General features: G+C 34.5%; 8 protein-coding genes and 1 long non-coding RNA gene across 10 annotated transcripts; 6 read left to right on the top strand and 3 right to left on the bottom strand.

Moving 5' to 3' along the window:
• The first annotated feature begins 6,408 nt into the window (after nucleotides 1–6,408).
• On the top strand, nucleotides 6,409–8,043 carry LOC108339280 (uncharacterized). Its single transcript, XM_017576419.1, has one exon. It carries the CDS (start codon nucleotides 6,409–6,411, stop codon nucleotides 8,041–8,043), a length of 1,635 nt encoding a protein of 544 aa, XP_017431908.1.
• Nucleotides 8,044–9,988: 1,945 nt separating this feature from the next.
• LOC108339279 (uncharacterized) lies at nucleotides 9,989–13,216 on the top strand. Its single transcript, XM_017576418.1, has 2 exons — nucleotides 9,989–10,507; nucleotides 12,989–13,216. Exons 1-2 carry the CDS (start codon nucleotides 9,989–9,991, stop codon nucleotides 13,214–13,216), a joined length of 747 nt encoding a protein of 248 aa, XP_017431907.1.
• Nucleotides 13,217–15,704: 2,488 nt separating this feature from the next.
• On the top strand, nucleotides 15,705–35,211 carry LOC108339278 (protein disulfide isomerase-like 5-4). Its single transcript, XM_017576417.2, has 11 exons — nucleotides 15,705–15,903; nucleotides 16,576–16,651; nucleotides 16,851–16,939; nucleotides 19,854–19,911; nucleotides 20,028–20,200; nucleotides 20,304–20,361; nucleotides 20,582–20,622; nucleotides 20,784–20,858; nucleotides 34,081–34,137; nucleotides 34,743–34,809; nucleotides 34,894–35,211. The coding sequence occupies exons 1-11, from the start codon at nucleotides 15,863–15,865 to the stop codon at nucleotides 34,954–34,956; spliced, it is 798 nt and encodes a 265-aa protein (XP_017431906.2). The 5' UTR covers nucleotides 15,705–15,862; the 3' UTR covers nucleotides 34,957–35,211.
• Nucleotides 35,212–57,101: 21,890 nt separating this feature from the next.
• Nucleotides 57,102–74,157, top strand: LOC108340617 (protein disulfide-isomerase 5-4). Its single transcript, XM_017578115.2, has 15 exons — nucleotides 57,102–57,304; nucleotides 57,705–57,795; nucleotides 57,994–58,088; nucleotides 59,293–59,350; nucleotides 59,466–59,650; nucleotides 59,754–59,811; nucleotides 60,267–60,307; nucleotides 60,514–60,588; nucleotides 61,950–62,006; nucleotides 68,764–68,830; nucleotides 68,922–69,068; nucleotides 69,285–69,506; nucleotides 73,362–73,514; nucleotides 73,600–73,677; nucleotides 73,770–74,157. Exons 1-15 carry the CDS (start codon nucleotides 57,264–57,266, stop codon nucleotides 73,845–73,847), a joined length of 1,446 nt encoding a protein of 481 aa, XP_017433604.1. The 5' UTR covers nucleotides 57,102–57,263; the 3' UTR covers nucleotides 73,848–74,157.
• A 17,083-nt stretch (nucleotides 74,158–91,240) lies between these two features.
• LOC108333154 (uncharacterized) lies at nucleotides 91,241–94,514 on the bottom strand. Its single transcript, XR_008248787.1, has 4 exons — nucleotides 94,129–94,514; nucleotides 92,387–93,755; nucleotides 91,768–91,835; nucleotides 91,241–91,655 (listed from the first exon to the last, which is right to left on the bottom strand). It is a non-coding gene; the product is annotated as an uncharacterized LOC108333154 (long non-coding RNA).
• Nucleotides 94,515–96,011: 1,497 nt separating this feature from the next.
• LOC108339822 (early nodulin-like protein 3) lies at nucleotides 96,012–97,186 on the bottom strand. Its single transcript, XM_017577039.2, has 2 exons — nucleotides 96,912–97,186; nucleotides 96,012–96,662 (listed from the first exon to the last, which is right to left on the bottom strand). Exons 1-2 carry the CDS (start codon nucleotides 97,111–97,113, stop codon nucleotides 96,220–96,222), a joined length of 645 nt encoding a protein of 214 aa, XP_017432528.1. The 5' UTR covers nucleotides 97,114–97,186; the 3' UTR covers nucleotides 96,012–96,219.
• Nucleotides 97,187–103,865: 6,679 nt separating this feature from the next.
• Nucleotides 103,866–106,642, bottom strand: LOC108340155 (kinesin-like protein KIN-14D). 2 transcript variants are annotated; one of them, XM_017577374.2, is made up of 7 exons: nucleotides 106,414–106,642; nucleotides 106,276–106,327; nucleotides 105,715–105,920; nucleotides 105,521–105,595; nucleotides 105,290–105,436; nucleotides 105,071–105,209; nucleotides 103,866–104,101 (listed from the first exon to the last, which is right to left on the bottom strand). In XM_017577374.2, the coding sequence occupies exons 3-7, from the start codon at nucleotides 105,724–105,726 to the stop codon at nucleotides 104,082–104,084; spliced, it is 393 nt and encodes a 130-aa protein (XP_017432863.1). In that variant the 5' UTR covers nucleotides 105,727–105,920; nucleotides 106,276–106,327; nucleotides 106,414–106,642; the 3' UTR covers nucleotides 103,866–104,081. The 2 variants fall into 2 exon arrangements, with proteins under 2 accessions (XP_017432863.1, XP_052733399.1); XM_052877439.1 differs by having other exon boundaries at nucleotides 106,478–106,614.
• Nucleotides 106,643–107,555: 913 nt separating this feature from the next.
• On the top strand, nucleotides 107,556–115,523 carry LOC108340149 (rab GTPase-activating protein 22). The gene is made up of 11 exons (XM_017577368.2): nucleotides 107,556–107,790; nucleotides 108,357–108,452; nucleotides 108,812–108,915; nucleotides 109,133–109,374; nucleotides 109,454–109,576; nucleotides 112,405–112,493; nucleotides 112,699–112,804; nucleotides 113,230–113,327; nucleotides 113,560–113,814; nucleotides 114,896–114,979; nucleotides 115,509–115,523. Exons 1-11 carry the CDS (start codon nucleotides 107,701–107,703, stop codon nucleotides 115,521–115,523), a joined length of 1,302 nt encoding a protein of 433 aa, XP_017432857.2. The 5' UTR covers nucleotides 107,556–107,700.
• A 4,994-nt stretch (nucleotides 115,524–120,517) lies between these two features.
• Nucleotides 120,518–121,450, top strand: LOC128196680 (uncharacterized). Its single transcript, XM_052878182.1, has one exon. It carries the CDS (start codon nucleotides 120,572–120,574, stop codon nucleotides 121,448–121,450), a length of 879 nt encoding a protein of 292 aa, XP_052734142.1. The 5' UTR covers nucleotides 120,518–120,571.
• Nucleotides 121,451–123,752: the final 2,302 nt, after the last annotated feature.

Genomic DNA, 123,752 nt, shown 5'->3' with positions numbered 1-123,752 from the left:
TTGAGTATTTACTTGTCTTGAAAGAAGGATTTTTGAATGTGGTGAACCATTATATGGATTGATGAAAGATTGAGTTACATCTTGTTTGCTTGAGGACAAGCAAAGTTTTAAGTTTGGGGTTGTGATAACGGTTGAAAAACCGTTATTTTTATGCTTAAATTTGATACCAAAAGCAACCTTTAAGACTTAGAAACTAGCTTGAAATCATATTTTTGCTTTAGTTTTGAGAATAAGAGAGTTGAAAGTGAATTTAATGGTTTTATGCAAGATTCCCTTGATTTTGTAGGCTAATTGAATGATTTGAAAGAAGAATTAAAATACCGAATGATTGGAGTGCTAAAAAGTCAACCAGAAACCAGAAAAGTCAACCAGTCAACCAGAAAAGTCAACCAGTCAACCAGAATGCTGAAAAACCAACCAGAACGCAGAAAACGTGTGACCGAGTGGCGCTGAGCGGTAAAATACCGCTGAGCGGCACTTTTCAGGTGCAAAAATCACCGCTGAGGGGCAAAAATAGCAGCTGGGGGCAAAATGGATCATGCGGTATTACCGCTCAGCGGTAAAATACCGCTGAGCGCCATTCTAAGTGGGCCTGGACCGGTTTTCTTTTGTTTTTATGGGCTTGGACTTGTTTTATGTTATTTTTATGCCCTATTTAAGGACTTGCACGTCCTAGGGTTTGTATCTTTGGCTGGGAGGAAGTAGAAACACACTTTTCACCCCTTGGGGGTAGATTGGGAGATGGTGACGGCTCTCCTCTTCTATTTCTCGGGTTTTTCTATCTCTTTCATACTTTCATTGTAATTCATCTAGGTTCACCATGAATATGGTGAACTAAACTTTGTATGTTTGTTGGGGAATCAATGTAATCTCTTGAAGCTCTCATACATGGAATTTATGCTTGCATCTTAATCTAAGACTTATGCTTTCTTTCATCATTAGTTAGGGTTTTTCCTCTTCGCTTAATGCTTGCATTGTTTAACTCATTCTAATGCATGATTATTGGTTTTGTCGATACGGACACGTACGGGGAAGTCTAGATCCGGAGAATTTCTCCCAATATTATATTGGTTGTCGTTAAGCTCCTGCACTTATGAACTAATCATTAGGAATGCTAGGAATTGTATGAAGTCGTGATTAGGGAGAAGCCATCTAGAATGGTACTTTAGAGAGTGGCATTAACAATGATGATTTGAATGTTGAATTCCTAAAATGTATGAGAGTGGATGAGATGAAATTGACCCCCAACAACATATTCATTCATATATTCCATTGAAAGTGTTTATCTTTTGTCTTTGCCATTGATCAAACTTCATGCATACATGTTTATTCTTTCGTCTTGCATAGTAAAATCCAAATATTTCATTTGTAAGTCCTAGCTAATCAACAAATCACATAACTAAACTAGGTCGTGAGTCCTTTGGGAAGAACGATACTTGGTCTTACCAAGTTTATTACTTGAACGATTCGGTCATACTTGCCGATTGTGAAACAAGTTTGTGACATCATATTTTGGTGCTTACAAATTTGTCCATCAGTAATCTGCTGGTTAAAGATGTACCTTTTGTGATGAATGAAGAATGTTTGAAAGCCTTTGATATCTTGAAAAGTAAGTTGGTGTCAGCCCTAGTGATTGTAGCTCCAGATTGGAATCAACATTTTGAGCTAATGTGTGATGCTAGTGATTATGCAATAGGAGTCATGCTTGGTCAGAGAAAAGAAAAGGTATTTCACACAATCTATTATGCTAGCAAAGTTTTAAATGATGCCGAGTTGAATTATGCTACTACTAAGAAGGAGTTCCTAGCCATTGTTTATGCTTTGGAGAAATTTAGACCTTATCTCATTGGGTCTAAGGTGATTATCTACACAGATCATGCAGCTATAAAATATTTGTTGACAAAACCAGATTCTAAGCCACGTTTGATTAGATGGGTACTTCTATTGCAAGAATTTGATGTTGAAATCCGTGATAAAAAGAGGAGTGAGAATTTGATTGTTGATCACTTATCTCGGTTAGTTAAGATTGAGGTTACTAGCAAAGAAGTAGAAATGTGGGAATCTTTTCATATGAGACACTCATGTACATTCAAAAGAGGTTGCGGTTTACTGATATGGCCAATTTTAAAGCTGTAGGAGAAATTCCAGAAGATCTTAGTTGGCAACAAAGAAAGAAATTTTTGCATGATGCCAAGCAGTTTATCTGGGATGATCCTTATTTGTTCAAAATTAGAGCAGATAATCTTTTGAGGCGGTGTGTGACTAATGAAGAAGCAAAAGGAATTCTCTGGCATTGTCATGACTCACCCTATGGAGGACATTTCAATGGGGAAAGAACAGCAACAAAAGTTCTCCAGTCAGGTTTTTATTGGCCTACTTTATTTAAAGATGCTTATAATCATGCTAGGAATTGTGACAAGTGTCAAAGAACTGGGATTATTTCAAGACGTCATGAGATGCCTTTGCAAGGCATTTTAGAGGTTGAAGTCTTTGATTGTTGGGGTATTGATTTTTAGGACCTTTTCCACCATCTTTCAATAATGAATATACACTGGTGGCAGTTGACTATGTGAGTAAATGGGTGGAAGCATTGGCGTGTCCCAAAAATGATGCTAGCACTGTGATTAAATTTCTAAAGAGGCAGATCTTTTCACGCTTTGGAACTCCGAGAGTGCTTATTAGTGATGGAGGATCTCATTTTTGTAATTATCAGCTAGCACAGGTACTCAAACATTATGGTGTGAGACATAAGGTAGCTGCACCTTATCATCCACAGACTAATGGGCAAGCTGAGGTGTCTAACAGAGAGATCAAGCGAATCTTAGAGAAAATAGTTGTTGCATCAAGAAAGGACTGGTCACAGAAACTTGATGATGCTCTCTGGGCATACAAGTATGCAATGAAGACATCTATGGGTTTATCACCTTATCAGGCTAGTTTATGGAAAAGCATGTCATTTACCAGTGAAGATGGAGCACAAAGCTTTATGGGCGCTTAAATTTTTGAATTTTGATCCTTCTGAAACTCAAAATAAGCGCAGAAGAAAGATGCTGGAGCTTGAAGAGATGTGGTTGCATGCATATGATTCATCCAGAAGCTACAAAGAAAAGGTAAAATTCTGTCATGGAAGGAAGTTGATAAAAAAAAGTCTTTACTCTAGGGCAGCAGGTGCTATTGTTCAATTCAAGATTGAAATTTTTTTCTTGGAAAGTTGAAGTCAAAATGGTCAGGACCATTCATAGTGAAAAGTGTGCGTCCACATGGAGCAATTGAATTGGTTGATCCAGCTGCTAATGATCAACAGAGAAGCTGGGTGGTGAATGGTCAACGTCTCAAACATTATCTGGGAGGAGAAGTAGAGCGGTTGTCTACAGTGTTGTTGTTGGTTGATCCTTGAACTTTATTGGGTCAAGCTAGTGACGTTAAAAGAGCGCTTGCTGGGAGGCAACCCAGTGTTCTAAACTCTACTGAACTTATTTGCTTCTGTTAGTAGAATAGGGTTTGATGTACTCAATTTGAAACTGTGTCTGTTATGATGGTTTGCTTGTGACTTATGCATGACGAGTATGGCTTGATGATGCTTTGATATTGATTGATGTTGAGATTGTGCACTATATGCTGAGATACAGGTGATGGTTCACAAGCTTTGTGAACAAATGCATGATGTTGTTATTGTGATTATGATGCTAAGCAGGATGTGTATGTGGAATGGTTAAATGAGCCTATATGTGAGGTTTTTGAGATCCAGATTTTTTGATTGAATGCTATTACTTTGAAAGCATGAATGACTTTACCCAGGTTTTCTATGATTGAATCAATTGCTTGTATGTGTAATATGATCAAGGCATTTGTTGGTAACCCTTTTTAGCCAACATGCATGATTTTAGCCCACTAAAAGAGAACACTATGTGTTCCATCCTTTGAACCTTTAAGCCTTAAACATGATTTGAAAACCCTTTTTGAAAAGCTTTACCTTGAGTTGAGTTGAGAATATTTTGTGGTATTGATAAATGTTCAAGTTTGGGGTTGTTGGGAAGTGTAAAAAGGGAAAATAACAAGCATTGAGCCAAGAGCTAAGCACGTGAAAAGCAAAAGAAAAAGGAAAGAAAATAAAGAAAAAGAGAAAGGCTCAATGCAAAAGAAAGTTGGGAAGAAGGAAGAATGGTTTAGATGATTCACTTAACTCAAGGATTTTGTGATCCAGAAAAACCAATTTTCTTGTTAGCCCAACCACATTATAAGCTATAGAAAAGTCCTTGTGATGATACTTACTTGTGAATATGTTTGATTGTGGTTAAATGAAAGGCAAAGTTAATTCAAGTGACATTGTGATAGTAGAGTTGATGAGTGACTTCTTATACACTTGTGTGATTGAGTGAAACACTTTATCTGGTGAGGAAAGAGTCCATGAACACATAAGAACATCTATGCTTAGTTGATTGATCATTCATGAAAGTAGCATTTGTTGGAAATTAGGTGATTGCGTGAACACTAAAGCATGTGCACATCTTGATTGAAGTATTTGTGATGGCTAATTTGAGTACTTACTTGTCTTGGAAGAAGGATTTTTGAATGTGGTGAACCATTATATGGATTGGTGGAAGATTGAGTTACATCTTGTTTGCTTGAGGACAAACAAAGTTCTAAGTTTGGGGTTGTGATAATAGTTGAAAAACTATTATTTTTATACTTAATTTTGATGTTAAAGACAACCTTTATGACTTAGAAAATAGCTTGGAATCATGTTTTTGTTTAAGTTTTGGAAATAAGAGAGTTGGATAGGTTTTATGCTTTGTTTACTTGTTTTTGCAGGTTTTAAGATGAATTAAGTGAAAGAAGTGAAGTAGCTAGAGGTTGGATTCAAAAAAGGAAGAAAAAGTGCAGAAAAGAAGAGACGCAAGTACCGCTCAGCGCCAATTACCGCTGAGCGGCACTTTGAAGACCCGCAGTCACCGTTGAGGGGAAAAAGCCGTTGAGCGTCAAAATAGAAGAATCGCGCTTACCGCTGAGCGGTATTTACCGCTAAGCGCCATTTTTATGGGCTTGGGCTTAATTTTTTGTAATTTTTAGAATGGTATATAAGGTTTTAGTCGACCTAGGTCAGAGATCTTTGGCTGGAACAAAGCAGAAACACACTCTTTCACCCCTTGGAGGAGGATTTTGGATGCTACAGCTCCTTTCTCACCTTTCTAGGGTTTTATCTTTCATTCTTTCTTTGCATTTCATCTAGTTTCACTATGAATATGGTGAACTAAACTTCTTTTGTTGTTGGGGAATCAATGTAATCCTTTTGAAACTCTCATGTATTGAATTTGTTCTTTAATATATATGTTTTCTTTCATTAATTATTAGGGTTTTTCTCCTTTGCTTAATGCTTGCATTGTTTAACTCATTCATAGCATGATAATTGATTTTGTTGATATGGACACATATAGGGAAATATAGATCTGGGGAATCTCTCCCAATAGTAGTATAAACCTAGACATAGAAAAATGATGGTTGGTTGCCTTTAAGCTTCTGTGCTTTATAATGCATGAATAATTGTCAGGGAGACAAGACATTGTAAACTAGTGATTATGATTAGGCTTTCTTCGCCAAGACATCGGGTTTAAGGTAATTTAGAGAGTGACATTAGCATTAATGAAGAAAAATGAATTCTTGAATACATGAGAGTGTATAGGATGAAATTGATAAACCCCAAAAACATACTCATCATATATTTCAATTCACGTGTTTTGCTTCTTCTTTTCCATTATCAATACATGCATTCATATTTATATTTCAGTAATTTGCATTAAAAATCTCAAGGAATTGGTTTTACAAGTCTTAGATAATCAACAAATCACACAACTGTCTAGGTCGTGAGTCCTTTGGGAGAATGATACTTGGTCTTACCAGTTTTATTACTTGGTACGATTCGGTTACACTTGCCGAGGGTTACATTGGTAGCAAAAAAGAATGGAGGGGAAACTAAACGCACTAGAAGGAAGGATAGAGGGACGAATGGTGGCGATAAAGTCGACCCTAGAGGAATTGAAGGCGGGGATGCGAGTGATGACTCTCTCGTTTCAGTGAAACTCAAGAAGACGCTCTAGGAACCATGATCGGAGTTCCGAAGGAAGTCACGATTCCATCAACGTTGAACGTGAACGACGACCACCAGAAAGTTCGGAGGACGAAGCAGAAGATGATGGAGGAGACGTGCAACGAAGTTGGATGAAGCGCGTTGAACTACCAACGTTCAAAGGAACGAATCCCATGGGCTGGATAGAGAAGGCCGAGAAATGTTTTGATCTCCAGAACGTAACGGAGAGGTAGAAGATGAAGTTGGTATACATCTGTATGGAGGGAGGCGCTAGTTATTGGTTTCGCTTCTAGCGGAAGAAGACCAGACACCCAACTTGGAGCATGTTCACTACCGCCTTAACGCGGAGGTTTAGGGGATTAAACAGGGGTTTCGTTTATGAGAAATTGGTCGTCGTGCGACAAAGGGGAAATGTCGACGAATATATACAGGAGTTCCAATTCCTGGTGGCACAAGCAGCTGGAGTAAATGAGGAACAATTATTGGGATATTTTTTTGCTCGGTTGCAGGAAGGATTGAGAAATCTAGTGAGGCCGCACGATCCACGCGATCTATTGACAACGATGGAGCTAGCTCACGATGTCGAGCAGGCAGGATCTGTATCGCGAGGTAATAACGGAACGGGAGGAAAAGGAGGGGCGACTTGGGGAAGATATGCCCAGAGTTCAGGTACTGTCGCGAGGACAGAAACCTATCGCGGGTCGACGGAGGGGTTGGTGAACGCCGGTGGCGGATCGGAAATGAAGAAAAAAGGCGTTTCTAGCAATTTAGTCTCCCGAGCAGGCAGTAGCAGAGGAGGGAATACTCAAGGAAAAGGAGTAAGGACCTTGCCTTATCCCGAATACATTAAGAGGCGCGAAGAAGGACATTGCTTCCACTACGGCGGACCTTATAGTCCTGGTCATAGTTGTGCGGAGAGAAGCATGCGTGTCATGATATTGGCAGAGGAGGATGGAGAAGACGAAACAGAGGAGAACGCCGAGATGGAACAAACGGCGATGGAACTATCGGGGTTGTCTGCCGGAGGACTTACGCAATCTAATACAATGAAGCTGCAAGGCTGGATGCAGAGGAGGAGAATTCTAGTCTTAATTGAGTGCAGAGCTAGTCATATTTTTATATCCACCAGATTGGTGAAAGAATTGGGTTTGGAAAGCACCGACACACGTCCTTATAAAGTGTGTTTGGGAGATGGGCAAAAGAAAGTGACTAGTGGGTATTGTACAAGAGTCCTCGTGAAATTAGATGGTTTGGAAGTCAAAAATAAATTGTATCTCTTTGAGTTACGCGGTGTGGATGTAATATTATGGGTGACTTGGTTAGCTTCCCTAGGAGAGATTAAAGTGGATTGGGGACAACTCATTATGAAGGTGGAGCGGGAAGGGAACGAAGTGGAGATAAAAGGAGATCCCACTTTAACACGTAGAATGGTGATACCCAAAGTTCTCTTAAAAGAAAAAGAGATAGAAGCCATGACTCTCCTGTGGAGCTTAAGTCAAGCAGAAGCGGTGGAGGCAGATGGGGAAGCCGAGAGATGGGCACCAACGCAAGAGGCAGGGCTGAAACAGATTATGTCAAACTTTGATGGAGTGTTTCGAGAACCTCAAGGGCTGCCACCTGAGAGGAAAGTAGACCACCGAATACCTTTGAAGGAAGGTACCGAACCCATAAGTGTCAGGCCATATCGCTACCCGCATCTTATGAAAACAAAGATAGAGAGACAAGTTGAGGAAATGCTGAATCTGGGCATTATTCGCCCTAGCAATAGCCCATACTCAAGTCTAGTAATATTAGTGAAAAAGAAGGATAGGAGCTGGAGATTTTGTATGGATTACATAACACTTAATAGGGTCACTATGGCGGATAAATATCCAATACCTGTTATAGAAGAATTGTTGGATGAGTTACAAGGGGCAACGTATTTTTCTAAGATTGATTTAAAGCTTGGATATCATTAAATCAGGATGAAAACTGAAGATATTCCTAAGACAACCTTTAGAACGCATCAAGGGCACTATGAATTTCTCGTGATGCCTTTTGAGTTGACAAACGCCTCTGCAACGTTCCAAGATATGATGAATTCTGTCCTAAGGCTGTTTTTTAGGAGGTGCGTGTTAGTTTTTTTTTTATGATATATTAGTATATAGTAAGTCTTGGGATGAACATATGCAACATTTACAGCAATTTTTGGAGGTGTTAGTACAAAAGAAATTATTTGCTAATAAAAACAAATGTGAATTCGAGAGAGAGCAAATTCGTTATTTGGGGCATAAAATTTCAAAGGCAGGAGTTGAGATGGATGAGGAGAAGGTTTCTGTAGTGACAACATGGCCCAAGCCCAAAAGTATTAGAGAGCTCAGAGGATTCTTGGGGCTGACTGGATACTACAGGAGATTCATCAGAGATTATGGGAAGATTGCTCGACCTCCTCACCAAACTTCTTAAAAAAGGGAAGTTTGATTGGTCTCCTACAAGGGCAGAGGCAATGCAGAGACTCAAAACAGCAGTAACCACAGCTCCGGTATTAGCATTACCTGATTTTGCCCAAACCTTCCAGGTGGAATGTGATGCTTCAGGCACCGGTTTAGGAGCAGTTCTATCTCAGAATAGAAAACCGATTGCTTATTTTAGCAAGGCTCTGTCAGAAGTGTCACTCACCAAATCGGTCTATGAGAAGGAATTGATGACTTTGGTGTTAGCCATCCAACACTGGCGACCCTACCTTTTAGGCCAAAGGTTCATTGTTTATACCGACCAGAGGAGTTTGAGATATTTGTTGGAGCAACGTACTACCCAAAACCAGCAGAATTGGTTGGCTAAATTACTGGGATATGAATTTGATATTGTATATAGGACGGGGGCATCCAATAAGGTGGCGGATGGGCTCTCAAGGAAAGGGGAGGAATTGGAGGAGGGAGAAAAAATGCTGCAAATGATATCCAAACCGATTTGGCAAGAGTTTCAAGATTTAATGGAGGAGGTGGAGAGGGATGCTAGTCTGAAAAAAATTATGGAGGAATTAAAGCTGATCCAAATTCTCATTCGGCTTACACAATGGAGAATGGGAGATTACATTATAAAGGGAAGCTAGTCCTCTTTGCCCAATCGAAGTGGATACCTAAATTATTAGCAAAATTTCACAACACGTTAACGGGAGGGCACTCGGGAGTTTATAGAACGTACAAGAGGATGGCATAGTCGCTCCATTAGGTTGGCATGAAGAAGACCGTAACAGAATATGTGGCTGCTTGCTTAGTTTGTCAACAACATAAGTATTTAGCATCTTCTCCCCAAGGACTTCTTCAGCCACTTCCTATTCCTAAGGCGATATGGGAGGAAATTAGCATGGATTTTGTGGTGAAACTCCAAAAATCCCAAGGATATGATGCGATATTGGTAGTAGTGGATAGGCTGAGTAAATATGGCCATTTTATTCCCATCAAACACCCTTACACAGCTAAATCTATAGCAAAAATTTTTGTGAAGGAGATAATTAGTCTTCACGGGATTTCGCTATCTATTGTGAGTGGTAAAGACCCTACTTTCATCAGCCTATTCTGGAAAGAACTCTTCAAGTTGCAGGGAACACATCTTCGTATGAGCATTGCTTACCATCTAGAAACAGATGGGCAAACCGAGGTTTTAAACCGGGAGTTGGAGACATATTTACGTTGTTTCAGCTTTGAACAACCCAAGGTTTGGAGTAGTGTCTTGCCATAGGCAGAATATTGGTACAACACCAGTAAATAAGGAGCCGCTAAATGCACGCCTTTTGAGTTCGTTTATGGGAGACCAGCACCAACCATCACAAGATACATACCAGGCGAGACAGTAGTGGAAGCAGTCGCTCAGGATCTATAAAACCGTGACGAAGCACTGAAATAGTTGCGGTATCATCTCGCAATGGCCCAGGATCATATGACCTATTATGCTAATAAGAAAAGAAAAGCAGTTATGACAAAGGAAGGAGATTGGGTCTTCTTTAAAATCAGACCCCATAAGCAAGTTTCTCTGCCTACAAAATTACATCCCAAATTGTTAGCCCGTTATTATGGACCATTTTTGGTGGAAAAACGAGTAAGACCAATGGCTTTTAAGATGCAACTACCTGAAACAGTGAGAATACACCCAATATTCCATGTTTCACAGTTGAAAATTGCTATTGGTGCACATCATGTTGAAGGCACACTACTAGTAGAACTGCAGGTTGATCCACATGTATATCAACCAATGAAAGTCCTCCAAAAACGAACCATACAACACCAAGGAAAGGAACTACCCCAAGTGTTAATACAATGGCAGGAAGGTGGATTGGAGGGTGCTACTTGGGAAGAAGTGCAGTATATCAAACAACAGTTTCCATATTTTAACCTTGAGGACAAGGTTGATGTTGAGGAAGCGGGTAATGTTAGGAAGTTGCAAGTTTGTGTAAGAAGGAATAAAAGGGGAGGGAAGTAAATAGCGGGAAAGGTTGTTAATTTGTTAAGGGGGAGAGAGAGAGTATAAAATAAAAGCTGAGTTGTTGAGGAGGGTATCAGATATTATTTTGGGTTTTGACTGGACCTCTTGGCCAGTGGAGGAAGGGAGCCTTCCTTGGGGAGATATATACTTGTATTTTTCTTTCTACACATTACAGAGGAAATGCAAATACACATACATACAATTTCTTTTCTACTATTGAGTGTGTGAGTTTGAATAGAAGTTGTTCGGTTCTTTGAATAAAAGAAGCTAACATAATCACAATATATTCCTTGGTTGGTCTTGGATTACTACGCCTCGCATTATGCAAAAGGCCAGTTATTAAGCTTAGGAAGCATAAGGGTTTTACAATACCCTTCATAGACTTGTTAGAGATTGCCACTTAGAAGATTTCTTCAGCAATAATGTCTGCTACATCAAGCATGTAACCTCTCATGATGCAATAAAGCAATTAAGCTCAGTCAAAAGTAATTCCCGAGACATGAAAATTAGGTGAGATGTTGGCAAACAATAGAGTAATCCATAGTTGGGTTGTAGTCTTCATACTGCCTCTGTTGTGATATTGAGGTTGACCTCCCTTGTCGGCCAAGAACTTTCTTTTAGGTATGCATAGGAGTTGTTCTGATTGCTTCATGTTAACATCTCTCATCATATTATGGAATTATATCATTTCTTCACCCAACATTAGCATCAGTATTTCTAGATATCTTTCGATAGTCTTCCTATAATATGAAGCTTTCTTTCCACGAACCCAAGAGCATCTGTATTTTGCAAAAGGTTGGTTAGGGAATGCATTTTCATAAAACTCTTTAACCAAAAGTTCAATATATTAATTCTCAAGCTTGGCTAACTTGCTCCAATGCCTATTATCTAAGGCTCTCTGAAACTCATCATATTCACTACCAAGGAGCTTTATTCTTCTCTCAATCATAATGGATTTGTTCTTAATGTCCATAAACTTGTCCTATTTGGCTCTTGTTTGGAAACGTATCATATCCCACTCAACAAGGGGTTAAAAAGCTCTCATTGGCTTCTTACTATAGCAGTCTGAGCAAACAGTGTGGAGGAAGGTGAAATAGGTTTGGTATTGGTGGTTGTTAGAGTTGTGGTAGTCATAGGAGTTGTGCTCGTTGTTATGCTAGTAGAGGCTGCAACATGGCTTGGTTTGAACATCCTTCTTCCCCTAGCAGGAGCTACATGTTTCACTAGTGTTCTTAACTAAGGAATGGGATGGAACTAGGGTGCTAGAGGATGAAGAGCTCTCAAATATCTCTAGTATTAGAGCATGCTCCTTTTGCTTGGAAGATGTAGCTATTTCTTATGCACAACTCTTCTCTTGGGTGCCATTCTACATCATAATCAACAACCAAGGATTAATTTCTTCCTCATAAATCAATCAAATAGTGTCAAGAACTCATATTTTAACATGAAATGACATTTTAACCATTAAATCGCAATTTCAACAACAAAACCACTTTTTGGTGTGCATTATATCCAATAACAAGCAATGCTCTTATTACAAATGGAAACAAGCATTTCATTAACATCAATAAGAAAAGAACACTTGTAACCATTAAAACTTTTTACAATTTTGACATGCAAGCAGAAAGTTTAAGTTTTTATGCACAAATTAAGAATTTGATGTTTTCTTAAACTCACAAAATGATTTATATAACATTCCAGAATCATCTGTTCAATACAATTTCGCAAGCAATTACTGATTTATCAAGAGGAATGTTTAAGTCGTGACTTGGGGCTTGAGCGAACCCTAATGTATGAACAAAAAGTAGAAAGAAAATACGTGAAATGATGTTGTTGTACTTACTAGTGATTTTAGAGAATAAGAATGGATAAGAATGAGAATGGAGGATTTGAGAGTTGTGAAGAATGAAGATCATGGATTCTAGAAGTTTATAGGGAGTTTTAGAGTGAGTGGGGCGGCAAAGGTGAGTGGTGGATTTTAAATGGGAGGCTTTATAAAGGGTCAAACTTTAAAGGTTCAAAATTTGGCTTAATACCACTCTTGGTCTCTATTTTTGTCAACTTTGTTTGATTTGGGATTCATTTTTTTCGAATGTTCAATGTAGTCTCTAATTTTGTAATTTATGTTCAATTTGGTCCTCTTTTGTTGACGACGTTTAAATTGTTAACAGCAAAATGTCCACAACATTAATTAGTGAATTACATGACAATTACTAGTTGACGTGGCTAGGACCAGAGTTGACTAAGGATGGTCCCGCCAATGGGACTTAACATGTGGCAACCCCTTTCTTCACCCAAAAATTAAGGTTTCAGATTTGCATTTGCAGATTAGGGAAAATCTTACTCCAATGTTGTCACCCGAGATTAGGGTTTCTCCTTCATGGCGGATATGGTGAACTTCGTGATAGTTAGTTTACCTCTAGATTTTTGTGAATGAAGAAGTCGTGGTGGAGAAGCTTGCGAAGAGGCGTTGGTGCGACAGATGAAGATGATTGTGTCATTCCATCTTTGTGTTTCTGCGATTTGGGTTTTGCTCGCGAGAGGTTGGTGATGATGTTAGTGGTTCTTCACTATTGCAGCACGAATCGCGCTTCTGGTTTGAAGGAGATTTCTAGTTCTTTGGATTTTGATCTTCTGTCTTTTAGGTTGATGGTGGCTGATGGAGAATGAAGAAGCTTCACGATGACGTTGCTCAAAGACGCAAGAAACTCGCGATTCAGTTTCGCAATGCTTGTGGCAGAGCGTTTGGAACAGCGTCGCAATGCTTGTGGCAAAGCGTTTGGAACAGCGGCGCGACCAGTGCGTGATATGTTCGCCAAAGGTTTCAGGTTAGGATTTCAAAATCTCTGATGATGGAGGTGCAAAGATGGTGGTAGGCCGTGAGCGTGGCGGTGGCGGCGGTTAGGGTTAGGTAGTCGCTAGGGTTTATGTGTAGGGGGAAATTAGGATTTTTGAAGGTAGGAGATGATGATGGCGTGCCAAGGGTGATGTGTCCACGTTAGCCAATAACTGGCATGTAATTCACTGATTGGTGTTGTGGACATTTTGTCGTTAATGATTTAAATGTCGTTGGCCAAAAGGACAAAATTGAACATAAATTACGATTTAAGTGACTACATTGAACATTCGAAAAAAAAATGAGTTCCACATCGAACAAAGTTGACGAAAATAGGGACCAATAGTGGTATTAAGCCTCAATTTTTAATCCATTGTTTCTTACCTGCGAATGACGGCTTGAGCGCCAATTTTGCCTCTTAAGCAATGGGTTCTTTAAGAGATTTTTGAAAAACTCACTTTGCATCAGATTTTGACAAAATTGTCTAGAATTATGATCATCCATGCTCTTCTTTTGATCCAAACATGCAATGATAATAACAAGTATACATATAATCATGCAATGAAGAAAAACAACTAACTAATGCAAGCACTTAAAAAACCAAGTTAAACAATATTAATCGTGTTTAAGATGTGTTGAAAACAAGTTTGTATTGATGAAAATGTTGTAAAATAAGTTGGGAATCTGTTTAAGTGACTAAATGGGTGACTTTTAAATAGTTGAACCATGTTGAAGCTCGACTTCACAACTTTTCCCTCTCTTACATCAGATTTACCTTCAAATATGAAGCTATAAATAATCTAGTCTTGGGAGTTTGAGTAGGTGCAATCCAGGTCCATCCCTAGCAACTAGAGCCTAGGATTGCTACCCTTGAGTATGATTTCTCAGTGTCTACTTGAACAGGTCACTTGCATTTAAGATTAAGATTCTATTTCAGTTGCACATCCTAGATCTATTTGTAGCATCTAACAACTCACAGGATAACTGATTGAACCACAACTTAAGACTAGTTTCAACTCAATCTTAAGTCAATGAAGTAAGATGAGTGATCAGTTCATCTAACGTTAATCATAAATCAGTGAACAAACTTTAGATCAAAAGAAATCATACACAAAAGAAAGGTAGTACCGAATAGAAGAAATTTCAAAGTTGTTTACGTCTCACTCTAAACATGGAGATTTAGCTCATCATGAATGATAAAAAGAAATACAAGTAAGGAAGATAATCCATCTTCTAATCCTTTAAAGATGTTCTATTATTCATTTTTTCTTCAACCGCATTCTTCTCTTCTTCTCTAACATCTTCATTCACCTTTTTCCTCCACGACCTCTGCTTGTCCTGCCTCTTCATTGACTACTTCATCCACTCACCAATAACCATGAAGTTAATTACTTTAGTCTGACTAGGAAAATGTTTAACATACATATCAACTCTACATTATTAGCCTCTACATAGTCATCTAAGTATATTGTTTCCCTATCATCACTTAATAGTTTCAAATTGTTGTGTAATGTTTGTTTTGAACCTTTACACCAAAGTTTTACACCGCCACCATATTTGAATTCTTTAAGTATTCCCAATGCCTCAAAGTATGACAATCGATCAAGATCAATTCCTTTAACTACATGTATTCCCCATCAACATAGTTCACTCCCTTTTTCTATTTGAACTTGCCCATGTGATGAAAAGTGACATCAGACCCCATTTCAAAACTTACATTATAAATTGTGACTCAAACTCAAACAACCATAACCTTAAATGCATGCATTCAACATTGTATAAAATATAAAACTAATTTATAAACTAACCTCACTTGAACAAATCACGATATCATTGATCAAACTCTGTCTTTGAACACGAACTCAAGAAATTACAACTTTTCTCTTCTTTGTTGATTCTGACTGAAATCCCACAACTCTTCGATGAACATGAACAGTATACCATAGTTTTAATCTAATTTGAACGTTAATCATGCAACAATCAACTATTTCATTTTTAAGGTCACAATGATAATTACATAGGTATCTTGGAGACGTAACACGCGTTTGTTAGGTTAAAAATATAATTGACGTTATCAATGACTAAATTTGTAAATTTTTTAAAAGAAAAAGATAGAAATAAAACAAAATTTGAAAAAAAAATCTAAAACTAAATAACTTATGATAGTTTAACGACAAAAACACATATTTAACCTTAAATATATTTTCATTACGTCAACTATGCAGAATTCAATTTCTCCCCATCTAATTTGTAATTAAATTTCCACTTTTTTTTTAATATATTCAATTTTTTCGTTAGTCACAAGAGTGAGAGAGACGGGGACGAATAAGCCATAGGGAAAGGCCAGCTGCTTCGGTACAATCTATAGCTATGGCGCTTATGTGTTTCGGAGACTTTTGTTCTCCTTATATACAATCTATAGCTTTTGCGCTTTCTGTTTCGGGGGCTTTTGTTTCTCTCATTCTACCTTTTTCGCCATCATGATTTCTGCAACTGAGCCCAAATCCGGTGATCTTTACAGGTTGGAATCTCTCCTTTCTTCCTTTCTATTTCAATTGACTAGCGAATGTGCAGAAGCAGAATCCTTGTTTTCTGTTACAGAGTTGGAATTTGCTGTGCTCACTGTTAAGCTCTTTGTATAGCGGTTCATTCAAACCGAAGTCCACACCGTAAGAAAACACTGATACTGATATTTTTCTGTGTCAGTGTGCAAGAAGAGGGATAAGTATCGAACAGAACACAAGATACTACGAGCTAAATAACTCGAAGAATCTCAAATTACTAGAAGTTCTATATTAGAAAGAATCTCGAGCCTTTCTTGATATCGAGAAAAAAGAAGAATCACTTGTGTCTATCAAAACCAATAGAGCTTTTCAATCATTTTCACACTATCTATTTGTAGAGTTAGATCACAAGTAGTTAGCTGTCAACAGCTAACTAGTTTAGTTATAACTACTGAAATTCCAGACTCTGACAAAGAACTCGTCCATTGCCTAGATTCGAGTCTTCTTGTGTGGTTGGAAGTATTTCGGCGTAAATTTTTTTACTAGTTTTGTGGTTATGGATTTTAACACTTGCGATGTAAATTTTACGAGTAATTTGGGAACGTAGGTTTCCTTTGTTTGCTTTTTTTTTTTTTTTAAATCAGGAATGATCTTGTTATGTGTTTGTTGTTTACTTGTGTTGTCAACAGAAAAATCCTGGGAGGTTTGACTGAGGCGCGATTATCCATAGTGGCAGTTCTCTCCATGATGTTATTGTTTGGAATGGTCAGTGGCTGAAACTTCCATCATGTTTATGACTTGTGAATTGTTGAACAAAGAATTGTAATTTAGACTGATGTTAGGTCCTACACTGCTTTAGGAGAACTCTAATTTTCAACATCTTGTATTTAGTTTCGTCAAATTTCTAAGTTTGAATTGGTTGTTCAAATTTCATTTTGATATTTGTCTTGCATCCTTGTTTCAGGAACCATGTTATTTGGCTGTTAGCGCCTCCACATCTGTGATTGTTTACAAGAGCTCTGATCATTACTATTTACGTAATTTCAATAAAAGGTAGAACAATATCTAGGCATTTGTTGTTGAATAGGGATGCTTTTCTAAGATGAATGCTCATGTCTTAACTATTGTTTGATATTATGTATTTATTGGTGGGTTTGTGGTTTGGTTGAGTCTTGGTATGAACTTGTCCTATTACAAGGAATGAGTCAATCTACTTCTATTTCGAAATTAAGGCTGGTTAGGGTTCGATACCTTGTTTGCTGTGTCTATTGATTAATTCTTGAATCAAAACGCTTTGTAGTTTCACCATAATCTTGAAATTCACTTCGGTAGCTCTCAGATAGAGCATTAAAATATTCTAAGGAATTTAAAATGCATGGAAATTTAATTTTTTTATTTAATTATTTTCGTTTTTAAATTTTTTAATGAGCAGTTTAAAATTCTTACATTTTAAAATCTTTGTTTGTTTTGATAAAGTAATTTAATTTTCAATGAATGTATGTAGAATTTTAAATATTTATTTTACAATATGCATAACAGATATATAAGGTAATAGAAGCTTAGATGCAAAGGAGAGAGAGTGCCACGTGATTTCAGAAACAATACAACAACAAAAAATTGCTCTTGGAAGAATCTATCAGAAACAACACAATAGAAAAATAACAATAATAATCACATAAGATATTATCAATAATTTTAATAACATGCATCAATAATTTTCCTCACAAGAGAGTATTAATATTTTTAATAACATACACAAATAAAGACACTTCCTTTATTTCTCATAGGTATTCCTTGTTTATACAACCAAAGAATCTATGTAAAAAAAAACCCTATTTTTCACAATATTAAGAGATTTTTCTTGTACAAGATAAAACTTTTCGAAAACATAGTTAGATCATAGTTCTAAGGAAGGTATAGTATAAAAGGACATATCTGAGTTCATAATCCATGATTTACTAATCTCTAAAATATTTTAAATAAAAAATACATTTCTCTTATTATTTATAACTTAATTGGAAGGTAGGTGTGCAACCCAACACTCTTCGCTGGGTAGACCCAACATGAGATTATCTAACATTGGTTGACATTCTTGTCTTGATCAAATATGGCTTAATATGAACTTGATCCAACATCAAGTAAGTTCAAAGTGGATCTAACTCGACCTAACATTATTTGACTTGATTCAACCCACTTTGGCTTAACTTGACTCTATATGAGCTCAACTCTACCTAACTCAACGTGCACTAGTACAAAATGTGCTTTTAAACTCGCACAATAGACCTCGGTTTACACCAAACCGCTGTCTATTCAGACACGGTGGCAATTTTGTAATTAACGAGACCTTATAGGCCTCGGTTCAGACTTGACCGGTGCCAAAAAGGGTTACTACTTCGGTTGTGAAAGCAACCGGTGCCTAATTAGTGGTTTCTGAAACGGTTTCTGACGCGGTTAAGAAAAACGGGTGCCAAAAAGGGGTATACTGCATCGGTTGGTAGGAAGGACCGAGGCGTATCAGCCTCTACTGCCTCAGGCCAGAAGGACCGAGGCATATAACTCTCTTATTTCCCCAAATATTTTCCCCAATTTGAACGAAAACCTACCCTCACTCTCGCCTCCCTCGCTCTCGCGCCTCCCTCCCCTCACTCTCGCCTCCCTCACTCTCGCCTCCCTCCCCTCACTCTCGCCTCCCTCCCCTCACTCTCGCCTCCTTCCCCTCGGTCTCGCCTCCCTCGGTATCGCCTCCCTCGCTCTCGCCTCCCCTCGCCTCCCTCGCTCTCGCCTCCCCTCGCCTCCCTCGCTCTCGCCTCCCCTCGCTCTCTCGCTCCGTCGCTCCGTCGCTCTCTCGCTCCGTCGCTCCGTCGCTCTCGCCTCTCTCCCCTCGGTCTCGCTCCGTCACTCTCTCGCTGGCTCGCTCCGTCGCTCTCTCGATCTCCAAAATCTCCTGTGAGTGCGTCGCCTCTGGAGGGAAGAGCAAGCGGTGGTGGTGCGACAATGGTGGTGGCGGTGATAGTGGTGGTGGTGGTGGTCAGATTAGGGTTTTTCTGATGTTGATGGTGGTGGTGCGAATCTGAGATTAGGGTCAGATTGGGGTAAAATTAGGGTCAGATTAGGGTTTTTCGAATATGAGATTTTGTTTTACTTGCTTCTTTGAATCTGAGATTGGGGTAAAATTAGGGTCAGATCTGATGTTGCCTGTGTTAATTTTCCTGTGTTAATTTGCTCGAGGCACCAAAATTAAATTCCTGTGTTAATTTGCCATCATTTTCAAAGCAAGCTAATGTGTTCAGATCTACAAAAGGGGTGAGGGTTTTGCTTAATCGAGTTCTCTCCTTGTTCAAAAAGACCCTACTGATAATGCATAACGAAAAAAAAAATAAAAAAAAAGACCCTACTGCCTCGGTTTAGCCTCCAACCGAGGCAGTAGAAGGAGAAGAACAATCTCGGTTCTGATAACCGAGGCCGAATCGTACCATTTTTTGTCTCGTTCCAGAACCGAGGCATAAAGTTTATCACTTTTTACCTCGTCTGAATATGCCTCGGTTCAGAAACCGGTGCCTATCAGCAAATTTAACCGGTGCCATTTCCTTTAAATGTACTAGTGGTGGCCTCAACATAACTCAAACTCAACGTTAACATGGCTTTGACTAGCAACACATCTTCAACACCGTAGGGTGGACTATATATAGACTTTTCTTCCTTCGATAACACACATTCAACTCTCATTATTTCCCTTGCTAACAATGATGGCTTGTGAAATTGACATGAGGTCAATGTGAAGAATGCCTTCATCTCTCACAGTTCCTAAGTTTTTCTAAAAGCTTCTAGTCCTCCCCAACTCATTTGGACACCATAGCAAGTGATAGTATTATATTCAGTACGTTCAGTCAATTTAATGCCTATTTGTAAACTTTATCTTCTTCTTTCTCTGTTGTTGTTGGCTTATTGCTTCAACGTATTTTTGTAGTTTTCTTGAAGTCTCATATGGGTTTGCATCAAATGATGTGAGTGACGTGATGGAAACAGTAAGTCTCTGTTACTCCATTTTCTTATTAATTTTATGCTTCCTAATGATATGATACTTCATCCCATTCTTTGATGTTTTAGGTCTTCTGCTTAATACTTTACCTCTTGTTTTCAGGAAAGGATCAATATAGAAAAAACAGTTCTTGATTCAAATTCAAGACCGGCTGGCACTGAGTTTCGTTCAGGTACAGTTACAAATGCTGTAAAGCATGATGATGAAGTAGATGGAGAATCTGATGAAGGTTCATTTTCACTCACAACACTTAATTTTGATAATTATGTTAATCAGTAAGTGGCCACTTCTGAGAATATGTCATTTGAATTTTCCTTGTTTTAGCCAAGTTCCTTTCAAAATGTATTATTTACTCTATGTTTCATAATACTTATGCAGGTTCCCAATTACAGTTGTAAATTTCTATGTACCTTGGTGTTACTGGTCTCAGCGTTTGGTAATAATTTTTATCATAATTCTGTATGGTAATAATTTTTTTTTATCATAATTCTGTATCTGTTCATCAGGAAATAAGATTGGCACCTGTCTTTGTTGTTTCCTAAATAATTTATCTCTTCATCAGCTAATAATTTTTTTTTATTATAAATTTTAACATTTTTGGTGGATTAATAGATTTTAAACTTTACATGAATTTATCTTCTACTGGTTTCTTTCAGAACCCTGCTTGGGAGAAAACAGCTAAAATTATGAAGCACAGGTCCTTTATTAATTGATTCATTGTTTCTCACACTTCTTGAAATTACATTTTAGAAGATAGCTTTTCCCCTCTCCTTTGTAGATTTAGACTTATTTTTTTATCATAACCTCACTAATTCAATGTCCGATATGTGTTTGATAAATTTGAATTAACTATAATAGGTATGACCCACAAATCGATGGGCGCATTATTTTGGCAAAGGTGGATTGCACTCTAGAGGCAGATTTATGCAGGAGGTATGATTGCTAGTTTCTTTACTTTTCTGTTTCCCCCAAAAGATTGTGCTTCTTACCTAAAGTTGACATGTTTTGTTTTTTTTTTCAATATTTAAATCCATTACTTAATGAAATTTGGCGTTTTGAATCATCTACATATAGACAATGTTGCCAAGTCACAAGGTTGCAGTCAGTTTAGGGATGCAATAACGTTCTTAGATTTGATTAAAGAACTATAAAGGCTATGCTTTTGATGAACTTGAGTGGGGAAAGGAAAAGAAGGAACAGAGCATTCACGGAAAGAAATGATTTGATTATATTAAATAGAGAAATATGATATTTGATTATAGGGAAATATCTTAGCGAACATTTCTCATTATTAATTATTGATTTTATCCCTTATTACTGTATCTCTTCTTCTTGATTATAAATAAGAATAACTCATTGTTCAATACCCAACATATTTTATGTAAAATAGAAGGAAACACACAAACTTGCTACTATTTAAGGTCTATGGTATTCATTAATGACATAACCAAATAATAATAACAAAATCAATCTGCTTTGGGACAGTAATTAAAAACAATAACATAATAATTATATACCGAATAAACTGTGACTCAAATAAAATTACTAATAAACTTCTTAAATTTAAGTTTATTTCAACAAAACTCTCTCATAAACATAAGTTTTTCCATCCTTCAATATTGTACTCCAGCTTTTCATGTCCATTATCCCACATCAGGTTTGTTTCTTCCATTAAGAGTTGGATTCTTCATTTTCTTCACGTTGGTCATGTTGTCTTTCACCTTGACTGACCTCTCCAATGATTTTGCCAACTTGTTTTTAATTATGGCTGACCTCTTCTTCGCCTTGGCCAACATGGTTGACCTCTTCTTGACCTTGACCAACATAATTGGCCTTTTCTTTACTTTAGCCAACTTGTTCTTTGATTTGTTTGACTTCTTAGTAACCTCGGCCAACTCGTTCCTAACCTTGGTCGACCTCTTAGTGCCCTTGAGCAATCTCTCAACAACATTGGCCGACCTCTCAATGACCTTGGTCGGCCTCTCAACCATCTTCTCTCAGTCATCTTTATCTCTTTTAAAAATCGATTTGTCAACTGTGACTTTGTTATGATGGTGGCTCTCCTTGCTAACGTTGGCAAGCTCCTGTTCCAAGTTATTCTTTTCCAACTCCTTCCATATCTAGTTCTTCAAGCAGAGATTCTTCACCCTTTCTTGAAGCATCCAATTGAGTTTCCTTAGACACTGTATCTCCTCGTCTTTTTCTTTTAGTTTCTTCTCCACGGCTTCTTGTATCATTTTCACCATCATTTTCGATTGCCTCACTTGTTGCTCCTCGAACTCCAATATTTTATCATGCTTTATCCTTGCCCTTTCTATCTACAGGTTCGCCACTCTCATCATCATGACCTCCAACATCTTTACAGAGTTCTTCATCTTCACTAAGCTCTCTACCAAAACTTCTGAGGTCTTCATGGCCATTGTCGAGCTCTGCACACACAAAATTGCGCTCTCCATGGGCCTTGCCATGCTCACTACATCACTCAGTATTGTTGAGTTCTCCTTGCTAGCCTGCACACTTGATCTCCACACCATCACAAAACACAGACACAGCTTGACTTCTGCTCTACAGCTTGTCTACTCAACGTCTGACTTCCAATTCGGCAACTCGGAGTTCGAGCTCTTTGCCATCAAAACAATTCCTATATCTTCCTCTTCTTCTTCAATAAGGAGATTTTTCTCCCCCTTTGTCTTAACTCAGCAAAACTTCAGAACGCGGCTGACCTTACCATAATTGTAACATTTTGTCGATTTGCACTCATTTGCATAGTGGCCATGCTTACCAAACTTAAAACACTTCACTCTCGATCGACCTCCTCGACCTTTTCCTTGTCCTCGGCCACGCCAATTCTGTAGATCGGTTTGCTTTTCGTTGTCGTCCTTAAAATCACCTCTATAACGTGCTTCAGGACCTCAACCTAGAGTGTTCCGAGTTCCTCCATTCACGTTAAGCTGTGCTTGCAATGCTTGATCAAATGGTTGATAGTTCTTCCTTTTTCATTATTCGTGCAGCTCAAGCGACTTGGCAAGCTCTTCAATTGAGAGTGTTGACAGGTCCTTTGACTCCTCAATGGCACAAATTGTATTTTTGGAATCAATGATCTCAAAATTTTCTATGCAACCCGATTGGTTGGCATTGGATCCTATCAAGTTGGTTGACCACCTTTTCTACCTGAGTTATATACTTAGTTATCCTTTCGTTGTCCTCCATTTTCAAATTTTCAAACTCCTCCTGAGAGGTTAAAGCCGCACTTGTTTAACATGATTGTCCCCTCTATATGCAATATCCAGGATCTCCCACGCTTCTTTTGAAGATGCAGCTTTTGCTATATTCTAAAAGCCTGCTTCATCCATCGCTATGTATAATAGGTACAAAGCCAGTTTGTCTTTTACTCGCATATTTTTCAATGCAGCAATCTTGGCCACCGTCTTCTCTTAATCCTCTGAGGGTTCTTGGTATCCATTCTCCACTACATCCCATACATCTTGGCATCCTAGAAGAGCCTTCACTGAAGCTTCAATTATCAAAAATTGGCTTTCTTTGACAATTGTGGCAAAGACATACCGTTCACAAGATTTGCCATCTTACTTACCTCTCTTCCTTACAAGAACTTAAACATAGTGTTTCACTCTCTCTTCTTTTCTCTCAATTGGACACTCAGGATATAAAGCTCTGATGCCAATTTGTAAAATAGAAAGACGACATACACATTATATAATTGAACTCGGTAATTTTGTGTATTTCATTTATGAATACCATAGGCCTTAAATAGTCACAAGAATGGAGATAAATAAACCCTAATGATTTTAGAGCAAAAAATCAATAATAATGACATAGTGAAATCATAATAACAAAATCAATCAAAGCACATTGCAACAATAACTAAAAACGGTAACATGGTAATCATGCACCAAATAAACTATGACTCAAATAAAATTACTAATAAACCCATTAGATTTAAGTTTATCTAACATTTTCATCTAGTTTTTTTTACACATACCATGAATCACCAACCTCTTTCCTTTTTTGTAAATCCATTTTTGTTTCTGCCTCCTACTTGAGACACTCTCCGTTGTGTAATTTAACTTTTCAGACAAATGCAGAATCCATGTTAAGAAAATCTTCTCAGTCTTCCATTATATGATTGTTGTAGCTGCCATCCAAATACCATATATTTTTATGCTCGAGTTGTCTTTGACAAGTAAAGATCGAGTTCCCTTCACCATTTTCTACTTTATCTAATGACATGTAGTGTTGATTGTCAAAGTGACAATCCTTTTGCTCATAGCCAAACCTTTTCAATTATAATATTGTGGCTTGCCTATGTTCCAACAATCTTTTTCTTCATGATTGTTCTTCTTACGTATTTCCTTTTCTCTTCCAAATTTGCTACCTCTAGAAGACTTACCATTATTTGTTGATTCACCAATTTGAGATAATACAATAAGTTTGGATTGAAACATGCTTTCAAATCACTTTTCATTGTGATTTAACAATTTATGGTCACAAGATCTAAGCGACTCCATCAATACCTGACTAATCATGGTTGATAAGTCCTTAGTTTCTTCTATGGAAATCACTATAGGGTCAAATTATTATGTCAAACTAATAAGAATTTTATTAACAATTCTTCATTGATTGATTGTATCTCCATTAAACTTCATTTGATTCACCAATTTAGACAATCTATTGAAGTATACTTTCAAACTTTCCTTTTTCTTCATCTTTGAATCTCTCTTACAAGATTGAAGTTTAATTGTTCTCACCTTTGAATCTTCTTTGAACTCTTATTGAAGAGTTTCCCATTTTTCTTTTGTTGTTTTTTGCCCTCATGGTACTTATTCCTAATGAGACTCCTCTCTAAACAATCCCAAGAGTGGTAGTTGGAGAATGGGATCCTCTAGAATAACTTTTTTTTGTATACTCTATCCCCTTCTACATTGGTACAAGTTCTTTAATTCTTCAATTCAAGTTCTTTAATTCTTTCTTATTCCAATATCAATTGGTATCATACCAATGATCTTGGAACTATGGTGTGTTTTGAGGGTTATGGTGAATACAAGGATGGAATCAAGAATGGAAGGATTAGAACGGATGTTGCAAGAAGTTGTTCATGACAAAGAGAAAGTTGAGAATAAACAACATGAGCGTTTTACAAAGATTGGGAGATTTTATGAAAGGTCTCACAATTGTGTGGAAAAAAATATCATGGGGCAAGAAAACAATGGATATCTTATCCGGGGTGGAAGAAAGAATCTTCACAAGGCAAGGGGAAGAAAGGTGGAAACCAAACTTTATATTTTTGATTTTGTAGGAGGATATAAGTATTTTGAAGTTGTGAAAGGAATCGTTGATAGGATAAGTAAAATATGGAGATAGTAGAATGTGAAAGTAGTAGTTGGAACAAGTATATTTTGTAGTTACGTGTCTTAAATCAAATGCTAGTGTACATCTCATTTCACCCACATGATTATCCTAGAAAATGCTAGCCACAACTTATATAAAATGTTCTAGATTTTTCCTTACGTAGAATGTTTTTTTAGTTTTTAGCTCCTACCTTAGGCTTTTTTTACTTTGTTCTAGAATTTTCTTTACATCTTAATACTCTTCCTTAATGCAAATTCAGTGACTCCAAGCATAGTGTATTGTAGTTCAAACATTTGTCTTGGTAACGCCTTTATAAAAATATCTGCAATTTGGTCTTCTATTTGGTAGTACTCGAGTCAAATCTTCATATTTATCTCTGTTTCCCTGATGAAATGATATTTAATTCTATATGTTTTGTTTTATTGTGATGCACTGGATTTTTCGTCATTGCAATAGTTGATTTATTATCATATTTAATTGTAGTAAGGCCACTTTGTTTTCTCCTGTATCTTAAGTATCTTTCGAAACCATATATAGCTTCACTTGTTGCTTTAGCAACAACCATGTATTATGCTTTAATTATTGATTGTTTGTGCCTTGCTTCTTTGACACCTAAAAGAATATTCCTAATCCAAGTTAGAAAGCATAGCCTAAGCTTGCTCTTCATGTTATTTACCAACCCTGCCCAATCATTATCGGTATAACCAAGAAACCTTCGATTGCTTATTGATTTATACCATATGTGTTACGTACCTAAGGTCGATACGTAACGATCCACAAACACAATAGGCAATAAATCTAAAGAATGAATGATAATGGTTGAATGAATCTCTTTTATTGATGGTAATATCTGAATAAACAAGGGTAAACAATAATTGGGAGCATAGCCTCTTTCAATTACTTTGAGAGCATAACCTCCCTCACAAAACAATAATGTCTCTCACAAAACTCAATAATCAAAAGCATCCCTTTAACCCTAGACTCTAACTTTATTTATACTAATTATTTCCCGCACATCTCTTATTAAATATTTCCCTAGAATATATTTGCATTTAATATAAATATCCCTATATTTAATATAAATATCTCCCCATATATTATCCTAGCATATATCCTTAATTATAAATATCTTATATTGAATATTTCCCTGAATATATATTTATTTACTCTAATTAACTTATACTATATTTATTTACTCTAATTATCTTATACTGAATATTCTCTCTACTTCCCACTGTTCGGCCTGGTTGTTCCCCGTTGTCCACCGTTCGGCCTAACCTCTCCATGCCTTCCACCGTTCGGCCTAACCTCTCCATGCCTTCCACCGTTCGGCCTTTACGGTCAATACCGTTTGGCCTCACTTCCCCTTTTGTCCACCGTTCAGCCTAACCTCTCCATGCCTTCCACCGTTCGGCCTTTACAATCAATATCGTTCGGCCTCACTTCCCTCCTACCTTTCTTCTCCTTCTCATTACCTCCCACCTTATACCCTAACAATATGTACTTTTTTGTTCCTTGTAGATATCTTAGAATTCTTTTTCCTATGCCAAGATCTATTTGACTTGGGTTTTGCATGAATCTTGATAAAATACTTGTAGCGAACATGATGTATGGTTCCGTAGTTGTCAAATAGAGCAGACTTCCAACTAGACTCTTGTATTAAGATGCATCAACTTCTGGTGTGTCATCCTCCTTTTGTAGTTTCTTATTTGTCAGTAGCGGTGTGCTTACAGGTTTGCACTCGTTCATCTTGAATTTCTTTAGTAAATCTTCCATATATTTCTTATCATTTCTTTGACTTATCTTTATATTGAGGAAATAGCCTAGATCAATAATCTCAAAGGTCTTTATCATATCTTCTTTAAACTCCATCAACATCTATGTGTTGGTTCCATTGTAAATAAGATCATCTACTTATAAAGAGAGTAAGAGAGTATGTTGACCTTGGGTCTTGATGTATAGTGTAGGCTCTTTCTTGCTCCTCTTGAATCCTTGATTAGTGAAATATTTGTCGATTCTATTGTACCATGCACAAGGTGCTTGTTTTAGGCCATATAGATCTTTTTTCAATCTCAACACTTTTCCTTCTTAGCCTTTAATTACAAATCCTAGTGGTTGCTCTACATAGATCTCTTCTTCAAGGACACCATTGACAAATGTAGACTTGATGTCTAATTGGTACATGTTCCATCCTTTTTGTGCCGTAGGTGCTATTAAAGATCTTACTGTGTCTAGTCATGCGATTGGAGCAAATGTCTCATTGTAGTCTACTCCTGGTTGTTGTGAATAACCCTTAGCTACCAACCTTGCCTTGTGTTTTTGGATGCTACCATCGAGGTTTAATTTTGTCTTGAAGACCCGTTTAACTCTGATGATATCTTTATCTTTTGGACAATCTGTTAGCTCCCATGTGTAAGTTTTCTCTATTATCTTTATATCTTCCTTCATTGCCTTGACCCATTCTTCTTGTTTTACCGCCTCTTCAAAACTTGCAAACTCTAGTATGACCAAGTTGCCACATTCATATATGTATTCCAATGATCTAACTCATCTCGGAGTGGATTCAAGTCATGATTCTTCTTGATCTTGAATTGAAGTTGTAGTTGTTTGAGAATCTGGAGTTACAATGATGTCTTCATTGTTATTTTCTTGGATTGTGGTTGGTTGATTGTTGAATATTTATATTGTCTTCCTCTGACTTTGTTCTTCTTCCTAAATCCAAGTAGTGCTTTCATCCACTTCAATGTCTCTATTGATAGTTAGCTTCTTTCCCTGAAGATTGTAGACTGATAGGATATAAGGTAATAGATGTTTTAAGGGGTTGAAAGGTATATGAGAGAAGAAGAAGGGAACCAAACAGTGGAAGACGGGGAGAGGTCGAACCGAATGGTGGAAGGCGGTGAGGGAGAAGAAGAAGGGCACCGAACGGTGGAAGGTGGCGAGAGGTCAAGCCGAACGGTGGAAGGCGGTGAAGGAGAAGAAGAAGGGCACCGACGATGGAAGGCAGGGAGAGGTCAAGCCGAACATTGGAAGGCGGTGAGGAATCAGGCTGAACAACTGAAGGTAGTGAGGGCTCGAGCCGAATGGTGGAAAGAGGTGAAGAACTGGAGCCGATCGATTGAATAATTATTATCCTAACTGTTGTAGCAGTTAGGATGGGCGGGAAATATTTAGTAATAATTATAGTAAATAAAGCTATATTCTAGGAAAATATTCAGTATAATATTTATAGTAAATAGAGCTATATTCTAGGGAAATATTTAATATAAATAGAACTAGATTGTGTTATGGTTATGCTTTTGATTATTGAGTTAGTTAACCGGTGGCTACAGTCTTGTGAGGGAGGTTATGCTCCCATCTATCCTTTGTTTACAAAATTTTATTACCATTATTAGGAAAAATTCATTCTTTCATTATCTTTTCTGCCTACTGTGATCGTGGTTAATTAGGTTACCTACTCAGCAACCTAACAATTGGTCCGACCTGTCGGATCAGTAAGGCGGGAACTGTCGGATCCTGTTGAGAGGAGTGAAAGGCGTGATGGAGGGAAGAATGGATGGAAAATTGAACATTGTGCAGGGGAGGCTAGAAACGATGGAAATTGTGGTTGATGGAATGAAGGCTGAGACATTGGCGTTGCGACAAGATTCTGCAGCAATACACCTAGAGTCTACAGCAATGCGCCAAGATTTGCAAGAAATCATGAGGATATTGGGTGGTCGAGGCCACAACCGGGACGACCAACATTTGGACGATAGTCAAGCTTCGGTTAATGAAAACAAAAGGAGGCAAGAGGAAGACATTGGAGGAAGAGAGGGTGGACGCCAGGAGGAGCAACCAACTTGGAGGAAAAGAGTAGATTTACCCGTTTCTGAAGGGTTTGATCCGTTGGGGTGGATCTCTAAGGCAGAGAAGTTCTTCGAGTGGCAAGGTGTGACAGAGGAGGAAAAGGTGCGCCTAGCTGAGATCAATATGGAGGGGAACGTTGGCTACTAATTCAGAGCCTGGAAGGAAAAGGCCAAGAATCGTTCTTGGAAAGGTCTGAAGGGGGCAGTGGTAGTGCGGTTTGGAAAACGGAATGGGGTACCATCTTTGAAACGGTTGCGGCCAGTAAGCAGTCAGGGACCGCAGAAGAATACGTCCAAGCCCCGAATGGGAGAGGAGTGCCAGATCTGAACATGAGAGGACTGTTGGAACCAAATGGTGGAAGACTGTTGGAGCCGAATGTGAGAGGACGGCCGGAACCTAACGAGAGAGAACTTCCCGAGCCAAACGGGAGAGGACGGTCGGAACCAAAGGTGAGAAAACTTTCGGAACCGAACGGGCTAGTACTGCCAGATCCAAATGAGAAAGGACTACTGGATGTCCTTAGGAAAGGAGTGTTGGATCGTGTGGAGAGAAGCGTGAGGGAAGAAAGAATGAAGGATTTGGAAGGAAGGGCAGATGGAAGAATCAATGCCCTGGAGAGAACAATGGATTCTGTGAGGAGGTGGGCCAGCCAATAGAAAAAGGGGCTTGCAGTTTTTGATTCATCGGCAGAAGCGAGAAAGCGACGTGAAGCATTCAAAGACATTGAAGACCGTTATCTCAAGGCTTACGATTCTGGAAAAGAGGTGACCAGAATGCAAGAAGCTAATAGAATCCAGGAATATTGGGAGTCACTAAGGAGGAATTGCCACCACCCAAGCCTCAAAACCTGAATTGGAGGGTTGTAGCTAGTGGGGTTCCCTTCATATGATAACACGAGGATGAAGAGGAGCAATGAGATCAAGCTTCCCGGTTCCAACCTTGAGGACAAGGTTGTTCTGCAGCGAGGTGTAATGATAGGATATAAGGTAATAGATGTTGTTAGGTGTTGGATGGTATACGAGAGAAGAAAGTATATGAGAGAAGAAGAAGGGCACCGAACGATATGGAAGATGGGCAGAGGTCGAGGCAAACGGTGGAAGGCGGTAAGGGAAAAGAAGAAGGGCACCGAATGGTGGAAGGCGACGAGAGGTCAAGCCGAAGGGTGAAAGGCGGTGAGGGAGAAGAAGGGCACCGAACGGTGGAAGGTGGGGAGAGGTCAAGCCGAACGATGGAAGGCGGTGAGGAATCAAGCCGAACGGCTGAAGGCGGTGAGGGCTCAAGCCGAACGGTGGAAAGAGGTGAAGAACTGGAGTCAATCAATTGAAGAGTTACTATCCTAACTGTTGTAACAGTTAGGATGGGCGGGAAATATTTAGTAATAACTATAGTAAATAGAGTTATATCCTAGGGAAATACTCAGTATAAGATGGGCGGGAAATAATTATAGTAAATAGAGCTATATTCTAGGAAAATATTATATTTATAGTAAATAGAGCTATATTCTAGGGAAATATTTAATATAAATAGAGCTAGATTGTAGTGTTAGGGTTATGCTTTTGATTATTGACCGAGAAACCCGGGCAACCACCCCCTATGTGCCGATCGCTAGCGCATCCAGGGCCCCGGCGCCCAGCGGAGCTGGAGAGGCCTAGCCTGATCTGAGAAGTGCTAATTCGGCTTTGTTAACAGGCGACTATAGTCCTATGAGGGAGGTTATACTCCCAACTATCCTTTTTTTGTGAGGGAGGTTATACTCCCAACTATCCTTTGTTTACAGAATTATATTACCATTAATAAGAGAAATTCATTCTTTCATTATCTTTTCTGCCTACTGTGATCGTGGTTAATTAGGTTTCATACTCAAGAACCTAACATAGACTCTGTAGCCTTTGGATTGTGTGTTGTATCACAAGAAGTTACCTTTACAATCCTATCTTCTAGTTTCTGTCTCTTTTGGTATGGAACATCAATATAACAAACAAATCCAAATACTCTTAGATTTTTAGCTGATGGGTTCTTCCTGCTCCAAGCTTCAATCGGAGTCTTGCCCTGAATTGCCTTAGTAGGACATATGTTGAGTAGGTAGACTGTAGTGTAGACTGCTTCAACATAGAATGTATTTGGTAGTCCTTTCTATTTCATCATTGATCTCGCCATCTTCATGATTGTGCAGTTCTTTCACTCTGACACACCATTTTGTTGTGGAGTATATGCAATTGTCAGTTGTCGCTCTTCATCTTCAAAAAAAATTTCAAACTCACGAGATGTGTAATCCTTTCCACGATCACTTCTAAGTACTTTTATTTGTTTTCCACTTTGCTTCTCAACAAGAGCCTTGAATTTCTTGAATATTCCAAAGACTTTTGACTTAGCCTTTAAGAAATAGATTCATGTCATTCTAGAGAAGTTATCAATGAAGAGGATGAAATACTTGTTGTTGTGATGTTAAGGCGTCCTCATCGGTTCACAAACATCAGTATGGATCAACTCCAATAAATCTTTTGCTCGCCATGCTTTGCTTGATGAGAATGGTAATCAGTGTTGTTTGTCGAGGAGACATCTTTCGCATGATTCATTATTCTCTTTTAAGCATGGAAGATCTCTCATCATGATTTTTTGGACATAGAAGCTTTAAGGTATGTGTGTTGAAGTGACCAAATCTCCTATGCCAAAGCCATGAGTCATCAACTTCTACCTTCATGGAAATATTAGTTCTAGGTTTGAAGCTTATGAAAAAGCTTCTATTCTCTTCTCCATCTTTACTTGGTCAACTTCTAACCTTCTACTGTCATAAATTTTGCATGTATCTTTCTCAAAGTGAAAACAATATCCATTATCCATCATTTAGCCAATACTTAAAAGATTTTCTTTAAGATTGAGCACTAGTAAAACGTCCTTAATGAATTTCTTAACTTTTTTTTTCTTCGCCATGACAATTCCTTTGCCTTGACACTCTACTTTGGTGTTGTTTCCCCATTGCACTTTGACATTGATAGATTTATCAATGTCTTTGAAGATGCTTTGATCTTTGGTCATTTGATTGTTACATCCACTATTCAAGTACTAGTTGCCTTCTCTACTAGCATATTCTTGATTAGAATAGAATAAATGTTACTCCTCATTATGTTCTCTAGCAAAGTTTGTTTGATGCTTATTTTTATTACGACTTCTCGATGTGACTAGGTTTATTGCAATGACGTGACTTATGCAAATGCCACAAGGAGGATATTTTATCTTTCTTGTTTCCAGATAAATTTATAGAATCTTTGCTTCAAGAATATTCTCCAACACTTTTCTTTTCTCCATCTTCTTTTAATATTGGATTGCAATTTGAGGTTTGATTGGAATGTATTTTCAACTGAATTTATATCAGCACGACTGTTTAATCTTACTTGGTGTGCTCCGAGGATACCAACAAGTTATTTATCAATAGAGAAGATGGATATGAGGAAGTTTCTATGGAAACTATTATGGAATCATATTTTTCTATGAGAGTGATAAGAATTTGTTTCTACCACTCTTGTTTCCTCTATTTCTTATCCATATACTTTCATTGTGTTAACTATTTCTTTTGTTCTTGTATTTTTTAATGGTCTCATATTCCTTCATTCTATAATGGGCTTAAATTCTCTTCTTAGATAGTGTAGTTTGACGGTGCGTACCTGTTCATTCCCTTCAAATTCTTCTTCCAAAATCTCCCATGCCTTTTTTTTGCAGTTTCTGCATCCATGATCCTTCCTAGCGATAGTTTCTCCCATAGCTTGTTGAAGAACAAATAATGCTTGGCCATCATTTTTATTCAAAATCTTCTAACTTTTTTTGATCCTCCTCAGACAAGTGATAGTATCATCTGGTTTTGTATAACCAGATTGAACAATATCCCTCATGTTTAGTTTGAGTTTCCAAAAGTCAAATTTTTCACAGGTAAAAACTAGCAAGGGGACAAAAGAAAAATGAACATTGTTAGAAGTCATGGGTTAAGAGAAAAACTCTCTTTGTTGGAAGTATAAAGGGAAGGTTTTAGAAGTAATAAGATAGTTTTTTCTATGCCCAGTAGATGACCAAATATAGTTATGGTACTATTGTATGTATTTTAAAGTTGTGAAAGGAATAATTGATGGGATAAGTAAAATGTGGAGATAGTACAATGTGAAAGTTATAGTTGGAAGAAGTATATTTTGAAGTTGTATGTTTCAAATGTTAGTGTAATGGGTATTTATATAGACCCCTTTTCACCTACATGATTATTTTAGAAAATTCTAAGCACAACTTATGGAAAATGTTATAGATTTTTATCTATGTAGAATGTTATTGATTGTTTACCTCCTATCTTAGGTTTTCTATATTGTTCAGAATTTGCATTACATCTTAGTAGGGGAGGAGAATATGGTTGGACAAATACGTTGGAGCTGTATTTATGCTTGAAAGAGGTTACCAAAGAGGAAAAAATGCAAGCCCTTTTGGTCCTAAAAGATACTAAAGCAACTTGATGAATAGATGTTTCATAAAATTCCCACGCAGCAAGGAAATGTGAACTTCAGCAATAATTTTCATTCTATACAAAATCGAAGACACTGTTTCGACCTCTTCCAAACCAAGTTTTACCGTTTCATTAGCGTCTCTTCAAATAATTGTCTTCCAGGAGTACTGATTCAAGTTGAAACAGTTGATAATAAAATACGTGTTTATATCAGAAACTGGACATACCAGAATATGCATTTCACAAACAATTTCATAGGCTAGGCTTTGTTAGCACAAGATTGTAGAAGATAAACATCAAACAATTTCTGCCTTATTTGCTACGCTGAGCATGGAACTTTTTTTTCTTCAGTATAATTTATGGTTTTCTGCCTTGGTTTGCTGACATTTTTATTGACACTTGTTATTCTCCACTGATACTTATTTTGTCATTCATTTGTATCTCATCACTATTTTCCAGGCATCGCATACAAGGGTATCCATCTATTCTAGTCTTTCGTAAAGGAAGTGATGTAAGGTAATAAATCCATTAGGGAAAAATCAATTGGTCAACCAGTGTTTGATGAACAATTTCTTCCTCTATTTACTCCATATGTTACATGTTAGTTATGATTATTGACTCATGTTATTTGCAATAATATCATTGTTACCCCTGCACAAACCTCAGTTATAGGTCATACCTTTTTGGTATTCTTCACTTTTTCTTTTTTGGCAATAATGAACACTTGCTCTTGTGGCATCTGCATATCCTTTTCAAGGTATTATATACTTAATTTGTGGTTCTATTAAATTTTCTCAAGACACCACTTTTAAAATTCGGCAAATTGTATCACCCTATCTATTTTCTATTATTATTATTTTATCCAAATTGAGGGTTTATGATGGGTTGGTGATATGAAATTGTTTTAGAAGTGTGGAAGTTAGAAATTTAGTAGAAACTTGATCAAATTTCAAGGATTTCTTTATAATGTTGTATTTAGAGGTCTTTCAATTCATTTTGTCATATCTTTATGATATTTCACACATCCTTGCTTCTGTGTACCATACTGGTCAATTATTAAAGTTCTAAAGTTTTGGATTTTATTCATTAAATCTAATTTGGTGATGCTTTTCCAATTTCAGAAATGAAGATGGGCAACGTGTTCACGAGTCCTATTATGGAGATCGTGATACTGAAAGCCTTGTCCAGGTTCATGCTATATTTATTTTAAATAAACATACTTTGAATCAGTTGATTAATGTTTTATATAATGTTATCACTTTCTTCGTGCAGTTTATGGAGAATTTAGTTGCAGCATCCCTTCCAATCCAGGTTTCATGGACAAACGCTGCATAAAAGATTCTAATATGAAAAGGCGAACTACGTTGATTAAATAAAGCTTGCATGAAGCACACGTTGAAATAATCGTCTGAATAATATAGGTTTAATTTGTAGAAGTATTTGAAGGAAAGTTATACTAAAACTCAAACCAATGGATACAAAACTTTCGAAAGTCTTTCTTTGCTCATATAAGAAGTAAATAAAAGGACTCTTTTTTCCTTTGTACTATTTATGGCATGACGAATTTAATGCAAGAGATAAGTTTGTATACATTCTTTTTCTTCTACTTTATTAATAACCTTTCATGCCAAATTACGATTTTACAATTTCTTAGATGACTTATCCTTTTATTATCTCTTACAAACTAACTGTTGAGTAGTTTAAATTGCAACTGTAATAACGGTCATGTAAATTTGACCAATTCCACTTTGCCTTTTGTATATATACCAGACTGTACCATTCTCACTTAAGTTTTTTAATGAAATACAGTTTCTTCACTTTCAAATTCATACGCTCATTCCCTCTACCATAACTCTGTATTCTCACACACATTGCTATTAGCAGTAACAGACTAACACTAACCATCAAAATTTTAATTCAATTAATAAAATTAGAGTACAAAGTGAAATAAATGCAATCATGATGATTTCTGCTATAAATAGGAGTGTTACAAGTATATGAAAGATCTCACTTCTAAAATAGAAGAAAAACAAACTCAAAAGAACGAAAAATACTGTAGTAACAAAGATAAAATTTTAATATTCAAATATTCATGTATGGAATGGAGATATCTATTATTTCTGTATATGTATATTATTCAAATTATAATTATCTTTGTTAGTAAAGTATATATAATCTCATTATTCTGTTTTGATTTATAATCATTTTACCTCAATGTGTTTTACGTCTAACATGGTACTAGCTAGTGTCAATTTAAATTTATGTAATTGAAAGTTTTACTTGTTGATATATATATATATATATATATATATATATATATATATATATATATATATATGTATATATATATAAGAATAACGAAAATAATAAAAAAAATAATTAAAGCATATTCATAATTTGAAATGAGAATATTAAGGTATTTTTTAATCTATCTCACCTTATATTGAATCTATTGTAAAACCATATCCAAATTTTAAAATACATTTATTAAATGACTTGTTATTGTTAAGTCTTGTGTTCTTAGCATGTCCAGATATACGAAGAATTAACTTAGTCTACAGTAGCTTGCTTTGAATCTATGTGAACTATTGATAAAATTGTCTAAAATTACCTCCTAGAAAAACTACATTTCCACCAAATGTTAAGAACAGAAAGATATCATTTGTACAAGGAAACTTAAGAGAATAATTCATTTATTTAGAAATTTTAAAATTATTTTATATAAAATGATAGACGAAAAAATTAAAATAAAATTGAAATTGTAAAATTTGAAAAAGATATTTTAAATAATTAAAATAAAAGAATTTGAAATTAATTAAAAAGGAAGAAAATTTAAATTTCGTAATGTGTGAAATTTCTTATTAGTCATGATGAAAAAGGTCCACAAGTTCCAAAAGTCAACTTGGATCGACCTTTAGTTTCAGGTGAGTTGTCTTAATATTAAGTCTAAGTTGACTCGGCTTGACTATAAGTCTAGACCGACCTTTAGTTTTAGGAGAATTGTCTTAATATTAAGTCTAAGTTGACTCAGCTTGACTATAAATCTAGACCGACTTGTGTTGACCTTCGACCAAAGTCGATCTTATCTCTATTTATAGTCAGGAGCGACTTGTGTCTACTTTCTATTTTACCAACTCAACTTGATCTTCTACCTGAGTAAACTTAGCTTGACACTTTGATTTGGGTCGACTAAGTTGGACCTTTGTCTCCGGTGCCCTTGCTCTACTTTTGGCCCAAACGTACTCAACTTAACTGTCGGTCTGGGCCTACTAAACTTGACCTTCAACCAGTGCCAAATCATCTTAAACTTCAACCATGGTTGTCTAGTCTCGACTTAGATTGACTTTCTATCAAGGCCGACTTATCTCAACCCTTGGGTCAGGTCAACTAGACTTAATCTTCCATCAAGCCGACTCAACTCAACCTTTCGCTCAAGTCAGTTGGGGTCGACCCTTTGACTTCAGTTGATTGGGCTTAACCTTTGACCTAGATAGACATGCTTGGACCTTTGATCCTAAGTGACTTGGCACGACCTTTGACCCAAGCTGACAAGTCTTGAACATTGACTAGGGTTGACTTGTAAGACCTATGAAAAATATAGAAATTAGAAATAAAGTAGTCTTGAGACTTTGGTGTTTTTGTTTGGTAATTGGTGTTCTTGTGTGTACATCTTCGTTATAATATAATTGTAAGACCTATGAAAAATATAGAAATTAGAAATAAAGTAGTCTTGAGACTTTGGTGTTTTTGTCTGGTAATTGGTGTTCTTGTGTGTACATCTTCGTTATAATATAATTGTTATGTTATTTCTTTTATTTTATTTTAATAAAGTACAACACATGTTGGTAGATAGTTGGATTGTGGTATGTGTGTGATATTACCAATGTGATGTGTTGGCTTGTTGGTAGATAATTTTCTAGGATTGGATGATTATGACTTCAATTCCTAAGGAGAAAGCTTAAGGGAAACTTTAGTTTTATTTGTATTTTTGCCTAGGGCAAAAGGGTTCTTTTTACCTTTATTAATTAGGTATAGAAATTAAAGTAGGAGGGGTAGAAAGGATAAGCATGCAAAGTTATATTATAAACTAAATTTTTAAGGGAGATTATGCGAATCTTTTAGAGGATTGAGTTGTTGTGATTTTAAAAATTAGTTGGGGAAAGATAAGAGATATAATCTAAAATAGATTTTATTAATAGAAAGAGATAGAAGAAAGAAACAGAGCTTTAGAAAAATCTAAAACTAACGTGAGAAGAGAGAGAAAGAGAGAGAGAGACGTTCTATTGGAAGAGAAGAGGCTGCACGTGGGAGAGGAGGAAATCTGCGTAGATTGGAAAGGAAAGAAGGGATTAAAGTTGTTGTGATCTTCGGGATGTAGATAAAGCCCTAGTATTGGACAAGTGTTGACAATATTTTTAATCTCCAGAAACGAAACCAAAAACCTGTTGATGGATCGGCAAGTGTATCGAATCGCACAAGTAATATAAAATGGTAAGACCAAGTATCGTGTCCCAGAGGACTCTCGGCACTAAACAGTCGTGTGATAACTTAATTAATTAAGACTTAAAATAAACGAGATCATTGGTTTGAGATGCAAAACCAGAAAATAAAATATGAATGCAAATTGATCAATAGTAGAGTAACACAAAGATGAATGGATGTTGTTTAACACAACCCCAAACTTAGAACTTTGCTTATCCTCAAGCAAAACAAATTGTAACTTAGCTTTTCAGAACAATCACTACAAACCTTTTTCAAAAACTTTTTTTTTCTTCAAGACAAGAAATCACTTTTATCAATTCAGCATAAAGATCTCAGTCAAGATGTGCAGATACTTTAATTCAATCAAAATCAATGTGATGCTCATGTATTTCAACAAATGCTATCCTTAAGAATGATCAATCAACCAAGCAAGGATGTAATCAGAAATTCAAAGAACTATTCCTCACCAAAGAAATTGTTTCACTCAAGAACTCAAAAGTATATTACTCAAGCACTCAAAAGTGTATCACTCAACTCACAGGTTTATAGTGAGATCTCTCAATCACTCTGCTATCACAATATCACACAAATTAATTTTGCCTTTCATTTTTACCAAAATCAAACATACTCACAAGCAGGTTTTCATTTCAAGGGCTTTTATTGGCTTGTAACTTGGTTGGGCTAAGAAGAAACATGGTTTTTTTGGAATGCAAAATCCTTGAGTTAAGAGAGATATTTATGAATTTAACAATTACACACAGGTTCTCTTTTCAAGAAGATCTTTCCCAACCTTTTTCCCTTGCAGTGAGCTTTCTTTTCTTTCTTTTTTATTTTTCTTTTCTTTTGATTTTTATTTTTCTTTTTGCTCACTGCTTATTATCCTGCAACCCCAAACTTGAGCATTTTTCAATACCTCAAAAATATTCTCAACTCAAGGTAAAGAATTTAAAACAGGGTTTTCAAAACATGCTTAAGGCTAAAGGTTCAAAGGATGGAACAAATTGTTCTCTTTTTATTTGGAAAAATTCATGAATAGGCTAAAAAATTAAGGGATAACAAAAGATGGCCTTGATCGTATGGAAACTGCAAACAAGTAGTTCAATCATAGAAAATTTGGGCAAAATCATTCATGCTTCCAAAGTAATAACAATTATTTACAACAACTCTGAAACCCAAAACTCACACAGGTAAACTCTCAAGTCCTAGAATTCAGAAAAGCATCATGCTTAGTATCTCAATCAAGTTTTACCTCAAGCACTTGTTTCATACTCTTTGAGCCATCACCTGTATATTATCACATCATGCATCATCTCAACATCAATCAACACACTAGAATATCACAAAGCCATACTTATCACAAAACAACCACAATTGAATCAAAGCAGTGAAGTTCATTCAAGCAAAGTACAATAAGTAAAAGAAAAAAATAAAACAGAAACAAAATACAATCAATCAAAACAATAAAACAAAAACAGAAAAATAAAATAAAAGTTTGTAAAACACTGGGTTGCCTCCCAGCAAGCGCTTCTTTAACGTCACTAGCTTGACCCAATCTTCATCATCATAGCATTCATTAGTAGATACTATCAGTAACATCCATTAGTAGTTGTCTAGTCATCGTCCTCTTCCATAGCAACATCCATCAGTAGATGCTGTCATTCATCATGCTCATCATAGCAACATCTATCAGTAGATGTTGTAGAAGCATCCATCAGTAGATGTTGTCATTACTGCCATCAGAAGCAACATATAACCTAAAAAAAACTCAAACACACAAAAATCAAATCAAATCCAAACCACACAACTAAATAAAAAAATAAAATAAAACATTAAATAAAACAAAATAAAAGTTAAAAAATTCAGAGACTGGGTTGCCTCTCAGCAAGCGCTTCTTTAACGTCACTAGCTTGACACCATTAAGCTCAATCTAGATCACCCAATTCCAACTTTAATCTTGGTGTTCTCCTTTCTATCTCCACACCAACTTATCTTCAGCAGCTTCCTCTTTGTAGGCTTGACTTCAAGACCACCAATCTTTTCAAGTACAGATAAAGGCATCAAGTTGATACTGGACCCTAAATCAATTAAGGCTTTCCTTCTTTCATGACTCCTAATAGTTCACGGGATATTGAAACTTCCCGGATCTTTAACTTTTGGATGTAGTACCTTCTGCAGGATCACACTGCAATTGTCTTGTACCTCAATTGTTTCCTCCTCTGGACTTTTTCTCTTTTTATTGAATTTCTTTAGGAAGTTAACATAATTGGGGACCTGTTGCAATGTCCTAGTCACAGGAATTGTAATCTCCACTTCCTCGAAGATTTCCATAAATTGCTTAAAGTGTCTTTCCTTCTCCTCCCTAGAATAATTCTTTGGGTAGGGAAGAAGTTTTTCATATAATTCTTTCTTTTCTTCCTTATGCTCTTCCTCTCCTTTTTTTCTTTTCTTCCCTATCTTTTTCCTTTTGTTTTCTCTCACTCTCTTCTTCTTCTTTCTCTATATCTTTGTCTTTTTCACTCAAACTTTCTTTTTCTTTTCTCTCTATTTTTCTCTCATCTTCTTCCTCTCTTTTTCTCTTTTTCTCTTTTCTTTTACCTCACTCTCTTCTTTTTCTTTCTTTTCCTCTACATCTTTCTCTTTTTCACTCACACTTTCTTCTTCTTTTCTCTCTATTTTTCTCTCATCTAAAACATTTCCACTTTCAGTAATGACAGTTGTGCACTCCTCTCTAGGGTTAGCCTTCATGTTACTTCCAAGATCGTCCAGCTTCTGAATTATGTGATCAAGTTGGCTCCCTATCCTAGTGAATGTTGCTTGACTTCTTTTATGATGAGAATCAGACATCTGCATTATCTGTTGAAGTGTGCCATCCATCTTAGCCCATCTTTCTGATACAAAGGGTTGTTGCTGCCATTGTTGTTGTGGTTCTCTATAAGATTGTCCGGCAGCATACACAAATTGACTTTGATCCATGCTTGAGTGACGTTCCCACCAGTGGTTGAAATTACTTTAGTGGAATTGAATGCCCATATAATTACTTTCTTGTCCAAATTGCATCCTGCAAACATTAGACACAAAACCCTAGAAAACACTGTTAGCATAAAAAATAAAAATAAAAATAAAAGATACAAAAATAAAATAAAATAAAGTAAAATAGAATAAAGCCAAAATTAATTAAGAATCACACAAATAGAATAGTTTAAACTGTGAGTCCCCAGCAACGGCACCAAACACTTATTGACAATATTTTTGATCTCTAGAAACGAAACTAAAAACCTGTTGATGGATCGGCAAGTGTACCGAATCGCACAAGTAATATAAAGTGGTAAGACCAAGTATCGTATCCCAGAGGACTCTCGGCAGTAAACAGTCGTGTGATAACTTAATTAATCAAGACTTAAAATAAACGAGATCATTGGTTTGAGATGCAAAAACGAAAAATAAAATATGAATGCAAATTGATCAATAGTAGAGTAACACAAAGATGAACGGATGTTGTTTAATATGAGATGAATATGTTGTTGGGGTTAGATTTCAGCAAGTTCTCTCTCATGTATATAAGAATTCCTCTTTATGCATTAATGTTAACATCACTCACTAAAGTACTTAAAACCCAATCCCTGGGCGCAATAAGCCTGCCTTAATTCCTAGTTCGTGCAATTCCTAGAAAATTACGTCTGAGCATCAAGAGCTTAAGACGACTAAGTACTCATACCCTCATCCCTGAGAAATATTACCCTTGGGAGAATTCAACAAGAACCTGAATTGTAAGGAACCTCCTGGCACTCATGCAATTCATAAATCATGCGACTAAATGAGTTAAATAGAGCAAGTATTAAAATAGATGAATTCCCTAATAATTAATGAATAAAGCATATATGATTAAGAATCAATTCAAATACATGAGAGTTCACAAGGTTACATCATTCCCTAACAACAAATAGAGTTTAGTTCCCCATAGATATGGAGAAACCAGATGTACAATGAAAAAGCATGGGATAGTAAAACCCTAAGAGTAGAAGAGGAAGATTCCGCCTCCAGATCCACCTTCAGAGAGTAGAAGAGTGTCATGTTATGTTGCTCCATCCAGAGATACAAAACCTAGAGCGTCGGGATCCTTTAAATAGAGTCGGAAAAGAGTAGAAACAAGGCCCGGTCCAAAAGAGTCGAAATAGAGCAAAAATTAGGCCTAATCCACGACGCACAACGCTCGAGCGCCCCATTTAGGGCGCCCAAGCAGTGGACGTCGATTTTCGTAGGGCTTGAGCCTTCAATTTCGCCCAGGCTTCAGGGTCCGACGCTTGGGCGGCTAAGGCGCCCGGATGGCGGGCGTCGATTTTTCCACGCTCAAGCCTCCTGCAGGTCGCCCAAGCTTCGTGCGGTTCCCTTTTCTGGTGCTTTTTTCTAAGCCTTTTTGAGCTCTATATCCTTAGCACTTCATCTATGCTGCCTATATTAACTCATTTTCTGTCAAAACAAAGGGAATTAGTCATAAAATCATCAAATTCAACCTCAAGTCTCTTATTCACACAACTTAATGAAAAAGCATGAGTCCAAGCAAGTTTCTAAGTCTAAAAGGGTGCATTTAACATCAAAATTACATCACAGATAACGGTATTTTAAACCATTAACACCAAGGTATGGAGAAGGTTAGCTTGTTTTTATTATATGTGTATATGATATTGATTATCTGGAATTATAATCTTATCTCTGATGCATGTGTATGTATGAGAATGTGTTTGTGCATTATGATATGGTGAATATCATGGTGGTTGTTGGGTTTTACTATCAAAGTATGTAGGATTTTGTTGGGTTTCAAGATATTGATGCCAAGAGGGGATAAATGAATGTTGTTTGGAGGTTTGACTATGCAAATATAGGTTGTAAAGAGTGGTATGATAACCATATGTAGTATGTGGGGTTTGTTTGTGTTGTAATCTACATAATGATTGGTTTTTGATGATTAAACTGATGTAATGTGTATTTGGGTATGTTTATAAGGGAATGTAAGGCTTGAATGTATGTATGATGTGTTATCTATGTTTTCCCATGGTTTGGGGATGATGTTTGTGTGTTTTAAATACTTGATATTTGTCTAGAATAAGATTGGTTTCGACAATAATCGATTATCGTAAGTGATAATCGATTATTTGAGCGTTGTTTTTGAGTTTTGTCACTAGAATAATCGATTATCTGGAATGATAATCTATTATCCTTTCATACGTTATATAACTGAAAAATTGGGCGTCGTACCTCTCTGGAATAATCGATTATCATCAGGTGATAATCGATTATCTTAATGTATTTTTACTAGGAAAGTGAATTTTTAAGAAGAATGCAAGAGTGACAAACTTCAAAGGCTGTAGAACGTGATATTGAGTATGGAATGGAACTGTTTAATAAGTTGGGGTAAGTTTAGAATCTTGTTTGAAATTGAAGCATGGATATGCGATGTGAGGCACTAAGGTTTGTGGTTGATCAATAAGAATTAGAGGTGAAGGACATGTGTCTACTTGTTGTACCTAGTAAATCATGATATTATCTATCGTGCGATATAGGATAATGACTCGCTTTCGCCTTATGTGCGAAAAGGGAGTGGTGTTTGAATCAACATTTGTTCTTTGGCATACTTGACTTGGCTCGACCTTTCACCATGGTTGACTCGTTTTGATTTTTTGCGAAGATGGACTTGTCTCGAACTTTAGTCAAGGTTGACTCTTCTCAACCTTTAGTCGAGTTGACTCGACTAGACCTTCTACCTAAGTTGACTTTGCTCAACTCAAGACTCGACCTTTAACCTCGACATACTCGACTTGACCTTCGCTCCTTGTCGACTATTCTCAACCTTCGTCACATTTCAGCTCATCTCGATGGTCGACTTATCTTGATTTTTAGTCAAGGGCTAATTTTTCTCAACCTTCAGTCAAATTTGAATTTTATCAACCTTCGACTAAGGTCAACTAGTGTCATTTATTGGTTAAGATAGACTTTTCTCAACCTTCTGTCAGAATCGACTCTTTTCAACCTTCAACTAAGATCGATTAGTCTCAATCGTTGGCAAGGACTAACTTAGCAAGGCCTTCCGCCTAAGTCAACTTGACTTAACCTTCCATCGTGGTTGACTTGGCTTGACCCTTTGACTCATATCGACTTAGCTTAACCTTCAATACTAGAGGTCGAGATGAGTCATCTTGGAACGAAGGATAAGCAGAGTCAACCATGACCGAGGGTTTACATGAATCAACCCAATCCAAAGGTCGAACCAAATATTTTTGAAATATAATTTTCCTTGAAGAGAATTTAATTTTCTTTATCAAACAAGAAAATTGAAATTCAAGATATTTCAATTACTCCATACAAACAAACTATTTAAGAAATAAAGAAAATTCAATCATAAATAATTCAAATGTCATATATTTTAATTTCTTAGAATTACTAAAATTCCTTGTCCAAACATAAGGTTAAGCAATTGTACAAAGTTTCAAATCATAGCTTACTTTACCAAAGGTGCCACATCATACGTTATCAAGGTTGGTGCTATGTTATCACATATTTAAAACAAAATAAAAGAAAGGCTTAGTTATCAAATGACTTATATAAAAATCCATTGATTTTGTTCCCATAATTCGATTCATACTAACTTTTCCAAAATACCTAGACATGAAATTTCCCATACGAAAAACCAATTATTGAACTATAGCTTAACTAATATTGTAACAACTTACAAAAAGGTAGCTCCTTACATAACCATAATCAAATATATGAGATAAACCTCCTTTAACTTTTTACCACCTTATAGATTCATTTATATGATTTGTCCTATTAGTAAAGCACGAGTATCCTATCTCTTGATGTCCCTAACACAACTATTACAATATATTCAATCAAGTTACATTAACCACTGGGTGACCATCTTGTTGGTGCAAGATGACTCTAAAAGAGGGAAGGAGCATGAATAGAGTCCATAAAAAATTTATATATTTTGTGAATGAAATGTAATTGTAAAGAATAAAAAGGACACATAAAATGTATATTGGTTCACACTTAACCCAAGGGCTACGTCTAATTTATTAAGTAACACACTTAAGATATTCACTAATCAAATATCCCAATTTGATTACAACATGAGTATAGTCTCTCTAGATATGATAAGTGTGATAAATACTTATCATTCATACTTATTTTAACCTTAAATTTGTATTTATTCTTGTATTATGTTTGTTTCTCATGGGAACATGTAAATTTTTTTGTTTAGTTCAAGTTAAATATTATGTGGTCTTTTATAGATTATTATGTAGGAAAATGGAGATTTAAATAGGGTGAGAGTTTTCTACCAGGACCCCTTTCACTCAACCATAGTTTGTTCACTTAGCTGAGAAGAAAGATACTTTCCCAATGAGTATATTGTCTCACTCAACAAGATAGCAGTTAAAAGCAAACTAGAAGTTGATTCTCGCCCAATGAGAGGTTAATTTCTAAAAGTGGTTATTTAGTCGTGAATGAAATAAAGAAAGGTGGTTTTGTTGTGTGGAAATGTAGAGAAACTCAGGATTTCTATCAGAATATAGGGCATCAAGACTTCGTTCAATCATCAATTTCCATCAAACTTGTATGTTATAGATGATTAGGAGTAGTTAAACTCTCATTACGTTAGGATTGGACGTAATGTACTCAAACTGATGTAAATATTCTTGTCCAATATAATTTATGTTCATTCATACGTTAGATATGAATATTAATGTGTGTGTTGGAATATCATGCATTTGAATGTATCTAATGATTAGAAAGTGAATTGGAACATAAACATAGATATAACACTAAAGAGGATTGGTTCTAGGAATGGATTCAATCTCTATAGGTCATTCTAGACATTTGAATTTAATGCAAATTGTATGTTAAATCAACTAAGAAATTAATAATTTAACATATAGATTTAGAACTTGTTCCTAAGAAATTAGGATTGGTATGCTTTTAGTATGAACATTTGAATGAGATAGAGATATATTGTATAGAGTTTTTGCATTATTTGATTCATGCAATCAAATATGGATTAAGCTTTTATTGAATCTTATCATAATTCTTAAAATTTTGTTGTTTACAATATGAATTTATCATTTATAAAGCAAATCATGACTTGTATCAAAGTTCTAATTGGTAAATAAGCATAATTAGATAAACAAGCGCAAATCCCTTGGAAAAATGATACTTAGAACTTTCATTTACTACTTGTAACAAATTGGTACACTTGCCAAAGAGTTAACAAGTTTTTGGTGTCGTTGTCTGGGCTTTATTTGTTGTTGTTTAGTCAAAATTGTGTTATTTACCAGTTTCGGCTTTTCATTCATTTGTACATTTATTTTGTTTTAGTTTATGCAGATTTAGATTGTGTTTATATTCATTTTGTTCTTCTTTTCTTGATTTGTCTAGGTTTTCTTGTTCTGCACAAGAAGTAGAACAAAATCTAATAATCTATTATTTGATCCAGAAATAGAGACCACAACTCATGAGAATAACAGTAGGAAGAGAAGGCATAACTAAAAAACTAGAGAAGCTAGGGAAGCAAGTTCAACTCCTGACCATACTCTTTTCTCCTCATTTGAACTAGAGGAGGAAGATGTGGCTGGTCATCAAGATGAGTATCATAATGAGGGTCGACGTACTCTGGAAGACTATGCTTAATTTTCAACACCGCTAAATTTCAATAGAATAGCTCGCCCAATTGTGAATGCTACCATAATGAAAATGAAGTCGACCCGGGTTCATTTGGTCTAGAACAATCAATTTCATGGATTGTCGCATGAGAATCTATACACTCATCTTGCTACCTTTTGGAGATCTGCAACACTGTTACGATCCATCAAGTGTTAGATGAGGCCCTAAGACTCACTCTTTTTCCTTTCTCTTTGGTTGGCAATACCAAACTTTGGCTAAATTCATTCCCTGAGAGTAGTTTAACTATTTGGGAGGATGTTGTTGCCAAATTCTTGCACAACTGCTTTCCCCAGTCAAAGATAAAAAAAAAGGAAGTAGGAAATTTCATCCTTTCAACAATATGTTGATGAGTTGATGAGTCAAGCATGGGATTGGTTTAACGAATTGTTAAGAAAGACTTTCACTCATGGTTTTGAAGTGCTCACACAAATTAATCTCTTCTTAGGAGGTTTGAAATCTTATACAAAATTGATGTTAGATTACTTGGTGGGAGCCAACATTAGGTGGAAGACAACTATCAAGACACATGAGTTGATTGTGAATATGACATGTAATGACAATAAAGTGAAAAATGAGAGAAACCAACCTTAGAAGAAAGGTATGTTAGAGCTTCAATCTCAAGATTCCTTGTTGGCTCATAATAAAATCATGACTCAACAACTTGAAACCCTCACGTAGAAACTCTCTTAATTACCAAAAGAGATTTAGAATGTGTCTCAAGCTCAACATCAATAGTTTGTGCAAGGGTGTGAGTTGTGTGGTGGTGATCATACAAATGGGTAATGTGTCATGTAACCAAATGCTCAAGAAGAGCTTAACTATATGTGTGACTATGTGTCTATTTATAACTGTTTGAAACAATTTCAGATTGTGCATTGTGCATCATGGTTGTGCATCATCAGAAAAAAGGGGAGATTGTTGATAGGGGGAACAATGTGAGTGCTAAACCCAATCCTTGATGTGTTTGTTTTTTATGATGACAACACATTGATTGTAACAACACATAGATGTTGTCATGACACAACAGAAATGTGTATTTGTTATTGATACATATGTTGCTATGAAAATATTTCTTGACGAATACATATGTTGACGAAAATATTTCAAAATCTGTTTAAGTGAAGAGCTTAATCGATTACACGGGTTATGTAATCAATTAAGTCTATTATAATTTGAAAATTGTTTTTCAAGCTTAGTCATATCTGAAATAACGATCATATTTTTAAATATGTTTGACTAGCATTTATTGAAAATCGATTACATTAATTGTTCATTCAATTGGAAATGTGTTAGTTGTAATTCTGTTACATATGCTACTACTGTTAAACTGATTTTTGTCGCCTAAAATCAGAACAAACTAGATTTTCCCACTAATGTAGTAAAGGGACAACCTAGGTATTAATCCTCGGACACGGTACAGTTAAGTTCATAAATGTTTGGTTAAAATATTGTTATTCTACTACTACTATTTATTAAAAAAAAACAGGGTGGGGAAAAGAAATTAAACAAACAAATTAAAAAGAAAAGAGTAAGAAAACAAAATCTGTTTTAAAAAAAGAAAAGAAGAAAATAAAATGTAAGAAAATAAAACCTAAGCTAAACTATAAAATCTATGTATACAAGTCTAAACAGTAACTAAACTAACCTATAAATGTTATGAAACAATTATAAAAGAAGCATAGAAATAAACTAGATATGAAAACAAATGATGTATGAAATCAATTCAGTGGAAATGAAAGATGTATACACATAACAGAACCAAATGAAAGAATGCAAAATTTCATTATCTAAGCTAAACATCCTAACCTCTATTCACAAGAAATACCAAAAATAAAGGGGCTAAACAGGAAGCATTGGCTAAAACAGAAATTAGAAATAGAAACCTATTCTACAATTATCTCAATCAACAAATTAACAAAAAATTCTATCAAACAGAAACTAACTAAAGTATGCAGGAAAAGTACCTAAATTCTAATTAGTTGGAAAAAAAAATAACAAACTCAAAAACAGAATTGATTTCAAAGGTGAATGTACATTGGACTAAATAAAAGAGTGCTTAGAGTTCTCATGAAGACATCATGATAATGTGAATCCCAATCCACGGTATTCTAGTTCATATTTCAGAACTTTAAATTGACTATTTCCACTCATTTGTCCAACCAATGTTCATTTGCCTATTCATCAATCTAAAATTCACAAACAGAATTTAAATGTGCAAATGATTGAGGATAAAGTTTCAATTACACTCAGAAAGACATTCTGACTAAAGTAAGCCCGTCACAAGGTTTATAGTTCATATTTCAGAACTTACAGTGGTAATTCCTACTCATTCTCAATCAATGCAAACCTAAATCTGATAAAAGAAACACAAATTTGAATCAATTTTTATGCATTGGACTCATCTCTGACTAGAGAAGACATCTCGATAAAGAATGCCCTATACAGAGTCATTTAATTCCAAAAGGAATTATAGAACGCAGAGATACAGAGTCCAAATCAATTTCCAAAGCAAAAACACTTAAAAAATCATGAACAGAATAAGAAAAAAATTGAAAACACAAGAAAGTAGAAATCGAACAAGAATCTGAAAGTAACATCAACGATTTATTCACAATCAAAAACTAACACTACAAGCATACCAGAAACCACAAAGCAAGCTCACTTTTGTCACTCTCGTGAATTCCTCTGCCAAATCCAATAACAAAATCCCTACTGTACAAAAGCGAGTAAAACCCTAATCTAAAGAATGAAGAACTGTAGCGAAAAGTTGTGTGTGTTTACATGGCTGAAAACCCCTTTATATAGGGTTGAAAAGAAAAGAAAGAAGATGAAAGAAAACCTTGACGCTTCGCTTCGCATTAATCAGACGACCTCCTTCTTCTCATTCACGAACCGCGTCTCCCAACCCTCCGATCGTCTTCATCTTCTTTGTAGAGCAACGTCCAGTCATGTGCACAAGCTTCGGTAAGTGATGCACTAACTTTGATCCTTCTCTTACGCTATCTCTGGAAACCTCAAGTTGAAGGTGTTGTTCTGCCCTAGCTCTAGCACGAATGAGTGCTTTCTTTCCAAATGAATTGCTACATTAGGACCCCCAAGGAAGGCAGCAGCTGCCAAGCCATCCAATACACTACATTTTATTTAATTGGAACACAATCCAGCTGCCTCAAGTCCAATGCACCAGCAGCCCAATTCTCATACAGCAACCAATGCATACTCAGCCAATTACATGTTCAATGCAGTTTGCATCAGCCCAAAATTTCTGTTGGCTTTTCAAGCCCAATTAGCCCCAACTGTGCACATCAACCTTACATAGTTGACCATTGACCAAGCCTAAAAAGAAGTCTGCAAAAAGAAAAAGAATGTATTAAAGAAGAGTAAGAAAAAACAACATATTCTAAAATATATTTTTATTTTGTTTTCTAATTTATTTTTCTAAAAAGAATCTAAGTATTTAAAAACCTATTTTATTTGCCTAAAAAGAGAAAATTAACCAATTTTTATTTAAAAGCTATTTCTAGGTATTTAAACTAATCTATTCTATTTCTAAAGAATTAAAAACTAAAGAAGCTTAAGAAAAGAATTTTAACAAAGAAAAATATGCAAAAATTAGAGTGTTATCACACCCCCACACTTAGACAACTGCCCTCATGGGCAAGGACAAACTAAAGAGAAAAGAAAAACAAAAAGACTCAAACTACAAAAGAAAAGACTAAAGACTCACTAGGAAACTTCTAAATTCTATTTCAACTAACTCAAACCTGCCAAAACACACCAATTCCTAACTATTTCATCAAATCAGAACTGCACAAAAGAAATTTCAACTTTAAACTTAAGCTTCAGCAATTCCAGCAAGCATTATAACAGCTTAATCCAATCAAAATCAGCAAAGCAAACATATGGAAAAGTAATAGTCAATCTCAACCTCACAAGATGCAGTGTGTGCACTCAGTTTCACTCAACTATTTAGGATTGTCCTGTTTCACTCACTCATGACATGTCAACCTCCATTCTTAACTTTGAAAAAACTCTAAGTGATAGTGCTCAACTCATGGTTTTATCTAGATCAAAAGGTCTTTATGGCTTGTAATGTAAATGGCATGAAAGGTCAGAAAATACAAGGCTTAAATGGAAGTAGAGAAACTGTGAAGAAGAGTAAGGAACCTAGAACTCAGTGCACTGTTTTTGATATTTTTGTCAGTCTAATTTATTTATTTATTTTTTATTTTTTTTCTCTGGTTTTTCCACACTGTCAGTCTCATTTTTTTTCACTTCTTTTGCATTTTTGCTCTTTTTCAAACCTGCGCTTTTCTTTTTCACACAACCAGATTTCTTAGCTCATTTTTATTTTCTTTTTCACTTTTGGCCTTTCTTTTCTATTGCACTCACCAAGTTCTAGCTCCCCCTACTTCTCACAAATCTCTAGTGGTTGACAAATGATGGGGTAAAAAGGCTTGTAATGAGTGGAAACAAAAAAATAGGTATGGCTCAAAAGAAAGGTACAATGGATAAAAAAACTGAAATGGTTAAGCTAAATGGCTATAGATGAAAAGAAAGAATGCCTAAATCATGTCTAAATTCTACCAAGAGCAAGGTTATCACAGAGAATCAATGCAAAATCAGAATTAAAGTTAACCATGCATGAAATCACACAAGAAAGACAAAAATTGGCCCAAAATCTCGCAAGGGTTTAAAATTTGTTAAAACTGACTTGCTACTCATCCTATGCAAAAATTATTGAATTGAAATGAACTAAAGCTACAAAAATTAATGCTAGAGCTACCTCTACCACTAAAGTTGAGTGTTTTACTCATAACTTTCTCCACAAAAATCCACATGAAGTGATTCTTTTTTTGTTTGAAACTAGACTGAAAGGGTTTCATTTGAGTATTTTTACGTATTTTTTGGAAAACTGGGCTAAATGCAGTTTAAGTTTGAAAATTGTCACAGTTTACTGCCAGAAAAAAAAATTATAAATGAAAACAAAACACAAGACAAGTAAGGAATAACATCAGCAACACAGAACAATAAAGGATAGATAAGAACCAAAAGACTTAGCTTTTGAAGAACCTAAGCTCTTGATACCAAATGATGGCAATGCTCTAGCTAGGACATGCCAAATCTAGAAGCAAATCAAGCCATAAGTTCATGGATGAAGATTGTGGAATTTGGTGGTGGTGAAAGGTGTTGATAGCTCATGGTTTTATTGATTTGTATGGTGAGGGAAGATGTGTTTAAGGGTTCTCTAAGAGAGGTTGGGCCAATTCTTGGACAAAGGTGGCTAGAGGAGGCCACTTGAGTTGCTTTAGCCTAGGGTAACCTTAAAAGAGTAGTATGGCAGCATAACTTTACTCTAAATCAAAGGTGATTACTTGATGGAGAACACCTCTATTTATAGGCTAAGGTGTCTCAAAATGGGCTGAAACATTAACCTAAAAGAGCCACCTTAGTTGGTTTGAAGAGTAAGGAGAAATCCTCTCCAATTTAAGGGAGACAAGTGGCAAAAATCCTCTCAAATGAAAGAGTGACATGTGGCCACTACCTATGGAAAAACTCTCCATTCCTAGAGTGACACATGGCCACTAACTAGGAGGAAAACTCTCCAATGGAAAGCTTCCACATGTCTTGGACGAAATTCTTCTCCATTGTTCTCCAAGCTTAGCCAAAATGTTGACCCCTTGGTCAACACACCCATTTTGGAGGTCTAAGCATAGTCAACTTTGGGCCTTGGCCCTTTGTTGACTTGTTTGGTCAAAATCCTATTATACTTGGCCCAAAATACAAGGCCCAATTGAAATCATACACTACTAGGCCCATAATACAAAGCCCAAATAAAATCTAGACTACTTGACCCAAAATATAAAGCCCAAATAAAATCTAGACTACTTGGCCCAAAATACAAAGCCCAAAATTATTCTTACTCTAGTAAATCTTCATGATGAGTTAAGATGGCCTAAGAGAAAGAGTCTAGGCCCATCTTCCATATATGCCTCCAACTCTTCATGAATGTGCTAAGTCATGGCAAGGGATATGCCATCATCCAATATGACGTCAGGAGGGATCATAAGTCAAAGACCTAAAATATCAAACATTAAAAGCCTTTTCTATAGTAGTGTATAGAGGTGAAACCCACAAGAATGACACTTCAATAAGTAGATTGGTCTATCATGTGTTCATATGGTGTCATTGAAGATGTCTTAGTTAAAGCTGACAAATTCACCTTTCCAGTAGATTTTGTCATTTTAGACATGGAGGAGTATATTGAGGTTCCTCTTACCTTGGGTAGACCGTTTAAGAAGATTGCTAAAGTGATCACTGATGTGGATGGTGGCCATCTTAAGGTACGTGTGCAGGATGAAACTATGACTTTCATTATTTTAGAACCAATGCAATATCCTGGAGATAGCAACATTTGTTTTCGAGTGGAAGTTTTGGATGACGTTGTTGAAATAATGAATGAATTATTCTAACTTAGGATGCCACGAATAACATGTAAAACCCCAACTTGCAAAAATGTGAATTAAAAAAAAAAAACTTTTCAAAATTGACATGTTTATAAAAAAAAGGTTTAATACCCAATTTTGTTCCCAGTTTGGTTGACAAATGTCAATTTAGTTCCTCGTTAACACAAACACACACAGACACATACACAAACACACATATACATAAACACATACACACACACACAGACACATACACAAACACACATATACACAAACACATACACACATAAATACACACATACACAAACACACACACATGAACACACACATGAACACACACATAAACACACACATACGCACTCACACACCTACACACAGACACACACAGTGCAATACGATGTTAAGTTAAATATATGTACATATTGTTTGATCATAATTATGCTTTGTCAAACATAAACTATATTATTTATTAGACGAAACACACACACATGTGTAGTACGATGTTAACTTAAATATATGCACATTGTTTGATCATAATTATGCTTTGCCAAACATAAATTATATTATTTATTAGACGAAACACTTACATCTTACATTATTTGTTATTGAAACAAATTTTATTGTTTTATAGATGAAGCATAACCATATTCTATGTTTAATTATTTTTAACACTTAACCAAAATCACAATGTATATTTAACTTTTGCTTTACCACTAACCGCGCGTAATATGCAATCACACTAAAATTAGTTAAAAAAATTAAACTCCATCCATCTAAAACCTTCAACGCTTTTGCATGTATAAACATTGAAGAAAAACAAAAGCCTTACTTCAAAAGAAAACTCAATTTGTTGTTTCACACTAAAGAAGTTAACTCGAAAATAAAAGATGAGAAAAATAGAAGGTTGATAAGTTTTGAAGGAAAATGAATATGTGATAACGAGGAATGAAGAAAAGAAAACAAGAGAAAAAGAAGATATGTTAAATTTCATTTTCCTCTTTAGTAAGGTTAATGGAAATATTGAATCTTTTTAAGGATATCTCTTTTAGTTACTAAAATTATTCTCCCTGTGAACTTATATTCTAGTCTATTTTCTATTTTATCAATGAAACAAAACTTTGACACCAAATAAAATACATCATGAAAACATAAGCTATTCCTTCCAATAATTGGTTAACATTATTTGTGTTCGTTTAAAACCAAAACCCATGTAAAATGTTATATTTTCTTAAATAAGAAAACAACTCGAAAGATTAAGAAAACAAGAGTTAGTTAGTCAAAATATTTTATTGACTTGATGTTTTTTTTGCATAATCATGATTTTTTTTTTTAATTTCACATTATTTATTAGAGTTGACTTGTGAAATTCAACTTGTTAGGATAATAAATACTTTTGCTCTAAGTTTTAGGCTTAATTGGTGGCACATATTTTACCTTTTAATTCATATATTAACAAATATTTATCTTAATTGTTACCCATGCCATTTTAATTCTTATAATATGATTTTAAATTTGTTAATCCATAACATGTAACTTTATAAGAATTAAAACAGATTAAAAATACCACATAAATAAAGACTATAATTAATAATTTTAAATATAAAAGTTAAACGTAAATTTTATGACACCATATACTAATTAAACCTAAAATTTAGCAGATGGTCATTTTATAAAAAAAGTATTGTTATTTTTTTTCGAATATTAAAAATTTCAATTAGGTGCTCTTATTTTATGTTATAAAAATATTTGTAATTTTCTAAATTAAATATTCTTTAGTTTCCATCATTCTGTTTTTAATTTTATAAAATTATTTGGATATTTAAATTTTTTGGAACATTTTTAGCTTTATTAAAAAAACAATGTTAAAAGATAATGTGATAGTCCATTTTGAGGTCTTAAGTTAGAGTCATTCTCCCTACACCTCACCACCCTCGTCCTGCACCTCCAAAAAAAGTTATAATTCCAAATGTGCCCTTTCACAGTCAACGAGGAGAGAGAAAAAAAATTGTTTAAAAAATTAATAAAATTTGAAACCTTATTTAACTCATCATCTACACCCCCTCCTTCCTCCCTCTTTTTCTCTCCGTCCTCTATCTCTTGCATCCGCTGGTTTGCTCGCGTTCGTTGCTGGCGTCCAGTCTCTGGCATCCGCTGCTTTGCTCGCGTTTGTCGCTGGCGTTCAGGTTAGTAGCTTCCATCATATATTTGTTTCCTGTGCTTGGTTGGGTTCGTGGTTCGTGGGTCGTGATCGGATCGGAGCTCGCTGGAGGTGCACGCCGCAGTTGGAAGTGCGGCAAGGATCAGAGCCGCAGTTGGAAGTGCGGCAAGGATCAGAGCCGCAGTTGGAAGTGCGGCTCGCTGGAGGTGCACGCCGCATTTGGAAGTGCGGCTCGCTGGAGGTGCACGCCGCATTTGGAAGTGCGGCAGAATCAGAGCCGCAGTTGGAAGTGCGGCTCGCTGGAGGTGCACGCCGCATTTGGAAGTACGACAAAGATCAGAGCCGCAGTTGGAAGTGCGGCTCGCTGGAGGTGAACGCCGCAGTTCGATATGCGGCAAACGTATTCACCCACCAAAGCTGTCCTTTGATTGTTGTCGGATTCGTTTGGATCCATTCCTCGTTTTAGCAACTAATGTAACAACAAGTCATCACCTCTTGCTGCCGCAAAGCACACACTCACTGGTAGGTCCATTCTACCACGAGCTAGCATGTTCTCAATCTCCACCAAAACTCCTTCCATGATTGGATAGTTGAGCTCTTTCAAATGCTGCTTACCATAATAAGTCCACATTCATAAAATTACTCATTGCTCTGTTGAATATGATACTTAATATCTCTTTAAGAAAAATGGTTGGGGGTTAAAAAAATTTAATTTATTAATTACCGTTTTGACTTTTTATAAAATGAAGGGTAAATAGGTAAATTTAGGGGTGCAGGATAAGGTGAGGGAGGTGCAGGAAGATTCACTCCTTAAGTTAACTAGAGACCCTAGTATATATAAATGGAAGTAAAACATTATCTCACAAAGTAAAGTTTTACGAGTTAAGCTTAAAATTCTTAACCATGTATTTTATTAAATTTATAATTTTTTAAATTTATTGTTTCACCGGCTGATATACAAATTAATATACAAATGACTATAAAGCTTATATTGTAAAGTAGTTTTGTGGAGTTAAAACTTAAAATATTTTTTAACAAATTTAGGAAAGAAAATAATAAAAATAAACTTTTGTAACGAAAATTAAAATGTTTGAATTCTAAGAACTAAACTAATTTTGGGGGAAACTAATAAAATCAAATTATACAAATTATGGATTAAAAAGTTACTTAAATAAAATTAAAATAAAAAGTAGAAAATTAAAATCCTCAATTCACTTCCTCATTCCACACCCTTTGTTTTATTTTCCCTTCCTCCTTATCTTTTGTTTCCACCATTCCAACCACATGATGCAAGCCAATTCATGACCTAAATTGAATGAAGATAAATTGCGAAAAAAAAAACAAAAACCAGTAGATGTCTTTTGATAGTGTGATTCACATTGGGCTTTGCCTTTGCCTATGTTGTATTTTTCTATTATTTTTCTCTATAAAACAAAACATTTATTTTCATTTATAATTGTATATAATCAACTATATATTGCTCTTAAATAATTTTTACTAAACCAGCAAAATTATTGTAAAATTATACTTTAAAATGTACTTTTAAATTATAGTCATGAAGTAGTGCAATATTCAAAATTTAGCTATATTTTTATTTAAGTATATTAACTATGCAAAATTCAATTTTCCCCCAAAATCTAATTAGTAATTAAATATTCTACCTTTTTCTTTTCTGAATATATTCAACTTTTTTTCGTCACCCTGAGGAGGAGAGAGTGGGGGACGAAGAAGCTACAGCAGAAAGGGAAGCTCCTTCGATCTGCAATCTATAGCTATTGCGCTTTCTGTTTCAGAGACTTTTGTTTCTCTCTCGTTCTCTCTCACTGTGATTCCACCATTTCGCCATCATGATTTCTGCAACTAAGCTCAAATCCGTTGATTTTTACAGGTCGGAATTTCTCTCCGTTATTCCTATCGGTTTCAATTTGCTTGCGAATGTGCAGAATAGGTTTTTTCTGTTACAGATTTAGTTGGATTTTGTTGTGCTCATTGTTAAGTTCTTTGTATAACGGTTCAAACCGAAGTCCACACTGTAAGAAAACACGGAGACTGATATCTTTCGGTGTCTGTCTGCAAGAAGACTTGTCCATTGCCTAGATTCGAGGCTTCTTGTGTAATTGGAAGTGTTTTGGTGTAAATCTTTTTATTAGTTTTGTGGTTATGGATGTTACCGCTTGCGATGTAAATTTTACGAGTAATTTGTGAATGCAGGTTCCCTCTTTTTTTCTTTTGCTTCTTGAAATTAGGAATGATTTCTTTATGTTATTGATGTTGACTTGTGTCAACAGAAAAATCCCGAGAGATTTGACTGAGGCATCGTTATCGGGAGCGGGACTATCCATATTGGCAGCTCTCTTCATGATGTTTTTGTTTGGAATGGTCAGTGACTGAAATCTCCGTCATGTTTATGACTTGTGAATTGTTGAACAAAATGTTGTAGTTTAGATTGATGTTAGGTCCCATACTGCTTTACTATTAGACCTCTAATTATGAACATCTTATTTATAGTTTTGTTAAATTTTTAAGAATTGGATGTTCAAATTTAATTTTGATATTTCACTTGCATCCTTGTTTCAGGAACTAAGTAATTATTTGACTGTTAGCACCTCCACATCTGTGATTGTTGACAAGAGTTCTGATCATGACTATTTACGTATCGATTTCAATATCAGGTAGAATACTATCTAGGCATTTGCTGTCCGTGGTTGAATAGGATGTTTTCCAAAGATGGTGAATGCTCATGTCTTAACTATTGTTGAATATTACGTATAAACTGGTGGGTTTGAGGTTTTTGTTGAGTCTTGATAAGAACTTGTCATGTTACAAGGAATGCGAGCTTCAATCTACTTCTATTTGCAAATTGAGGCTGGTTAGGGGTTGATACGTTGTTTACTGTCTATTGGTTAATTATTAAACAAAACGGTTTAAAGTTTGACTAGAATCTTGAAATTCACTTATGTAGGGTTCGGATAGAGCATTTAAATTCCAAGGAATTTACAATGCTTGGAAATTTAATTTCTTTAGCTTAATTTTTTTCATTTTCAATTTTTTATTAAAGCATTTTAAATTTCTTGCATTTGAAATTCTTTGTTTGTGTAAAGTAATTTAATTTCTATTGTATGTAGAATTTCATTTTTAAATATTTATTTATAAAAATGCATAACAAAGATAGATAGGGAAATAGAAGCAGAGGTGCAAAAGAGTGAGAGTGAGAGGCAGGTGTCAAAGAGAGAGGAGTAGAAAAGAGGGAGAGAGAGAAACTCAAACAAAAGGAACATAGGCGAAGAGGTGCAAGAGAGAGAGTACTCACCAAAGCTTCGGATGAGAGAGTCGACAGTGAGACTGTAAAAGAGTAGGAATTTTCAAATTCTTTCATTTTTCAACTTTATATGAACGGCCTTCTTATTACTTTTAAACAAATCTCCTGTCAACTTACCATCATTTTAAAAATTCTTTGGATTTAAGATCCAAACGAATGTGAAAATTGAAATTCTCTCTTAAAACTCCACATCCAATAACCCTACTATAGAAGGAAGAGGGAAAAACTTTCCAATGAAACTGGGTGATTGTTGAAATTGAGAGTGGGATGGGGACCTTAGAAAATTATCATTAGAAGGCTAGGAGTAAATATCGGTATTTGTTGTATAGTAATTGCTTGTGAAATTGACATGTGGTCAAGGTGTTCCCCAAACATTGCGGTCATCTCTCACAGTTCATTGGTTTTTCTAAGAGCTTCTAGTCCTCCACAACACATTTGATACCATAGCAAGTCATAGTATTATCCTCAGTACATTAAATCAATTTAATGACTAGTTGTAAACTTTATCTTCCTCTTTCTCTGTTGCTGTTGGCTTATTGCTTCAACTTATTTTGTAGTTTTCCTGCACTCTCTTGTGAGTTTGCATCAGTTGATGTGAGTGATGTGCTGGGAACAGTAAGTCTCTGTTACTCTTTCTTCTTATGCATTTTATACTCACTTATGATATGATACCTCATCCATTCTTTTAAGTTTTAGTCCTTGTACTTAATATTTTACCTCTTGTTTTCAGAACAGGCTCAATATAACAAAAACAGTTCGGAAGTTTTCTATTGATTCAAATTTAAGACCCACTGGATCTGAGTTTCATTCAGGTACATTTGCAAATGCTGTAAAGCATGATGATGAAGTAGAAGGAGAATCTGTTGAAGGTTCATTAGCACTTACAACACATAATTTTGATAATTATGTTCATCAGTAAGTGGCCACTTCTGAGAATATTTCATTTGATTTTTCTTTGTTTTAGCCAAGTTCCTTACAAAATGCATTATTTACTCTATGATTCATAATCCTTTTGCAGGTTCCCAATTACAGTTGTAAATTTTTATGCACCTTGGTGTTCCTGGTGTCAGCGTTTGGTAATAATTTTTATCATAATTCTGTATGGTAATAATTTTTTTATCATAATTCTGTTCCTCTTCATCAGGAAATAAGATTGGCACCTGTAACCTGATGTCTTTGTTGTTTCCTAAATAGACTGGATTCTGTTTCATCAATGTCTCATTCCTTAAAAGGGGAATTTCCCTCTCAGTACAAGCCACTAATTAGCAGTGGCAAAGGCTATTTCATCAGTTACACTTTAATAGTGACTAATGCAAAAATATGATTTATAATATTTAATAACATATTACGATGAGGGTGGTTGCATTTCACCCATACAAGATTGTTAGCCACGTGCTTTGATACAATGAGTGAATTATGTAGAAGTTCTTTCCTTTAATGAATGATGGCTGGTTTATACTTTTTTAATATTTTTGGTGGATTAATAGATTTTAAACTTTACATGAATTTATCTTCTACTGGTTTCTTTCAGAAACCTGCATGGGAGAAAACAGCTAAACTTATGAAAGAGAGGTACTTTATTATTGATTCATTGTTTCTCACACTTCTTGAAATTACATTTTAGAGATAGATTTCCCCCTCTCCTTTGGTAGATTTTGTTAGAGAATCTGTTAGGATTTTTCACTGAGATTCCTAACGGATTTAGAGTTAATTTTTATCATAAGTTCACTAATTCAATGTCCGATGTGTATTTGATTAATTAGAATTAACTTTAATAGGTATGACCCAGAAATCGATGGGCGCATTATTTTGGCAAAGGTGGATTGCACTCTAGAGGCAGATTTATGCAGGAGGTATTATTGCTAGTTTCTTTACTTTTCTGTTTCCCCCAAAAGATTGTGCTTCTTACCTACAGTTGACATATTTTGCTTTTTTTTTCAATATTTAAATCCATTACTTAATGAAATTTGGCTTTTGAATCATATATATAGACAATGTTGCCAAGTCATACTTGAAAAATAAGTTATTGTAAGAACTATGGAGGCTATGTTTGATTGGGGTGTAAGCTAGTTAGGGTTTCAGTCAGCATAGTGATGCAATAACATTCTTACATTTGATTAAAAAACTATACAGGCTATGCTTTTGATGAACTCGAGTGGAGAAAGGAAAATGGTGAATATATTTTTTCTTAACTTTGGTAGAAAAGAAGGAAAAGAACATTCATGGAAAGAAAAAATGGGTTTTGGTATAATCCCTGTGCTTAATGTATGATTTGATTGTATTAAATAGAGAAATATGATATTTGATTACATCAATAGGGAAATATCTTAGTGAACATTTCTCATTATTAATTATTGATTTTATTCCTTATTACTGTATCTCTTATTGATTATAAACAAGAATAATTCATTATATGCCTTCTTGGTTTCTCTTTTCTCTTTTTTCTCAATTAAGTGAGAGTAGAAAATTTCTGTTTTTTCTCATTTTCACCGTATTAACAATTCTTCTTTTTTAATAAGAGTTTAAATTCTCAAATCAAAGAATAACCATACTGTAAAAGTTGTTCAATACCCAACATATTTTCATCTAGTTTTTTGACACATACTGTTAGGCATATAAATAATGAGGAAGAGTGGAATATGTATTATAGAAGGAATGAGAGGATATGGAAGGTTAATTGTAGAAGGAGAAATGAAAGGAAGTGGTGGAAAGGTAAGTGGATGCGGTGCTGTTGGTTGGGAGTTGGTCTGTATAATTAGACCAATCAGTTCCTTGGAGAGGAATTCTTTTGTATTGACAGTCTTTTGACTATGTGATAGAGGATATGCTGTGTGAAAGGAAGTTTTTCCTTTGTAAACTTTGGCTTATACAGCTAATAATAGTGAATAATTGAGTTTGGGAGTTTTTCTTCGTTCTTTTCAGTCTTGTTTTTCTCCTCACAGTTTGTTGTAAATCCATTTTTGTCTTTGCCTCCTTCAACACATTCTCCGTTGCCTAATTTAACTTTTGAGACAAATGAAGAATCCATGTTAAGAAAAGCTTCTCAACCATTATATGATTGCTGCAGATGCTATCCAAATTGAGCACAAAATTATTTTTTCTTCATTATAGTTATTATTGTTTTTTGCCTTGGTTCGTTGTCTTGTTATTGAACATTTGCTATTCTGCACTGATACTTATTTTGCAATTCATTTGTATCTCTATCATTGTCCAGGAATCATATTCAAGGATATCCATCCATTCGAATCTTCCGTAGAGGAAGTGATGTCAGGTGATAAATCAATTGGTCAACCAGTGTTTGATGAAAAAATTCTACCTCTATTTCACTCTTTTGATTAACAGCCATTTTTCATCAACCAGTGTTTGATGAAAAATTTCTACCTCTATTTCTGTCTTTTGATTAACAGCCATTTACTTTATATGTTGCGTGTTATTTATGATTATTAATTCCATGTTATTAGCATTAATATCATTGTTATCCCTGCACAAACCCCAAAATATACAAGTCATGCATTTTTGGTTTTCTTCACCTTGGCTATTTTGGCAATAATGAACACTTGCTCTTGCGGCATCTGCTTATCCTTTTCAGGGTATTATATACTTAATTTTGTGGTTGTATTAAATTTTCTCAAGACCCTATTTTTAAAATTTGGCAAATTATGTCAACTTGTCTATTATCCTCATTTTTAAAATCCTCATTATTATTTTTCTATTCAAATTGACTATTTATGATGGAATTGGGATAAGAAATTATTTTAGAAGTTTAAAAGCTAGCAATTTAGTACAAACTTGGTTAAATTTCAAGGGTTTCGCTACAGTCTTTGGTTCTCCATTGTATTTAGAGGTCTTTCCATGGTAGTCAAAATTGCGATCCAAAGTGTAAGATTGTACGAGTTGACGATCTTTTTCTCCCTCTTCAATCTTTCTTTACTTAAAACTTGCGATTTTCACAGAATGTGTTGTTAGATTGCCGTTATACATCGCAACTCGTGTGGGAGCGGCGATTTTGGCGATGCACCTCCCAACGACGAGGGAGAAGCCAACAAAGCTCGTGATGGTGCTTCTCTTGTGGCCTTGTGTTGCAAACCCTCCTAGCGGTGAGGAAGAATAAGTGGATAGACCATGCGGCAACGACGCTTCTATCAACGACGACTCTCACAATGACGACTCTCATGACGGTGACTCTCGTGACAAGAACGTACTTGGCAGTGGCGCGGCCTCTCTTTGAGTCTTTTCATGAGGGGTGGTGGGTGGCAGCTCGGGGGTTTTTTAATGGGTTGGAATTGTTTTCTAACCTAGAAAGTTTAGTCCATTTAGTGTAATCCCAATTACTAGAACTGATGATGCACCCAAAGAATAAAAGAAGGTTGTCTCTCTAAAAACAATCATTACCCCCAAAAGTTAAAATTAAGTGACTAAAAGTTAAAACTGCCACACACTGATTACCAAAAGAGTGACTCCCTCTCTTCCCCTTCATTAAAATGTCTTCATATTATTGCTCTTCCATCTACAAAATACACAAATTTTCACCCATTTTTCAGCTATTTAAGGATGTACTATTATAGTTTATATATGGAGGTTCAGTTATAAAATTTTAGTGACAATGATTTTGTGTGAATATAAATTTCTTAAAATTTGTAGGATCTTATGAAGCCTTGTTTCATGTAGAAACTATATTTGAAACACGGGAAAACACTATAAGGGGAGAAGGGGGGAGGGGTTGAATAGTGTTATAAAACCTTTTTGCAAATAATGTTTAATATTACTTTTGCAGGGGTTAGTCGGTCTGCAACAGTAGTTAAACACTTAGTTTATAAAACAATTTTGAATGGAAAACTTTTAAAAACACTTGAAAATTAAACTGTAAAATAATTCTAGAGGGCTTGATTGATCCCTCTCATAATCTTCTATTTATAAGAATAAATTGATACAAGAGTACATGATAAATAGGGTAACCCTAGACACAATATAATCATGATAATAGGGTAACCCTTGACACAATATAATCATGATAAATAGGGTAACCCTTGACACAATATAATCATGATAAATAGGGTAACCCTTGACACAATATAATCATGATAAATAGGGTAACCCTTGACACAATATAATCATGATAAATAGGGTAACCCTTGACACAATATAATCATGATAAATAGGGTAACCCTTGACACAATATAATCATGATAAATAGGATAACCCTTGACACAATATAATCATGATAAATAGGATAACCCTTGACACAATATAATCATGATAAAATAGAATAAATATCCTAACACTCCCCCTCAAGCTGGAGCATACAAATTGTATGTACCAAGCTTGGAACAAATAAACTCAATCTGAGGGCCCCTTAATGACTTGGTCAATACATCTGTCAATTGATCGTTTGACCCAATAAACTCAATACATATTTCTTTAGTCAACAACTTTTCACGAACAAAATGACAATCAATTTCTATATGTTTAGTCCTCTCCTGAAACACTGGATTTGATGCAATGTGGAGAGCAGCTTGATTGTCGCAATACATCTTCATAGTATGGATGTCATAGAATTTAAGCTCTTGAAGGAATTGTTTCACCCATATAAGTTCACATGTTAGTGACGCCATTGCCCTATACTTGGCTTCAGCGGTTGACCGAGTTACTACATTTTGTTTCTTACTTTTCTATGAAATAATGTTTCCTCTCAAAAAAACACAATATCCTGTAGTAGACCGTCTATCAATAAGCGAACCTGCTTAATCTGCATCACAATACCCAGAGACTTAAATGCTTCCTTTATCTTCATATAACAATCCTTGCTCGGGAGCCTTTTTGACATACTTTAGAATGCGAATGAGCGCATTCCAATGGTCAACACATGGAGCCTGCATGAACTGACTAATCACTTCAACTGCAAAGGATAGATCTGGCCTTGTAATAGTGAGATAAATCAATTTTCCAACCAGCCTTCTATACCTCTCTGGATCGGAGAATAATTCACCTTCTTCTGTCTTTAATTTCTGGTTTGAGTCCATGGGACTATCTACCGGTCTACAATCAATCATGTCTGTTTCTTGTAATATATCAAGAGCATACTTCCTTTGGGAGATTACAACTCCATCTTTTGATTGCGCTACTTCAATGCCTAAGAAGTATTTGAGACTTCCAAGATCCTTGGTTTGAAAATGTCTACACAAGTACTCTTTCAGTTGAGATATTCCAACAATATCATTTCCTGTAATGACAATATCATCAACATATACTATTAAGTAAACACATTTCCCAAGAAAAGAATGATAATAAAATCCGAATGATGTGCTTCACTGCGTTTTAGCCCAAATTTTTGAACAATGGAGCTAAACTTTCCAAACCAAGCACGTGGTGGTTGCTTGAGGCCATATAAAGATCGATGCAATTTGCATACCATACTAGACTCCCCCTAAGCAACAAACCCAGGAGGTTACTCCATATATACTTCTTCCTCAAGATCACCATGTAGGAAGACATTCTTAATATCGAATTGATGAAGTGGCCAGTGATGAATGGCTGCCATGACAAAGAAGAAGCGAATAGTAGTCATCTTGGCTACAGGAGAGAAAGTGTCACAATAATCAAGACCATAAACCTGAGTGTAACCTTTTGCAACAAGTCGGGCTTTGAGCTGATCAATTTCACCATCAGGGTCGACTTTAACTGCATACACCCATCGACAACCAACCGCCTTTTTGCCCGAGGGAAAGGGCACTAGCTGCCAAGTATTACTGTGGTTAAGAGCCTGCATTTCTGCAATCATAGCTTGTCGCCATCCAGGATGATCAAATGCTTCTTTCACATTCTTGGGTATAACAACAGAAGACACTGAGGATAAAAGAGAAAAATAGGAGGGCGACAATCGATGATAGCTAAGAAAATTATAAATGGGATGAGGGTTTCGAGTGGAACGAGTACCTTTTCTGAAAGCAATAGGCCATGCTGAATTATTTGCACTAGGAGGCGTGGGAGGAGGTGACGAGGGAGAAGAATCTTAAGTAGGAGATTCACCGTTGTCTTGGGGAGGTGAACTATCCATTAAGGCCCTGTGTGGCATGATCTCAGTATGTGGAGAAACGGGTTCAGGAGGATTGTGATCAAGAGTTGGAATGATAGAGACAGTGAAACTATTTGACTCAGCCACTAGAATAGCGGACTTGTTGGAGGATAGAAACATCATGAACAGATGGAGAGAAGTAAGGAGTTTGTTCAAAGAATGTGACATTGGCAGGCATGTAATACTTCTTAGTTTCAGGAGAGTAACACCAATATCCTTTTTGAAGTCGAGAATAGCCTAAGAAGACACATTTGAGAGCGCGAGCAGAGAGTTTGTCTAGACCTGGAGACATGTCATGAACAAAACATACATAGCCAAACACTCGGAGAGATGTATGAAAGAGAGGATCATTAGGAAACAAAATGGAGAAAGGGTTTTTATTATCAAGAGAGGAGGAGGGCATCCTATTAATAAGATAACATACAGTTAAGATGACATCCTCCCAGTGATGGACAGGAATATGGGCACCAAGCAAAAGGGTACAAACAGTTTCAACCAAGTGTCTATTTTTTCGTTCTGTTATACCATTTTGCTGCGGTGTATGAGGACAAGTAGACTGATGTAAGATACCATGAGAACTCAAGATGGCAGAAAAGGATGATGAGAAATACTCTTTTGCATTATTGCTTTTTAATATTTTGATTACTTGACCAAATTGATTTTTGATTTCATTCAAAAAGGATGTAAAGATGCTAACAATTCAGAACGATTTTTCATAAGATAAACCCAAGTACATCTTGAATATTTATCAATGAAGGTAACAAAATATCTAAAACCAAAGGAGGAGATACGACTAGGTCCCCGTATCAGAATGGATGATGGAAAAACTAGAATTACATATTGATTGAGACCTTTTAGGAAAGAAAGATCTAACATGTTTTCCTAATTGACATGACTCACATTCTAAGGTCTGGAGACCACTAAGTTCAAGACACATCTTTTTTAATTTGGACAAATGAGGATGGCCAAGTCGATCATGTAGTAGTTTAGGATTAGGAGCAGCAACATAGGACACCCTTAGACGAGATCCAAAATGGTATAATCCGCCAGCTTCATATCCTTCTCCAATCTGTCTCCCCGAACCACGCTCCTATATAAAAAAAGATTTGTGATCAAAGGTTATTAAACAATTTAACATTTTGGTCATCTGGCTTAGGGAAATTAAATTAAAAGGACAATTAGGGACAAAAAGAACAGAGTTGAGATTGAGGGAGGGAGACAAGGAAACATGACCGACTCCTTTGGAGTAAGCTTTAGATCCATTTGCAAGGGTTATGAAATGAGGTTTTTCTCGAAAGGAAATAGATGAGAACAAAGAGGTATTACCAGAAATATGATCAGAAGCACCTGAGTCAATTACCCATGAATTTTTACCTTCCATGGATTGAGAAACGCAGGTTGTTGATGTACTGGGAGATTAAAATGGTTGTTCCAAACTGTTAGACTTTAACCTTAAATACTCTTGATATTTATCCTCGGAGAACTTAGAAGTAGAAGTTTTAGTCTTCGAAGTGGAAGTTTCAGTCTTCGAAATATTGGCAGTTTTGGAAGGGAACCCATGTAAAGAGTAGCAATTCTCTTGAGTGTAACCCATCCTTTTATAGTATGTGCATTGAGGACGTCCCTGACCTCCTCGTCTTCCTCCTCTAGTGCCACGTCCTCCTCTTCCTCGTGTGGCAACCATGATAGATGGTTCCACTAGTTCATGCGCTTCCTGAGTTTGAGGTACCGGAACACGTAGAAGGCGAGTGGTCAATGTTTCCATGGAGGGGACCTCATGAATGGTCAGAAGTTGATCTTTGAGATGATCAAAATCGGGATGTAGGGCACGAAGGATCAACACCATGTAAAATTTGTCTAGTTTAATTTTGATATCCTCTAATGGGTCCGCTTCCAAAAACATGCTGAGTTCTTTGACAGCAGATTGGGCTTTAGCCATGAAGGACACCATATCACGGTCTACCATTTTAAGAGATGCAAGCTTGTTTGCAGTGTCATAGAGACGTTGAATATCGTTGGCATAAATGCTTTGAGCTTTCTTCCAAAAGGAGTGACAAGTTTTGAATGCCCTTAAAGATATAAGAAGTTTGGGTTCCACTGATTGTCATAACAGGGCACACAATTGGAAATCTGCTTGTTTCCACTGATCAACTTTTTTAGTAGGCACATGGCTTCCATCTTGCTCAAGGTGGTCATAATGCCCTTGGCCAAGGAACCACATACCATGATAGATATTGTTTAGTCCTTATCAAACTTACGTTAGACGCTCTTATATCGTTTAGGCAGCTAAAGAGTAGCGTTTAGCACTTCTAATTATTTGTCCTAGACGATTAAGCATTATTTTGTTTAGACATTTATGTTAAACTTCAAAACAAGGTTTGCTTAGACGATCTTATGTTAACAATATTTTGCTTCTTGGTTTTCCATGAGATAAGGTTTCTTTCGATAAGAATACAATACATTCAAAACATATACACTTCTATATGGTATCAATAGTTTAGGTTTTCGATCTGTTTTTTTTTTTCTGTTTTTTAGATGAACAATACCGCGGCCACTGTGTGCCCCTTTTCTCTAACACTGAGCATCCTTTTCCTTTGGTGATCACTGCGATCGAGACTGTCTTCGTTTGATGACCACCGCACTTCTTTCACTGTTCCGATCTGTCGCTGCAGTGCCCCCATGCGCCACCTATTCCCAGTGCGTCATTCAACCCGGCTGACCGTGCTCCAACGTAGCTGACCGGCGTTATGATCTTCCAATCTACGATTTATATTTTCCTTTCCGATCTTGATTAAGATCTCGATTTTGACTACCTTGGGTCTTTCAATTCTGTGTCATATCTCTATGATGTTTCGCACATCCTGGCTACTGTGTACCATACTGGTTCATGATTAGAGTTTTAACGTTTTGGATATTTTTATTTATTTTAATTTGTTGAATTCTTTTGCAATTTCAGAAGTGAACATGGGCATCACGAACACGAGTCCTATTATGGCGATCGTGATACAGAAAGCCTTGTCCAGGTTCATGCTATATTTGTTTTAAATTTACATATTTGAATCAGTTGACTTGATTGTTTTAATAATGTTATTAAACTTCACTTTCTTCCTACAGTTTATGGAGAGTTTAGTTGCATCTCTCCCAACAGCATCTCAAAAGCCAGCAGCTCTGGAAGATAAGTCTAATGCTGCAGAAAATGCAAAAAGGCCAGCACCATCAGCGGGTGGATGTAGAATTGAGGGATATGTGCGAGTGAAAAAGGTAAATGCCCAAAAGGTTGATGTTTAACCTTCAACAGTTATTTATAGCAAAATTCGTATTTTGTTCCATAGTGTTTATATATAATGGTCAATGGATTTCTTGTTTTGTTTTCTTTTGCTTTTTCTAGAAGCTTCATTTTGTAATAGTAAAATTTCTAAAATAACTAGTTCTTTTTTTCTAAGATTTCGAAATGTAAATCTGTTTTGCAATTTGCAGGTTCCAGGAAATTTGATCATCTCAGCTAGATCTGATTCCCATTCTTTTGATGCTTCTCAAATGAACATGTCACATGTCATAAACAACTTGTTTTTTGGAAAGAAAGTGACGCCTAGGGCCATGAGTGATGTGAAGCTCTTGATACCATACATAGGTAGCAGCCATGATAGGCTCAGTGGCCGGTCATTCTCTAATACTCGTGATTTCGGAGCAAATGTTACTGTAAGTGAAATATTTTATATGAAAAACAGAAAAACTTATTATTGTTAGTTGGATATTCAGTATACTACTAGAAGCTCTTTGAAGATTATAGAGATCTTTATATAATTATTATTATAGGGTTAGAGTTCTCTATTTATAGAGGCTGCTGTATTGCTTCAAATAAATCAATTGAATAAAAGTCTTGTTTCTTTCATATTAATGTTTTTAAGTTGGTATTAGAGCTCCCGACCTTCAGAGTCCTGCTTCCGTATTTCTTCTATACCATCTTATTTATGGTTCTTTTTAGGCTTGCTAGATGTGCACTCATTTCCTTTAATTATTGGGGTTGCCTGAAGTGCATCCAAGCGGTTTTGACACTGCTGCCCCAACCAGTGCCATCCACCAAAACTGTCGTCAGAGGCATACTGGAGTTGTCGTTGGAGATTTTTTCGGAGTCATTGCTAAAGCATTGGCCTAAGCTGTTGCCATAGCTATCCTTAGCACTGTCTCTGCTGCCATCGTTGGAGCTTTCTGTCTTATTAGGAAGGGAGTTAAAGAATTCCTATTATTTGTTTTAACATGGCAACTTAAGATTCTGAAAAATCCTGACAACTCTTTTCATCCTCTAAAATTGAAGAAGGAATGCATGCACTATGTTTTGAAATTGAATATCTAAAATCTCTCATGGAATCTATTAGTAAGCCACCTTCGGGTACTTCAGTGTTGTTAAAACCGTGAATAAGATCTTAAACTCAAACGATCCTGCGAGTTTGGAGCACCAAGAGAGTTGATGCGGAGAGCAGATCGTGAGCGGGTACGGGAAGATTCAGATACTTGATGAATCAGGGCATTGTGGGCTGTGTCGATCCTTCTGGTCCTATGATTGACCCAACCCATGAGAAGCCCAACGCTCTTACCTTTTTCAACTAGTGTTATGTTGCCAGCGCACGCTGCTCTCTGAGTCCTAGGTGCTTGATAATGGGAGGGAATATCATGGTGTGTGTAAATTCCTTTTCGAAAATGGTGTTCATGAATCTACATGTGTGAATACAGCACAACAAAATGACATTGCTAAAAGAAGAAAAAATAATTATCTTCTTAAGGTGACATGAACACTTCTTTTCTAAATGTTTGCCCCTATATCTTATTGGGGCGAGGATATACTCACTACAACCTATCTTATTAACCAGTTCCCTCTTTGGTCCTAGATGGTCTGAGTTTCATTGAGTTCATGTTTTCCTTCTTTACATATGTGATAGGTTCCTAAATTGGGAACCTAATCAAGAACTCTCTTTCTCACCAAAAGACACAAGAAAGATAGGGAAAACTGAATATTATTCACAGTAGTTTATCTGTCAACAAACAACTCAACATACATGCCTTTTACCAACTAACAGGCCTCTATTTATACTCCCTCTCCCGCCCACTTCTAACTGTCATAGGCAGTTAGGCTATTACAGCTAATTACCCTTCTTCCTTCTCTCATAGACTAACCATTTCTTCTTATTCCTATCAATATGTTTCTTTTCTCTTTTGTCTTCATAGTCGAGTGTTGGGATGTGTTGTGTTTGTCCATATTTATAATTAGCTCCGTGGAAAGTTAGATCTTAGATTTGTTAAACACATATTCATTGGTTATGCATCTAATGGAAAGAGATATCTTTGTTACCATCTTCGAAGTCAAAAGTGTTTTATCTCCATGGATGCCATCTTTTATGAAACTAAATATGTTACATGCGTCCTTTGCTTCAGGTAAAGAGTTCTTTTGAAGTGAAGTCTTTTGAATCTATAGTCATCACTTGTCCCTTTCACACGGGAACCGTCTCATACTGATACTACTCTTGGTACTCCTAATACTTCCCTTAACTCATCTCGTATGGATGTCTTTGAAGTTCCTCCTACGAAGGGCATATTTGTTCCCAAGTTAGGCTCAGCTCTAGAAATTAGTTGTACAAAGAGTTTCTTCCGAAATCAACCTAACCTAATCTAAGAACAACTTCAATTGTCTGAACTAGGGGTAAGTGCTCCTTCTGCTAACACCCTTGACCCTTTGAAAAATTCCTTGAATAATAATTGTGAACTTGACATTGATGACTTGCCCATTACTTTGAGAAAAGAATCCAATCTTGTTGCTCCTTCTGCTGACACCCTTGACCCTTTGAAAAATTCCTTGAATAATAATTGTTAACTTGACATTGATGACTTGCCCATTACTTTGAGAAAAGAATCCAATCTTGTACCAAGTATTCTATTTTTCATTATGTGACCACTACAGTCCTTTTTATGTAGAATTGGAGTTTCCTCTCTGCTATTGATGCAATTAGAAACCTTACTTTACTTCACGAAGCATCGAAAGATGAAAATTGGGTTCAAGTCAAGAATGAAGATATGAGAGCCCTAGAAAAGAACAAGACATGAGAAATTGTTGACAAGCCATTAGATAAAAAGGAAGTAGGATGCAAATGGGTTTATAATGTAAAGTATGAATCGGATGACACATTAGAACATTACAAAGGTTAGTTGCTAAAGGATATACTCAGACTTGTGTTGTGAGGAAACATTTTCTCCAGTGGCAACATAGAATACTGTTAGAATTATTCTCTCATTAGCTTATCTTTTGTTGGGAACTGCAACAATTTGATGTGAAAATTGTTTTCCTGCATGGACAATTACAGAAGGAAGTTTACATGGAAATTCCTCCTGGTTTTAGGTCTATTGAAGAAGGGAATAAGGTGTGCAAGTTAAAGAAAGCCTTGTATGGACTCAAGCGATCACCCCTTGTTTTGTTTGGTAGATTCACTCAAGTTATGATATCTATGGGGTATGAACATAAGTCAAGGTGACCATAACCTGTTCAAACATTCCCTGGAAGGTAAACTTACTTTTCCCTTGGCCTATGTTGATGATATGATTGTTGTAGGAGATGATGAACAAGGCAAACATATCTTGAATCAAAAGCTTGTTGCTTAGTTTGAAATGAAGAATCTAGAGGGATAGTAGTAACTCACTTGAAGAAAGACATCTTTATCTCTCAAAGAAAGTATGTTCTTGGTCTTCTCAAAGAAATTGGTAAGATTGATTGCATGATCACTAGAATTTCTATAGAACAAAGTCATAGAATTGGGAGTGATGAAGGCAGTTCTACTATGAATAAAGATCAATATCAAACACTTGTGGTAACCAAATTTAGCATAGCCGATGTTGTGAGTATAGTTAGTCCATTCATGCATGATCCAAGGGAGAGACATTTACAAGCTATGAACAAAATCTTTATGAATAGCCTATGATTCTTTATTGTGATAATAAGTCAACTATTAGCATTGCTCATAATCCAACTCAATTTGATAGGTCAAACACATAGAGATAGATCGACACTTTATTAAAGAGAAATTGGATAGTGGTCTTATCACTACTTCTTATGTTCTATATGGGCTTTAGTTAGCATATCTGTTTACCAAAGGTCTTTTCAGGATGTCACATATAAGCTCGGAGTTATGGATATACTCATTCACCAAATTGCGGGGAGTGTTGTTAGTAGGATATCAAGTGTATTAATAGAAGCTGTTAGAAGATTTAGAGATTTCTTTGTAATTATTACTAGTGTATTGTTTTAAATAAATCAATTGAATAATTTTTTTTTTCATATTAATCTTTTCAAGTCTTATAATTTAGTATTAACTTTGCTATTTGACTTTATTTTGGTTAGTATATGAATTGAGTGTTTGGTTGCAAAGTGGGAAATATCGTGATTGCTTGAATATTGATCTTAATTTGCAAGCCAGCATGAATGTCCAGGACCTTTGGAAGTTTTTATTATTTTTTCCTTTCTCCTTTTCTTCCAAATCTCTTATAGTTCTAAGCCTCTTGTTTCTGCAGATAGAGCATTATATTCAGATAGTTAAAACAGAGGTTGTGAATAGAAAAGGTCACAGATTAATCGAGGAGTACGAGTACACAGCGCACAGCAGTGTGGCTCACAGTGTTGACATTCCTGTTGCGAAGTTTCATCTTGAGCTCTCCCCAATGCAGGTCTGCATACGGAGGTCATAATTTTGGATGAATTTGTGCCGTATTAATAAAATTTATTCATGGTTTACAATGTTTATGTCTGCAGGTCTTAATAACAGAAAACCAGAGGTCTTTTTCACATTTTATTACTAATGTCTGTGCCATTATTGGAGGTGTTTTCACGGTTTGTATTTGCCATTGTTCCAGATTTTGTTTTATTCTTTTTTTAAAAATTATATTGTTGATAAGTTTTACTTTTTCCTTTCGTAATTTCAGGTAGCTGGAATTTTGGACTCGATTCTGCACAACACTATCAGAATGATGAAAAAAGTTGAGCTTGGGAAAAATTTTTGATAGATAGGTGATCATTGTATAGTGTTGGGCCTCTGATTTTTTTTTATGTTCACTTTCACTTAGCAGTATTATAGGTAACTAGCTATGCTATATGTTCTTACAAATATAATTTTCTTGCTACTTCAGTAAAATGATCATTACAGGGATAAGAATTCCGAGGTACGCAATGCCTCCAACATTTTCCTTCATCGAATTCTTGTTTCTTTTATGGCTGAGGAAAGAATATCTATTAATTTATTAAAGAGTAGAGGGGGAAATTGGTATGGAGTACCATAATGACGAAGAAATGTGGATGCAAATTTATTGAAGTCATTCTTCACCTTTTTGTCTTTTGTGGTGTTATATGAGACGAAAACTGGTGTGCCCCCACTCGTAGTATACCAGAGAAGGAAAGAAAGGAAAAGAAATAAAATAGAAGATTCGATGACTTGATGTGCTAGTTCTTTTCTTTCCTTTCATAAAATTGCAATTTTGGTTTCTTTAGTTCTTGATTCGTGATTTGAGCTCCCATTAATTTTTTTCTGCTATTGTGGTATTTAGTTTTAGAAAATTCATAATTTTGTTTCACTATTCAATTATATATACGTTTATTTATTTATCTTATCTTTTTATATTTTAGTTAATTAAATTATTTTTAACTCGTAATCCGTTTTCTGATTCGTTTTTCCAAACATTCCTTTCTCTGATTTGATGGTGGTCCAAAGAAAGGCCTACCTCAATTTCTTTGTCCACCCTCAAAGTTTTAAAATAATCATTTTATCAGTGATGTTTGGATTAGATGTTCTCAAAAGTTTTTAGAATAAGTTTTTCAAAAAATTTTGGAATAATATTTTCAGAATAAAAATTTTAGAACAGAGTTTTTAGAACACATTAAATGTATTTTCGAACAAATTCTTTGAAATAAGACTTTTGGAACAATTTTTTTAAAATTCATATCTATAGTATATAATATGGAAGTATATCTCTGATATACGTGACATGTCTACTCCATTGTAATCTATCGTGGAAAATATTATTATAAAAGAAGATCAATCTATGAATATGGTTTAGGACAATTTACATATAGGAAAATGTGAGAAATTAAAGATGTGTTTGGTTAAGTGTTTATTATTACTATTGTAGTAAAAGGAAAATAAAGGATAAAAAAATAAAAAGATTATAATTTTGAATAGGAAAATAATGTTAAAGATCCATTACTTTACTTTGACACTTCTGTTAAATATCAGTCTGATAATAAATTGCACAATTTAATCTTAAAACAAAATAAAGGTATGATAATAAATTGTACAATTTAGTCTTAAAAAATAAAGAATCTATCAGATCTGTTAGAAAACTTCCTATAAAAGGAAACCATTATTGAAATATTATGTTGAGAAGACTTTAGAAGCGTTAGCTTGTTTTTATCGTATTGTTGGTAAAATTTTAGAAAAGATAATGTATTTTTTAATTCATGATTTAATTGATTGAAATGTATACTTTAATATTTATTGAATTGTTACGACATTTGATAATGCATACATGGGGATCTAATTTGGTTAAATTGAACTAATTTATGGTAAGTAAGCGTATAAAGTGAACACATAAAGATGTTTTTTCTATTCACGCATCTACTAAAGTCAAATCTAGCTTGTTCATGATTTGACTGATTTAGTCAGACTTTAAAATACTAAAAAAGTTATTCCAAGGTTGCTAAAAGGACAATGATACTTTAACAATAACATTTGACAACATTTTGACATTAACCACGTGTCAAAACGTGAATGGTTCGCGTGGAAAACAATATTTAAAAATGAGAATGATATGCAAAGAGAATTGGGGAAGGATTTGAAAGTGTGGAGGTTCATTTTCTCTTTTCAGAATTTGAATCTGAAGCAAGGTGCGAGAGAGAACCCAAGCTTAGAAAGAGAAAGTGAACCCTAGAGTGAGTCTCGCTCCCTCTCACCTAGCCAACCTACCTCTTCCGAGAAACGTGTCGGTGCAAGCATGGTCCGCCGGAGTTCCGTGTGAGGAAGTGGTGTCCATTCTGATGACCGGCAGCGTTGGAAGCTTTGATTGGAACCGCCACCGACAAAGGCGCCTTTTTAGCTATCGTCGTTTACGTCTACTCAACCACCCAGTCATTGTGGTTCGTCTTCCTCGGAGCGTCGCAGTCCTTTGTCCGCCGGAGTGTCGTCGTCGACATTTACACACCCACTCATCTTGCTCCGTGCCACCCACTGAGAGGCGTTGGTGTTCATTAAAGCGTGGTCAGACTGTCTTTGTTCATTAAAAGTTGGGTTGGTTTGTTTAAATTTGTTAGGGCATTTATGTGTTGATAGCTTCGTCTAGATGCAGAAACCAACAAAGACCATTGTGCAATTGGATTAGCGAAAGTAAAGTGGAAGCTGGCAGTGGAAATAGTGTGATTTGGTGGCTGTATGGAATGGATGAAGTGCTTAGGTGAGGCGGCTACAGCTCAGCGGCCTTCCATTCAAGGAAAGAAGCTATAGGGGTGAGTGAAGAAGCAATTGAAGGACTCTCGGTGCAGAGAAAGTGGTTGGAAAATTGCATCAGTAGAATTTCTCTATTATCTTCCAAAAGTCCCCTTACAAGTAAGGCTAAGGTGAATTTATAGGATATTCACCTAGCCTTGTACGGTGCTGATGAAAGCCATAATTTGTGGATCATAGCCCACGTGGCAAGGCATGAAATGTGCTGAAAATATAGAAACTTGCACAAAATACACGTGCATAAAAGCAACAACAAACACGTTGACACTCAGCCTCTTTGCTTAGAATTCTTCTATCCTTCCCCGTGTGTTGGTTTGGGCCATTCTGGATCATCTGATTGGGCTCCTGTATTCCACTCAAAGCATGCAAAGAGCACTTGACCTTTTGGAAAAGAATCTTCAAGGTCCTCTTGGAGGTTTTTGGCCATCCTTCGAGTGATCAGACCTTGGTGTATCATCGTGCTTGGTCCCCGCGTATCATCTCCTCCCCCTTGGAAAGGATTTGTCCTCAAATCCAGAGGATCTTCATCATCAGTGGCATATCCTGCAAAAGGTTTAAGGTCAGATACATTAAAAGTAGAGTGGACGCCATATTCGGGCGGAAGATCTATCTGATAGGCATTGTTATTAATCCTCCACAAAACTTTAAAAGGACCATCTCCTCTAGGATTGAGTTTGGACTTTCTTAAATGTGGAAATCTTTCTTTTCTAAGATGAATCCAAACTAGATCACCTTCATTGAAGATCATCTCTTTTTTGCCTTTATTGTGGATCTTGGCATATCTCTCATTTTGTTGTTGAATTTGGTTTCTAACCCTTTGATGTAATTCTTTAATAAACTTACATTTAGATACCCCTTCTTGATGAACAAAGTCAAATGATTTCGGAAGAGGTAGTAAATCCAAAGGTGTTAAAGGGTTGAATCCGTAAACAACCTCAAAAGGAGAGATTTTAGTAGTTCCATGAATTACTCTATTGTAGGCAAACTCTACATAAGGAAGATATTCATCCCAAGATTTGTGGTTTCCTTTTAGAACTACTCTCAATAAGGTTGATAGAGATCTATTTACTACTTCAGTTTGGTCATCTGTTTGGGGATGACAAGTATTAGAAAAAGAAAGCTTAGTCCCTAATCTAGACCTTAAGGTCCTCCAAAAGTGACTAAGAAATTTTGTATCTCTATCAGAAATGATAACTCGAGGGAGTCCATGAAGTTTGACCACATCTCTAAAGAATATTTTAGCAATGTTGCTTGCATCATCTACTTTGTGGCAGGGTATGAAATGAGCCATTTTACTAAAACGATCTACTACCACAAAGATAGAATCAAAACCCCTTGAAGTTCTTGGGAGTCCTAAGACAAAATCCATGTTAATTTCTTCCCAAGGGGTTGAAGCAACATTTAAAGGAGTATAGAGTCCATAAGGCATTGCTTTAGATTTTGATTCTAAACAAGTGATGCACTTGTAGCAATGTCTTTGGACGTCTTTCCTCATGTGAGGCCAAAAGAATTTTTCTTTTAACATGCTAAGAGTTTTCTCTACCCCAAAATGCCCCATTAATCCTCCCTCATGCATTTCCTTGACAAGGAGCTTTCTGTGTGATCCTTGGGGTATACAGATTTTGCCTTCTTTGAAAAGATACCCCTCTCTCACATAAAAACCTCCTTGAGCCTTGTTTAGGCAATCTTCATAAATTTTGGAGAACTCAGTATCTTGAGTGTACAATTCAATTATGTTATTAAAGCCAAGAATTTGAGCTCCTAATGTGGCCAAAAGATTATTTCATCTGGATAAAGCGTCTGCCACAATATTAGACTTCCCTTTATTTGATAACATAGGAGAATTGTTCAATAAATTCTAACCACTTAGCATGTATCTTTTGCAACTTGTGTTGGCTCTTCAAATACTTGAGTGATTCATGATCACTATGAATGATAAACTCTTTAGAAACAAGGTAATGTTCCCAAGTTTGAAGAGCCCTCACAAGAGCATAGAGCTCTTTGTCATAGGTGGGGTAATTACAAGTGGCCCCATGAATTTTTTTACTAAAGTAAGAAATAGGGTGACCTTCTTGTAATAACACAGCACATATGCCAAGACCAGAAGCATCACATTCTAGCTCAAAAGTTTTAGAAAAATTTGGTAGAGCTAGAATGGGTGCTTGAGTGAGCTTCTCTTTGAGTAGCTCAAAGGCTTTTTGTTGTTTTTCTCCCCAATGGAATGTAACATCCTTTTTCACCAACTCATTGAGAGGTGAAGCAAGAGTAGAGAAGTTAGGAACAAATCTTCTATAAAAGCTTGCCAAACCATGGAAGCTCCTTACTTCTCCTACATTCTTTAGGGGTGGCCAATCTTGGATGGCCTTTATTTTCTCAGGGTCAACATGGACCCCATTATTATTGACTACAAAACCCAGAAAGATGACACTATCAACACAGAAGGTGCATTTGTCAATATTTGCAAACAATTGATTGGTTCTAAGAATTGTCAAGACAATTCTCAAATGTTTTTCATGGTTTTGCAAATTTTGACTATACACCAAAATTTCATCAAAATAAACAACTACAAACTTCCCAATGCAATCCCTTAAGACATGGTTCATAAGTCGCATGAATGTGCTTGGAGCATTAGTAAGGCCAAAAGGCATCACTAGCCACTCATATAGTCCAAACTTAGTCTTAAAAGCAGTTTTCCACTCATCACCTTCTTTGATTCGAATTTGGTGATATCCGCTTTTGAGATCTATTTTGGAAAATATTTGGGCTCCATGCAATTCATCTAACATATCATCAAGGCTAGGGATGGGATGTCTGTATTTTATTTTGATGTTGTTGATAACCCTACAATCACAACACATGCACCATTTTCCATCTTTCTTGGGTACCAACAACACATGCACAACACATGGGCTTAAGCTCTTTTGAACCCGGCCCTTATCCAACAAGTCTAGGACTTGTGACTCAATCTCTTTTGTCTCTTGGGGGTTAGTCCTATAGGCAGGCCTATTAGGAAGATTTGCCTCAGGTACAAAGTCAATTTGATGCTCTATTCCCCTTAAGGGTGGAAGCCCAATTGGAATTTCTTTGGGAAAAATATCATCAAAATCCTGTAAAAGGTGTTGGATTGAAAGAGAAAGAGTAGAAGTCTGAGACTTACTAGATGTACAAGTAAGTGTTCCTTGACACAAGAGGAGGTAGTAAGTGTTCCTTGATCTTTGGCCACCTAGGCAGGTGACAAAGGATGAAGCACAAATTTCTTGTCATCCTTGTGCACAGTTATGGTATTGGTGAGACCATGGTGGGTAGTGTTATGATCAAATTGCCATGGTCGCCCCAATAGCACATGACAAGCTTCCATGGGAACTATATCACAAATAACTTCATCTTTGAAGTTCCCAATAGAAATTGCCAGTTTAACTTGATTCTTGACTGTTATATCCCCATCTTCATTTAGCCAATGAAGTTTGTAAGGTTTTGGATGGGGTATCACAACAAGATTCAGTTTTTCAACCAGCCTTGTGCTACAACAATTGCAGCAAGATCCACTATCAATAATGAGAGAACAAGTTTTTTCTTGAATTAGACATCTTGTATGAAAGATGTTCTCTCTTTGTGATAAGTGTTTTGGGCTTGTTTGACTGTTAAGCACCCTTCTCACCATGAGAAGTTGACCCTCTACAGCAAATGCTTCCTCTTTTTCTGCTTGCTCATTCTCACTCTCACTGGTGGGGGATTCACTTTCACTGCTATAGATGTCACTACCTCTTAAAATGATTGTTCTTTTGGTAGGACATTGAGCAGCAATATACCCCTACCCAAACATTTAAAACACTTTATCTCACTAGTGCGAGTGTGTGAAGATGATTCTTGTTTGTGTTTTTCAACTATCTTGGCTAGAGGTTTGAAGGGCTCTTTGTCTTTAACAACTTTCTGTTCAAAGGGGGATTGAAACCTTTTAGCAGAAGCTTTTCGCAAAATTTGTTGTTCTACCTTGATACACATTTGAACAAGACTATCCAAATTTATATAAGGTAGTAGTTCAACCCGATCTCTGATTTCAAAATTGAGCCCACTCAAAAATCTGGCCATGGTGAGTTCATCTGTTTCTTCAATTTTTGCCCTTAACATGTATAACTCCATCTTTTGTCTATATTGTTCCACATACATAGATTTTTGTTGTAATCTTTGGAGCTTATCCATGAGTTCTCTATGGTAATAGGAGGGAATATGTCTCCTCCTAAGGGCATTTATCAGATCATTCCAATATTGTATTGGAGGATTATTGTGGCACCGTCTTTCCTCAACTATGGCAGTCCATCAATACATGGCATACCCTTGAAAGCTGAGGGTAGCCAAAGGAGCTTTTCTTTCTTCACTAATTTGGTGGCAAGCAAAAAGTTGCTCCACCTTCATTTCCCAATCTAGAAAGGCTTCTACATCATCTTTTCCATAAAAATGAGGCAAATTAATGTTGACTTCCCTAGGAGGAGGGGGTTCATGAGGTTCTCGCTTATGCCTTCTTGAAGAAGAATGTTCTTCATAGTAGTCTCCTACCCGAAAACCTTCTCTCTCATGGTTGGACTCCCCACTCCTACTTCCTCTAACTCGACTTTGTTCATCTCTCATGACTCTCAACTCAACTTGAAAGATGGTAATTTGTCGTTCTCTATCTTGTTGAGCATGTTCAAATTTTCTATCAGTATTAATTCTCCACTGAGTTAGCTCTCTGAGTTGTTTTGCAATGTCATTGAGAGTAGTTTCTTCCTCAGAGTCACTAATTCTTGAAGAATGACGTCTAGACATCTTGTGATTGTAAAAGTTTTCTTGTGTTAAAAAGAACTTAGCTTTCACCAAAGAACAAATTCTAGGTAAGAGAGGTGAACCACTAGGGTTGCTTAAATACCAAGTCTTGCCCTGCCAAAAGTGTTCTAGGTTACTTACTTAGTTATTTTAACTCAAAATTACTTTTAAGATCACAAGAATGTGAGTTACTTAAGAAAAAAAAATTTAGAATCTAAGTTTGGACTCTAAGATTTTGCCTATGCGCTTGCAAGAATTGAAAGAAATTAGATCTCCTAAGTGAGGCTTGGAACTTTGGATCCAAGACACACTCACTGTCTACCAATTTTAAGAAGAAAAAAAAATAAAAATAAAAAATTCAAAGTTTGCAAGTGATGGAAGAACACTTGAGAATCTTCCAAGTCACTTGCTTAATGGCCAATTGCAAAGAATTGAAATGAGGGAAAAGTACAAGGTACACAAAATGGAAGGGAAAAATAAATATGAAAGCAGCTTTGGCCTCTCAAAACAAATGAACTAGAATAGTTCAAACAATTCTCGCAGCTGCTACTGGTGTATTCTGCTACTGCACAAAGCTCTCAGATTTTGCAATTCTAGCCGTGAACAAAAACTGCATCAGAGTTAAATCTAGTGCTTAATTCTTCACCCACTCCACTTCCTATGATGCTACCTTGAATGTTTAGGAGTCTGGCTGTGTTGCACCTACATAAAGCACTTTAAACAAATCACCGTAACACCAGAAAAATGCTAGTAGAAACTGTAATGCTGCCAGAGATTGGACTCAAAAAAATGACAGCAACACAAGCCCTTTTATCAAACAACTTGTGAGCAAGATAGCCAAGAACTCAAAAACAAGCAAAAAAAATGGTAACAAATAAGGAGGCACCTCAAAATGATCCTAGGATGAGTTCTAGAGTGGATTAAGAAAGCAAGAAAAGACCACAAGTCGAAAAAAGAGTTCAAATCAAAGATGCAATGCAAATGTTGCAAACTGTTTGTGAAAATGTCTCAATGACAAGGCAGTTTGGTGCAAAATTTTTGATTTTGCTTTATGCTGATTTCAAAAACTTGTTGTACTGGTCCAATTAGCTTTTTAATGTAATTCCAATTCTTTTTTAATGTTCTAATTCTTTTATATGGACTCAAGCTTTTGCTACAACTGTCAAACCATGTTCAATGCACCAAATCAATTTTCAAAAACAGGCGAATTCTATTGCAGCAATTGATTTGAACCAAAAAAGTGCTTTAAAGTGAATGAGTTGATTAGTGAAAATGCACAGAACCCTTTATATTTAGATTAGCTTTTCAGAAACATGTTTAATTGATTAATAGAAACTTGTTTGACTCATTTTTCGTGACAAATTCAAGCTATATAACAATTTGGTATATTCAGTTCATGTGCAATTCAAACAAACAACCCTAGTATCCAAATTTTGAAATAACACTTTAATCCGACTTGGAACAATGAATTAGACTCCAAAACAGCAATTGAAATTTGCTCAAAGTAGCAGAAAAACGTATTGGATGGTTGGCAAAGATCTAAATGCTCAAACCAGATTTAAAACACAAAAATGACCCAACAAATAAAGTGCAGATCGGCCAACTGCTTTGAAGAGTGCTGTTGGAATTTTCTCAATGCATCCAAGCTATGCCTAAGCATTTCATGGCTCATATGGTATGCAATTGACTTTGGCCAGCAGAAAACTCATCACAAATTTGCTCCAATGGAAAATACAGCTAATGAAACAGTATTAAAAAATTCTTCAAACAGTTGTAATGCAAGTGAGTTGAAGTTCAAGATCTGATTGTACATTTGCCATCAAGCTCATTCAAACGAATTTCATAGCTCTTTGATGATGGACAAAATGTACTTCCAATCAAAATTCAATTGCCTCACAGCAGATTAAATTGCAGCTCATTACATCAGATTTAATTGACAAATGACACAAAGCATAGCAATGCACATTACTTGACATTACAAAACAGAAATGATAAACAAAATGAATCAAACATTGAAATGGACCGATTCAAAATGATAATACGAATAAAGCAATAAAAGTTGGACAAACACAAACTCAACAGAACCTAAAAACAGCAACCAGAAATAGCAGATTTAATGGACAAAACACTTTCAAATCAAAACAGATAAAGGAACAAAATGACAGTGAAGGAAAACCAAACAACTAGACTTAGCTGGACGGAAGAACGCCATGGCTCTGAATACCACTTGATAGCTTCGTCCAGATGTAGAAACCAACGAAGACCATTGTGCAATTGGATTAGCGAAAGTAAAGTGGAAGCTGGCCACGGATATGGTGTATGGAATGGATGAAGTGCTTAGGTGAAGCGGCTACAGCTCAGACGACCTTCCATTCAAGGAAAGAAGCTATAGGGGTGAGTGAAGATGCAATTGAAGGACTCTCGGTGCAGAGAAAGTGGCTGGAAAATTGCATTAGCAGAATTTCTCTATTATCTTCCAAAAGTCCCCTTACAAGTAAGGCTAAGGTGAATTTATAGGATATTCACCTAGCCTTGTACGGTGCTGATGAAAGCCATAATTTTTGGATCATAGACCACGTGGCAAGGCATGAAATGTGCTGAAAATATAGAAACTTGCACAAAATGCACGTGCATAAAAGCATCAGCAAACACGTTGACACTCAGCCTCTTTGCTTGGACTTCTTCTATCCTTCCCCGTGTGTTGGTTTGGGCCATTCTGGATCATCTGAATGGGCTCCTGTATTCCACTCAAAGCATGCAAAGAGCACTTGACCTTCTGGAGAGGAATCTTCAAGGTCCTTTTGGAGCTTTTTGGCCATCCTTCGAGTGATCGGACCTTGGTGTATCATCGTGCTTGGTCCCCGCGTATCATGTGTTATTGTGTTTTTTGGGTATTTTTCAAGGTATGGTTTAGTTTGGGTTGACGTTGTGTAAAAGATTTAGTGGTTGATGGCATTTTTGGGTGGAAAGTACGAAATTCTTTTCTAATTTTTCTGACCATTTACTAGTTTAGTTCTTTCGACACAATTATTATGCCATTTATATACAATTTCATGTCCAAAGAAATTCTTTGTAAAACTCATGATGCAGAAATTGAAGTGGTAGCAACGACAAAATAAGTGGGGACTTCAGGCAAATGTTTTGCACAACCAGGTCAACTACGTTGCAGGTACCACACTTGCACACTCCAAGCCAACCAAACTTGTAAGTTTTTTAATGTTTATTTCTACAAATAAAATTTTTTATTGTTTCATTAATATGTTAAATAACATTATTTGTATGTTGGACTTTGTTTGATGTAGATATGATTGTGGAGTTATTCTTTTGAAATTTATGGAGTTGTGAGATGACATTGAGAAATACGAAGGCAACACAGTGCCCACATACGTAACTGTGATAGAAGATGTTGCATTTTATTGATATTTTGTGCACTTATCTCTTTGTAGGAGGAATTGCAACAGGTTAGGGAGAACTATGTTTGTGATTGGATCTTGGATGTGGACAATATGCGGAGGGATGAAATGTTGCAAGATTTAGGCCTTATGTAGATTTTGTTGAATATGGATTTTTGCAATGTGATTGATGTTTTGTTTACAACTTTTTGAATATGTATTGATGAGGTTTGAATGTACATATTTTTTGTTAGAAATGTTCAAAAAAATGTATTGGTTACATTTATTGATAATCAAATATGAAGATGATCATGATCATTATTTACGATGTATGTACTGCAGTCCCCACGAAATTTGGATGTCATTATTTAGGAAATCTTGTATGTATAGGGTTCTATGTAAAATAAATGATGAAATATGCAACATATTTGGCTTAAGTCTCAATGAATGCGTCAACATGACTTGTATGTCCATTAAGTATGAACAAAAGAATTGTGCACTTTAAAATGAATGTCATTTTCATAGTTGACCTGATTGTGCAAAACCTTTGTCTGAAATCCCCACTTATTTTGTCTTTGCTACCAAAGCAGTTTCTGCACCATGAGTTTTACCAATATTGTTTCCTTGAACATAAAATTGTATATAAATTTCATAACAATTGTTTGGACATCACTTTTATGTTCAAATATTGTTAAGGAAGAAATTGAAAATTCAAAATGAATGTCATTTTCATAGTTCATCTGGTTGTGCAAAACCTTTGCCTGAAGTCCCTACTTATTTTGACTTTGTTACCAAAGTTGTTTATGCATAATGAGTTTTACAAACATTGTGTCCTTGGACATGGAATTGTATATAAATGTCATAATAAAGGTCTCAACATCACTTTTATGTTAAAATATTGTTAAGAAAGAAATTGAAACTTGAAAATGAATATCATTTTCATAGTTGACATCGTTGTGCAAAACCTTTGCCTGAAGTCTCCACTTATTTTGCTTTTACTACCAAAGCTGTTTCTACACATGAGTTTTACAAATATTGTTTCCTTGGACATGAAATTGTATATAAATGTCATAATAATGGTCTCAAAAACACTTTTATGTTAAAATATTGTTAAGGAAGAAATTTAAACTTGAAAATGAATGTCATTGTCATAGTTGACCTCGCTATGCAAAACCTTTGCCTGAAGTCCCCAGTTATTTTACCTTTGCTACCAAAGTTGTTTCTGCACATGATTATTACAAATATTGTTTCTTTATACATTGAATTGTATATAAATGTCATAATAATGGTCTCAACAACACTTTTATGTTCAAATATTGTTGAGGAAGAAATTGAAACTCCATAATGAATGTCATTTTCATAGTTGACCTGGCTGTGCAAAATCTTTGCCTGAAGTCCCCACTTATTTTGCCTTTGCTACCAAAGTTGTTTCTACACCATGAGTTTTACAAACATTGTTTCCTTGAACATGAAATTGTATATAAATGTCATAATAATGGTCTCAAAAACACTTTTATGTTCAAATATTGTTAAGGAAGAAATTGAAACTTCAAAATGAATGTCATTGTCATAATTGACCTCGTTGTGCAAAATCTTTGCCTGAAGTCCCCACTTATTTTGCTTTTGCTACCAAAGTTGTTTCTGCACCATGAATTTATAAATATTGTTTCCTTTGCACAATTCTTTTGTTCATACTTAATGAACATAGAAGTCATGTTGATGCATTCATTGAGACTTAAGCCAAATATTTTGCACATTTCATCATTTATTCTTCATAGAACTCTGTACATACAAGATTTCCTAAATAATGACATCCAAATTTTGTGGGAACTATAGTACATACATCGTAAACAATGATCATTCTCATCTTTAAATTTGATTATCAATAAATGTAACCAATACATTTCTTTGAACATTTCTAACAAAAAAATATGTACATTCAGACCTCATCAATACATATTCAAAAAGTTGTAAACAAAACATCAATCACATTGCAAAAATCCCTATTCAACAACATCTACATAAGGCCTAAATCTTGCAACACTTCATCCCTCCGAACATTGTCCACATCCAAGATCCAATCACAAACATACTTCTCCCTAACATGTTACAGTTCCTCCTACAAAGAGATAAATGCACAAAATATCAATAAAATACAACATCTTTTATCAAGGCTCCCAAATAATGTTATTTAACATATCAATGAAACAATAAAATTGTTTATTTGCATAAATAAACATTAAAAAAACTTACAAATTTGGTTGCCTTGGAGTGTGCAAGTGTGGTACCTGCAACATAGTTGACCTAGTTGTGCAAAACATTTGCCTAAAGTCCCCACTTATTTTGTCGTTGCTACCACTGCAGTTTCTGCACCATGAGTTTTACAAAGAATGGTTCTTTGGACATGAGATTGTTTATAAATGGCATAATAATTGTGTCGAAAGAACTAAACCAGTAAATGGTCAAAAAAATTAGAAAAGAATTTCATACTTTCCACCCAAAAATGCCATCAACCACTAAATCTTCTACACAATGTCAACCCACACTAAACCATACCTTGAAAATACCCAAAAAACACAACAACACATAAATGTCATTACAAATTTAAACAAACTAAACCAACTTTTGATGAACAAAGACAGTCCGACCATGCTTTAATGAACATCAACGCCTCTCGGTGGGTGGCATAGAGCAAGATGGGTGGGTGGGTAAACGTCGACGGCGGCACTCTGACGGACAAAGGACCGCGACGCTCCGAGGAAGACGAACCACAATGATTGGGTGGGTGAGTAGATGTAAACGGCGGTAGCGCAAAACACGCCTTTGTCGGTGGCGGTTCCAATCAAAGCTTCCAACGCCGCCGATCACCGGAACGGACACCACTTCCTCACATGAAATTTCGACGAACCATGCTTGTACCGACACGTTTCTGGGAAGAGCTAGGTTGGCTGGGTGGGAAGGAGCGAGACTCACTCTAGGGTTCGCTTTCTCTCTCTAAGCTTGAGTTCTCTCTCACACCTTGCCTCAGATTCAAATTCTAAAGAGAGAAAATGAACCTCCTCACTTTCAAACCCTTCCCCCAATTCTCTTTCCATGTCATTCTCATTTTTAAATATTGTTTTCCACGTATACCACTAACATTTTGACACGTGGTTAGTGTCAAAATATTGTCAAATGTTGTTGTTAAAGTATCATTGTCATTGCTAAAATAACCTTCATATATGGAATCACTTCTTAATATAATTTTATTGCATTATTATTATTAGTTTTAAAAAATATTAATATCATTTCTTAAAATTTCTCAACTTTAATTTTTAAATCAATGTAAAATTTATTCTTTTTACCTTAAATATTATTTACTTATCCATTTAAATTAAAATAGTATAATAGATGGAATAAGCTTTTATAAGTTGAGTATGGTGGAGATTTTCAAATGAGTTGGTGGTTGCAGAAGTTTGATGGTGATGAGAATATTATGCACATATGATAGGTTTAATGTCGTGAGATGATAACTCCTCTAGGCTATATGACTCAAGCAAAGAGAGAGAGTAGGGTGGTCTTTTGGTGATCTCAAGAGAGGTTGAGTCAACTCTTAAGGAAGGTTGACTAGAGGAAACATAAAAAGAGTGCTCTAGCCTTTGTGACCTAAGTTCAGTAGTATGATACAAATTTGACAACATAAAGATTCAAAGGTTAATTTATATGGGAAGATACCTCTATTTATAAGCTTAGGTAACCCTAAAGGTGTCTCCAAATTATAGAAGCAAAACCCTAATACTCTAACTTGGAGACCAAGGTAAAAACCTCTCCATTAAAAGAATGACACATATGACCACTACTAAGGAAAAATACTCTTCATTAGGAACACATGGTCACTACTAAGGAGAAATCCTCACCGTTAGGAGAATGCCATGTGGAAAGAGCATATGTCTCACAAAAGAGAGCAACTTGGAGACTGTTTTAGTCAAAGGCCTACAAGCTTCTAGAATGTTTGCTCTACAAGCTAGATTTTTAGTCACCGAAGTAGTCTTGAATTTCTTTCAATATGTAAACGTTGATTCTTTATTTGTTCAATTTTCTCTCTCTTGCAATTATGTTTCTTCTATAGAATTCTTAATTTTTTGATTCAAATTTGAGTAGGTTTTCTCTAATTTGATCCTAGTTCTTAGGTTGTTTACAATCTGGTAGGGTGGTTGTAGTAGAGATAATGTAGATGGAGACTACCTTTTTAATTCTTGCTATCTATTTTTAGTTTAGCTTTGGGTCTTTGAATTTACATCGTAGTAGTAGTTATCATGTTGTGTTCTTTCTAGTGTTGTCAAAATGGGTTGGAACCCATGAACCAATCCAGCCTACCGCAGGTTTGGACTGAGTTGGATTGAAAAAAAATTGAAATTTCGATATGGGTCAATTTTGAGCCCAGCCCACTAAGAACTCGGCTAACCCAGGTTGTGGTGAGCTGGGTTAACTCACTAACCCACCTAATTTTGGTTTTTTTGTTTGCATTTGGATTATATTCGGAGTCTAAAATGGTTTTGGATTGTATTTGAATTATATTATATTCTTTTTATTTTGAATTGTCTTTGAAGTTTAATATGATTTTGGATTGAAATTAATTTAGATTGAATTAGAAAAAAAATTGTTATTTTTTTTAATTGAATAAAAAACTTGTAATTAAGTAAGTCATTAAGCCAACTAGTTTAACCCACCAACCCGTGGTGACTCAAGCTGGATTCAATTTTTTTCAACTAACTAATAAGTGAGTTGGGTTGGGACTAAGTGGCCAACCCGTGATGGGCTAGATCGGGTAAGACCAGGTGATTCATTTTGACAACACTAATTCTTTCTCAAGCTTAATTCAGATTTAAACTTTGATTTGTTTGAATAATTGAATGGGAATGTGCACAATTCCAATTTCTGAAATTGGAATTGCAGAACCCGAAATTGGATCTATTTTATTCAAGAGGTCTTCTTCTTGAGTCACATTGGGATTCAATTAGGCAAACAAATTTAATGATCAACTCTGATTTTTGCTATGATGATTGATTTCTACAACCTTTTATGACACTGGTCTTATAATTGTTTTTTTTATGTCTTTTAATATCTGCATATTCAATTTGATTGTCTTGTGAATAACATATTTTTTTGGCTTAATTTGATTTCTTGGTAGCTTAGGATTTCTTTAGTTTAGTGCATATACCCATCCTGTGTTGTTGTCACTCTGATGAGTGTATATTTATGTCCACATTTCAGGTTTAATTTTGAAATTTTGATGGAATTTTGATGTTTAAATAGGATTTGTGATATTAAACTTATTGAGTATGGGAGTTAAAAGGTATTAAAATGTGATTTTTAGGTTCATAATTATTTTTGCATATTCTAATGCTTGTTGATGCGGCTGAAAATAAAGTTTAATTCATTCAAAGCATGAAATTAAATTGTCTAAGTCATAAAATAAGGCTAAAATTAGTGAATTCTGGAAAGAAATATACAAAGATTTGAATGCACCCCTAGTTTCACTTATACACTCCCTTTATTAGCAATGAGTCATTTTACTTCTACACCCCCTGATTTTCCTATTTCACACCCCTTTTACTACTAACAAAAAGCAGATCCAATCAGAATCTTACACATGGCAAAATCCTCAACTAAAACAATAGGCCAACCCACTGTTGGTATGTCATCTTGCAAATCCTTATATGGTCTAAAACAGTTTCCTGGAACTTGGTTTGGAAAATTTAGTAACGTTGTTCAATAATTTGGTATGACTTAGTATGGGCAGATCATTAAGTCTTTTATCTTCACTCGAGTGTTGAATGTGTCTACTTGATAATATATATTGATGACATCGTTCTTACAAACTTAGATATTTTCTTAGGTATTGAGGCAGAACAATCCAACAATGGTATTATTATATATCAAAGGAAGTATGCATTGGATATTTTGGTTGAAACTAGGTTGATGGATTCAAAATATATTGACACACTCATGGATCTTAATACTAAACTTTACCAAAATAGGAGGATTCTATGTTAGACCCCGAAAAATATAGAAGAATAGTTATAAAATTGATTATCTTATAGTTACTTGTTCTGGCATTTCCTTTGTAGTTAATGTGGTAAACCAATTCCTTAATTCCCTGTGTGAAGATCATTGGAATACAATTATATGTATATTAGAGTACATTAAAGGATCTCTTGGAAAATGGTTGTTATATGATTTTAATAACCATACAAGAGTGATTTTCCAAGAGTGTTGTGGCAAGATCTAGTGTAGAAGTAAAATATAGTGTAGAAGTAAAATATTGAGTTATAGCGTCCACTACAAGAAAAATTCCAATTACATACAGCCAAAATCCGTATATAATGTTCAAAATCCGTATATAACATGATATTACATACGGATTATATACGGTCAAAAATCTGTATATAAAAAAGGTGTAGCTAAATTACATACGGATATATCCGTATATAATTTACATACGGAAAAATCTGTATATAAAATTCATATGTAATTATATACAAAAAAAATCCGTATGTAACTTTTTATTTTACAAAAGAAAAAACTGTGATTTCTTGTATGCACTCAATAATTAAAAGTTCTATATAGTTGATAAATATCAAATACAATTGCCAAATTTTCAAATAGTAAGAATTACCTTTTATAAATAGAATTCAAAGAAACAAATTCAGTAAGAAACTCTTAAATAATTACATTAAGAAATCTATTATAATGTGTTACCTATTCAACAACCACAATTTTAATATATACTCATAATAAACAAACTTATCAATCTAAATCTAAGTTGGCACTATGTCAAAACCATTTACAATGATAAATATCATACTAGACAGTAGTAAATTTTTTTAGTTCAGCTAAGACTACAAAAGTATCACTTGCTTCTCTTTTGCTTCTAGAGACTCCATGTACTATGAATATCTTGTCATGCTCATCTTTAGGTTTGTTTGCTTCATGAAAGAAGGAACCTTGATATTCTTCAGAAAAGACATTATAGAAGGAGGAAAATAGAAAGAGAAAGGAGGATATGATGATTCAGATGCAGAAAAGAATTACTGAAAGAAGTGCTTCTAAGAAGACTGAAATTGAAACCAAGACTTCCTTGACTTCTGCAAAAAAAAACAATAGATGATATAGATGAGATATAAACTTCTCCAAAGCCTCGGTGAGTCGATTCAGTGGTATAAGTTCTGAAAAGTTCTTTTAATGAGTCTATCTCACCATGTAAATATCACCACCACTAATAGGAGGCAACGAAGATGTCGAGGCTGATACATCAAACTGCCAATCTAGAAACAAAAAGTCATACAATCTGTAAGTTTTTTTTAGTGAACGTAATAAAGTAAAATTTGAACATTTACTACTAATATATAAGAAAACGATTTGTAATATTATAGTATGATAATTATGTAGGTCTACATAGACAATCAACTATACCGACTTTCTTCACCATAATCAAAATCAAAACAACTTTGACTAAGTCCAAAGCTTTTGTCATAACTAAAATATTTTCTAATATTGCATCTTCACATTATTTATATTTTTAGAGCTAACAAATAATGTAATAACATTTGATCAATAATTAATCAATTATTTAATCACATTAATTTCTAATTTAGTATTCAAACATTAAAATTAATTTCTTTGGCAAATAGTATAATATGTATAACTTACTGGGTTCAAAATCAAACCAGTAACATAAATCAAATTAATAAATTAACTACAATATAAATGTGTAGATAATATTAATTGCAAAGGTGAGAAAAGCTTATATATAAAAAGGTATTAAGTGGAGGGTAAAATATTGGTACATATAAAATGTTGGAATGTAAAATATTACCAAAAAGAAATTTACTTGACTATTTGATGCATTCAAATTCTCCACCAGCTCTGCAATCTCAAACCGCTTCATCATTGTAGCATGAAGCACCCGCATTAATAGACAAATTACAAATACTATATAGTTAGAACAGTTAACAGAAAAATGATAAAGCCTTTTTTCTTTTTAATTGATTCTTATTCTTATAGAAATGATTGAACTGAAACACAATAAGTAAATTTCTTTATAAACACACTAAGTAATCTAAATAGGTTAAATGGTTAAATAGTAGAAACCAAGCCGCCTCTAAAAACAAATAGAAGAAATCAAGGATATCTTTACTTATACCATTCATCATAAATCTAAGCATAGAATACATATATTATCTTCCACCTGGATACCGACATGACTGCAGAGATAAAAATCAAATCATGTTGGATGACAGAACAAACTATAATGTTTAAAAAACTAGCCCCTGCATCATAATTAACATACATTAAAAATACATACCTATAAAATATACTTCATTGTCAAAATTCCATCATTCCAAAAGAAAAATAAAACAACATTCAGAATTAGAAAAGAGGATGTCTAATCCTAGTATTACCGCTATAATTATCCTCTTAAAGAAGCAAAAACTGTAACAATTCGTTTTGCTATCACATTCAAACATGCAACACCGCTATAATTATCCTCTTCATCCACAAATGGCTCCTCTAATGCCTTTCATTATTTGTGATCAAACCCTGTATTAACATGACAAAAAGAAACCTCCATTACAAAGAAAAATGAAAAAGATTGATCAACGGCGAGAAACCCAATTTGTTAAGGAAAACTGTTGCTATGTCAGCAGTTGGTGAGCGAGCAGCGATTGCAACGTCGATGCCTTTCTCTTTGAGCCCTAACAGTATGCCACAGTATGCCTTTGGCGTGAGGATACAGAGAGCACATTTTAATATGAAGAGTAGTAAGTTATCAAGAATGAACAATATCATATTAGCTCTCTTAGACATTTAAACAAACAGTTTATGAGCAGAATTAACATATAATACTCATAATTAAGACAAAACATGCCAATACAAATTCAACCTTACATGAATCAGAGAAAAACATCAAAACAAAGATGCGAAACAGTGTCAACACAATAATGAATCAAATGAAAACACGACACAAAGGAGAGAGATACTTAGCTTTTGAATTGCGTGGAAGAATCAAAGCTCTGAATACCACCTGATGGAAGAGGCTCCAAGGAAGAGGACTGAACGCGCGACGCGAGCTGATTTAAAGGACCTTGAAGCTTCTTCGAGAATGAAACGCAGCGAAATAACGAGGAATTAGAAATCAAGAAAGATTCTACCAAGACCTAATGGCGATAACCTTTGCACCAACCCTAGGCAAAAATAGAAGAGAGAATTTGAAGGAGAACGAACCGAATCAGAGATAGGACTCACAGAAACCCTAAATAGAGTAGGAACCCTAATCTGGACTAAAGGAACCCAAGAAAGGGAAACTTAAAATGAACCGATTAATCGGTTCAAAACGAGATTGAACGGTGGAAAAGAATTTTCAATCGGAGGAAAAGCTTTTAAACGGAGTAAAAGAGGATTTAATCGGTGAAACTTCAAGAAAATGGTGAAAGGATGACGAAACCCTAGAAGGAGATGAAGATAATCGGTGGAAGAGGAATTTTGTTGTTAAATAGGCTGAGGAAGGAAAGAAATATGAAATAAGATAATGAATCTGTGAAGAGAAAGAAAACTTACCGTTGATGGTGAGCTCTCGAGAAGAAAATGAACGTGGCTGATGATGCGGTCTGAATGAAGACGTGGCAAAAGGAAGAACGCGTGGCTACAAGGATGGAAGGAAGAAGAAAGAAGTAAGATGTGAGATGAGGAAACAAAACCATCTGAGGGTTTCTTCTACTGAGAAAAAGGGAGAAGAAAGGATTTGTGGGTTTTTTTTTATCCGAAATGAAGGAAGAAAGGAAGGGTCAGTGAGTGAGTGAGGGACTCATTTTGGAGAGTTGTAGTTAGGTTTTTTTTTCAAAGTTAGAAGAAGTTAGAAGAAGATCAGAGCTTTTTCTAAAGTTTTTTTAATTATTAATTAATTAAAAATCCGTATATAATATCTGTATGTAAAATGTTTAATACATACGGATTAAAATCCGTATGTAATAATCCATATATAAAACACAATTTTTTTGTAGTGGTCAACCACTTGTGAGTTTGACTTAAACAATTGCTTTGAGAGTTACAATTTGAAGATGTCACTTATATGTGACAATAAGGCTAATTTTCATATTAGTTCTAATCTTGTCTTTCATAAGAGGACCAAACATATTGAGATTGACTGTCATTTCATTCAAGAGAAGATTATATCTAGAGACATCAAGACTGAGTTCGTTAATTCAAGTGATTAGTTAGTAGTTACTTTCACTAAGTTTTTACGACCGAGAATTAATTATATTTGTAACAAGTTTAGTAGATACAATTTGTATGCACCAGCTCTATAATATTAGATGTTAGATTATTAAATATCTTATATATCTTAGTTTGTTATTACTTCTTTTTTATATTTTGAAATTAGCCCATATTTTTTTATTATAGATAGAGTATCTATGTATATTCAACATATATAAGAGAATATTAATCTCATACATAATTTTTCACTATATTTAACAAAATGATTATAAGTAAGAAAATGAATGATTTTATATTCATCAAGCGATCAATGGAAATACACATATTACAAAAATCTATTACACAAGACAAACTTACAACCAAAAAATTCATCAACTAAATATGACCAAAATTGTGTCTATAAATAGGTTAAAAATATATCTTCTAATCAATAATAAAATAAAATAAATATTCGTAATTATAATATCTCAATAATATATAAAGACATCTATTATTTACATATAAACTAGTTGATATAACATGACATCTTTTAGTTAGATAATTCAACTCTTTATTAAATAATTTTTTTATTTAATAAAGTAACTAATTAAAAAAGTGATTTAAAATGATTAAATAATGTTCTTTTCATGAATAATCCTCACATAATTTGTTATTATTATTTTTATAATATATATATATATATATTAAATTGTATTATTTTAATATTTTTAATATCATTTTTACAAAACTACACGTTTTTGAAATTATATTATTTTAATGTAATAAAATATACATACATATTTCGCAAGCTTGTACTTTTACCTGTTTAATACTTTTTAAAATTATTTTTACAAAAGTATACTTTTTTTTTAATTTATGTTATTTTAATATAATAAAATTGTAAATACACATAATATATAAGTAAGTATATGTTATACATTTACTTTTTAATATATTTTAAAGTCGTATAACTTTGACCTTTTTTTGTTGTCTCATCTTGCCAATTGATTTTCTTCTTTATAACTTTGTTATGTACTTTTTCACAACTAATTTTGTCTTTTTTTCTCTATCTTATATTTTGAAAAAACATTTCGAAGAAATAAATTTTGTCTCATTTTTCATATTATCACGAAATATTTTCCTGCGTTTTGTAACTAAATAAATAAATAATGGTTTTATTTCATTTCACGAGAATATCGTTTATACAAGAAGGTGGTATGTAAGAAAGAAAGAATCACACAGAAGGCTAAATCAATCACTGTCAGCTCATTATTATTATTATTCAATCTTCACAAATATATATCAAACATCCCAACTTTGAACCAAAGACCAGCAAGTTCAGTAGTTCTTACCTCAAAGCATAGGAAACAAAGAACAGAAAAATGAAAAAATAAAAAAGAATTGTATGGAAAAGAAAAAAAAAGACGAAATCAATCCTCAACCACTCATAAATTCTTAGAAAGATAAAAGCATGATGACTGAAACCATGAATGCTCCAACAGAGCCAGCAAGAGAGAGAAAGGCTGAAGCAGCAGCATTGGGAGGTGGAGGTTCACTAACAGGGCTTGGTGTTTGGTTTGTGTCTGAAGTTGGAGATTGACCCTCTTGCCCAGTAGTAGGTGGTGGTGATGAAGATGATGATTGTGGTGAAGGTGGAGAAGCATTGGTGCTTTGGTTGCTGTTTTTGTTCCTTTCAGCAAGCACAATCACTGTTAACTTTTCATTTTTCAGGCAGTTGTCTTTGCTTCCACTTATGAAAAAGTGAGGCCCTGATTTGTCTAGCTTGAAGACTGTATGGCCATCAGAGAATTTTGAATAAGGTGAATCGGTGTTGCAGCTCGCATAGTCTTCACTCTTTACATACAGCACTGAGTCTTGGCCAGATTGGTAGTTGAACACTGCAATACCCATATATTTTAAAGTTTAATAACTAGTGTTGATGGTGACATACTGGTTTTGTACTCTGATTTTTGCAACGTATATCAGATTATCAAAGTTATACATATATTGAAAAGGTTGATTTGGGACAAAAGAATATAAGAATCATTAACCAAAGTCAAAGTAGAAGTATATCAATTGGATGATCTAAAGTGAAATGTTAAACTGTGTAAAAAATAGGAAGCATAGATTGAATGAAGAAAGCTCACCAAGGGAGTCTCCAACTTGAAAACGGCTCTTTTCTGCCCATTGATTGAAAGGATTGAAAGTGGGATCATTGGGAACACTCCAACCCTTTTGGCCACCAACTACAAAATCATAGGAAGCACCCTTTTGAACCATCAGCAGAAGACAAAGACAGCCAACAAAGGCATGCACTGCTTTGTTAGACCTAAAGATGAATGTGGCCATTGGAAGATCTCAAAGATTTTGCAAATGGAAAGTTGGTATTGCAATTTGCAACCCAAATGCTAGAAAAGTTGGTTGGAGAGATGAGTGACATTGAACCATGATGAGGGTTTATGTAGGTGTAGGTTCCGTGGAACTGTGGCAGGGAAGCTATTACAACTTTCATTATTCTCCCTTCTGTTAGGGTTTACTTTGATTCTGATGCAAAGCACAAGTTCCCTTTTATTATCTGGACTATGATCTCTTTTAGAATCTTTCTCAAAACTTGATATGTGGGTTTGTGCTTTGCTTTGGTACTACCAAGAATATTCATGTCTTGTGACATAGGGCTAAACTAGCTAATCACACAATTATATGAGTAAAAATATGATTCCCAATACTCCAATCTCTATCATATTTTTATTTAATATGTATTTGTATTCGATATTTTTAAGACATTTTAATTATATTTAACCATGTATTTAATTTATAATATATTAGTATATTTATCATGATTTATAAGTTTTTATTTTTATAATATTTAATATATATTATTTTAATTTGAATTCACACAATAATTATTATATGTTTTTAATAAATTTCATACATTTTTTAGTATATATATAAGCTTGACATAAAACTAGATGTATGTACAAAATTATACCAAAAAACAAGAAACAATAACAAGAAAATGTAATATATATATATATATATATATATATATATATATATATATATATATATATATATATATATATATATATATATATTAAATTATCTTATTATTGTATTTTTGGTATAATTTTGTACATAGTTGCATATATCTGTGTGAAGCTTTTTTGTGCGTGTTGTTACGTGATAGATTAACACTATGCAAGCATTAGTTTTTTCTTTGGCTTCTCTATATATGACTTTTACTCTTCAGCCTTTATCTCCTTTATGGTCTAATATCCTCTATGGTAAATATTGTCAAATTTTTTCAGCAATGAATTTCACTGTGTGCATTGTTGCAGTTAAAGATATCACTTCAGTCACTAATAAAAAAGACTTTGAATATTTTGGATGCTTCAAAAGTTTTTATAAAAGATACACAACTTTTGTGGAAACGTATAGAAATAGTATTGGTTGAGTAAAGAAGAAAAAACATAGTAGAAAAGTACGGTATGTGTATGTTTTTATATATAAAACAGGCAGTAGAATTAAGATCTTATCCTAAGCAAATTTAATCCTACTGGTTCATCAAATAATATTAGATAAATAAAATAGATAATTTTGATTAGAAGTAAAATTATTGGATTACAATTTTGTGAAAATTTAACTAAAAAAGTTGTTTAAATTTTAAAACTTAAATGTATTTATAAACTTTTAAATATATTTTAAATTTTAAATTCTATTTTTAGTATGATATTTTTTATATTAATAATAAATTATACAAAGTCATAGTGAATTACAAAAATAGTTGTTCAAATCATATCTTAAGTGAACACCAATTGTTGGAAAAAAATAAAATAAAATTGTAGGAATAAATTTTGTACAATTATATGTACAACATGAAGCTCTCTATTAAATTTGGTTTAATAAAAGGGAAATGATACTTTAACAACAATATTTGACAACATTTTTACACGGGCCACGTGTCAAAATGTCATTGGTCCACATGGAAATTAAATTAGAAAAAGGAAAATGACGTGGAAAGGAAAATGGGGATAGAGTTTCAAGTGGCGGGTTTCATTTTGTCATTTCAAAATTGAATTCTGAAACAACCTTAGAGAGAGAGAACCCTAGAGAGAAGGACTTCTCTCCCACCCACCCCTTTTCGTGCCTCTCCCTAAAAGCTTCACCGGAGTGCCGGAGTGCTGCTGTTGACGAAAGTATTGCCTGTTTCGCAAACCAGCGTCGTTCACCGGAGCACATTCCGCCGTTTGGAAGCAACTGCCACCGAAAGCACCGCCTTTCCACCGCCGTTGGACCGTTCCTTTAGGCAATCGTTTGTTGTTGTTCGGTGGGTTTGAGTTGTTTTAAATTTTTTTTTTACCATTTAGGGGCTTTGTTGTTTTATTGGTCTTATTGAGATATTGTTTAACCTTATTTGATGTAGTGTACTGGAGGATCTTTGTCAATAGAGTGAAACTTCTCATAGCAAGAAGATGAGAATGTAAGGTTAAGATAGGAGATGTGGGTGTACTTTAGAAGTTTTGTGAACCTGTATAAAAGTGAAAGCAAGCAAGAGAGGAGGCTTGGAATTTAGAGCATAAAGTTTTCTTTCCTGGAAAATGAGGTAGGGGAGCTAATCCATGAATACTTTGTAATACTTTACTTGAAATACTTTATGTATGTTGATTCCATTGATTGGCTCGTGTTCTGTTTTTGACTCATGAATTTGTTGAAACTCACTTATAATTGTGATCTAGGAGATGATGACCGAATAGTATAGCTTTCAAGTGCCATAATAATAATAATAATAATAATAATAATAATAATAATAATAATAATAATAATAATAATAATAATAATAATAATAATAATAATAATAATAATAATAATAATAATTGAAATGGTTAACTCTAGGTAGTGATACCTGGATACTTCTAATTAAATAGATATGATAATATTTTAGTGTTTGAAAATGGGCGTTTATGGTTGAAATAATTACTAAGGTAAATAAATACACATTTTATTATTTATTTATTTTAATACATTAACCTACCAATAACAACGTAATAGTTACAATTAAATAATTGTATATTATAAATTATATTATAATCCAATTACATATATATCTCATATTCAATGTATTCAAATTATATGTATAATATAGTTGTATAGTATCTATAACAAATACCGAAGTCATTTCTCTTCTTATGTATGAGTGGAGGTACTAGCTTTGAATTAGTTCCTCATTTCTTTTAACATTGTTGTTGTGTTGCTCCTTTATGAAATTCTTTGTTTAGCATTATATTTGGCGTCAATTTTTATATGAGTAGTGTTACTAGTTGTAGAAGTATGTAAATATTGTTATAATGAACAATTTGTGCTAACCTTGGAATGTTTTTTTTTGTGGAACATAATTCTTCCATATTTAAAGAAATTTATTGGGAAGAGTTGATACTTTGAATAATGTAGTAGAGTTGGCTTTACTTAGTGTAAAAGACATAATTTTATGGGATTTAAAGGGTTTTCACTCCTTTTTTAGTCACCATCACTAGTAAAAAAAGAGCCTTCTGACGCGTCATATACGCTTCGGTTATTACGAAACCGAAGCGTATAAGAGCGCGGTGGCATTATCGTAAATATAAAAACCTTATATGCCTTAGTTAAACACCAACCGATGCATATTACCTTTATTGCTTCGGTTAAATGGGGCAAACGATACCTATAAAGTCTATTGTCACATCCATCTGCAATCAAACTTTCCTTTGAGAACTTTATAGAATGGTTCTTCTGCTTCGGTTCACCCTATACCCGAGGCCTATACCTTCTTACTTCGATTTTTCAAAGACCCGAGGCAGTATTGTCTGCCAAGATCTAACTATAGTGCCTCGGTTGGTGTTCACCTGATGTCGTACGATCTTTCTGCTTCGGTTGAACTTAGACCGAGACATATAATGTTATTTTAATATTTTTTTAATGGTTTAGGCACCGGTTTTGTGATGTTACCGAAGGGGTAGCTCTTTCCTTGGTTCAAATTCCAGAAATCTGAAGTCACTATTTTTCTTCCTCGTGCTCGTTTCTTTTTTTCTCTCTCGCGCTTTCTTCTTCTCCGCTGGTGCCTCCCTGCTGCCGCCGCCGCTTCCTCTAGTGATTTCTTTGCTGCCTACGAGCTTTCTTCTTCCTCCACAGCACAATTAGGTTTTCTCTTTTTTTTTTTAATTTTCTTACTCCAAGTGGGCTTGTATCAGATAACCCAAATTAAAGGTTCCACCCTTTTTCTTTTTTTCCCCTTGGACCAAAATATAATATAATCCCATTGGGGAGTTCTGCGTCGCGAAAGGGGTGTTCATCCTTTTCCTCTTCTCTGTTAGACAGGAACCCTTCTTCCCTATTTGGATCCGTGTTGCGCAAGGGGGCGAGATTCTTTTCTCCTTCTTCATCTTGATTCTTTTCTCACGGAGAGACCCAACTTTGGGGCAGCACCAGGGGTCTCGCAGAAGCCAAAGAGGGTTTTCTCTTTCGCATCCGAGAGGGCGGCTTCCTTCCTCTTCTCTGTTCCAATTCGTCTAGGATTCTTCGTGCATCCAACCCAGCATAGGGTTCTTCGTCTCGCGTGGACAACCAACCTGAAGGGATCATCAATGGCGCGATGGAGACATGGCGGAGGCGCGGCGGGGGCGCAAGGGCGCGACAATCAAATAGGTTTTATTTTTTTTTTATTTTCTGGGTTTCTGAATGGAGTTTCTGCTTGTTCCCTGTTCAATTTCTTCTTTTTGTCAAACATATGTTCAGTTTTATCTTTCCAACTACCTAGTCATTCTAGGTGTCCCATTTTCTTTCTCACGCAGATTTGAGTTTTGTTGGTTCATTTGCAGGCTGTTATATATTTATTTTGATTAAATTATTTGGAGGGAGTTCACTCCCGAAAAGCTACTGGTTTGCCAATGGTATGATTTTTGGTTTAGAATCCTATTAAAAATATCTAGGCACAAAATCATAACATAAAGCCCCTCTACTGCCGTAAATCAGAGAAAGTAAGAAGTTGTGGGGAGATACTGCCTCAATTCAGTAGGAACCGAGGCAAAAAGTCCTTCAAGAAAAAAATATAAAAAAAGAAAAGTTGTACTGTCTCGGTTATCTATGAACCGAGGCAAAATCTTACCTTTTTTTTACCTCGGTTCAGAACCGAGGCAGAAAGCCTACCCCTTTTTGCCTCGTCAGTATATACCTCGGTTGCGGAACCGCTGTCTATAAGCGAAAATAACCGCTATCGTTTCCCTTGACTGCACTAGTGCATGTGTGGTTTTGGGTTTTGTTCTCTATTATGTTTTTAAAATTAAGATGATGGTTTTTTATTGTATTAATAATTAAAGTAGTTATTCTAAGTAACAATAGCTTAACTAAATTTATTCTTTGAGGACCATATTGTTTAATTCATTAGCATGTTTTGTCTCTTTAGAGTAACCTTCAACGGTTCAATTTCCTCAAGCTTTTACTAATGATGGATTTCATTGCAGATTGTAGGCCTATGTCAAGCCCTCAATGATGTTTTGGATAACATGGCTAAGAAGGGTTTTCCAGTTCCTGTTTAACGTGGATGATTTTGACAATTTATTTGTTTATACGTTCTTAGGAAACAAGAATGACATTCCATATGTTACATCAGAAGAAGAGCTACTGTTAGTTAATATGTTGATGTACAAAGAATTGTTCTTTCCCATTAATTTGAATTGAATTTCATTGTATGAAAGTGGTTGAATGAGATTTATTTTATTTTTTATGTTTGTGGACATGAAATGAAGTTCTTATCTAGGTATTTCAAGTTAGTTGATCAACCAAATAAGGAGGTCTTTTATGTTCATGTTTGGTATTATGTTGACAAATTTGGTTGATTTTGTAAAGTTTGGTAAAATATTACGAAAGTCAATATTACGATAGACCCTCCTGGTGAAATTAAAAGTGTTTGGACATGATACATAATATTTGAAGTTGGAAAACTTTATGTAAAAGTCAGTCTACCCTGTTGTGCAGAACTCATAATGTAAGTCCCCACTTATTTGAACTATGGTCCCATAGGTGTATTAAAGGTATATTTCTTGTTTTTGAAGATAATTTTGTGACTTAGAAACAAAACTCAGAAAAACTGCATTGGTAGCAAAGGCCAAATAAGTGGAGAGTTTAGGTAAAGGTTTTGCACATAAAGGCAAATAAGTCGTACTTCAGGCGAACGTTTTGCATAGGAAGGTCAACTATGACCATGAAACTCATTTTGAAGTGACTAATTTCTTTGTCATCACTTTTTCCAATTATAAGTAATTTGGAACCAATTTTTATACAATTTATGAAGAAATACGTGGCAAAGGAAGCATAATTACTAAGAGTCATTGTGCAGAAACACAACTGGTACCAAAGGCAAAATAAGTGGGTACTTCAGGTTAACGTTTTGCACAGGAAGGTCAACTATGACCATGAAACTCATTTTGGAATGCCTAATTTCTTTGTCATCATTTTTTCCAATTATAAGTAATTTGGAACCAATTTTTATACAATATATGAACAAATACGTGGCAAAGGAAACATATTTACTAAGAGTCATTGTGCAGGAACACAATTGGTACCAAAGGCAAAATAAATGGGTACTTCAGGTGAACGTTTTGCACAGAAAGGTCAACTATGACCATGAAACTCATTTTGGAGTGCCTAATTTCTTTGTCATCATTTTTTCTAATTATAAGTAATTTGGAACCAATTTTTATACAATTTATGAACAAATACATGAAAAAGGAAGCATAATTACTAAGAGTCTTGGTGTAGGAACAAAATTGGTACCAAAAGCAAAATAAGTGGGTACTTCAGGTGAACGTTTTACACAGGAAGGTCAACTATGACCATGAAACTCATTTTGGAGTGTCTAATTTCTTTGTCATCATTTTTTCCAATTATAAGTAATTTGGAACCAATTGTTTTTATCATTGCCACTTAAGCCAATTTATTTTCATCATTCTTTCTACATACAACCCTGGACATACAATATTTCAAAAATCCTGACATCCAAATTTAGTACGGATTGTACGGATTGCAGTGCAAACATTTTAAACATTGATCGTTCTGATCTTCAAATTCCATTAACAATAAATGTAACAACTACTTTTCTTTCAACATTCTTAAGAACAAATATGTACAATCAACATCAATACATATTGAAAAAGTTCTTAACAAACAATAAATAACTTTGCAAAAATCATTATTCCCCAACATTCTACAAAATGCCTAAATCTTGCAACACTTAATTCTTCCGCACATTGTCCATATCCAAAATCCATTCACAAACATATTGCTCCCTAACCTGTTGCAGTTCCTCCTGCAAAGACAAAAATGCACAACATATCAATAAAATGCAACATTTCTATGAAAGCTCCACAACATGAAAATTTTTACAGCTTACAGTTGTGTAAGTGGGCATTGTGTTTCAAATATAATAAAACAAACACAAAAAAATAAAATTAAGAGGGTTGACGAGCCAATTTGGCTCATCAAAGATACAACCCGGGTGAGTCGAGTTCTAGTGGATCGAACTCAAAATTAACCTAAATCAAAAGTTCAATTTTTTTTTCAAACCAAACCGTTCCAAACTCGTGATGAGTCAGATTGATGGATTCAAATCCATTAGCACTATAATAAATATACAGTTTTAAATTAAATTAAATTAAATCCACGTATTTATCCCTGGTTACTTGAGTGCATTATTCCATCTAGTATCCAATTTTACTATTCATTTTTAATTAAATTAATGAAACTATCACATGCGTGCTTTTATGGGTCAAGTTGTTTGATGTCATATCATATTTTTAACACTATTGTATAACTTACTCTACATCAACATCAGAACACAAATACGAATCTAAATCTGCGAAAAAAATATGTTACTAAGATCCTCAAACTAAAGAACATCACTTGATAAACTATATATTTTCGAGAAAAAAACTGCATGTGATGTGATGATGAAATTGTATTGTATATTAATTATTTTAGGAATAGAAGTTAAATCGATTAATTTACCATTAAGTTATAATATTTGGACGGTTACACTTTTGGAAAAAGTGTTTTTGTACGTATTAGTAATTATAACTTTTATTCTAATAATAAGTGAAAACGTAAAACAAAAGAAGAAACAAATAGATCTTAAAATTAAAAAGCATAACTTTAAAATACGTGCTTCCAACAAATTTTCAATAGCTATGAATTGAGTGGTAAATAATAAAAATAAATAAACTTAGTACTAATGAAATAGATAAAAGAACAACTTCAAGTTCAGTATCATGAGACTTACCACTTTGTGTCAATTCGATGCCCCGTCCAGATGCTTCCATCGATGTGGGATAAGATATAACCTTTCCTTCTGTGCTACAAGCCTCATCAGGTAACAAAGGTCGTACTCTACAGAACACACAGATGTTCCCTTTCAGTTCCTGTAAAAACAGATATTAGTATGGTGTGCATATTGTTTTATTTTTTTCCATCACCAATGAAATTTGACTCAGGGAATTACCAAAATCGTATTGTGCAATTCTTTCCTCAGTTTCTCCCCTACTGTAACTTTATATTCTGCATCTTCCAAACGCCTTTGCAACTCATGTACAAGCTTTTGTTGACCTTCAAATTTTGTTCTTGTCTCATTTGCAGATATGTCAGAAACCTAATAAGGAACATAAATCCAATGTATCATATCACAAGTCCAATGGGACTTCATTTTCTTTTAACTTTATGCCTCATTTATTACCTGCAGTTTCTCCTCTACAGTGGAGAGCTTCTCTTGCAGCACCTTTATCCGCTCATCTTGTAAATTAAGATTTATCTTCAAATAAATTTTACCTTTTTAGGCAATGAAATAAAATAATAATAATAATAAGTGAATAATATACCGAATTACTGCAAGAATTTATAAACTACTTGAGACATGGGTATTTCTCATACCTTGGTCTGCATGGATTTTAGACTGGCATATTTTCAACTGATCATCCAAAGTTGACTAGAAGTGAATGTCTATTAGCTCATTTGCAAAATGAATTTCTTCATCACATGGAATATGCAATTTTGGGATAAAGCTTTCCTTAGTGAAAAAACCTTTTGTGCTAATCCATTCTTCAAGGGCAACAACATCAGGGTGACTAAGAACACACCTATAAAATAAAAAAAATTAACATTTGAATTTCCAGAGAAAGATATAAAACCAGAGAATGAGGGCAAAAAAATCTAAATAAACATAGTCAAACACTTATATATGGATAATAATGAAACTGGCCTCCTAGAAGAGACCGAAGAAGATGATCAGCAGCCCTAGTAAATTGAAAGAACAAAACCTATGCAAAAAATTTGTTCATACTAGGAAAATATTTTTTCGATAAAAACATTTCTGCAACACTGAAAGATCCATAAGCTGAAAAACACGAGAGATCAGTGTTAATACATTCAGACAAGTCCATTAAAGTAAAAATATCTATAATAGCACATCAAAATTAACAAAACCCTGCGTACCTTCTTCCTCGTATGAGAAGCTTTACTCTGTTCACCAAGTTCTTCCATGACACTACACCAAAACCAAACAAGGATAACACCCATAAAATAATAAAACCAATAAATGGTGAAAAAAAGTAAAACAAATATAACACATACCGAACAACAACTAAAGAGTTCCCAAAAGAACGGTTAAATGACTGAGAACGGTGAAAACGCTCACTTTGGCCATTGCAATCAAAGCTTCGAAGATGTTCACCGAGTGAGCAGAGTCGGTCAGCGGAACGGGCAATACTTTCGTCAACGGCGGCACTCCGGCACTCCAGCGAATTCCTTCTCTCTAGGGTTCTCTCTCTAAGGTTGCCTTAGAATCCAATTTTGAAATGACAAAATAAAACCCGCCACTTGAAACTATATCACCATTTTCCTTTTTCCACGTCATTTTCCTTTTTCTAATTTAATTTGCATGTGGACCAATGACATTTTGACACGTGGCCCGTGTCAAAATGTTGTCAAATGTTATTGTTAAAATATCATTTCCCTTAATAAAATGATATATGAATATTTTATTAATAAAAAGGTTAAACTAATTATATATAGTTTAGATGAAAATATCTATCTAAAAACATTTTCCTTGTATTCTTTTTTACTTCTCTCTAAACTCCTTCACCCATCTCTTATATTTTTTTCAATTAGAGATCACCTCTGAACTCATGACGAAAAATTACATCCATCCGATTAGAATAAATTATTCATTTATCATTTTTTAAAAATTTGGTCAATATGAAAAATTTGACACCCATTTTAACTATGAAATTTATCGATAAAAACTTCCTTCGATAATGATAATAAACATTATGGACGGATCCATTAATGACAAAGGTATTCATCAATAACTAAAATTTTTAAATTTCTCAATAAAATTTATTAATAAATTTTGTTTATAAACAAAATTTATAATGAAAGAGCATTTTTCCCATAAGATACGTGAACATGGATCACGACTAATTTCAAGGAATCATACGAAACACGTATACATAAAAATAAAATAATTTAAAAGTATAATGAGAGAGATAGAAAAATAGAAACGAAATGGTTTGTGTAAATTTACGCATTAAACGGTGAATGTTAGAGTTTGTGAGGTTGTGAATGATTTTTGACATGGTATTGGGAGAGTTTCCTTCATCAAACACAATCACCATTTGTTAACCCCACAAAACCACAAATACTAAAAAAGAATAAAAAAGTTTTTGAATTTTTTTTGTAGTATTTGGCTTTAGAACTTTGCCCTACCCATTGAACCTTGGTTGGATCCCCTTTGAATTCTTCATTGAAGATTAATTTCTTGGGTTTGCCATATCATTTCAAAGGGGTCCAACTCCTGGTTAGGAATCATTATCATTGTTTTTGCATTCATTTTTTCCAAGAACACTTCTGATTTTTGGGATGTGGAGAGATCCTGGAGCTCCCGCTGATTCGTTTTATGAAACTCGTCCTGAATGCACTGATGTTCCAAAGTCTAAATTTAGGATCAAGGTATCTTCTTTTCTCTTTCATTTCAGCATTCAAAGAAATTTACGTTAATCATCTTATGCCACCAATGTTATCAATAACTCTGTCAATGCATTGGTTATTTAAGAATGTTTTAAGCATTTTTGTTGATGCTATGGTGAATTCTTTGAGCCATTATTTGAAAAGTTAGTTAACTTTGTGAAACTTTTTATGGCAAACGGGTGATTGGAAATGTGTATATAAATATGTCTAAAATGGACTAATTGGCCTTGATAGAAAGGTTAAGATGGTATATTTTCATAAAACAAAAGGCAATGTTGTAATTGTTAATTACTGTTAGGATAGTTTTTGGGTATCTTTGGTTTGATTCTCTATATACTTCAAGAAAATAAGTATTATAACATTACTCTGGTTGATTATGATGGATCATGAAAATATCTAAGTATTATAATTAAACAGTTTGTATTATTATATTATAAAAGTTATACGCTTTTAATTAAGAAGTAATTAATGAGTTTATTTTTTATCTCTTTAGTCGTGCAGCATTAACATCACATGTTTTGAATTAAGTATCTTGTAATGTGATTCAGGCTGGCAAAACATTAAGTGCAAGAAAATGGCATGCCGCGTTTTCTCCAGAAGGGTATCTAGATATAGGCAAGACTCTAGGTCGAATCCACCGAGGGGTAATTCATATTTCTTTCTTTCTTTCACTTTTTTTTAGGGTTTAGGGTTTGTTCACATTAGAAAACTTGATCATGTGAAATTTGATGCAATATTGTCTTGCAAATAAAATTAATAACTAATGTTTTTGGAAATACTTTGATTTTCTTTGCAAAAACCATGAGATTTTATTACCATTATCATGCAAGACATTTCAATGATTTAAAATCACTTTGCCACTTTTATTTTAATCAAGTATTTAAAATGTAATTTGTTTATATATATATATATATATATATATATATAATTTATAAAAATGTAGCTTGCTATATAAAAGTTATGTAATAAGGAATCTATAACTTTATTAAAATTTTAAAATCAGGGAATCCATCCATCAATTAGGGGAGAAGTTTGGGAATTTCTACTTGGTTGCTATGATCCCAAGAGTACATTTCAGGAAAGAGATGAAATAAGACAACGTCGAAGGTAAACATTCTCAGCTTCAAGATACCTTTTTAGTTACAACATTTTACATGAACCATGCAAAGCATTTTAACTATCTTTACTACCATGTTTTTTCCCTTTAAAAATAAAAATGGATTAATGATTATAACAAGAATATATTCTACAATTTAAGACTTTTTTTTTCTGAATTTAGTGGATGATTAGTTGGGTAGTTTAACTTTTATAATAATGTTTTCAGGGATCTTTATAATACATGGAAAGAAGAATGTCGTATATTGTTTCCTCTTGTAGGAAGTGGTAGATTTATCACGGCACCTGCAGTTGCTGAAGATGGTACACAATGTTTAGATCCATTGGTTTTGTTAGAAAAGAATCCAGAGAATGGACCAGTTGTTCTTCAAGATGTCACTCCTCCATCTTACTTAGAAAAGATCACAGACAAGAGAATAATTCAATGGATGTTAACACTTCATCAAATAGGTTTGTGATTTTTTTTTTTTTTATGTTGGTAAAACTACGATGAAAGTTATCCTAATTCTTGCACAAACACATGTTTCAGGTCTTGATGTTGTTCGCACTGATAGAACATTAGTATTTTATGAAAAGAAAGAAAACTTGTCAAAACTATGGGATATTCTCTCTGTTTATGCTAAAATAGATTCAGATGTTGGCTATGGTCAAGGTCAGTTTTTAAATTTCAATCTTAAATACTTCACATTACCAAATTTGGATGCTGACCAATATACATAGAATCTATCATTATTCTTTTTAGATCTTATTTGCCTTAATATAAAGGATAATTCCATGTAACTTTACAACCTTAAAAAACAAAGACAAATGAACAAACCATCCACTTTAATATTTAATATTATTGTACGGTAGTAAACACCTTGTTTTTGTCTGATAAAGAAACACCTAGTTTTATTTGACTACAATGTTTTGAAATAACATAAAAATACTTGGGTTGATTATGGATAAGATTTTTTAAAATTCATACAATTGGGATCCAATAATATAGATTGGATTTAAAATATAGATTAATTTTAACTAGATTGCAATGGTTTGGATTTTTCAAATCCAATTTAAATTAAAATAAATTAAGATTAAATCCACTTTTGTAAATTAGATTAACTTTAACATGGAATTGATCTAATAAACCTGACTTGAGATTAACTCAACTTAGTTTGCATGGTCTCGATGATTAGATGTAGTACACAATATATTGGCTTAACACATGTTTAACTTGACTTAATCCAACCTAGTCTAACTTGATCTCGACTTAACTCAACTCAGTCTGAACATAAACTAACTTAATCTTGAACAAACTCAACCTAGGCCAAGTCAAACCAAGACACGAGTCGACTTGGCTCAATGTGGGATCAAATCGACCTCAACCTAGGCTGACTCGACTCAACCTCAACCTAGCTAGGATTGACTCGGCTCGTCATGGACCCAACTTAACTTGGCTTAACATAGACCAAGACCAACTTTATTAGACATGGGCCCAGCCTGACTTTGCTTTATTTAACCATGGGCTAACTTGGTTGGAATTAGGACTAGATGACTTCGATTGACCTAAGATCTTGTCGACTCGTCTTGAACTTACTTGGATTAACTTGATTGACCTCATACTAGACGACTAGCTCTACTATAACTAGAGTTGAGTCAGATTGACTAAGGCCAAGGTTCACTCAACTTGAATAGCCCGAGCCAACTATGGTCAACCTAAGCTAACTTGACCCTATTTGGGTTTAGGTTTGCTCAACCTGGGCCTAAATCAATTCAACTCAACATGGGTCTTGTCTAACTCGACTCACCTTGAACCTAAATCAACTCAAATCAATTTAAGCTCAACTTGACTCGACTTGACCTAGCCTAAGCCTAACTCAACTTGACCAAGACCAAGCTTGCTAAGATTTACCTTGTTCTAAATCAACTTGGCTAAACATGGATTGGTACAAAATTATATGGACTTGGACTCCCCTCAACTCAATGTAATGTGGGCTCACCATGACTTGTCTCAACCTATGCCTAGGTCGGCTTTGTTTGACCTATGCCCGAGTTGATTCGATTATTTGACCAAGACTTGGGTTTATTTAACTCAATTTAGACCTAATCACTCGATTCGATTGGACTCAAGTCAACTTGGTTTGACTTTAACTCAAGTCGATCCAACTCGACCTTACATAAGCTCAATCCAATTTTATCTTCCTTGGATATAACTTGACATAATATTTCATAACTTAAAATGAACTACCTTGATTTTGAACTTTCAAAATCCAAAACATTATTTGATCTAAATCCAATTTAAATCTAGCTAAATGTATTGAGCTTAAAATCCAAAAGTATGAATTTGAATTTGAGATGAAACTATTTAAGTGTATTTAAAGTGATATGAATTTAGATAATTTATTTAATAATTTGAATTTTTTTGTTCACTCTTAAAGAATACTTGTAAACCGCCTTGCTCACTTTGATCTTAGTCCGTAGTTATTTATTATAAATCCTTTAGTTTATTTTTTCGCATTCAACTTAATATAGAGAAAAATATTCATTAACCTTCACCTTACCATTTTAGTACTTAGTTTATACAAAGTATGAATACCTGAACCAAATGAGCACCTTATTATTGATTCACAAATAAAGTTTGACCACAAGATATATAGTGTGTTTGTATATTATTCACTTCTTGAGTTAAAGATTCTTGCTTGAGAACTTCCCAAAGATGTAATTCATTTTGTAGTTTACATCTATCATAATTGGGTTTTTAGCATAGTTGAAATAATAGCCAAATTCATGTCCGACCATATTGATGTAAGACCTAAATCATAACTATAAAGAGATGTTTTAGTGTGGTATGTTTTTACTTAGATGAGAGTGTTATATGTTTTTACTTTAAATGAGAGTGTTATATGTTTTTACTTTAAACGAGAGTTTACCCTTCAAATAAAAGTAGTCTCTTTTCTTTATAGAAAACAATAAAAAATATTTTTTGTTTATGGGCATACTCTCAACCAAATTTGACTCATAGAAAGGGGAAAATAAAAGAAATAAAAACATAAAAGCCAATAAGCTTCTCGCGAAAAAAAAAAAAACAAGGTATGAAAATAAACTCTTAATTCTTTAAAGTATAGTGGTCATTGTAATATGGTACAAAACAAAAATTTGTTTGATTTGAGAGATGTCTTTCACTTCTTATTTTTATAGATACCTAAAAAATCCCTTTTAACTTTATTTGTTGTTTTAAAGGATTTTTATAACGAACAGAAAAAATAAATTTGAAGAAAACGGTCTCTTAAAAGATAAAATTAATAAAATAATTATTTTAATTTAAAAAAAAATAAAAAATTAAATTAGAAACAAAATATGTACCCTAAAAAAATTCCTCTTTATATAATAGTATAAATGAGTGAAGATAAAAAAAAATATAATTATTCTTGAAACCAAAGAAGCTCCAAATGTAACACCATAACTCATGTAATTTTTACTTTTTGGTTACACTTTTTGCAGGAATGAGCGACCTGTGCTCTCCTATGATAATACTTCTTAATGATGAAGCCGATGCTTTTTGGTGCTTTGAACGTTTGATGCGTAGATTGGTAAACTCTAATCCTATCTATTACAAAACTAATGAATTTCATGTCCTTTATTACATGTTGCAAAATAAATTGACTAACCAAGATTTGAATATTTAGAATCATATATATGAAATTAAAATATGTTTAAACAATATTTAAGGTTCAATTATAATTATATTCAACAACGTATTTATTTCTTACAATCAACATTGTTTATTTTTTTAAGCGAGGAAACTTTAGATGCACTGCTAACACTGTTGGGGTTGAGGCACAATTAAGTAATTTGGCAACAATCACTCAAGTAATTGATCCAAAACTTCATCAACATATAGGTATATTTCCTTGTGTCTATTTTTATTTATGAGCAGAAAATCTAATTATATATACAATATAGTTTTTGTCAGATTTCTTTAAAAATAATGAAAGAGAAATCAGTGCAAGGTCACCCACAAGTGGTGGATTATTTTAATTGTGAGTTTTTACATTAAATAAAAAGATACAAAAATACAAAAAAAAAATTTAAAATTTTAGATTAAATATGTTGTCAGAAATTTATACGAGTTGAACTTGTTAGCACCACATTTCTCATTATATAACCTAAAATAACTGAACAAATATATTTCTATATTTTGTAAATATCATGTTTCCATAACATTCACAAAAGTAACATTTGATTTTTAGATTTATATATTTTGTAAATATCTTGTTTCCATAACATTGACAAAAATAACATTTAATTTCTATTGATGGAGAACAGAACAAATTGGTGGAGGTGACTATCTATTTGCTTTTCGGATGATAATGGTTTTATTTCGACGAGAATTCTCCTTTTGTGACTCATTGTACCTTTGGGAGGTTTGTTTTCTTTTTTTATTTCTATTTCTAATTTGTTTAAGCTCATATATCTTCATAAAAGAAACATTAAATTTCATATTTACATTAATTTTTTTCATTAGAAAATGATAGCATACAGAATAATAACCTATAATTGTACTAAAACAATAACAACAAAATTTTAAGTATTAAAATGTTTAAGAATGTGAATGATTTTATATAAAATAAAAAAATGTTATTTTGAATGAAACAGATGATGTGGGCTCTAGAATACGATCCTGACTTGTTTTGGATGTACGAGGAAGCCGATGATAAATCTGAGGAATTTAAAGGAAGAATGAAGTCGTTACGTCACTATGGGAAGTATGAGAGAGAAAATATGAAAAATGGAGGAAAGAATGGAGAAGATCCTCCATTCCCCATATCTGTTTTCCTTGTTGCTAGTGTTTTGAAGGAAAAAAGTGCAATATTACTCCAACAAGCAAAAGGTTTGGATGATGTTGTCAAGGTATGCACTTCTTTACCTTAACTTTCCATTAATTTCAATTATTCATTAATTATACACATATACCTTCATTTATTATTATTGTTAAAATAAATTATATAGATTTGATTCATGTCAAGTTAAAAAATCCAGTTTTTTCATTTTGTTTGAGGGGTGAGTTAAATAATTTATCTTCTATTAGAAATGGGTTAATTAGTAATTGTCAACAATTCTTAAAATAATTTCTTTTTTTAATTTAATTATTTATTATTTTTACTTATGTGAGTTGATAATTTTTTTTAATAATAGAATGGAATTTAATAATGTTTGAGTGATTCAGCATAATATCATTTTAAGTTTGTGAGCGATATTTAGTAAAATAAGTGACGTACCATTATAAGTTAGTAAGTTTAATGAGTCAACTTTTACTTTATTACAACAAATAAATATATTGAACAAGTTGATAGTAAAATATTTTTAAATGAATTAACCCATCAATATGTGATAATTGAGTTGCATTAAAAAGAAATCTAACTAAAAAAAAGTTAATCAAGTTAAATTGACTTACTTTTATTTAATCTATAGTAAAATTATTTCATTTAAACTAAATTGAGACATATTTGGCACTCTTATTTTATATACACCTATTACATACTTTTTTTTTCTTTTTTATATTTCATCTTATCACATATATATTCTATAAATTTGTAAGTTTTATATTATATATATAAAAGAGTTTATCAATATTTTAAATCTACATGAATAATTTTTCTTGAAATTATGGAAAGAATAGTTACATAGTACACTAGTGCATAGCGCATGTATATTTACTTTTTTTTTAATAACAAACAATAATGAAATTATAATATATAATTGTATATAATTTTATTTATTTTGTAAATAATTTTTATTTATTTAGTACATAATTTTTATTTATTTAATTGTGAAAATTATAATTTAGAAAAAATGGTTAAATTTAAATAATCAATTAAATTTAAATAAAATAGTAACTTGAAAGATAAAAGTAAAAAAAAATGCCACAAAAAAAGAGAATCCTTTTTATATGGTTAGGAACTTCTCTTTTACTGCCTATTTATTTTCTCAGATATTGAATGATGTGAATGGAAACCTTGATGCCAAGAAAGCTTGTATGGCTGCACTTAAACTTCACAAGAAGTATTTGAAAAAGGTATTGTAAAACATTTTTTTTAATATCTTCCACAGTTTCTTGTGTTTATATTTTCATGTTTTCATATAATACTATTGAAAAACAATTAGCATTAAGGAAAAAGATTAAACACAGTGATCTATTCCTTTATATTTATAACATAATGTTAAAATTCTATACATGAAGAGATATGATGAAAAAATTATAATTTCAAGATTGTGGGAATAATGTAATCAATTTGTTAGTGACTAAATAATACTTAAAAAAGATTATGTTATCTTTTAATTTTAATCTATAAAGTAAATCTAAAGATCATCATTTACCATTGACATTTTGTTGTCATACCTGAAAAAATTCCCTAATATAAATTTCTCAATTGCTACTAAATTATTTGTAATTAAAGTGATAAGGATACACAACCTTATGTGTTTTTTCAATTTTGTCATGCTTAAAGTTAAACCTATTGTTTTTGTTTTCTAACATGTTCTTAATATATGTGTCACTGATATCATTATAAACTCCTATTCATTTGACTTCTTTTATGCTGAAGGAAGCAAAAGATTAGCTACGTTGATATCTATATTTGAAAAAGGAAAAATGAATTATATAACCTTTTGTTTAATTATCTTTGTTTATGGGAATAAGAACTAAAAAAATGTCACATTAATGATACATAGTATCTTTTTATAGTGGAAACTAAATCTCGGGTCCATGCTCATAACATGATACATCATATCACTATAAAATAATTATTTTAAGAAAATAATTATTTTAAGAAAATAATCGATATATATTATTACATCAAATTATGAGTATAGGTATACGATATTTACTTTTAATTGGAAAAAAAGTTAGCAGTATATTACATTTCTTTTGTCATTAATATATTAATATATTATTATTTATTATTATTATTACTATTATTATTATTATTATTATTATTATTATTTTGTCGTAAATTAAGTGACATATAGTGCTTATATTGTGCTAGCTTGTTTTAAAATTTATTTTGTTTTTATTAAAATTTTCTTTAGTTATCCACTTAATTATATACACAAAAATTGTGATTTTTGCAGGCTAAGAATCCCTAACATAATATATAGCTCGCAATATTTGGTTTTCCACTTACCAAGTGATGTGTTGCTGAGCCCTTGTTTAGAAGACAACTTTGATTCTTATAAAAAAATTTGAATTATATTTTATTACAGCATTGAAGAAGGGTTCCAACCATTGTATCATGAAACACAATTGTTGTATGTTAAATTAATCTTATTTTTGGTATGTGTTACAATCTTTTTTTTTTCTTTCATATATGTAATGTGTTATACGCGGTAAAAGATGCGAAAAAATATACAAAATATAATTATATGCATGAGAAAAATTAATTTAGAATTTCAGCCATTGTAAATTGGTGTTTAATTTTACTTCTGCAAAATGCTCAATCGGATTCAACAATATCATAAAAAAAAGTTGATAAAGCAAACTAAATTAAGAAAGATCCAAAAGGCATACTCTTGGTAGAAATTAAAAAAAAAATTAGTGTATATTTAAGCAGAAATATTTTTTTTTTAATTTGACTAAAAAGCTTATTACACTTGTCTTAAAACCAAGCTACCTCCACCTGGAAAATTTAGGTTATTTACACTACAAGAAAACATGAAATTATTGACATATATGTACTGACAAATTGTAATTTATTGATAATAGTCCGTTACCAATGAAATTACTACTCAATGAATCATAATTACTAATGAATCGTAATTTGTTAACAATTAAGAATTTACATTGATTATTTTGAAAATTTAAGACAATAATTAAATGAACAATAATTTTTAGATAACCAATAATGAATCCTATTTAAAAAAAAATAGTAAAATCAACCTATTTTCTTTATAATTTCTTTTATCTTTTTAAATCTTTTTAAAAATTTATTTCTTTCTATCTTTGGTTATTTTGTTCTTTAATCTTTTGTTTATCTATATCATCTATTTTACTAATCCTTTTGTATAGTTTTTATAAGAACTAATTAGTTAAGAATCAATTATGTTTTCGTTGGGAGACGACTTTGGGTTGACTTTACCTTTTCTATTTTGTTGGCTACTATCTTAGAAATACTGAAGTTACTATAGTTTAGTAGTATTAACTTGATCTTGTTAACGACAACATTATCAACAGGATTTTAGTAGGGTTTTAGGTAGTTTATTTTTTAGTTTTTGGTTGCTTTCAGTTTTTATTTGTTGGTTGTTGTCTAAGCAACCAACAACCTGGAAAAACAGGTAATTACAAGTGACTTTGACTTCCTAGAACCAATCAACTAGTACAAGCTAGTTTAAGTAATTAAACTACCTGAACCTATCACTTAGGCAACAAGTTTTCAAGTTAACTTTGTCCAAGTGAAACTAGTTACCACAGGTAACTTCAAGTCTAAAAATATGATGTTCAACCTCTAACTGGCTAGTACAGGTCATCTTTCACTGCCTAGAACTAGTGAAGTAGTGTACAGAATAGTTTAAATAATTAAAGTACTCAAACATATCATGTAGGCAGCAAGTTTTCAAGTTAAGCAGCATATTTTCAAGTTAGGCGGCAAATTTTTAATTATATTAATATATTCCTCTATTTCTCTAATTGTATTTGTATTATAAACACAATACTACACTTACAAGTGGTGTTGTAGTAAGTTAACTAGGCCAAGGCTAACAATAACTAGTTAATCCTGATGGGAATAACTAGTTAATTCTTTATAAAGTTGTAATCACCTTTAATTCACTGAACATTTTCTTTCTTTGACTTATCACAAAACATAGACGAAGTTTTCAACTATCGTGGGTGGATATTTGACTATTGTTATAGCGATAAGAGAGGTTTGAAGGAAAATTTTGTCAAAGGAGTTGAAAACTTTGTTCGGACGACGCGACAATATAAATATTGATGACAAACTCCTAGCTAAGGGTCCAATCACAAGAAGCATGGCCAAACAAATTCAAGAAGGATTAAAATCATTTCCAAAAGAAGGAGCTAAACTCTTATTTACTTGGGCTATCATGAAGTATTTCTAGACCTTGTATTAAGGGTCAAGTAGTATAGGGTATATTTTTAGGCCTTGTATAATGGGCCAAGTATTGTATGGTTTGTAATATTAGCTTAAAAGAGTGTGTCCCACCATGGGACATGATGGCCACATGGCAAGCTCTTAGTGAAGACACTTCTTAAAAAGGAAGTGGCCATGTGTCACTTTCCAAGTGGAGAAACTCTTCCTAAAGTGGATTGCCACATGTCACTCTAAGAGTGGAAAGCTTTTGCAAAACTGGATTGTCACATGGCACTTTAAGAGTGGAGGAACTTTGCAAAAGTGGATTACCACATGAGTGGAGAAGACTTTACAAAAGTGGATTGCCACATGGCACTCTAAGAGTGGAGAAACTTTGTAAAAGAGGATTGCCACATGTCTCTTTAAGAGTGGATAGTTTTTAGGGTTTCTTGTCTACTTTGGAGACACCTTTCTCTATAAATAGAAGGGTCTCCTTCCTTGTAAAATCACTTGATGAATTTGAATGTTATTATGCCAAAATGTGTGCAAACATATCTTGTCTCAAGTCAAGGCTAGAGCATCCCATGAGGTCCCTCTAACCACCCTTCTCTAGAGTTGGCCCAACCTCTCCGGAGATCCATCAAACACCTCCATCCTACCACAAATACTCACCAAAAACCTCACCAAAATTGTGAGCCCACCACCATATCCATCGCTTCCGCACAAATTCCACCTCCATAGCTTCATCTTCGTGCTTTGGCCCAACCTAGCTCGAGGAGGACGCTATTATTTGGTATCAAGAGCTTTGGGTCTACAAGAGCTAAGTATCTTGGTCCTTTACCTATCTTTGTGTATTTCTTGTTGTTATTGTGTTGTTCTTTATTGTCTTCCATTGTTTACATCCATATATGTTATTTTTATGGTTCTAGTTTGTTCTTTTGCGGAACCATTCGGTTTTTACCACTAAGTTTCCATATACATGTGTTGTGGCGTGCTTTTATATTTTTTTTTAGTCTTTCTTCATATATTTGGTTCTGTTTTAATGTCATTTTTGGGTTATTTTTTATTTTTAATTTCATCCATGTTGTCTAGAGTCATGTGTAGTCATTTTTATGTCATTTTCTCTTAGTTCGGGCTTTGCAAAAATCATAAAAAAATATGTCCCATTGGGATTTCGAAATTACACTATATACATCCATTTGAGTGTTTTTTTTTTCTTTCATATTTGAGTTCATGCTTGTCATTAGATCATTGTCAAGTTCTTAGAGTTAAGTTTCTCTTGTGTTTCTTTGAGTTTCATACTCTATTTTTTATTCTAGTAAGATTTCTTCCATTTTTTTTCTGAGTCATGAACTTTGAGCTACCCAAACAAGTTGTCCAGATCTAATTTGTGTTGAAAAACAAAAGTGTAGACAAAAGTAAAAAGCCAAAGTAAAAAAAAAAAAAAGTAAAAGTACAAGCAAAAGCAAAAGTGAAAAAAAAAAAGTTACTTTGACTTGAGACTTTGACATGAGACTTTACCATGACACTTGGAGATGATACTTGGACATAATACCTTGACATGACACTTGGACATGACCCTTGGATATGAGACTTGGACATGACACTTTTGACAAAATATTGTCTCTGCCTACATTGCACCATTAGTTAAGTGTTTGTAAAGATAAGAAGTAATAATTCTCTATTCTAATTGTTTTTGGTTTTATTCATCTATTCTAGTGCCTTTCTTTAGGTAATTCTTTTGAGTGCCTAGCCTTTGTTTTTAAGCTTTATTTTCTTGATTGTCTTGTTCATTACTCTCTGTTTTTTCTCAACATAACTCCTTTTGAAGAGCTATTGTTCAAATTGGCCCTTGATTTGCATTCTCTTTGGATTCCTACCTTTCGGATTTGGTTTGATATTTGGTGTAGGATATTCTTTGGAGGAAAAACGAAATTGGACATAGTATATTGGGTGATCGGAGACCTCTTTGGACCTTGAAACCTTAAGGAAGAGACAAGAAGAAAAGGAGTGAAACACTTTAGAGAGGAACACACATTATTTATTTGTATTACGCATTTTTGAGTTGTAAAATTGTATTGCTTTTGGATTTGTAACTCATAACCTTGTTAGGTATCTTGGGGTAGTCTGTGATACTCAATCCCATATCCTAACAAAGACTTGTAAACCATATTGAAAACGTTTTTAGTTGGTTAAAGTTTGAAGGTTCCAAAGTGCCTTCTAACTTTACCATTAGGCCGCATAGTCTAGTTTAATTGTTGTCTTTAACTGCTTATAATTTATTGTGTGTCTACTTGTGTATCAAACCTAATTCCATTTGAGAAGTTTGGTGCAAGAGAACTTGAGGTAAACTTTGGCTAGGAAAGGCTTGGATTTTAAGTGATCCTTAGTGATTCTCCTCTCTTTCCTGGAAGTGAACTTGAGATTATTTTGCCTCCTTAAATCTCTAAAGGAATTTACTTCTGAAATACAAGTTTGTGTGTGCATTACATATTTTGAATTTTTTTTTAAGAATGTCTAAGGAACCTTCTTACCAAATTGATAGTGATTATAGTGAAGAGGCCCAACCAAATTTAGAACAAATGGCCAAGGAACTAAAATCACTAAAACTTTGGCAAAAGCAAGAATCCATTTTGAAAGAAAAAGAGAGAGTTGAAAGAGAACAATATCTTGAAACCTTAGAAGAAGAACTTAGAGTTCTAGCCCAAAAACAAGAAAAGGTCCAAGAAGAGATAAAGAAAAGTAGGAGTAGGAGTCACTCAAGGAGAAGTTCAAAAACTCCCACAGAAAACACATACCCTGAACAAGATAGTAGGACTGCTGCACAATTCTACCAACATCCTCCACCTAGAAGGTATAGAAGGGAGAGTGAACAACCACCAAGAGAGATTAGGATAGACCTTCCTCATTTCCATGGGAAAGAAGATGTTGAGGCATACCTAGATTGGGAAATGAAAGTAGAACAACTTTTTGAGTGTCATCAAATAATAGAGGAAAGGAAAGTTTCCCTAGCCACCTTAAGCTTTCAAGGGAATGCCATGTATTGGTGGACTGCCCTAGTGAGAGAAAGAAGACTCTCCAATTCCCCTCAAGTCCAATATTGGAATGACTTGAAGAGTGCTCTAAGAAGAAGACACATACCTTCCTACTACCATAGAGAGCTTATGGATAAACTCCAAAGGCTCCAACAAAGAACCATGAGTGTGGAAGAATATAGGCAAAAGATGGAACTCTACATGATGAGGGCGGGAATTAGGGAAGAAGAAGGAACCACAATTTCTAGATTTCTAAGTGGTCTTAATCTTGATATTAGAGATAGAGTGGAATTGTTGCCCTATCAAGATCTTAATGATTTGGTACAAATTTGCATAAAGGTAGAGCAACAACATTTGAGAAAAGGTTTGAAAATTGACCACTCAAACTCATATGTTAAGAAAGACTACAAGAGGGAGGGAAAATAAGTGAGAAGAGAGGAAACCCCTAGGAAATTTGAGAAAGAGAAAGAGAAAGAGAAGCCCAATCAAGGATCATCATCATCCATGCGCACTAGTGAAATTAAATGTTTTAAGTGTCAAGGTAGAGGTCATATTGCATCACAATGTCCCACCAAAAGGATCATAATCTTAAGGGGTGTTGACTCATATAGTAGTGAAGAAGAAGAAGAGAAAGGTGCAAGTGAGGAGGAGAATGAAGGAGAAGATTCCTACCCTTGTGATGGAGATCTCCTCATGATGAGAAGAGTTCTCAAGAATCAACCCAGTCCCCAAGTCTTAACCCAAAGAGAAAACATCTTTCATACAAGATGTAGAGTTTCAAACAAAACATGTTCTCTCATTGTAGATAGTGGCTCATGTTGTAATTGTTGTAGCACTAGGTTGGTGGAAAAGTTAGGTCTCACCATCAAACCTCATCCCAAACCTTACAAACTTCAATGGCTAAATGAAGGAGAGGATTTGAATGTGAACCAACAAGTGGAGGTCAAGCTATCAATAGGGAACTATGAAGATAAAGTACTTTGTGACATAATTCCTATGGAAGCTTGCCACATTTTATTAGGAAGACCATGGCAATTTGACAAGAAAACTATACACAATGGTCATACTAATGAGATTACTCTCCACCATAAGGAAAAGAAGTTTATTCTTCATCCCCTACCACCTTCTAAAGTGTTTGAGGATCAATTACAAATGAAGAAACTAAGGAATGAAGAGAGAAATGAAGAGAGCATGCATAAGGATTTAAGGGAGCAAATTCCCAACTCTTGCATTCATGAAGAAGGGGAAAGTAGTGCTCTTACCAAGGTCACTCAAAAGGAGAAAAATTTGTCTAAGAAAACATTGAAGAAAACTCTCCTTTGTGAGCAACCTTCCTATCTCCTTTTTTGTAAAGGAGCACTTTCATGCATTACTGCAAATCTAGAACCCAAGTGTCTATCTCCTTTGGATAAACTTTTGAAAGAATTTAGTGATGTGTTTCCCAAAGAAGATCCCAAAGATCTTCCACCAATCAGGGGTATAGAACATCAAATAGATTTTGTTCTTGGGGCAAGTTTACCAAATAGGCCAGCCTATAGAACCAATCCTCAAGAAACTAAGGAGATTGAAACTCAAGTTCAAGAATTATTAGACAAAGGTTGGGTTCAAAAGAGTTTGAGTCCATGTGCTGTGCCCGTGTTGTTAGTTCCTAAGAAAGATGGAAAATGGAGAATGTGTTGTGATTGTAGGGCTATCAACAACATCACCATTAAGTATAGGCACCCAATTCCTAGGCTTGATGACATGTTAGATGAGTTGCATGGATCCATGATATTTTCCAAAATAGATCTTAAAAGTGGTTATCACCAAATAAGAATAAGAGAGGGTGATGAGTGGAAAACTGCATTTAAGACTAAATTTGGTCTATATGAATGGTTAGTGATGCCATTTGGCTTAACTAATGCACCTAGCACCTTCATGAGATTAATGAACCATGTCCTTAGGGATTGCATTGGAAAATTTGTGGTTGTGTACTTTGATGACATCCTAGTATATAGCAAGAGTCTTCATGATCATTTAGGACATTTGCAAGTTGTTCTCTCCACCTTGAGGGACAACCATCTTTTTGCAAACAAAGAAAAATGCACATTTTGTGAAGATAGTGTGGTATTTCTAGGATTCATAGTGAACAAGCATGGTGTGCATGTTGATCCCACCAAAGTCCAAGCCATTCAAGGTTGGCCAACTCCCCAAAATATAGGAGAAGTTAGGAGTTTTCATGGTCTAGCATCTTTCTATAGGAGATTTGTCCCTAACTTCTCAAGTATAGCTTCACCTCTCAATGAGCTAGTAAAAAAAGATGTGAAATTTGTGTGGGGAGAGAAACAAGAGTTGGCTTTCAAGCAACTCAAAGAAAAACTTACCAATGCACCCATTTTATCTCTTCCAAACTTTTCAAAAACTTTTGAGATAGAATGTGATGCAAGTGGTGTAGGAATAGGTGGAGTTTTGTTACAAGAAGGACACCCCATTGCCTATTTTAGTGAAAAACTAAATGGTGCCACTCTCAACTATCCCACCTATGATAAGGAGTTGTATGCTCTTGTAAGGTCCCTTCAAACTTGGGAACATTATCTAGTTTCCAAGGAGTTTGTCATTCATAGTGACCATGAGTCACTTAAATATTTAAGGGGACAACACAAGCTAAACAAGAGACATGCAAAATGGATGGAATATCTAGAACAATTTCCTTATGTGATCAAATACAAGAAAGGAAAATCTAATGTTG

Source organism: Vigna angularis, chromosome 5, assembly GCF_016808095.1.
Source record: "Vigna angularis cultivar LongXiaoDou No.4 chromosome 5, ASM1680809v1, whole genome shotgun sequence".
Classification (NCBI taxonomy): domain Eukaryota; kingdom Viridiplantae; phylum Streptophyta; class Magnoliopsida; order Fabales; family Fabaceae; genus Vigna; species Vigna angularis.
This window is presented reverse-complemented; position numbering and strand designations above follow the sequence as displayed.

Excerpts from the sequence above, each read along its gene's own strand:
- LOC108339280 (XM_017576419.1), top strand. The coding sequence starts at position 6,409 with ATGTTCACTACCGCCTTAACGCGGAGGTTTAGGGGATTAAACAGGGGT.
- LOC108339279 (XM_017576418.1), top strand. The coding sequence starts at position 9,989 with ATGGCCCAGGATCATATGACCTATTATGCTAATAAGAAAAGAAAAGCA. Across the intron at positions 10,508-12,988 it reads GTAATGTTAGGAAGTTGCAA|TCGTGGTGGAGAAGCTTGCG; the intron begins GTTTGTGTAAGA and ends TGAATGAAGAAG.
- LOC108339278 (XM_017576417.2), top strand. The coding sequence starts at position 15,863 with ATGATTTCTGCAACTGAGCCCAAATCCGGTGATCTTTACAG. Across the intron at positions 19,912-20,027 it reads TGAGTGACGTGATGGAAACA|GAAAGGATCAATATAGAAAA; the intron begins GTAAGTCTCTGT and ends TCTTGTTTTCAG. Across the intron at positions 34,138-34,742 it reads CGTAAAGGAAGTGATGTAAG|AAATGAAGATGGGCAACGTG; the intron begins GTAATAAATCCA and ends TTCCAATTTCAG.
- LOC108340617 (XM_017578115.2), top strand. The coding sequence starts at position 57,264 with ATGATTTCTGCAACTAAGCTCAAATCCGTTGATTTTTACAG. Across the intron at positions 58,089-59,292 it reads CGTATCGATTTCAATATCAG|TTTTCCTGCACTCTCTTGTG; the intron begins GTAGAATACTAT and ends CTTATTTTGTAG. Across the intron at positions 73,515-73,599 it reads TTGAGCTCTCCCCAATGCAG|GTCTTAATAACAGAAAACCA; the intron begins GTCTGCATACGG and ends TTATGTCTGCAG.
- LOC108339822 (XM_017577039.2), bottom strand. The coding sequence starts at position 97,113 with ATGGCCACATTCATCTTTAGGTCTAACAAAGCAGTGCATGCCTTTGTT. Across the intron at positions 96,663-96,911 it reads TCAAGTTGGAGACTCCCTTG|TGTTCAACTACCAATCTGGC; the intron begins GTGAGCTTTCTT and ends TGGGTATTGCAG.
- LOC108340155 (XM_017577374.2), bottom strand. Across the intron at positions 105,210-105,289 it reads AATTGCACAATACGATTTTG|GAACTGAAAGGGAACATCTG; the intron begins GTAATTCCCTGA and ends CTGTTTTTACAG. Across the intron at positions 104,102-105,070 it reads CATCGAATTGACACAAAGTG|GAGGAACTGCAACAGGTTAG; the intron begins GTAAGTCTCATG and ends TTGTCTTTGCAG.
- LOC108340149 (XM_017577368.2), top strand. The coding sequence starts at position 107,701 with ATGTGGAGAGATCCTGGAGCTCCCGCTGATTCGTTTTATGAAACTCGT. Across the intron at positions 107,791-108,356 it reads AGTCTAAATTTAGGATCAAG|GCTGGCAAAACATTAAGTGC; the intron begins GTATCTTCTTTT and ends AATGTGATTCAG. Across the intron at positions 112,494-112,698 it reads AACGTTTGATGCGTAGATTG|CGAGGAAACTTTAGATGCAC; the intron begins GTAAACTCTAAT and ends TATTTTTTTAAG.
- LOC128196680 (XM_052878182.1), top strand. The coding sequence starts at position 120,572 with ATGGCCAAGGAACTAAAATCACTAAAACTTTGGCAAAAGCAAGAATCC.